Source organism: Haemaphysalis longicornis, unplaced genomic scaffold, assembly GCF_048455015.1.
Source record: "Haemaphysalis longicornis isolate Haplotype H1 unplaced genomic scaffold, Haemaphysalis longicornis Haplotype H1 scaffold_10, whole genome shotgun sequence".
NCBI classification, from domain to species: Eukaryota; Metazoa; Arthropoda; class Arachnida; order Ixodida; family Ixodidae; genus Haemaphysalis; species Haemaphysalis longicornis.
The window spans coordinates 126,944,796-127,067,998 of NW_027526204.1; the positions used below are offsets into that span (position 1 = coordinate 126,944,796).

General features: G+C 48.0%; 5 protein-coding genes across 7 annotated transcripts in view; 3 read left to right on the forward strand and 2 right to left on the reverse strand.

Annotated features, from left to right (window-relative positions):
• The window catches only part of LOC144159273 (TNF receptor-associated factor 3-like), a 4,049-nt gene extending 716 nt beyond the window's left edge, over positions 1-3,333 (reverse strand). The window contains exons 1-2 of the mRNA XM_077690657.1: positions 2,900-3,333; positions 1-529 (exon numbers count right to left, since the gene is read on the reverse strand). The exon at positions 1-529 is cut by the window's left edge and continues 716 nt beyond it. Coding sequence (XP_077546783.1) covers positions 1-529; positions 2,900-3,184 — 814 coding nt within the window. The 5' untranslated portion in view covers positions 3,185-3,333. The remainder of the gene's footprint in view (positions 530-2,899) is intronic.
• Positions 3,334-15,562: 12,229 nt separating this feature from the next.
• Positions 15,563-20,153, reverse strand: LOC144157957 (uncharacterized). Its single transcript, XM_077688664.1, has 2 exons — positions 19,796-20,153; positions 15,563-16,787 (listed from the first exon to the last, which is right to left on the reverse strand). The coding sequence occupies exons 1-2, from the start codon at positions 20,078-20,080 to the stop codon at positions 16,128-16,130; spliced, it is 945 nt and encodes a 314-aa protein (XP_077544790.1). The 5' UTR covers positions 20,081-20,153; the 3' UTR covers positions 15,563-16,127.
• Positions 20,154-43,293: 23,140 nt separating this feature from the next.
• LOC144159276 (monoglyceride lipase-like) lies at positions 43,294-67,046 on the forward strand. 2 transcript variants are annotated; one of them, XM_077690664.1, is made up of 8 exons: positions 43,320-43,598; positions 50,442-50,705; positions 51,836-51,948; positions 53,515-53,651; positions 54,821-54,931; positions 56,289-56,462; positions 60,157-60,288; positions 66,743-67,046. In XM_077690664.1, exons 1-8 carry the CDS (start codon positions 43,468-43,470, stop codon positions 66,848-66,850), a joined length of 1,170 nt encoding a protein of 389 aa, XP_077546790.1. In that variant the 5' UTR covers positions 43,320-43,467; the 3' UTR covers positions 66,851-67,046. The 2 variants fall into 2 exon arrangements, with proteins under 2 accessions (XP_077546791.1, XP_077546790.1); XM_077690665.1 differs by lacking the exon at positions 50,442-50,705 and having other exon boundaries at positions 43,294-43,598.
• A 9,661-nt stretch (positions 67,047-76,707) lies between these two features.
• LOC144160091 (monoglyceride lipase-like) lies at positions 76,708-92,014 on the forward strand. The gene is made up of 7 exons (XM_077691698.1): positions 76,708-76,832; positions 80,357-80,469; positions 80,827-80,963; positions 83,300-83,410; positions 85,247-85,420; positions 87,124-87,255; positions 91,743-92,014. Exons 1-7 carry the CDS (start codon positions 76,708-76,710, stop codon positions 91,860-91,862), a joined length of 912 nt encoding a protein of 303 aa, XP_077547824.1. The 3' UTR covers positions 91,863-92,014.
• A 2,195-nt stretch (positions 92,015-94,209) lies between these two features.
• LOC144157958 (monoglyceride lipase-like) lies at positions 94,210-116,381 on the forward strand. Of its 2 annotated transcripts, none has more exons than XM_077688665.1 (8): positions 94,210-94,730; positions 95,083-95,272; positions 98,993-99,105; positions 100,354-100,490; positions 108,280-108,390; positions 110,752-110,925; positions 114,143-114,274; positions 116,076-116,381. In XM_077688665.1, exons 2-8 carry the CDS (start codon positions 95,148-95,150, stop codon positions 116,193-116,195), a joined length of 912 nt encoding a protein of 303 aa, XP_077544791.1. In that variant the 5' UTR covers positions 94,210-94,730; positions 95,083-95,147; the 3' UTR covers positions 116,196-116,381. The 2 variants fall into 2 exon arrangements, with proteins under 2 accessions (XP_077544791.1, XP_077544792.1); XM_077688666.1 differs by having other exon boundaries at positions 95,113-95,272.
• The last annotated feature ends 6,822 nt before the right edge of the window (positions 116,382-123,203 follow it).

The following is a 123,203-nucleotide window of genomic DNA, read 5'->3' on the forward strand; positions in this document are numbered from 1 at the left end:
CCTCAAGCGTTTTCAGTGCTTTTACAGTCTCCTGCTTGTCATCCAAGGAAGCAGCTTTCAAAGCATTGGTGAGAGTCTCAATGGTCGAGCAGGCCGCTAATATTTTTCCGGCGTTTTCGCTGCACCTATATTCCACCCTTGACTCGACCTGTCTAAGAATACCGGCTACCTCCTCACGGAAAAACTGTCTAACGGCGCCCATACTACTTTCCAACGAGGTCTGCTTCGCGAGAATGTCCTTTATGGCGTCCAAGCTCAGACGCGTGCTCTCGGTCAGCCTGTTGTCCAGTGACTGCAGTGACTCCAACAAACTGGACGCACCCATCCCTTCAAATGTAGGCGTGGTTCGGGGTGGTTCTCGGACGCAATCCCGGGACTTCACGTGGTCGACGACTTCCTTTTGCGCTATGGTGCGGCGGCAGCGTTCACAGGTGGCGGGGTAGTAGTGGCAGTCGACACCGAAGTGCTCAAGTATTTCGGACGCGGGTCCAACAGCGTCGCAGCCGTTACTTGCGTTCCAGCACTGGACCTGCGTGATAAAACCCGAAGTGGAAGTATATACGCATAGTCGCATAGCAGAACAAACACTTCCCTACAGCAAGTTAAATTCTCATTATACATTGACAAATAGCAGACTTCCTAGCTAATTTGTTCCTTTTGGTGCAGAAAGCAAGGTGATCTCTGAAAAAGTATTGTCATTACACGCCAGCCAGCATCGTTTGGGGGAAAACGGCATAATCGCTCTACAAAATTCTACGAACATTGGGCGTTTCACGCACAGAAGCTAGCCTGGGCCATGAGACGCGCCGTTTTGGAGGGCTTCGGATTAATTTTCACCACCTGTAAACCTTTAACGTACGAGGAAATAGAACTACATTACTCACAGAGAGACCAAAGTTGCAACTATGCTGGGATATATTTTCGCGCACAAAAATGTTTCCTTAAATATTACTCGGAAAGAAATCATAGGTTGAGCACGCCAGTTGCTGAGGTAATCCCGTAGCTAGCTTCTAATTCCCAGTAACGATACAGTAAGGATACTATTTTCAAATTTCATGTCGTGGTGAGAATCTGACATGTACAGCCTGTGTCAAAATTTTCTAGGCCACGGCGAAAGTACTTATGCCGCCGAAACTTCAAAGTACAAGCGTATCACTCCTACGAGTTTAAAATATTTTATACCGGAATAGTTAGGAAAACTTGCTATTGTAATATAATTTGGCTACATATAAACGTTAAGCTTACGATTTGAATTATTTTTGGCCCAGAAACATTTCGCATAGCCTAAAAACTTTTGACAGAAGCTGTACGTTAGCTGACACAGCGTGCATTCTCTAATGAGTTTCGTAAACTTCTGTGCTTGACAGGGGCCGTTTCAAAGCTGCGAAACATCAAGCTATGCTCACAAACATCAGATAAGAGGTTATTGACATAGACAAGTACACCCGCCCAATTTTTTGCCAATATCACGGGAGCGTCGACAGTTCGGTCGATCAGCTCGGTCGACAGGTAAGCAAATTAGCATTGTACAAGTTATAGTGAATTCCTTAAAAGCCGACCGATTGCACTCTTCTGCTTTGAAAATATTTCGCGCATGTAACGTGAAGTTAATGAGACATGTCACTCGTCTTGGAGTGGAAACTAATGTGCAAATATATCCCAGCTGTGCAGGTACGCGAAGTTTTAGTAGAAGTAAATGCGTCTTTGGCACGCACACTCTTGCTCGCAAGATAAATTTGTGGTGGCATTGCCATTTTTTGATTGCCTTGGTAACTGCAGGAACGTCGATTCAGTATACTTATCAAGGTATTTTTGTTGTTTCGTGCCGCAGGTATGAGTCTAGGTTTGGGCCCCAAGTCGAGGATGGTATGCGACTTCATTGGACGTTTCCTCCGGTGACTCTCCTCAATCCATCCAATGTCACCACGACGCACCTGCTCACAAAGAATGCAAGCTTCAACTGTACGCGCTTCTTGCCTTTCACGGCACCACACGCCACCACAGCGATTGGTGGCGTGGAGGTGCTGCGCCCTTAGCATTTTTTTCCCTCCACCGTCTTGCTCCAAAACGTATACTTGCGGCGAAACTACTGCCAAGCGTTGCTTCAGTGCTCCGAAAAATCTGACGTAACACCGCGGTGTTCAATGCAAGTCGATTTTCACATGAAGCAGTGGAAGGCCTAACCGAAATACATGCGTTGCCTGCAGCCGCCATTGCAAGCGTTTCGCTCATTAAAAAATAAATAAATAAAACCAAGTAGCATTGCCTGCTTTGCTGTTCAATCTAGACTGCGCGCCCGCGCCTTGTCATCTTATCGCGAGTGGGTTTGGTGTTCCATAGTTCTGAAGTTAGAATGGTCATGCCGTATCGGACAGGATGAGATAAGAGGCGCTGACCAGACACGAGCTAGATGGTAGCTTGTAACAACCTGGCCGATATCTGCGGCTTACAATACAGGAAAGCTTTTTTTTTCTGGGTGTCTAAAATATGTAAAATAGAAACATCGCAAGAAAAACCATAAACCAAAGGAAACGTAGAAACAAAACTTACGCTGTGCACCATTACTAGATATCGGAGAAGACATTTCTACACGCATACAAGCAGTAAACGCCTGCATTCCCTCCCCCACTGAGCCCAAGTATTATCGCTACTTGGCCAGGTACTGGCCGGTATTTTGGAGTTATGGCAATAATGTGGGTCCAAGGAAGAATTTTGCATTTCCATTGAGTCCCGTGTGCCAAATTATTACATTTCTTCTTTCCACATTAAAGTTTATCGATGGGTGCTTTCCTTTCTGGGACAAATGCAATAACCGAGGGTTTTGATGCCAACGAAACCTTTTCGTATTTACATGGTGTCAGTGGAGTTGAATCATAATGGAACATTTAGTCAAACCTACCTTGCGATCTAGGATGTTATCCTTCGAGAACGTTGACCAGACAACGTCTTCTCCCTGGAAGGCATGTCTGTCTAGAGGACAATGGCTGCGCTCGTCCTCGATGCACTGTTCGTAGCATCGCTGGCACAGTACGTGGCGACAAGGCAGTAAGCCCGCAGTAGACGGAACAAGGCCGCAGGCGCTGCACACCCTTGTCGGCGGGAAGGCGGTCACGAACACGGTAGGCCTCCCGTCGAAGCCGCTGCCGTAACCGAACACGGTGTACTCGGTGCCGCTGGCTGCCATCGCTGATGGGCGTTTGCGAAGAAAGACCGTCCGGCCACTGCCCTCCGCCCGTTGGAGCGAGCGCGTGCACGATAACGATTGCGCTATCGCTATCCTGCATGCCTCCGGCCACTCGGCAAGTTGAGTTCCAGAGTTGTTCAGCCCTTATCTGCCTTTGCAGGAACGGGACTGTCGGGCGCTCCGACGCACTAACTGACGCGGGCCCTCGGAAGAGCAGCGCAGAAATGGAAAGAACGTGTAGCACGGCGCGTTCAAACGCCGCGCATTCCGAGGAAGGCCGCGCCTGCTCGCACCATATGTGGATGGACCCCGACGAAGACGACTCGCTTTCCCCTCCTTCCCCCGGTCCTCAGCGGCAAGTGAAAGGGGAGATGAATACAAAGAGACGCGGTCCGGGTGCCGGAGAGCTCGGCCCGCCGTCTTCGGGCTTCGCCCGGGCACTGTTTCTTAGCCGCCCGCTGGGCTGTAAATAAATGTACAGTTTTAAATGCAGTTTCAAATGTACAGTTTTAAATGCATTTCAGTAACTCACGATGTCACCCGCGTTGACGTCCGTCGTAGTCCGCACCGTCGTTGTCCGCACCCCTCCCCCTACACTATATAAAAAAAATACTATCCGGCGCCTGGTTTCGATCCCTCGACCCTGCGGGCGGAACGCAAAGTACATGGTGCTCTACCCACTGCGCCACAAAGCCGACACAGAATGGGAGGCTACGAACGCGCCTTATATCCTTGACTCATTCAAATTACTGCTGACGAGCGCTCTCTCGTCAGCAGTTGCCACAAGTGCAACAACATTAACGTAACGCAAACTAATTAACGTCGTGCGCCCCCGGAAATGCTCTGCATTTGATCGTGCCCCTTGCGAGGGGGATGTTTGATGTGCGATTTCTCGCCCCCTGGTGGCGAAATGAGTGAACTACCGAAGCCAATAAAGACTCGGAGCGTTCGCAGTGACTACCCAGGTCTGTGAAACCGAAACCGAAACAGGTGCCCCTTAGTAAACGAATCTCTTTCAAAGGGACGGCAGGGGGCTATCAAAGCCCTTCATCACGTCCAGGACCATTGTTGAGGCGGCGGACAAGAGCTGTAGGGAGGGGGGGGGATGAAGGGGGAGGCACCAGGGCCAACGAGACTTTGGTCATGTGCCCTCGGCGGCTTTCCACGTGGCTTTTTCTTCTTTCCCGCTTGATAAAATAATTAACGACTTATCAACCGGATAAACGATGAAAAGTGTGCTAATTTGAGCCAGTCTACGCAGTGCAAGCAAAAACGGGAGCTTGACAAATTCACTTCAGTGTCCCTTTAAATGGACACTGAAGTGAAATGTAAACATTGCGGGATTACTAGCGCAAATTGTAGTCCGGAGTCCCCAGGCCACGGTGGAGGAATAGCTAGGTGTCTGAACGGCTGAGCCATTCTATGCGGCGACCGCGGCGAACGCTTGCTCGTGGTTCGCCACCGCGCCGTGAGATGGCGGCAGCAGTCTGGGGGGTCACGCTGGGCTGCCGTCAGAAAGCGCAGTCCGCTCACCGGCGCCGTGTGTTTGACGTTGTGGTTATCGCGAAGTGATTGTTTGTATCGGAAGCTGAGTTTGTCGGTTGAGGGTACCCGGGGTGAGATCCTCAGCGCTGCTGCGGCTTAGAGGAGAAGCCCCGGGGAAAAGAACATCGCGAAGATAACTGGCGCAGTCGGCACGATCTTCAACAGCGACGACTCAGCCAGCCGGCGGGCGAGACGGGCCCTACGACGGACGGAGCACGCGCGGAAATCGCGGTCTGCTGAACGAGATCGGCGGGAGCAGCGAGCTCGCCAGCCAGGTGGAGAAGTGGCTCGACCGGCGCTCAGCGGACTTGTCAACGGAGAGCGGGGTAATCTATGTGGCCTGCTGAGCGGCAGAAACGCAGATTGACCAGCGGTCAGCGGATGCAGCAGCAGCCTGGTGAACGGGAACGGCTGGAGCAGTGAGCGAGGTGGCCACGCCAGAAGGCGGTGACTTCTGCTGCCACGTGCGGACGCCTCAGCGGAATGAGCCGGATCACCGCTGCAGCCCCGAGAACGAGAACGCGGCCGGCGCCGCGTGGAACTGGATCGCCCCCTCGACACATCCAGGCCATCACAACAAGCACCAAACTCTGCAGGTCAGTGCCTTACCTGATCTTGGGTGTGTGGCTCACCATGACATGTAGGGGGTACTTTATGGGTAGCCCTGAGATAATTGGGGACGGTTAGCTAGGTGAGGTGGAGCTGAGTGTGAGGGCTGTCGAGGCAGTGAGCGTCAGGATTAGGTCAGCCATGTCTTTCGCTGACGAGATGGCCTGCAGGCGAAATTGAAGATCGCTGAGGCGGAGTTAGCAGCGGAACGTCTAAGCAGTGAGCGTTTGAGAAGCGCTAACAGCGAGATCGATGGGAGATTAAATTGCATGAGCATGCTGCAAGCGGTGCTCGTAGATATGCCCTCTCAGGAAGCGCTTGTGCTTGATTGGTTCACTGATGCCGAGGCCAGGCTAGACTCCTACTGTGTTCCGCCAAAATGGCGAGCAGGGGTAATACTTCCCTACTTGAGCGTGAGGGCTAGAGGGTGCCTAGCTGGACTCTCGGGGGAGCAGCGGAAGAGCTACGCAGTTCTTAAAGCAGCAGTACTGAAGGGGCTGAGGCTGGCTTCAGTTGAGCGTGAGCCCGTTGTCGCAGCGTGCGGAGACGGAGAACATTCCGGGAGCGTGGGCGAGCGGCCAGTTGCTTTGCAGGATGCAGCAGGAAAGGAAATGCGCGAGGAATCGGACGCAGTTTGTGTCGCGCACATTGCGTCTTGTGTTTCTGGAGATCCCCAAATGTCATATCATGAAAATGTGATTGCCATGGGGAGCTCCAGCGAATTAAGAGAGGAAAGTGTACATCAGGGTACGGTCGCTCAAGCAATGTAGCCCCAGGCAGGTGCAGGGAGGTATGCAGGAGTGGCTGAAGAGATAGCCTCTCCAGCATTGCATGTCAGCGTTGATGCGGCCGCTCAGCATCCCTCTGCTGCTTACGGTGACCAACGGTGCGTAGTAGAGCACGGCGTCCCGAGCGCAGAAGCGGCCGAACCCGAGGGTTCGCCTAGAAAGAGGCGAAAGCGTTAGTCAGCTTGACCTCAGTGCAGCGTGGCTGCAACGCATGCTGACGAGCCAGCAGCGGTCCCTTCCCGAGCGAGAAAGCGAGGAGGAGAGGGGCCCCTGATAGTGTTGTGTGAGGGGGTGCGCCGCATGGCAAGGGTGTTTTCGGACGACGACAGCCGGTGCGTACCGCCTTCTAAAGGCCGCTCGCTCTGACTGAAGTAGAGTGTTGTGGCTATTTTGTCATGGTGACCTGCAGCCAGGGTCAAGAGGCACTGGCCGTGCTGATTGTGTCGTCAATTGAAGGAACGGCGGAGCACGCGCAAAAAGTGTGTGGTGTGTGTGTGTTTGGTGTGTGAAACATTCCTTAAGTTATGTCTCACAGTGGCGGTGGAGGTGTCGGGTGCTCCGACGCACTAACTGGTGCGGGCCCTCGGAAGAGCAGCGCAGAAATGGAAAGCACGTGTAGCGCGGCGCTTTGAAACGCCGCGCATTCCGAGGAAGGCCGCGCCTGCTCGCACCGGATGTCCTAATGGCCACCATATGCGGATGGACCCCGACGAAGACGGCTCGCTTTCCCCCCCTTCCCCCGGTCCTCAGCGGCAAGAGGAGGGGGAGATGAATACAAACAGGCGAGGTCTGGGCGCCGCAGCTCGCGGGCCGTCGTCTGCGGGCTCCACTCGAGCAGTGTTTCATGGCCGCCCACCGGGCTGTAAATAAACGTACAGTTTTGTATCGGAGGCTGAGTTTGTCGGTCGAGGATACCCGGGGTCAGATCATCAGCGCTGCTGCGGCTTGGAGGAGAAGCCCCGGGGAAAAGAACACCACGAAGATAACTGGGACGATTTGGTGTACCGCAAGGAATATCTTTAGCCGTGTTTCGTTAAGCCAGTTTTAGAATACGCATTCTATCTGCTGTTCCGTAGCACACGTGGCGTGGAAGAAATGATAGCACGTTTGAGCTCATTTCCGAATACAGAGAGGATGCTGACGTATCCATGGTCAGTTATTATTTCATAGCGGGGTTATGAAATATGCCGTAGTCGCGAAATGTGAGTGTGTTGACCGGTGGGCTATTTCGTATGTAAACATTCTTCATGCTCAGCTCACAGCAACAGGACGTGAAGAAGGCACGCAGACGCAGAACTAACACAAGACGCAGGTACGCAAACACAAGCTTCGAGAACACCACAACAATCGCGAGGAGCTTGTGGCGACAGGGCACCTGGCCTGATATTGTAAACAGTGTGGTTGCAAACCGCTTTATGATAGTGCAGCCTGATAGGCGACGGTCGTGACAAGACAATCAGGGAAATTATTGAGGCCTTTGAAATTATTTTGCTTCAAGACAACTGCATTAGCAAGCCTTCTGTAGCGCTATCGGATAAAAATATAGAATGTCCTGCCGTCAATGAGAAAAGGTCTGAAATTTCAGGGGCACTTTAGCGTTTGTTTTGATGGTAGATATTTCCTCCTCCTCCAATAAAATCGTAAGTCCAATCAGCGCTGTGTCTGCGTCGGTCGCTTCTTTACGTCCAGTTGTTGCGTGCTGTGCATAAACAATGTCGCGGAACACGAAAAGCATTCTGCAAGCAATACAGAGGTCAGCCTCTGTTTCTAATATTTGGTTCGACGTTTTCTGACGCACAAAAATATGTTAATGGTGTGTGTTGTATACGGTGCCTCGTTTTTGTGTTACTGAGGTGCAATACTCACCAGTCGGTCATTTTTCTTTTCAATTGTTGGCTGACGACGTGGCTCGTAAAGCTCCATCGAGGTTACCTTGTGGGCACCATCTTATCCCTATCCTTAATCCTTGTCATTGGCATTAAGGAACAGAATAGAGTAATAGAATAACGCGCCGTCGTCATTCTCACTGCTCTCGCGCAGCACCGAACTGCCCTGCTGAGAGACTCTGCCCACAACGGGTTCGAGAGCGAGCCACGACTCTCGCCGCGAGTGTACGTTGTCAGTCACTTCACATGGAAGCGATACATTTCATAGTACAGGGGTTTATTACGCGGAAAACCACGATGCAAACGCTACACTGCACTACGCACCTAGCCCCTGGGGCATACATCCGTCAGCGTGTGCCCAGCCCGTAGTCGGGCAGCAGTTAGCGTCCGCCGGCGTTGGCCGGCCGCAACGCTCGCTGACGTAGGGGAGGGGGCTCTCTGTGGCCGCTACACATTTCCAAGCCACTGGACTCGACCGGGCGGCATCGGCGCTCGTCCGCTGACCTTAGACGGCGCAAGCCGTCACATCGCGGACGCGGGGGCAACCCACCAAGAAGTGGAATATGCCCGCGGAGACTCGCCGGGCATCCTAGATGAACGCACTGACGCAAATCGAGGCATGCGCTAATCGACACGGTGGGTGCCGTGACCCACGGAAGTGGGAAACAACGGCCAATGCAAGAAACGGCCAGAAGTGGCCGAAGGGCATTTACGTACCGTGCGATCTCTGCGCGTCCCAAGGGCGGTCTCTCCCGGGGAGTCTCATGCGCGCATCCCCCGTCGCCTCGTAGGTAGAGGAGGGAAGCGCGCGAGGATCGCCCTCGCCCCACAAAGGAGAAGGACGTCGCTAGCGCCTCCTCGCCCCGATATGAGGGTCTTGGCCCCCACATCCTGAATGATGCCTTATTTAAAGAGCAATGCTGAAGTATGGGCGATAGACTACGCTTTAACCATTATACGGCATACTAGTATCTGTAAAACGGTAAGCTTGGCAGTGTGTGATGATGTTGAGGTTAGGGAGAACTCATGACGCGGATGTAGATGCCAGGAGCAAAAAAATGCGACGCGGTTTCGGTGAACCAGGAAAACGAACGTTTATGCGGGATGGCAAGTTAGGGCAAGGGCAGACACTAACCCGTAGACGCACACTTAACAAAAGCTACAACGTACGGTTCGACGGCAATAAACTAGCGTAAAGAGGGGCATAGTCCCCACACAAAAGTATGATGCAAGGTTCTCGTGACTAGAGGGAGTCTCACACGGCCGATGCACGGAGGCGTCGTTGCGGAGCTTGAAGATGCGAGCGACGCAGACGTCTTCAGAAGTGGCAGCCGGATGAAGGCGCAGCTGCTGAAGATGCCAGGGCCAAGCAGCGAAGATGCTGTGGCATCGTCAGAAGAACAGGCGCACTGGAGGCAGGGCCGCGGCACGGCGTTGCCAGTTGCGACGTGGTGTCTGGACGTTATTTACCAACGGTCGCAGAACACCTGGGTCCCCGCCGTCCTAACGACAGGCTTCCGGAGCCCTCGGACTCGTCTCGAACATCGAGTCCGCCTGGCAATCCATCCTCCGAGCCCGCTACTTCTTCCTCCTCGTCTTCCTCTTGCCTTTTTCTCGGTCCCTTCAGCGCTATCCACAATGACGATGATTTCTGCGCTTGTTCATTAGAATACGGCGACAGCTTGTGCTGGTCCATTCCTTCTGTAGTTTCGTTTTGATTTTTAAGTGCGAATGCACTTCTTAAGCGAGCCTGAAGCGTCCGCCGCCGTCCGCATAGCAACAGCTGCGGGTGCGCGCGCTCCTCGTATTCCTTGGCAACGGGGGGAGATGGGCGCGCGCTGCCTGGCCGCTGACATGGCACATACCCACGTGGGAGATTGGCCAGGAATCTCCTCGTCTTTCTTGGCAACGGGGGGGACCCACGTGGGGGATTGGCCAATCGGGCGTGAGAAGGGCTAATGCACCCGCGTAAAGGAGTACTGACACGAAATTTCAAAGCTGAGATCCGCTCTAGCAATCAAGTACAACGACAACGCAAATAGGTGTCTGTGAATAAATGCATCTTTCTTTCTTTGTAGTTGTGTGTGTGTGTGTGATCTCTCTTTCGCGAACATTACCGAACCGCGCAAATTCAACTCGTGCATTCGCACTTTCACATTCTTCCCCTCGAGGAAATGCGGGGAATTTTTTTGGCACCTCACCACACAGTGTTTTCCATTGTACTAATCTTTTATAGACGTATTCCGCAATGCCCTGTAGAAAAATGGTTGAATAAATCTTTATTCGAACGAGCAAGGAAGTGTTGTTGCGGCCCCCGAAGTGCGGAAGGTACGTATACACTCCTCGCGTTGGTGACCCGTGCGGAGGGACTTGGGGAGCCCTCCACTGCTCAATAGAGGGGCTCTGGACTCGAGTAGACTCATGCAGTGCTGCTAAGATACGATGGGAGTTAATGCAAGATCTGTGGTTGGTGCAAAATGTTCAAGATTCTTTGCCTGTTATAAAAACAGCGTGCCCATTTCAAGTTGCCTTTTGTAAAGCGTACACACCTAATGTTTGAAAGGACTTTACTACTTTTGCTTCTGCACCATTTAGTTTAAATAAACAAACAAAAAGCAAACAAAGACTAAAAAAAAGAAAGAGCGAAAGGAAGAAAGAGAAAGAAAGAAACAAACAAACAAAGAGGAAAATTTAATCCGGCTCATGTAGCCAGTAGACGGCCTTTCTATTGCGCTTTTGTAGTGCAGCGTCCTCTAATAGTAATTCGCTGCCTTGCACAGGGCGAAAATGTACGTTCGTACGAAGGAATCCTTGCCACAAGTGGACGCCACCAAACTCAAATCAATACAGGAGCTCACGTAATTCGTCATCAACAACGTGTGCCCCATCTTTCGCAACAACAGCATTTCAACCCCCCCCCTCCCCCCCCCCCCCAACGGTGTCAGCGTATCTAGTGTCGTCAATTAGCCTCCGCCCTTACTCATCGTAGAGATAAGCTTTGTGACTGCTCCATAACCTGATATTAGTCGTTTAGGTTACACACAGCTATATACAGGAGACGCTAGTTATAAAGAAATCGCCTTATCCAAGATTTCGCTTTGCTCGAAGTCTTTCGTGTTACGCGCTGCGGTGCTTAGCTCGGAAATCATCTCTGCTTTCAATGAAGTATCACTTATAAGGAAGCAAGGTTTGTGTCGCGAGGACGGTTTTATAACGAGGTTGAGACCAATGGACTCGTAGGAGTTTTCGCTGGATACAACAGATGGCCCCACGATCAAAGCGGCCTCTCAGAGGTCCTATTTCTGCTCCAAGGAGATGAACACTCAGCGCCACTTCGTAGTCCAGCGCCACTTCGCCTACTCTAGCCACCTGGGCCTTATTCTTTCTTTTGTTTGCGCGTACATGAGATATGGGATTTATTCCCTTCTACTTTTCTTCCTTTTAAATATTTCGAGGCGAAATCAGGAAGTGCGTGGTTGTGACCAATTTTTCTGTAGGAGTGTCCTTCAGCTCCCTTTGGCTCACTCCTCTCGAACTAATATTTTCAGAAATAGCTGACTTTAGACGCACCCAACCCGTTCATGAATTTCTGCGCCTCCGGGCTCGGATACGTTTGGTTCGCACAGATTTGAAAGATAAAATTCTTTCCTTTGGGAGAATTCAAATGCAGTCGTCATGTTTTCGAAGTCGATAATTATAACAACTGTGCAGAAACTGCTTTCGTTTCTTTTTAAAGGTACACTGAAGTGTAATGTAAACATTGCGGGATTACTAGCGCAAATTGTAGTCCGAAGTCTCCAGGCCATGTTTCGACCACTCTGGGCGCGTTTACGCGATTTTATTTAGTAGAAAAATTAATTCGAAAATGCTGACCTCCTCTCTTCACGCTCGCCCATTTTCTGTGGCGTTTTCGTGTGACGTCGGGAGGAGCCGAGCTCGCAATTGGCTGCGCTACTGCACGGCTCCCCGGCCTTCAGACAGAGTCAGTCGGCCCAGCGTTTCGTCCGCCGGCCGCCGACGGGTCGTCGCAATTCGTTCGCTCAGTTCAAACGAAGCCAGGACACGTTTGTGAATGAAAGAATGTGCCTTTCTTTACTTTGTTAGTTTGTACACTGTATCTAGCTCCAAGTGGAGTCAAGGTCGCCTCACACAAGCGCTGCACAAGGGCACATGCGACGCTTCGCTGACTTTACGCTAGTAGGAAAATCTAAGGCCACTTGAAGGCGGGAGAAGAGTCAACGAAGTCAATATTGGTACGCTGGGTGAACAAGCACAGCGGTCACCAGCACGACCGCACATCTGCGAACGCTTTTCCGTCCAAGAAATGCAATTGCTAGACGTGAGATATTCTGGAAGTTTGGGGGACGCTTACTGCACGGGCGCTATACGACAAATAGTCGCCTAAAGTACTTCAAATGATAAGGCTAAATAAAAGTGTAAACTGGTTATACATTGTATACCTTATATATCCAGCCTCGGAAGAGCTGGCCTGTGGCCGAGTGGAGTTGTCGCCAAGCAGGCAATAAAGAAAAAAAAAGCCTGTGGCCGAGTGTTCTCAGGCGTCAGGTTATCGTTTTGCAAGTCGCAAGTTCGAATCCCCAAGGGTGCATCGTTTTTTTTTTTTTTGCCGGTTCATTTTTTCGTTTTCGGCCGATGTTTTCTAAACTGAGTTCACCATTTTTGGGCCGTAACGTTCACTGTTCCAGAGCGAGTTTGCAGAACGCGCGCAGACTGCCACTGACGCTCTAGCGAGTTCTCGTTAGCGTGCTGCTGCTTGCGGGCAGTGCGCACAGGCCTGAATCAGCACACCCTTGGCCTGGTGCGAACACGCTTTTTACGATACAGGCATGAGTGAGGCAAGCTCCGAATATGAGGGAAAAGGGCATGGCATTTGAGCGTCAGCGGTGACGCAGAGGGCGTCATCCCCTGCGTAGGCCTCGGCTAGTGATTTCCACGATTCCAAGCCGTCCTGGGAGGCTTATCTCGGGCATTTTACAGCCGACAATATGGTAGAAGGGCGGTACGGCGATTACTGAGATATCGAGAAGGCCCATCCAATGATTCCGCCGGATGTCAAACATGTTGTTTTAGAGAACCGAAACCGAAACTTGTTTGAATGCTAACCTCGGACATCGTCCAATCACGGTGCCATCTCCTCGCGACGTCACAGCTTTAGTTGGTGCGGCCGCCACAGACCGCGCATGGTAGTTTTTCTTCTTTCCCGCTTTATAAAATAATTAACGACTTATCAACCGGATAAACGATGAAAAGTGTGCTAATTTGAGCCAGTCTACGCAGTGCAAGCAAAAACGGGAGCTTGACAAATTCACTTCAGTGTCCCTGTAATGCGAAAGCCCAAAACGGCCCCTTTAGCAAAACAGCCGGCGTGGACGTCGGTGTCGCCAGCCGAGAAACAGCTTCCAGGCGACTGAAAAGCGTTCTATAGCACGAGCTTCGCTTTGGTAAAAGCACAATTAAAGGACAGCGCCGCTAAACAACGACTGGGCCCGCGCAGAGCCGCGCGGAAAGCGTAGAGTGCAACTTTTCTAGATAAATCTTCCGACGCCTCCGTAGAAAGAGTTGTCTCACAACCGATGGTTACCGGTAGCATGTAACCCGTTGCCGACGGGTGTAGCCTCACTCACTTCGGCCACAGCAGCTGGAAGGTCTCCAGCCCCATCCAGGGCCTCTGCAGTGTCCATGATGTGTTCTCGCAGGGCGTCATCCAGAGCACATGATCCACTGCGAATGTTGTTTGGGTACACCACAACGCACGAAGAGGCCGTGCGACCAAACTTAGGGCAATCGTTGCAACGACGTGAAGCCGAGTATGCCCCGCACAATCATCAGAGCAAGACTCTAGATTCCGCATGCAGACCTCACTGACGCACATCGCTGACGTCAATACCCCCAGTGGGCTTGAAAACAGCGCCTCCATTAAGCGTGCGCATATCTACCATTCCCGAGAGGACATGACCTTGCCATGCAGCTGAAGCGCCTCGTGTATGTGCATGTCCTCACGACGTTCTGGAAGCCAGAGGAGCCTTGCCTTATGCTCCGTGTCAATGACCGTGCAGTGGCGGTCTCTAGCGACTAGTTCTCCTGTGCCCTAAAGCTTGACCTTGGTCGTAGTGGACCGGCAAGACACTATTTACACAGCGACATTTAAAATTGCGCTACAGAACTGATCTCGTTACGAGGAACCCCGCCATTTAGGCCATCTCTGAAGTCTTGAACACCGTATAGTCGTCCAGCCGAGCGCTGGTGCAAGCGTGCCTCGAGTGCACGTTCGTGAAGCCAAGCATACCCACCTAACGAGATCGGCCAACACTGAACACAAAACGAAACTTCAGCGTTCGCCTTATCGTGGCAACACTTGCTCGGAACGAGAAAGACAAGTCGTAGCGTACGCCCCTCGTTCGTTCGTCCTCGTGCCGTCGTGCGCATGCGCTCTCTACCGTTGAGGAGCCGCGACTTGAAGGTCGAAGCTGCTGTAGGAGATCATTGACTCCACATGGCCCGGCCGCAGGTTCTTCGCACGGCCGAAGAAGAGGCCGCGCTTCGACAGGCTCGGCGTGCAAAGCACCCGCTAGAAACGATGAATCGCGCTTGAGGAGTGGCGTACGAAAACGTCGACAAAGAGATGAGCTCACTCTGGCCTTGCCCAACATAACGTCATTTAAATGTCATGCCGCCGACCTCAAGCACGACATCACAACGATAATAAAGCTCAACTTTGTGTCCGTCGATAATAACCTAAGACAGCTTCGCCATTCAAGCCTTGATCGTGAATGCAAACTTCCCTCAATTTTTTTATTCCTACCAAGCCAAGCTCGCTACCAAGATGACTTCTGCGTATCACCACCACAAGTACCCCTTCCTCCTTTACCACAACCACAACCGAGTAATCCATTTTATAGGAGAGCATGAAACAAAGAGACCAATATGCCAGAGGACAAGAATTGGCCTGATGCGTGCGGCGTGACAAATGAACGTTACGTAACGTCAGTAAAACGCGTGCATGCGTAGGAGAGATCTAAAGGTGGAGGAAGTTGTGGCGTAATTGTCGGCCAGTCTCCCCATCGAAGTAATTCACGTCAGAAGACGATGAAGCGAAAGCAAAGATACAGACGCAAACATGACGTATCACTAACCAAGCCGTTGGTAGGTATCGCCAGGATTTCTGCTTCAAGGCACGGAAGCATACTTAAGCTCCCGAGGAACTAGTTTATTTCAAAGTTGAAGGAATAATTTGAAGCAATGTCCCTATGTTCTGCCTCAAATATGCCTAAGATTTGCTCTCGGTGAAACAATTTTGATGTGTAAGCATGCCAACAGTGCTAACAGTACAAGAAATCTTGCCCATGCACGCTTCATGTTCACGCTGTTCTAGGTGAAAACGTTTTTTTTTGCAAAAGTCTCCCGGGCACTGAACGTGGCTACAAAGAACGAAAGCCAAAAAAGTGGAGGCCATGAAACCATGTGTGGTTCCACAGACATGTTCCGCCTATAGAAAACAGCACAAAAAATCTACGACCGCGAAACAGGGCTGAAAAAGAAAGTTTATTCGTATAAAAAGCATTTCGTACCATGAACTTAGCAAGAATGCGGCCACTATTTTTAGGCGTGTATGCGTTGTTAACCTCACCTAGCGTTGAGGCGTTCGTGTCTACTGGTCGAGCTACAAAAAAACTTCAAATAGAATGATGATTTTTTTTTTTCACTTAACTATTGTCCTCCAAAGTTTTAATTGGTATGCCAGTCAAGGCAAATAATAGTTCGCTTCGAGGCGTGGTCGGCATTTGAACACTTTTCATGCTTTTGTTCCGGCACTTTAAAACTCGGCACCGTATCTTGCCTTTGTCAAAGGGATGAACAACCGTGAAAAGACACTCTTTTTCTAGTGGCCAAGTTAACAGTTCGTCGTATAACCCTCTGCATATGCGGAACACCGAACAAAGTGAAGGAGTGCCGCCAATTTCCGCAATTTGTGGGCCGGGTAAAATGTAATACCCATAAAAGTGTCCGGGTTGCTTAGCATAATGCACTGCTGCGTCTGCCCGTTTCTCCGCATCCTTCAATTTCAAAGAATCGTCAATAGTGCACTCAAGGGGCTCAGAGTTGTTCAACTTGTATCCCAAAATTGCTTTCGTATATAGCAGTCAGTACAGTGGTAAGTTTATCGTCAAATTCTTTTCTCATTCCCAGCAACTGTTCTTCGATTCCTGATCTCCTAGTTATACTCTTTTCAAGCGCTTTCAATGCTTCTCCCGCATCCTTCTTACTATCTAAGGAAGCAGTTTTTAAAGCATTAATTGCAGTCCTAATGTTAGCGCAGGACGCCAGCACACGTTCCGTGTTTTCTCTACACAGGCTTCTCACAGTCGACTCAAGCTGTCCACGAATTCCGTCGACTTCCTCTCGAAAAAACTGTCTAACAGCGCTCACATTTCTTGCCAGTGATACCTGCATTTCGCGGACATCTTTGATGGAATCCATGCTAAGACGCGTGCTTTCGGTCAGCCTGTTGTCCAGCGACTGCAGTGACTCTAACAAACTGACGGCACTGACACCTTCAGGTGTAGGCGGCGTTTGAGGTTGTTCTTGGACGCAGTCCCCAGACACAACGTGGTCGAAGACATCCTTCTGCGTTACTGCGCGACTACAGCGTCGGCAGATGACGCCGTAGTACAGACAGTCGTCATTGAAGTGTTCAAGCATTTCTGAGGCGGGGCCCACAGCGGCGCATCCGTTCTTTGCGTTCCAGCACTGGATCTGCGTGGTAAAATGGAAAATGAAAGAATATATACGTAGTTACATGGCAAACTTAAATACGCTAATACAGAGAGGCCAAATTGATACATTACGCTTCGACGAAAAATGCACGCCAATCCACCCTGTGAAGGTGGTTGGGAAGCTAAACTGTAAACGACACCCACAACGATTACCCTTGCGGCCTTAATTTGAAATCGCACACGTGGCTCTACAAATAGGGAAAGCAGAGACAAGGGAACTGCACCTAACCACACCCTTTATTGCTTCAAATAGATATTCTTTGCTAAGCTTAAATCAATGCATGATTCATGAAAGGTGGTTGGTTCAATTGTATTGGTGAAGCGTATGAGTGGAAACTCTTTTTTGATAAGATTAATGAAAGCTGAACTCGGTGTTAGACGATCTCACTTCTCCGTATCTGCCGCCGCCAACGGAGGCGACGAGATCGGCAGCAGAGACGGAGAAGTGCGACGCCATGTGTTGGTGTGAGCTTCCTTTAATCTCTATAACTCCTAGCTCGTGCGCAAGACGCGCACACGGCCGCTAAACGTGCCGTGGGCGCAGCGAACAGCGGCGTGAGAGGTCGCGTGATGCTCTCACGTGGCATTCAGCGAGAACACTGGGTATAAACCCGCAGATGTGCTTGGTGAGTGCACCGTCTGTTTCCCCCATCTCCGCGTGGGCTCCTAGCTCACTCGGTAAGACAACGCGCACTCGCTCTGTTTCTCTATTCATTCCAGGTAGGATTCATGACGGTTACAGTAACTCTTTCATTTGTTTGCGAGAGTTTTCTGATGACACCAATGGTCAGCCAGAACCCTTGGGGGGTAGAGGTAAAAAGCTTCGCTTTAAAACATTCACACCACCAGCGCAGGAGACGAATACAATGGGAAAGAGAAAGGCAGGACGCGCTGTTCAACTAGCAATTAATTTTATTGGATACTATGTCCAAACTACTTGGTCAATACTATGACCAAACCAGCGTGTCATCACACCATGACGTAATCGGGCTACTTCCAACACACAGAAACTTCAAAGTGCGCAGAAGCCGCGGAGGCAGTGAAACTCAGTATCAGCCTGTGTAGTGCTTCCAAAACGAATACAGATAATATAATACACCGCTATCGAGGGCACGCTTACACGCAATATGCCGTTATTATGAGAAAAATCTTAAAAACCACTTCCGTATACTTGTTTACATGAAGAGAAAGGATGGTGGTATCTAGAAATACCGGAGCGCACCGGTGTTCCCCAAAATAGGGTTCAGCATGTGAATACGCATCGTTTTTAGGGAGATCTTGTGTTCCTATGATCAAATGTTTATACACCGACCGGTTTGGCCAATGTGAACCTCACCACAACAAACAGAGGTTGAGTAACATTTTGGTGACAGATAAAAATGGCGCAGGTTGCTCTCGGCGTTAAGAAGAAAAGTTGCAGTCTTACATGGACAAAGGCCCACTATTACGGACCTTCATTTTTTTCGATAGCTTGGCTGGCGAGCGGCTTGAATGAGAGTTGCCTCCCCTTCGACGACGAAGAGCCAAAGGCCAAATTTAACTAATTTAATGCATGTCGAGTAAAGACAGCAATGATAAAGGTAGTATCACACTGGCACGTTTACAACATGAGAACTCGAACGGGTGGAGGACCGCTCTCAGCGGAGGCTGAGGACGCGGTGTGCTGGCTCGCGTAAAGGCGTGCATGAATGCCCAAAATTCCCAACCTTGAACGGGCGTTCGACGGGTTACGCACGACACCAAAATGTATAAACACGCAAAGCAACTTCCGCGGGTCTTGGGATGGTTTCCTCAGAGCCAGTCCGCGCTGTGCGAGAGGGGGAGAGGAAAAGGGGAAGTACACCGGACATCATCGCTTGCAGAAGGCTTGCTCGAACACGCCTTTGCTGGAGACAGTTCGTGCCGGCTCTCACAACCGCAGCAGCTGTGGCCCACAGGCCTCCGGCCGCCCCGCGGCATCCAGGCTCCGACTTGCCATAACTTGAACGCTACCTATGAGCTGGTTTCCCCACCGCACACTGAACTTCCCGCAATGCAGAAAACTGACCCTTCGTATCTGTCCCGCTCAGGGCAACCCAGAAGCACCTCGTGCTGACTCGTAAGAACAGTTAAGCGCTGGCCCCCACTTGTTCCCTGTAAAATGGGGGTCGCTTATCAACTTCCATTTTCTTGTGGTCAGGTTTACATTGGCCGAACCGGTTAGTGTGTAGCATTGAATTTTATGAACACAAGAGCTCGATAAAAATATGTTCCTCCTTTATGCCCTGCCGAGATGCCCTGCCTGCGGAGCGGAAAAGAGGCAGAGATGGTGTTTATCTGAAGACTTATTATGGGGTCTTCAAAAAAAAAAAACTCGTCGTTGCTGGCGCTGTACCCCAGGCCAGTCGCTTCCAATGCGTTCTTTAGCGGTGAGCAGCATTAGCAGTTGCTCAAAAGAATATAACGGAGTGTTTAAAGATAAACCGGTGGATGGCGCTGGGTCCGTACAAAAAGTGTCATGCTTGTACCTGTCTGGTTTTGATTGTTTGTGGGGCTTATTGCACCGACGCTACACGGGCGGTGAGGTGCGCCGTAGTGGAGGGCTCCGGATTAATGTTGACCACCTGGGGATTTTTAACGCGCGCCGAAATTTCGAACACACGGACGTTTTCGCTTTTCGCATCTATCAAAAAAGCGGCCGCCGCGGCCGGGAATCGAAACCGCGTCCTTGGGGTCAGCAGCACAACGTCATAGCAACTGAGCCACCGCGACGGGTTTGTACCTATCCGGAAACGAAATGGCACGTGGCGAGAGGACTCATTCTTTTTAATGAGCGAAATAAAGGGACAGCAGGGATTCTCTGGGAGGTAAAAGGGGTTCAGCCCTGCACAATATCAGGCATGGTACTTAACAGTTAGTTGTGTAATACGTAGCGAGGAATAAATGCGAACAAAAAAAAGGACGGAAACGCACACACACGCACAGAGATGAACTTCGTGTGAAACGTACCTTGCGATCTAGGATGTTGTCTTTCGAGAACGTCGACCAGACGACGTCTTCTCTCTGAAAGACGTGTCTGTCTAGAGGACACTGGCTTATTTCCTCCTTGATGCAGCAATCGTAGCAACGGTTGCATAGAACGTGGCGACACGGAAGGAAGCCCGCAGCAGACGGAACAAGGCCACATGCGCTGCAGACCCTGGTCGGCGGGAAGGCGGTCACGAACGCGGTAGGCCTCCCGTCGAAGCCGCTGCCGTAACCGAACACAGTGTATTCGGTGCCGCCTGCCGCCATCGCAGATGGGCGTATGCGAACAAAGAACGTCCGGCCGCTGCACTCCGCGCTCCGCCCGTTGAAGCGAGCTCGTGCAGGCTGCCGATAGCGGAAATATGGCGTTTGAGTCTGCATTTGTTCGCCTCTTATCGGTCTTAGTTGAACAGGACGGGTTGGCGAAGTGCCTGGAATTTCTTTAGCCGTGTATTGCGATGTCGTTTTTATGAAAGCACCGTTTGAGACCTGTCCTATGCCACTAGTATAAAAGAAGAAATGATATTTTGTCGCAGAGGTAAGTAAAGCACGAGTGCGTTCTTTATGTTACGATAAATGAATAATTCATGGAGAGTGAGCGAGTGAATGAACATTACGTAATAGCAAGCCCACTCTCGAGGCGCTTTCTCGTTGGGACGTGTCCTCATTCCAGGATACCTCGGTGCTTCCTGGCGAGATCGGCCTTCTGTATTTGTGGCCGAAGTAGAACTTCGTCATCCCAAGTGAAAGAAGCCTTCTTTCCAGTGTCTCTGTAGCTTTGGCTTACTCCCAAGCCTTTGCTCGCTCATTGACTGCTGATTGTTCACTGACATAGGGCCAAGTTGTAGCATTTTATGCCATGGATAACTCTATTGAGGATATGATCAACTGTCATTTTTAGTTAACGTCTGATCTCGGTTACGCGGAACTAACCACACCAGTTATTAGTTCCAAACAAAGGCCGTTTCAGCAATAAGAACACCCTGCTCTCATCCTAACAAGAAAGAAAGGCCTTTCCATTAACACAGGAGTGGCATCCTCCAATTATACCGATTAGCAAGTTTGGGCTAGTTTGCACTACATTGAAAAAAAAAAAATGATTACAGCGCGAAAAAAAAGAACGAAAGTGGTGACACGGAGGAGCGCTTGTCCGGGTTACCATTTTGGTCATTCGAACTTTTTTTTTTGAGCTGTAAACTTTTGTTCAATTGAATTATACGATGAACATGTGCCTCCTGGCGTTCATACCTCCCACCCCAAAAACCTTATAGTTCGTCATTGTAGCTGTTCCCTCGCCTGAGCATTAAAACAGACTCATGAAGGGCGTTTCGATCATCAACACCATCATATAGTGTATGAAGGTTAGCGAGGACCTTAACTCCCCAAAAGCCGCATGTGCTCCGACGTAAGCCACAGCTGTTTTCGTGCAAGACGCGAGCTTAGCGTGTAAACGAGCTGGCGTGCCGTGCGGCTTTCGCTGCATTTCAAAGCATTAGCGGACGCATACGGAGATCATTACCGCACGCATGCGGAGGGCGGTGGTCTACTCGCCTGAAAATCCTCAATAAACTAAAACTAAACATCGGAGACAAGTTCTTTATGCGGCGGACAGCGGTGACTGCGCACTGGCGAACCACGTCGGTGTATTCGCCCTCAGATTTGGCTGCGTACAACTACGCCGCGGTTGAGCTCGGTTAACGGTTGAGTATATACCTAAGAACACGCGTAGCGTTCCGTTGTCCTCAACAACTAGCTGCTCGGTTCTCTAGTACATAAGTGGCGGGAGGGGGTCACCTAGTTTCCTTCGGGTAGTATAACTGGCCCGGCCACATACGTTGGATGAACCGCAGAAGCGTCGCATTCTGTTGTCTGAGGATGTTTTCGATGTTTAGTGCAAATCACAGCCGTTTTTCTTGCTCGGCGCCATCCTGGTAGATACCAAAATTTAAAAAAATGGCAATGCAGCAAGTCAACAATTTAAATGGCCAAGGACCCCAGTGTACAGCGCTAAAAAATTCTAAGGACACATGAGCGCATCTTATGTGTTTTGAGTGCGTCAGCATGAATGGCCACTTGAATCGCCCAGCCACTTCGTTTTCGTCTCACGTTCTGGACGGGGTTTCTAGTATTACCGCTAGTATTACCGGGCTTCTAGCATGACCTCTTTTCTACCAACCTTGACGCTTTAAAATGGCTTTATCTGTCTCCCACGCGTTGCGTCGCTGCTCGTTGACTTTCGCTACTGCCGAGATAAAGCGCATTGTATGGAAATGCCTCGCGTTTAAAATACACTTGGAGCATAGGGAGTTTTGACGTGACGACATGAAAAATGTACGGAAAGCGAGCATGTCCCCGCTCCGCTATAAAACTATTACGAACTTTGCTGACATCATCCGTAGCACCATAGTGTAGGCGCGCCCGCACGAACATCTCGATGCGACGTTAGCCGCAAGTGAGCCGATGCGACGTGACCCGCAAGACTGACCTATGGACCGAACTATCGCTGTTATCCCCGCTACAGTCCTAGCCCCTTTCACATCATATCGTAAAGGGTGAGCCAACGGCGGCACGATAAGAATGCCCGGTCCACACCTAACCCTCCCCCACTCTCCCCCTGTACCCGTCGCAAAGCAGCACAATCACTGGCGTCCTAATTTAGTCGCGGTGCCGATTTTTCTGCTTTTGAATTATGTCGCTCACACCGGCTGAACAGTTTTCAAATCACAACGCTGTGCTAAGCTTCTAGCCTATCTAATCAGCGTCTGCTGAGATTGTCCTCGGTCTTATTTTCCTGTGTTTTTTTATACCCTCCCCCCCCTTTCTTTTCGTTCTTTCTTTTTGACCCGGGAGGGAGGGGAAACCCCGTGATTACCGTAATTACCCGATTCTAACGCGCACCCGATTTTCCAGGCAAAAAACTGAAAAAACGTGCACCTCCGTTTGTAACGCGCAAGGAACTTTGTGAGCAAGAAAAACGAATGCGAGAGAAACGGGCGATTTATTTCCCGAAGTAATCTCACTCATCCCACTCCTCGTCGCTCTCCGAGAGCTCCTTGTCGCCTTCCGCTGACCGCAACATGTCGTCATTGGTGCCGTCAAGCGCGATTGCGATGCCACACTTCTGAACGAACGTTCAACCATGTTCGATGGGATTGTGGCCCACGCCTCGCATGCCCATCCCGCGAGCTTCTCCAGAGGCATTCGCTTCAGCCAACCGCTCGTTGTGAATGCGTGGGAGCCGCTCGTAAGCCGCGGAAGCGGCGCACCTTCGTTGCCGCTGCTGCCATTGCTGTTATCAAGCACGCAAGTGGAATAATTTGACGATTTGTGCGAACGCCGATAGAAAAGCCTAAGCGCCTAGATCCGAAAAATTGTTCGTAAAGCTTTGGCGCCATCTTGAGATGGCGATGTCGATGGGTGGAACGAAATTTCAGCTGTTTCGGCAGTTTCGGTTTCGTATCCGATTCTAACGCGCATGTGATTTTTCGGCCTATTTTTGCGGAAAAAAGGTGCGCGTTAGAATCGGGTAAGTACGGTATAGCCTAGAGTAAGCCGAGCTTGTGCATCCTGCTGTGGACAGGCATATCCAAACACTTCCGTAGCTGCGTCCGAGGTAGGACACAGCGTTTGCGCTCGGATCCCAACTGTGTTCTAACGTTCGAAGGAGGCGTTCATCGGGCGGCGGCCAACAAAACCAGCGAAGTTAAACATTTTAGTTCTCTGCGTTTTCCCAGGGCAACATTCGCGGACACTGTAACAACTAATGGGCCGGCATAATAGCTACTTTGTGAACCTACCAGTGACGCCTTTTTACAAACTGTATGTGTGTAGTTGCGTGTAATGAAAAATAAATGAGTTTTAGCTAGCTGGCAGACACAGTCATGGCCAGTGGAGTGGCTCCGTGGACATTCGTTAGTACAGTCACAACGGAAAAAGAGTGGCACAAGTGACTTATGACTGGAGCAGAAAAATCGCTACACGCGTCGCTATTCCCGATCGCGTCTATAGCAAGAGTGGGAAGCACAATCTAGTATTTTACAATGAAGGGCTTGTGGCCGGCAGAAAGCAGCGCATCCTGCAGTTGACCCTGCGATAAAGAAAATACCGCCACTCGCAACAACAGCCACAAAAAGAAAACTCACGTCCACAATAACGTTGACGCATGGTTTTACCGATAAGCAACGAGCAAGCTGTCATTTCTAATGTAAGGCTATCTTCAGACTACCGACGTAACAGCCATATCGTGCGCTATGGACGTAAAAAACGGCGTTTTACGCAGTTCGGTTGGCTGAAACATCAAACGACGTCATTATGTAAAGATATTACGACAGTTGCGACAACAGTCTGAATCCGGACTAAGCTGTTGGAGTGTTTTCCGTCGGCCACCCCTACTTACTAAAATTGAATGTGCTTGGCCCTATCGCTATGGCGCGCAGAGGAGAGATTTCGCCCGTCGCGTTTTTTTTTCCTGCTCCGGTCGTGAGTCGATCATCACCGCTTGGTCCCTTCCTTCGTCCGAGTGTTGGAATAAACGGCCACGCCAACTGTCGTCTCTCAATATTCAGGCCGATCTCCCGTGGAAACAGTAATTACGTATTTATCAGATAATTCCTCTATAACCTCTTCATGTGACCCTTGTCTTAGATGAAACAGATTGATGATGCGGTCCGGTGTGGCCACCCTCGTCCTGTTCGGGTCTATCAGCACTTTTAACAGTTCCCAAGTTCTTGACGCACTTAACTGTCCGCGAAATTGGTCCCACAGTGCATTCCAGTTTTGTTTTGTCGCGTTAGTGGGCTCAGCCTCCAGCCATTCACGAGGCGTTGCACAGCGCTAGCCTAAACTCGGCATTAGCGATAGCGGGTCGTCCCCGCCACTATCGCAGATCTAGGGAAAAACAAGGAGCGAAATAAGCAGCTATTGTCGTCGATTGTCCCATTACATAGCAGCATGAACGAGCACCTGCACAATGCTTATTAGACGAATCGAAGTCATTCGAAGTCGGATCCCACAGGAAAGTGTTTCCATTGGCAAGACTGCAAGCTATTCGATCCCCACACGGGGCACCTTGAGTAATCTTGGTGACGGTGAGTGGCGACACCGCGTACCCCGAGCCCCCCATACTTAAGCTGTTATCTACCGTGGCGAGAAGTTGAAAGTTGAAGGGTCAGAAGCCGTGAACGGTGGCCGTCGGAGCCCTGGTCAAGCTCCGGCCGATGGGCTCCCTGTCTGTCCATCAGGCTGGAAGCTCCGGGACCTCTTTGACCATCAGGGTAACGTCAAAGAAGAAAGTACCCCAGTTCCCTGCTTTATACTATGTCGCATGGTATTTTCGAAACCCTCTCTTCCAAATGATCGGGCCCCAAAAAGGGCCTGCACCGATGTAATATTCAAACCTCTGCCCAACATGAAATTTAACACCCCGGACAACTTTCCTCGCTTTAGTGATACAATCTAAAAACAAGGAATCTCCAGTTACCTGCAAGTCGGTCTTCTTAATTTCCAAGTTCATTGCGAGTGTAGTTGGCGCGAACTACAAGGCAAAGAAGCTGACATCGGGCGACGTGCTTGTTGAACTATCTACTAAAAAATAATCTGACAGTCTCTTGAACCAGACCGACTTACTTGGCCTTGAAATAGCTGTAACGCCACCCCGGAGCCTTAACAGCTCGCAGGGTGTCGTTTCCGAGATGGACCTGCTCAATGAAAGTGAGTCTGACCTCCTCGAGGGCATGCGTGACCAGGGCGTTGCTGCGGTAAGAAGAATAATGATCAGACGCGATGGCAAAGATGTAAAAACGAAACATGCGATCCTAACTTTTACCGAAGTGTCCTACCGGAGTCTGTCACTGCAGGCTTCCTTCATTGCAACGTCCGACCTTACATACCAAACCCACGCCGCTGCTTCAAGTGCCAGCGGTATGGGCACAGTATCACCACCTGCCGCGGAAGACTGACATGCGCCAAGTGCGCAGGACATCATGAACCTTCAGAGAACTGTGCTTCTAACGTGTTGAAATGTGCCAACTGTGAACAACCCCATGCTGCATACTCCCGGTCATGTGCTAAATTCAAAGCCGAGAAAGAAATCATAAACATGAAGGTCACCCAGAACATCACCTATCAAGAAGCACGACAGAAACAATGTTTTCGCAAAGGTATGCCGACGCAGCTCGCCGGAGGGCGGAGCGGCGTCTTGTCATGGCGGCCACCCAGTACTGCGAAGCAGGCTTTGTGCCGCCCTAGCCCCCCCAGGTGCTGCCGAAGGCAGCCCAACCACCCGACACGGCACCTGTGGCACCCGCAAGTGTTGTGTTAGCTGCGAATGTCAGGAGTGACAGTTCTGCCGTCAGTCCCCCTCTTCCGGCTGCCAGACTGCAGGCGGCCATGGACGTAGATGTGGTCGGTCCCACGACCTCTTCTGTTTCCGACAAACAACAGTCGGGGACGGCAGGGGCTCCTGCCTCCACTTCAAACATATCCCGAGGTGAAGCCCGCAAGGACTCCATCTCGTCACTGTCACACCCCTCAGACGATGACATGGAGGTAACACCGTCTCGGCCAGTGCCAAAGGCGGCAAGAGAACAGCGCACCATGGCGGGGCGAGACAAAAAGCCACCAGCCACCCGTGTCACAGACCAAAGTCAGAATTGAAAGATAGTATACATCCAGCCCTAGTCCTCATCTACACCAGGTAACATCTTCTCCCTAAACATTTATGGTAGCACAAATAATTACACAGTGGAACTGCGGGGCCCTTATTAAAATCCTAGATGATATATATGAAGTTCTACACAAAACGCAATCAGCCATCCTATGTTTACAGGAGACACACTTGAACCCTAAGCACACCAATTTCCTGAACCAATACTCAGTATTTAGGAGAGACAGAGATAGCTGCACGCACTGCTCTGGTGGCGTAGCTATAGTTACGCAAAAATATATCCCTTGCCAATCTCTTCAATTGCGTACCGCCCTAGAAGGGTTGCAGTCCGGGCAATTATTTTCAACAGGTTAAGAACAATTTGCTCACTATACATTCCCCCTGAATATCGTTTATCTAGCTCTGAATTTGAGTCTCTCATAGATGAGCTGCCGGAACCGTTTCTACTCGTAGGTAACCTGAATGCACACAGCCCACTATGGGGATCTGAACACACAGATTCCCGGGGCCGCTTGATAGAAAAATTCCTCTTCTCATCCGGGGCTTGCCTCTTTAACAAAAAAGAGCCGACATAGTACAACACTACACACAATACATACTCACACATAGATCTGGCAATCGGCTCTTCAGTCCTCTTTCCGGCTGTTGAATGGGAAGTGGACGGCAACCCCTATGGGGGCGACCACTTACCTGCCTTCTTGAAATGCATTGATAAAGCCCGTAACAGTCCCATCTGCCATAAAAAATGTAAGAAATCTGGTGCTGATTGTTAAAATTTAAACAATTATCTCAGCTTTCATACACGTCTTTAAGCCATTTGGGCATTGACGAAGCCTGTGAACTGGTGACTGCACATATTCTTCATGCTGCCGAGGGCTCAATTCCGCAAACATCTGGTGCAACACCTAACACTAGGAGGCCGTGGTGGAATGAAGAGTGTAGGCATGCACGGCAGGCTCAAAATAAGGCGTGGGGTGTCCTTCGCAGATACTCCACTAGGCAAAACATGATTTCCTTCAAACGTGCAAAAGCACAAGGAAGACGCATTCGCCAGCAAGCAGAAAGGGATAGCTGGCGCTCTTTCGTAACTTCTATCAATTCATACACAGATGCAGGCAAAGTATGGAGCAGAATTAAAACGTTTAATGGGCGGAAAACACACACCCTACCTTTGGTAAACAGTACAGACGACACCCTAGAAGACCAGGCAAACACACTTGCGAAATACTTTTCATTAGTATCGAGTTCTGCTCATTACACGAAAGCTTTCTTACGACACAAAACATCTATGAAGAAGAAACCGATTCGTCATAACAAAATACCTGACGAACCATACAACACCGAATTTTCCATAACAGATCTTTTGGTCCCTTGGGAACATGTAAGGCTTCAGGGCCTGGGACGGATAGCATATCATACACAATGACTCAACATCTGCACCCAGAAACTCTCCGAACACTCTTGCACTTATTCAAAAAAATATGGGCGGCGGGATACTTTCCGAGAGCTTGGAGAGAAGCAGTTGTAGTTGCCGCATTAAAACAGGGGAAAGATGTCTCACTACCTTCCAGTTACCGACCAATAGCTCTGACAAGTTGCCTAGGCAAGGTTCTTAAAAAAATGGTAAATAAGAGGCTAATGCATTTTCTTGAATATAACGGCATCCTTCGCATGTACTTCGCAGGTACCTTTCCTAGGCAAAGTGTGTTTCCGATAGGTCGAAGCACAACTGACCATCTAGTTGCCTTTGAATCGTATGTCAAAGGTGCTTTTATCCACAAACAGCACTGTCTTTATGTTTTGTTTGACTTAGAAAAAGCATACCACACAACTTAGCGTAACGGCATACTGCTTGATCTCAAGGCATTCGGTGTGTCTGGACATATGCTAAACACTATTGAAAGGTATTTGTCGGAGTGAACATTTAGGGTAAGTGTAGGGACAGTGGTATCAAGAACATACATACAAGAAAATGGTGTTCCCTAGGGTGGAGTATTAAGTTGTTCTCTGTTTGTAATTAAAATAACTTCACTTGGGAAATCGTTGCCACCCTTAATCTCCCACTCAATGTATGTTGACTACGTCCAGATTAGCTTTAGGTCATGCAGTCAGTCCATATGTGAAAGGCAGTTGCAGTTAGGCGTGAACAGGTTTGCAAAATGGACAGAAGAAAATGGTTTTAAATTTGAATCCTCACAAAAGTACCTGTGTTTTATTCACAAGACAGCGTGGAATTCGTCCAGAACCCGATGTCACACTCAACGGAGAACGGATTCCTGTCAAGAAAGAACATAAGTTTTTAGTTGTACTTGACCGAAAACTATCGTACGTACAACGCTTAAAGAAACCCAAACAAAAATGCATAAACAGCATTAACATTTTAAAAGTGTTGTCACATCAGTCTTATGGTGCTGATAAAGGCTGCCTTCTACGTCGCTGTGAGTTTAGTTAGGTCACGTATAGACTATGGAAGCGTAACATACGGGTCCGTGTCTAAAAGTGCCTTAAAAATGTTAGACCCAGTACTACATTTGGGCCTTCGCCTTGCCTCCGGAGCCTTCAGGGCAAGTCCAATCCAGAGTCTTTATGTAGAATGCGACCACTGGTGCCTAGAGCACCAGCGTGCTTATACAGCGCACCAGCGTGCTTATGCTAATAGGACAATGTCTATGACAAATCACCCATGCAATTCAATTGTGAATGACATCTCATCCGCCCATTTGTATTTAGCGCACCCGTCGATCCCTGCCCCTGTAGCCTTGCGTGTCAAAGGCCTTGCAGAGGAGATAGGGGTGTCTTTAGATGATTGCATAAAAATCTGTATCGCCGACCTAGTCCTACCTTGGGACATGTCAACTATTCATTGTGACACATCCTTTAAACTAATTGACAAGTGTCGTGCAACCCGCGAATTGATTTTACAGCATTTCTTAAGTTTACAACACAGATATCCTTACGCCTCTTTTTACACATATGCTTCCAAGTCCTCTTCTGCTGTGTCCTGTGCTGCACATGGCCCGAACTTTGCCAGCACAAGGACATTGAACAGAAACTGTTGTATCTTTACAGCAGAAGCCTATGGTATCCTAATCACAGTGGAACACATTACACAGAACAAAATACAAGAATCAGTCATCTACACAGACTCCCTAAGCGTAGTTACAGCATTGGATTCCTTTAAACCCACAATAAACGTTATTCTAAACCGCCTTTTTAAAGCTCTTATAACTGCCTATAAGTCAAAGCAAGCATACGTGTTTGCTGGATCCCTGGACACAGTGGCATTCTGGGCAATGAAATTGCTGACCAGAACGCCACTTTGGCCGCCCTTCGTAGTGGTGTTGATGTAGCGCAGGTCCATCCCCTCGATCTGAAACCAGTAATCCAGAGGAGAATCCGTAAATGCTGGCAGCGCATGTGCGACACACACACAGACAACAAGCTCCACTCAGTAAAACCAAACCTAGGAAGACACACAACAGAAAAACAAAACAGATTCATTGAAGTATCCATTTTCAGACTGCGAATAGGCCACACTTACGCTACACACGCATATCTTTTGAATGGCACACTCCCACCTGTTTTTAACAAGTGTGGGGAACGGCTCACCGTCCTCCATATGTTAATTGAGTGCACATTCTGCAATGAAGCCAGAAAACGGCATTTTCCTAAATATATACCCACAACATTTCGCTACATTCTTCATTGTTTTGAGGAGATGAGCCTATGTTCACAAACAAAAGTCTTTTAAGTTATCCTGCAGACATCAAGTTTTTAAAACTCATCTCGTACACTGCGTGACCTCAGAGACTACGAGCAGTGAGTGAGGCCCTGATGCTTCCTTTGTGCGCACGGGAGGCCCACTCTCGTCGCATGCTCTTTGGCTCGAGGTGCATCACGTCCCACCCATAATCCCTTTCAGCCATCATTATGAACATCTTGATGTTTTAGTGGACGGGCCCTCTACACCCATATATACAGTATTTTAGGCTATATCATACTCATTTTCATACATATTTTAAGCACAAACAGGACTATTGAAAGACCACGTAACATAGATTTGGCGCTCTTTAGTCTTAGAAACCCTTGCGCCAATAAACCACAAACATACATACATACAAGCTATTCGCCAACGCGAAGCGAAACAAGGCATCCAGGCTTTGAGCGCCTCATCCTTTCGCATTCGCAAATCTATAGGTAATGCTTAGATTTGCTCGGATCTTTACGCCATTGCAATCAGGCGTGCAATAAATCAGCTGCCATTCCACTCTGTGAAGGTCCAGCGAAGCTGCGTGTGTTGGAGGGGGTTGACGAGGTGCTTCCCGGGTGAGTATGCGTCGGACTTTTGTGTCTGCGGTGTGGTGGTTACCGAACCAGTGCGAAGCACACGTTGCAGCTGGAGCCGACATGACAGTAACGTCCCCTTGGGTCCTGGTGCCCTGAACTCTTCGAGTTTACGCCGTTGCGCAAAAAGCCCTTTGCGGAATTCTCGATTCACGATATGCATCGTCGGTTGCCGCTCGTCCCTTCCATGCCGTCTCGCTGGCACGCACGTCGAACGCTGCATTAGGATCTGCCCGCCGTCGACGATTACTCTCGCATAGCTGTTATCGGGACCCGTTCCCATAACATTTTCCTTTGAGTGGGCTTCTCTGTGCAACACAATATGACACAGCAATCTTGCAAAGATCAAGCTCGCACCGATATCCGTAATGTCGGTTTCAACCCGCATTGTGCTGTTAAGCCCAAGGGCGTGAGTTCATCCCCAGCCACAGTTTGAGCTTTTCAGATGGAGGTGAAAAGCTAAAACGTGTCGGTCGAGTTTTCGACGCAAGCCGGCTTTCCCACATTTGCGTGTTTTCGCACGTATACCAGAAAATCCCGCCTCTAGCTGTGGACAGCTTTCGTGTATGGCGTATCTGAGCTTCCATCTCACTTTTTTTGTCCAGTTTTCCTTGCAGAACATCAACGGCGCGTACCAGAGTCTACTCACGGAACCAGACGGCGTGAACCGAGAGGTGCGTAAGAATATCGTCGACTAGATCTCTGCCCGTTTTCCAAAAAAGTGGTCGCGGTTCTGATGCAGCGTGCTCTATGCGGAAGACCGAAGTGCCACATCGGAACCATCTTTCTAGAGACTGTTAAGAAATGTGCTGACCTTATTTCTGGGATAATGTCATTGTCCTGGCCTTTGTGTACATTGGTCGTGCAGTTGGGTACCATCGACTGCATGTACATTTGGAGTGTTAATAAATTGCCTTTCCATACAAATCGGTGTTAGGCAAAATTCATTGTGAGCGTCACAGATTACGCACGAAAAAGTGTGCGACGAAATTGAGGATTTTCTTGCCGTGAGTTGACCACTGCTACTTCATGTTGTGCACTGCTAAGATGTTGATCGCTTGATACATTTGGACCAGATCCTGGACCTGTTGTATGTCAAACGATATTCGTACAGTGCTCTCTGGAGTCAACGGGGTGCCCATAACCACGATATTCTCGCATATGTGGTCAGTCACTTTTACCATCAAACCAAAGCGGCGGCGGCATCGTATATAGAATCTAGAATTACGGGCGTTCAAACATCTCTGCAAATTCGACCACGAACTTGCGGGTTGGTTGTCTGTCGGATTCCGCAAGTGTGCGAAACTTGTTGTTGTTTGTGGGGTTGGTTGTAAAAACATGAATAACATTCCTTCTTTGAATACTAACGGGAAGAGGAAATGAATGGGTGGTGGCCCCAGTCCAGGTCGCCTTCAGGCCCCGCAGCAGTCCGAAAATTTTTTTAATATAAAATGAAAGGAAGCTCAAACCCGGTGTTAGGCGATCTCACTTCCTCTCCGTCTCTGGCGCCGCCGCCGGGAAGCGAGATCGGCGGCAGAGACGGAGAAGGGAGATGCCATGCATTGGAGTGAGCTTGTTTTACTCTAACTCCTAGCGCGCGCGCGGCCGCTACACGTGCCGTGGATGGAGCGCACAGTGGCGCGGGAGGTCGCGTGGCGCTGTCACGTGGCATCCATCCAGAAGGCAGGGGTAAACCCGCAGATTTTATCGGTGAGTGCACCGCCTGTCTTCTCGTGGACTCGTAGCTCAATCGCTAAGACAACGGGCTTTCGCTCCGTTTCTCTATTCATTCCAGGTTCGATTCCTCGCGGTGCAAGCAACTTGTTTTATTTCTTCGCAAGAGTTTTATGTTGACACTAGCGGTCGCGAAAGTACACTTTGGGGTAGAGGTACAAAGCTTGGCTTGAAAATTTAAATTTTCGGTAATTGCTTGCCGAAACCACACCTGGGCTATTAGTCACGGCGTTGTTGAGGGCTCCGGATTAATATGGACCATCTGGGCGTCTTTAACTTGTGCCGAAATCTCGACGAACGGGCGTTTTTGTTTTCTGCTTCCATCCAAACAATGGCCGCCGCGAGGGGGAATCGAACCAGTGGCCTTGGGCTCAGCAGTGCGACCCCTTACCCACTAATTCCACCATGGCGTGTTTTCCATAGGACGTGCTGCCGGCACCAACCCTAGGTAACGAAACTAAACCTGGCCGCGAAAGATTGACGCCAGTGAACAAAAATCAACACAGGCATACATTATGAGTAGAAAATAACTAAAATAAAAGGCAGCATATAGCGTCTAATTACACAAATTTTCAAACTACTTTTCGATACTTCCACATTTCTGATCACGCCCCATTAGGCTCACTTTTGCAAATGCCGGAAAGCACCACGCGGCCAATTTAAAAATCACACTAAAGATAGGTACGGATGTCCTTCCAGGGAACAGTCACGTTAGAATGTTCGGCATGGCTCTGAAGTCGAGTGACAGAGCTGATCTCAAAATTTCTAAAGTAGAGAAAATCTTTAACCAATCGCACACATTATAAAATGCCTAACCAAGAAAAAATCAGGAATGAGAGAAGAATAAAGGATAAGACTCATGCAGCCAGGGATCACTAGCCGGATATTGCAGAGCCTGCCGTACCACAAACTTACCCGCGCTGAAGGAAACTAGATAAACACCACCATCAGAACATATAAGGCAGACCCCAATATCGCAGTTCTTACCATGAGATGAACTGACAACCGGCGGACCACTAGAGCAACAGAATAGATACGTAGATGCGGGACTAGAGACACTAAATAAGAAACTTCTGAGACAAATAATGGTCTTGGGCATCGCACGACAGCAGCGGATGAAAATCAACGGGGGCGGCCTTCGCCCTGCAGTGGACCTGAGTAGGCTGTTCATGATGATTAAAATGTCCCCACATTGGGTCTTCATGGCGCATTTGATGATATCAGAGAACTCTCGTTGCACCAAGGGAGTGGCTGGGAAAACAAAATTGGCACGCGCCGTCGTGTAAGGACAGCCCCTGCGCCCCTTCCTTATTCAGAAAAAGAAAGCACCGGAAGCCATGACGGTCATATCACGGATCCAGCGATTCTGCATAAAAGCTCCCCGCTACCAAAAACGCAAGATTCGAACCTACGCAAGGACAGAAGATACGGCAGGATCAGGTTCATTCGAGGAAAGTTACAAAATAATGAGCACACACTACACACCCAGTCGGGGTTGTACGAAAGTACCAGGCAGCAACTGCCGTAGTTTAGTACACTGGCGACCTTTGAGACTGCACGACCCTCCTTCATACAGGAACGGGGAAGCGAAAGTTGGAGCCATCATCTTGGCAATTCGGCTAGAGAAATTGTGGAATACAAGCGTAAACATTATTGCAGACGATCAAAACGGGTTAGACTGTTGGCTAAAGGCAGACGGCCTAATGGTTCGGTAAGATGCTCCCATGTTCATGTCACCTGGTCACCTGGACACAAGGGCCTGGAATAGAAAGCGGCAACAACCAAGAGGCGCCCAAACTCACATAGCGTGCTCCTTGAGACCACAAGTAGTTTACCGCACTCCAGTCACCGAAAAATAGGAAGACTGCCTTTTCATCCTACACCTATTTTCACGATCCTTTTCCGCGCCACAAGGGGGTCTCAATGCCCAAGAATCAAAATCTCTGTGGAGGATAAACAACCCCTAGTTAATACAGATTTATGCGGGCGAACAAGTTCGGTGGGAAAATGAGGATAATAACCTAAAGCCGAGCTAAATTCTGGGAAACATCCACCCTCTTCTACGCCACCTAGCCATGTCGAGGGGGAGAACAACTCAACCGTTACATATTTAACTTTCGTCGATACATGAGAGGCCGCTTTGGCCAGCTCGTTACGATGCTCCTTGCATTAGATTCGTTTGGACCGAAAGTTAGCGCCCAAATTGTAGAATCCTAGTATTGAATGTAGCGTACGTCATGTCTTAACTTTAGTAAGTTTAAGTGTGTAGTGAGTTTTCATTTATGGCCAATTAGTTTTTGGTCGTGCAGAATTAAGCACCGTCATCTTCTGTAAAGGCGTAACAGACGCGCCTTGGTTTGCCAACCGAACATCTCTAGTTGTCGAAATGAAAGTTTCGTCTGGAGATTCTATCAATTCCAGCGATCCGGACCAAAATATAGTTCTTAGCCTACGAAGAAAGCGCAATGCATCACCACAATGCAGCGGTCTTGTGTCGCACTGCATGGCTAAATGTAGAAATGTGCTGTCCGTTCCTGATGAGCAAACGCGTTAGTTCCCGGCCATAGGTGCTTTGGTAGAGAGGAAGCCAAAAGGTTCTCTAGGAGTCTCCCGAGAAAAGCCTCAAGCTGTTGTGTTCACTCCAACAGAGATTAAGAACGCAGTAGCTTGCTGTCGCCCGTACAGGAGCTATGCACGTTATAGGGGTATTGGAGTTGTTCGTGCCGTTCTTCCCGCCCAATCTGCTTTCGAGACAAATCATTTGATTAAATGAAAAAATCACCGCAGCTTGCACTTGTGGTGCGAGGCTAGAGAAATAGCAGAGCTGGTGGCCCCTCTCCCTTCGTCGGGGACCCGGCCTTTCCACATGACATTTATTTCCGAACTTGCCGCTGAGAGTTCTCCATGACTGGCAGTCCCGGATCGTTTCATCCGCAGGCTCTCACATCTCTCCCAAGGTGGACCACGTTAGCGCGCGCAACAACCCGCGGCGAAGTCCAAAGCCAACTCCTCGCTACAAACCCAAGGAAATGCCCCTCGCCAGGAATGCATGATAGCTATCCTTGCTCCCGTTCTGTTAGACATATTGACAGCAGCATACGACCATGACGTTTTCCCTCAAAATTTTATTTATGACACACAGTTTTAATTCCGAAAACGCAAGATGATCAAACTGGAGTCAAAAGGTACGGGGTTTTTCCTCATTATTTTGCGAGGTTAAAGTCCTTGCTGATGTAATTGACATTGCGTATTTTTGTGTTCATAAAAAAAGCGTTCAAGAAGCTCTTTATCTGACCAGGCAGTCTTGTGAAGCGTCTGGAGCGGCTGTGATAATGGAAAAAACAAAGCGATTTTGTTTTAACGAGTGGGGTACGAAACCCTTCCTATTTGCTGGCATTGCTTGGGATAAGGACGCACTTCAATACCTAGGTGTACATTCGCACCAAATACGAAACACCGGGCCGCATTGGTCATTGGCACTCAAAAAGTCAAGCGAGCCTCACAGGCATGGATGGGGTGTGAACTTTCTATTTGCGCATGCGCACGTTTGTATTGTCTTCCCTGTCACAAAGTTTGTATATGTGCTGCAAGTACTCCATTGTGCGCGCTCTAAAGTAGAGTTTTCGCGATCTTCGTGCGGGGACCTCAATGGGAACCTATGCGTAGGGACAATTTTTCTTCCATTAGTGTCGGGGGATGCTAGGCTGGTGCATTTGTTTGTACACCAACTTGTGTCTCGTTTTTTTTTCTATAGAGTGACGCATCATCCGCTTCTGCTAAACGTTATTAAACAGCGAATAATTTTTATTTACCTTTTTTGCTTGTCTCCATGGGTGAAGTTAGCAAGAAGCCGCCAGGCTTTTTAATAGAGGTTGTCGCTTTTCACTTTCTACCGCGAGGTATTCCCTGCAATATCCGTTTACCCTTTCCAAGAGGGCTTTATGTTCCCAACAAACACTATGTTCCCAGTGCCGGTTTATCGCCAGTCTTACAATGGCCACCATAAGGGCAGTGTTTTGCAGCGTGTCACACGTATGCGCCTTCTGCCAAATGCAAAACCGTTCTTTCAAGGTGTATACATCAACACTCCGAGTGAAAACATGGTTGCGTGACGAAAAAAATTTATATTCTTTGATCTGGCAGTTGCCGTTTATGTAATCAACTTTAAACTGTTGATCATTGTTTTGTTTTGTGTCGGGATGCGGTGTTTTTCTGGGTTGTTTTGAAACGAACAGTTAAGAATGTCGGACATTACCCCTTATAAAGTTCGGTTCATGCCTTTTCGAGATGCTACTGGAGTGTCCTATGATATATTTGTTGTGATGGGCTTGTACAGCTTGCGGAAGTGCCGCATGACTGACAGGCGAGCGGAACCCCCTCGCCGAACGAAGTCCATTTTTCGGGAGCAGGATGCGCTGTTCCTGTATATCTTTTTGTGTGTGGCAAAGGAATTCAGTTGATTTACAGCGCTAGTCCCGTGTAGTATCTTCTCTGTTGTCCTGTCTCTACCGGGTATTCTAACACGTTTCACACTCTCTCACCCGCTTCCTCCGGATGCGTCAACTGATAGTCTCTTGACTATCCGCCTAGGTACTCTTTAAAACCGCTTGCTTTTCTCGCGAATAGAAGTTTGAACTGGACAATGCTACCAAGAAATGCGGGTAAATCTAAATAGGGCAGGCAGTTTAGCCGACCTTCGGCGCCGTGTAACCCGCCGTGAATTTGTAACAGGAGCAGTTTCGCACAACGGGAGGTTTCAAAACTGTTTGCTAGGGAAAGAAATAATAGTTTTCACTGTTTACAAGTAAGAGATAACAGACCATACAAATGACGTCCCATATCTTGTTTGTATGTTTGGCAATAAAATAGCAAATATTTGTTTGGCGTTGCAGCAACACAAGAGGACAGTACAAACATTACAAAGAACCCAACGCACTGCATTTGTGCACACTCCTCTTGGTAGGCTTCTGGGTCACATGTTCGAATAAAAAAAAAAGCAAAGAAAACTGCCTGTTTCATTCATTACGGCGCTTACTGAGTTCGAGCTTGACGAATGTGTTAATTGGCAGCATCAGTACGTTGTTCCATTTGTAGGCGTAGCTATTTGTTGTCCGTACCGCATCATTCAACCGACGGTCACGGCCGCCTTTTTCTGTGGTGACGCCATAAACTTGTAACGTAGCAGCAGACGATGGCGTGGCGGTGGTGACGGCAGGGAAGGTGACAACGGAACAAACTTGCAACTTACACTTTTAAGCAGAGATCTAAACTATGCTACTAAAAAAGTGATTGATTGCGCTGCTGAGCACGAGGTCGCGGGTTCGACTCCCGGCCGTGGCGGCCGCTTTTCTGATGGAGGCAAAAAGCAGAAACACCTGTGAGTACAACATTTCGGCAAACGTTAAAAATACCCAGGAGGTGAAAATTAATCCGGAGCCCTCCACTACGGCGCGCCTCATCGCCTGCGTTGCGTCGGCGCGTTGAACCCCACAATCAATCAATGAAAAAGTGATTGAAGGGAAGAAATAGAGACGGGAAATTGTTTGTGGTTCTTTAGCCTAACGCAACCCTTTTTCTCGCTTTTGGATCAATTTCATCACCTTGTGATGTGGACGCCAATTGTGACCTTAAGAAATGTGTTTATATTGTCCGCCTCAGCTTGCAGTATTAATTTTTGAGAATACGTAACAAGTGTTTCGACATTTTTTACCCGCAATATTTGATAGTCTGGTCGGGATTTTATAATCTAGCCGTCAAATTACAGTGCATGTCGTCAGAGCCATTGGCAACTGCATGTTAGTGCCCGCCACCTAGCGGCCGTCGCGAGAAGCGCCCTAATCAGGTCCGGTTGCGGACTTGCCCATGGCGCAGCACGCTTGTTTAGCGTCGTAACTGCGTAGTTGTGCTATACCGCGGAAAGAAGGCCCAAAGACGATTTAGCGGACGTGTAAGGACCTTTATTCGCCGCCTTCAGTGTGACGGCACGATTGAAGTACAGAAACACTTAATTAACAGAAACACTTAATATTACATACCAAGCTGTGCTTAAGTGTCCGTTACTTTTCAAAAAATACATATTCTTGAATAGCTCCACTCGACCAAAATAACCAAAATAACTCAAAGTTCTATTATTTGCTGGAAATAGTCCACTTGCACTGAATCGTGCATAAGTTCCTCAGCAAAGGCACCAGTTTTTAAACCCTTTTACAACCTCAGACTACAACCCGATACCAAAAATAGGAAGTTAATTTAACAGCTTACTGCGAAACACACCAATAAAGGTGGTTGCTAAACTTGCTCAGCTAAGTCTCGCAGGATGTTTACGTTTAGCTCTGTTGTACAACGTGCATAGGTCAGAAAGTGGCTTGCCTGCCAGGTAGCGGTAAGATTACTGATAACGTGAGATTAGGCATACCAACGTGAACAAACTTTCGTACAAATATTAAGCTACAACCCCTATGCGTGGCTGAATTATGCAACACGTAGGAGTATAATGAAAGTCAAATATACTTGTATAAAACACGTGAATAAAACTGAATCCTTTTACGTATTAGTGCAACGCAATAATAAATTCACAAAATATTTGCTTCAAATCATTCAAAGTGACCATAATGCGACATCAATTACAATGGTGATTTCGAACAATCCGAAGGCAGGTATCATAACAACGGGGAAAAGTGGGCAGAACTACAAACAGTGACACACCATGTAACAAACTTACTGAAGTCATTGCTAATTCAATATGACATGGAAGGCTGTTTAAATTCTAAGACGATTGTTGTTCATTTCGCTGCTAGGGGTGAAGAACCGAAACTTCTTCCTGTCGATACTACAAAAATTTGCGAGCTGAACGTTTTCGTTTTTCGCCAAAATACGAAACACAGCCTCTGCGAGGGCGACAGAGCCCACTACATAACTGACGCAGTTCGACAGCACACAATACAGCGCACAATCTAAAAGTCTGCCAAAATGTAAGGAAACACGCGGCGCGCATTGAATCTCTTGCTTGCCATCTCACACCACACCATCATTCATGAGGCTCTATCCCAGCCCGATCAATGGTAGTTAAAACTGCACGAGTTACCTGCCGCAGTGGATGAGAGTCGCAGCATGGCGCTTGCACTTCTCGGACAGCCCTGGTGCGCGCGAGCACTGTTCTTCCACGATTTTTGGCTCGATAAAGAGGCAGCTTATCTTGAGCGAAATGAGATGCGGTTCCTCGGTCACACCCGACGTTTGCATGCACAAAGCGACGTTCTCAGGTGTTTTCATCGCTCCGATCTTTGACGGGCCCGATCAAGATAAGGTTGTCGACTAAAATCATGCGCTCTTCCTCGCTAAAACAACGCGAATAAACGCTGCAGTAAGAATCTTAGTTCGACAGCAAGCGAAACTGCGACGGCGGACCTGTTTTGCGACGCCATTTTGTTTGTTTTGACTGATGTTGCCAGACTTCGTCGCAGAACTAGGAGTTGCGAATACGTGCACACGTCACTGACTGCCTACGTTATGCCTACGGAAAAATAGTTGCAGCGGAATTTACCTTTATGTGTAAGATGTAAGGAGCGATAGCGATACTTCTACTCCCATGGAGCGTTTTTGCAGCAGTTGCTGCATGTCCGATCTATGCATCACGAGCACTAAAGATCAGCAAACAGGGTTTCTTATCGCCGTTTCCCGGGAAAGACAACGGCTCTCAGCGCTTCTGTGGCTTCAAATGTGAGCGTGAAAGGTTGCGAATGCAAAGTATTTTTCAATTTGAATGAGGAGGCGTCAGCGTCAGTGTTTCAAAATGTTTATTCGGAGAGGTCTAGGCCGGGCTGAACAAATTTTTTTTTTTTTTGAGAGAGAGAGAGAGAGAGAGAGAGAGAGAGAGAGAGAGAGAGAGAGAGAGAGAGAGAGAGAGAGAGAGAGAGAGAGAGAGAGAGAGAGAGAAGATTTTTGTTGGGGAAAAATAGCTGGGGCTCAGGAAAATGGAGTAAAAGATTCAAGTCTAGGGCACCAGAGGCAGCAGCTCCTTCGCATGCACTCTCGATCAGCTCGCCCTGTTTTTAAGGTAACGTGGGGCTGAAAGTTGCCTCCCATGTCTAGGAGAAGTGGAATATGTAATGTTTGAGTTGTTCTCCCCTGAACACACGCTTGAACATGGAGAGGTTGCGTGCAAGAGGGTGGATATTTCCCCGAATTTAGAAGTGCTTTACGTTAAAATTTTATGTTCCTACCGAACACCTAAAACGGACATAGATTTGCAAATACCTCTGTTTTTTTTTTTTACACAACGTTTGTGATTCCTCGGCATTGAGACCTCTTTGTAGGAAGTTGAAAGAGCGTGTTCCTAGGCACAGGATGAAGATTCGTTCTTAAGGTATTTTGAGGAGGGCAGTGTGGTTGGTAGTCGTGGTCGCAAGCAGCACGGTGTGCGAGTTCGTATACCTCTCGGTCAGTGCGTCGTTCTCTTCCACACAATCCTGTCCGGGTGTCCAGGTGACATTGTCAACTTTTGGCATTGTGGATGAGAATTTCTTACCGAAACGCTTAACTATCCTGCCAGCAGAAAACAGTATAACGTCATTTCAGTATACGTGTAATGATGTTTACACTTATTTTCGATACTTCCGCTAGTCCGATTGCCAAGAGGATGTCTCCAACTTCTACTTCTTTGTTTCTGTATGCAGGAGGACCGTGCAGTGACAAAGATTGCCGGAGTAGTCAACTACGACAACTACGTCATGCATCCCGGAGTCGGTGTATGCTGTGGTCGCATGATTTTGTAACTTTCGTCGAATGAACTTCATCCTGTCATGTCGCCTCTTCTTGTCTAATGTTGTGTCCATATTTGGATAGAGAAGTAGTTGGATGGGTGCCATGTCTATCATGGCATGCAGGAGTTCCTTTCAAAAGGGGGGGGGGGGGGGGTGCAGGTCTTTTATCCGATGCCCCCCCCCCCCCCCCGATTTGGTTCTTCAATCCGTACTCTTGGTGCTAGGAGAGTGTTTTTTCCAATGTCCTGAAACGCGTTAGGATGACACAAGTTGAGGACACATCCATCGTCATTATAACCAACATCCTATGTATGACGACTGCAGGGTGAAGGCTTATTCTACTGACCTTCACCCTTTTCTGTCCTGCCCTTCCCTAGTCCATTGTTTGCTCCCAGTATTGTTAATTCATCCTTCCAGCGAGTTACTGTCCTTCCCTTCTTCTAGACCCGTCTATGCACGTCCATTCTGTTGCCCGGGTGGTCTACCCGTTGTTATTTAGTCTCACGGTTAAACTCTCGAAATTGAGAACCATCTTATATGCTGTCCTGATAATGGTGTTCCTTTTGCTTTCTTCGGTGCTGCTAAATTTGAGGGTACGGTAAGCTCTGCAATACCCGGCTTATGATCAGTGGCTGCATGACTCTTATCGTTTCTTCCTTCCTCTTCCCTGCTCTTCTCTTGGTTGGGCGTTTTGTTTGTGGGCAATTGATTAAGGATGTTCTTTTTTGTGATTGTGAGTTTGGCACCACCGCTTGGCTCTAGAGCCATGGCGAACATTTTTACGTGATTTTTCTGTGGGAGGACATTCGTACTCATTTTTAGGGTGATCTTAACTCAGCCGCGTGGCGCTACCTGGCGTTCGCCAAACCGAGCTTTCAGCAGAGACAGACCTGCCGGAATAGTGAGGAGTATTTTCAAAACACGCGATTAGAGTCCATATAGTGGTCTTTATTTTTGTTCTTTTCAGCTTATAATCTATGCTTTCCTTGAAATCTGGGAGACCAGTGTTAATCCATTGCCACATGCTTTAGTTACGTCACCCAAAGTTCGTGCCGGCATTAGTTCCGGTGGGAAACACGCCGGGTAGCTCAGCGGGTAAGCCGTTGCACTACTGGTTGTGGGTTCGATTCCCGGCCATGGAAGCAGAAAGTAAGAACAGCAGTGTGTCAAGATTTTGGCCCACGCTAAACATCTTAAGGTGGTATAATTATTCCGGATATTTCCACTACGGCAGTCCTCGTAACCCCCGTGTAGCTGCGGCGCATTAATTACCGGAAATTCATATTTGTTGGCCTTCTGGTGGGAACACATTTGGTCGTGATGGCGTAAGTTGCGGGCACGGCTGGCGACCATGTCTGCCGAGCATATTGCCACCGACTGGGCGTAGCTGTGGTACCATTGTCCTCCTTACCATACTTCAGTGCCTCTGCTGATTCCAGATTCAGGCCAGCCCTTCAATCTTGATGCCTCAGTCGTAGCTTCCGGGTGGCAGCGATGGCGCATTACTGCGGACGCCTGATGAGCACGGCTGATACCGGATGGCTAGGAGCCACGGGGAAATCGAAAAAGGAGCCTAATAACGCTATCGCGTTAAAAAAATGATGCATTGATGAAGGCGAGAATAGGGCCGCAGCTTTAAAACTGTTACACGTGTTCTCGACGTCATGGGCGATTATCTATCTGAATGCGACATGAGCCAAAGGTATCGTGCTACGGGAGAGTGGACGGAACTATCGCTGTTATACGGGCTATATCCCACTCCCCTTTCTCGGTATATGGCGAAGGGCGAGCAAAAGTAGCACGATAAGAACCCCGGTCCACAACTAACGCTCATCCCGCCAGCACCGCCCCCCCCCCCCCCCCCCCCCCCTCTGCAAAGAGGCACAATCACTCCCGTCCCATTTTAGTCGCGGTGGCGATTTTTCTGCTTTATAATTCGCTCTCTCACACCAGCTGAATAGCCTTCGAATCACGACGTTGTGCTACGCTTTCAGCCTATTTAATCAGTGTCGGCTGCGATTGTCCTCACTCTTTTTTTTCTTTTTTATTACCCCTTTCACCCATTTCTTCTCTTTTTTTTATTTTCTGCCGTGAGAGCGAGGGGATATCCCATGATTCCAGCCTAGAGTATTCAGAGCTGTTTGTGCATTATGATGTGGACAGGCATATCGAAACACTTCCGTAGCCGCGTCCGAGGTTGGACAGGGATTTTGCGCGCTGATCCCAACGGCCTTCGAACATTGCAAGTAGGCGTTCTTCGGGCGACTGCCAACAAAACTAGGTAAGTTAAACCCTTCAGTTGTGCTCTACGTTGCTATCCGCGTGCATCGTAACAACTAATGTGACGGCGTAATAATTACCTTGTTAGTCTACAAGCGATGAATTTTTAACAAAACTGTAGGTCTGTGGTTCTGCTTAATGGAAAATAAGTGCGTTTTAGATAGCTGGCAGATACAGTCATGACAGGTGGAGTGGCTTCGCGGAGATTCGTTAGTACCACAGGTAATCAGAGTGGTGTTTACTGGACCTACTCGTCTGTGTTTATTTCTCGCAACAACCGCAAAAAGGTGATGCTGCAACCAGAACATTAGTGTCCCAACAGAAAAATCGGTGCAAAGAACGAGTACGCCCAGATCAGTGCCCGTCGGTGTACTGTGTACACTGAGTGCCGTATTTCCTGTTTAGTATGATCCCACTGGCCCCACTTGAGACGTTAAGTTAGCGTTTTAAAGCGCACTGGCGCCCGTAGAGTCTGAACTAATACTTTAAGTTTACGGTTGAACGGTCTCGACTTAGCCGCTGCGGCGTGTGCTATACTGATAAATTGAATTGCGAACAACGGAGCGCGTGGCTTTCAGTACAGTGGTGAGCTCGCTTAGGGTGAACACGGGAACGTGTGGCCGCCGGTTATATTAGAGCAGCCTACAGGAGGATACAAAAAAAATCAGGGAAGCTTGCGCTCACGGGCCAGGCTTGAAAATGGTGGAGCAGTTGTAGGTGATTATTGCTTTACACGTAGTTACGTTTCGTTACCACTGTTTATCTGCATAGTTGCGGTGCTAGTAATCGTCGTCATACGCGTCGAAGAGGTCGTCTTCGGTGAGTGGGGAACGCAAAGTCTTCCTCAGCATTGTAGATTTCCACCAGCTTAACTGGTGAAGCGTGCACTAAGTGGCGCAAGGCTTGAACCATAGCGAAGCTGTAGGATTTATTTATACGTAAGCTCTGAAGGGCACATTACCACGCATTTATGCAAGTTTGAAATTGTTTATTTACATGTTCCGTCGTTGCTTTGCATTGTGCTAGTAGTAGTCATCGTCATGTGCATCGATATCGTCGTGTTCGTCAGGTGAATCATTGCGTGCTTAGTAGCGCTTAAAACGAAGCAACGGATTTTTTGTTTGTTTGTTTTTGTTTCGTTTTACTAAAGCCACTGCGCGAGCCAGGGACTGGGCGGTCGCCGAAAGGCACGCGCACTCAAGCGCTCAATATTTCCGCGTTCCTCGGGGTTTTTCCTAGTCTTTTCTTTTTTTGCTAAAGCCACTGCACTTTCCGGGCACGCTGGCCTGTAGCCCGCGAGGCACGCTCTCGCGAGCGCTCCAAAATTTCTTGGTATTTTTTCCCGCAACACCGAACTTGTGGCTTGTACAACATTTCCGCGGTTACAATTTAAAATAAACTAATGGAGCGCTCCGCATTCTTTAGAGGCTGCGCCACCTGGCTGCCTAAATAGCTCGGCGCGCGCGCGGCTTTCTCGTGGTGTTTCAAAAAGCGGCAAACTGCTCAGTCGAGTGCCCTTTCAACTTACTGACACAGCAAAACCTTTTAGTTGCACATTTACATCGCTCCACCATGAAGCGAACTTCTATCCTCAGCATGCATCATGTCAGTAGTAGGTTCATTTCCATTTGAAGGGGAAAGCACAATGCGCATAACTTCACACTTCTCTTTTGAACAAAGCGTTATAAGCATGACAGAATTTACTGTTATCAGTAATGACGTGCCATCCGGTCAATTACGCCGGAAGAAAAATGGGCCTTGTAATATCGGCGAAAAGTTGGGCCGGTCAATTGCTTCTTGCTCAGCTGCATTGAAGTGTTCAAACACGCATCTTAAGAATTCACAGCTTCACTCCTCTGAGGAGACATGCAGACAAAACGCAAGTGTGGTTCATTCGAAAGATTGCCTCATTAGAATCATACTGACGCCACTTCTAACGTAAACCTCGCTTAAATAAGCTATATAATTAGGGGAAAAAATGGAATGGCCGTGCGAGCCACTAGCTCATTTCCTGCAACAGAACTTATGATGTCGTATGCCCAGCTGTGCAATTGGCTGAGGCCGGCCAACGCAAATTAATCGGGGCTTGTAAGCCTGTAGAACGAGCCATTTTCTCTTAAATTTAGGGAACATTTATTTTATACTACGAAGAATTGTGGGATAAACAATGGAAGGTACGAAGGAACACGTAAACATATATGTACAGGTGCGGTCAAAAGTAATTGGAGCACGGGAGCTGTGGTGGAACCGCATAGGAGCGCCGTGTAGCTGCACCGGAGGCAAAACGAAAGGAGCAGAACACGCATGCGCGCCTGCCGACGGTGATAGCTCATATATACTTCTCAACCCACTTCTTTTAACGCGGCTTCGAGCAAATTATTCGCAGCGTACTTGTCTCACGGTGGCGCTGATAGCATACCCACCTAAAAATCTTAAAAAGAAAAATTGTCACTTCAGATTCCTGCGATTATACGACGCTCCTCCAGCAGCTCGCGTGCGCTGAAAAAGTGTGTGAGCGACGCTGCCAGATACCGCCTCTGCTATCAGCGCCATCGCCGAGATCAGTATGCTGCGAATAATTTGCTCGGAGCCGCGTTAAAATAAATGGGTTGAGAAGTATGGATGGGCTATCACCGTCGTCAGGCGCGCACGCGTGTTCTGCTTCTTTCGTGTACGGACGGTGCTGCCACACAGCGCTCCTATGCGGTTCGGCCACAGCTCCCGTGCTCCAGTTACTTCTGACGGCACCTGTACCAGTGCGTACTGCTGTTGGTACTGCGCGCACTATGCTTGTTATAGCTTAAGAGAGCGGCGCTTTGGGTTTGTCTCAGGGTGCGTTCCAATTTCCCCTTTAGACAGCTTCGTTGCCGTCTTCGCGGACAGTTCGCCACGTTAAGCCCCTTTCCACTTCGAACGTGCAGTCAACGAAGACTTCTTCGAGGAGCTATAGTCCAAACTATCAAGTGACGCCAGCGCCACCTTTTTGGCTATTAACATTGCTACCAACTAAATTTTTTTAAGTGATATATTTAGTATAATTTATAGAGGTAATGATGTTTTTGTTTAATATTAAATCACGTAATGTATGCAATAACAGTAATATTATTTACGAAGCCTGGCGCTAGCGTTCCTCAACATGTCTGCTACGAGGTTGTCGTCTGCGTTGGTGTTGCGTTCGTGACCGCTGCGCCGTTTCAATTCTTATTCCTCTGGGCGTCTAATTAGACTGCTTCGTAAGCTGTCTACCAAGTTGTCCGCGAATTGTAACGTAGCCACACTGGCCGATTTGCGTAATCGACATTGTGTTACGTGACCATATTTGTCGAACATGCCCGATGTTTCACGAAACGATACCGTTAACAAAAACAATCAAGGTGCAACTACGGTCAAAGACAAAGCAAAGGCGAATAGCGGTGCGGAGCAGTATGGTGGCGTCATCTAGTAGTGCTGATGGTGAACAAGGCTCCGCAGTATCAACACAGTGTGACTTCCCTCTAGCCCGGCCGAGCCGCAGTCCGCTGTAGGCTGAACTGCGCACTTGAATTTCGTTTGAAGACCTTTCCTTGCGACGTCATGGTAGGCGTCACGAAACACAGAATTTGGCGGGAGAATCAAAATTTTGTCATAAATTCATTCATTTCTTAGTGAATAAAGCATCACGTGCTGCCGAAAAAGTGCTGGGGGCACCATAAAACACCAAAAATTTCGAATCAAACAAAATTGCGTTTGCCTCCATGGCCCCTGTAATTTTTCCGAACACACCCTCCAAACAGGCTGTAAATAACTGCGGAGATATTGTCCCCTTGCCGGACATCCTTTGCTATGGGAAACTTGCGAGTTCTTTGTCGCCGTATAGTTCCCGCGCATCCGTCGTATATATCTTTGAAGAGCGCGATGTTTGGCTTGTCAACGTCGTGTCACGTAACGGCTTAATGCTGCTGAAGTGGGAACTGCGTGAAATGCTTTATCATAATCTATAAATGCAATGTACGATGGTGTATTATACTCTGAACATTTTTTTGATTGCCTTGTTAACACCGTGATTATAATTTAAAGTTCAGAAACGTTTCCTAAAACTCGCGTGTTCTCGTAGCTGTTGAAAGCCTAAACTTTCCCTTATGCGGTTTAGAATTGCCTTTGCAGATAACTTCTATGTAACTGAGATCAGGCTGATGGGTCTGCAGTTTTTAAGTTCTTTGGCATCACCTTTTAGGTGTAGAACTAAATTTGCGTTTTTCCAGGCCTTCAGCACCGCTAAAGTTCTCAAGAACTTCAAGAAAATGTCTGCATGATTTATTTGTTAGCACGTCTCCACCAAAATACAATATGTAGGCCGTAAGGCCACCATCTCCAGCATAATTGTTTTTTTTTTTTCATTTCTTTGAGCATCGTTGCTACATTATTTCTGATAACAGGTGGAACCTGCCCGACATTAGTTATCGCAAAACGTTTCTGAGTGAGGGTCAGAGGCGCAGAGTTTTGCGTAAACTCCCTCGAGTATTTTTAGTATAACATCCATACTTATTTTGGGACTCTCATACCGTAGTGAACATTCGTTTTTTTATCATTGGTGAGTTTCCTCCTAGTCGCTTTCAAACTTTATCCGCTGGTCAATGTCGCTTAAACTTTCGCAACGTTGAATGCAAGTATATATGCAGTATTTATGTTGATCAATTTGAACAACTCGGCCAATTCTATTGTCCTCGCACTGGAGGCTAATATGCTTCGGAGCTATTCAATAAGTTCCTTACTTTGCTAGGATAACTTCTATTCACATTGGGCTGTTTCTTTCCTATATATAGGGCTGACTGAATAACCTGTAGTGGGGTTCATTTACAAGGCCAAGGAACAGAGATCAAGCAACGGAGGCCGAAGAAGCTCGAGCAGCCGAAGAAGTGGGGGGCAGCCAGAACTGATCATGATCGCACTGGTCATGCTGTGCGCTTGATGCATGGGGATTGTCCGGGTTGAGCTTGGGTTTCTGCCTGAGCTTGAATCCCTTGACCTGGAGCTCTCTTCCTCGTTACAAATCAGTTTCGTGAAATGACTCTTGTCTATATCGTTGTCTTGGTTGGAGAACATGGAGAATCGTTCTCAAGTAGCAGTTCGAATTCTTCTTTTCTTCATACGGAAAGCTTAGGCACCTTCCACTATAGCGTCTTTATTCTCTGCCTTCCTAAATCCAGGCGGATGAAGCTTTTGACCATCCTGTGAGCACTTGGTTTGGCCTAATATTATCCGATTCAATAACAGCCATCAAACATTTTGCTCTCGGAATTGTCTCTACGTTAGCCTACAACATTCTCCTTCAAAATTAACCGACACCCTCTCCCCCCCCCCCCCCCAAGCAAACTACCGATCTCGTTAACGGCACTTATGAAACTAGACGGCGCGGAATGGGCTCCTAAGGCGCCTCAAGCACTCGTCATCCGTGCGCCTGACGAGACCCCTCCCCTTCGAGAATCGTACTTCGCCATTGACTCCCTCACCACTTATAGGGAGGTCACTAACTACTACCGCCTCTCCCGCAACAGCTAGACTACCTCCGGCCACCCCTCCCTAACCTCCGGACGAACAGCCGTGACGCCTCCTCTAAACTGAATCCCATTCTAACCAAGCCCTCCTTCATCACATCCACCCACTCGCCAACTCCTCTTCCCTCTAACCACACTATGGCACTAAATGCACAGTGCAACACCACATGTGGTCCTGCCCCTGTTACCCCTACTCCACCATTGGGTGGAGATGTCCGAGTACTCGGAGGAAGACTACCAGCGCCTATTGGTCGCCCGGGAAAAAGCAGTTGTGGCATACGGTAAGGCCGCCATGGCGGCCCCCTAGGTCGTTGGTATACATAAACATTTATCTATCTCACGGTTTAAGGCGAGGAATACAAAACTGTCAGCCCCCTAGTCCGTCTCAGGCACAGCACTCATGACGTGAGCATACTCAAATATACCACAATTCAGAAACGGTGAGCATAAACTTTAAGAAAAAATTCAACAAATTTGCACTTATTGTTGTCAACAAAACCAAGGTAAAATTCCTTGTGAAGGCATGTAATGACCGACTGCTCTCGGCTGTGGCCAGAGTAATGCGAACTTTACATAAATACTCTCGGATATGGTAGGGTGTTTTCTGTGTGGTACAGTGTGTGAATTTTTGTTCTTTATTAGACAAGTAGTGCATCGTAACTAATATTTTGCGCCCTCAGAAGATACCAATGAGTGAAAGGCCAGGATCCGTATTAATTTGACTGTACATGATTAGCAAATGTCCTGGTCCATTACATTATGGACCGTACTTAAGGCTACCGTTTCCGGCCTTTGCGTGAGTGGATGGCACGGATTAGCTCCTTAAAACACACTCCCTAATATTTTGTGTGAAGGCGCAAACCTTACACGTATCATTGGAACGTGACATTGAATTTCCCTGTCGTCAACACGAACGGTATAAAAAGCCAGAAATTCGAGCGAAGGCCCGCCAACCTCGTATAAGAGATCATTAATGATTACCATTGCAGCGTTACTTATTGATCGATTAATGATGGTGAAAACTCTATTTTGCCCGATACTAAAGTTATCATCATCATCATAACTGTTTGATCACTAATTACTTTTGGTGATCGATTGTAATGTATAAAAAGGCGAGACTAAGGCGGGTCAAGATGGATTAGCGATAGTAAAATAGGGTGTCAGCTTGGTCGACGGGCAGACGTGTAAATTAAAGGTACCCGTCACAATACTATGCCAAGCTTTCGGCTTCAAAGCATGCGTAAAGCATTTTCAGTGCCATGAGAAATTTTCTGTTTAAGTCTTCTGTGTCATTTTTATTATGTCCGCAGTTCTTCTGCTCGTCTAGTCAATTCCCCCAGGACGGTTCGTGCCGCATTCCTGCAGCGGCACTCGGCCATACCATTGTCAACAACGGGTGATCGGTATGATACAAAAGGAGGAGGGGAAGAGTTTCTTGGCGCGGTAGCCAACATTTCTGGCATTTTCGACGGTGAGCATGACCTCCACATTCAGCAGAGTGCAGCGCTCCGAAACGATGATGGCCACAAAATCGTCTGCAAGTCCTGGCGCAGCCAAGCCTACACGGAGCCAAGGTTGGTCACCGAAAACACCGTCAACCCGCTATGCATTTTGCTTACTACCTTTGCGGCGACTTCGTGGTGCTTACGTTCTGTATGGACTCAGAATGTATAACGCCCCTTCTACTACCCAAAGACCTCTACAGCATAAAAAATCAGTCTCTTTCAGCCTTAAGATCTGTTACAATAATATCGCCATTTGTCAGGAGTTTGACGTTCGCATAATTCAGTTTGTCCGCACTTTCGCATGTTCATTTTGGTATAGTTAAGAGTTAACTGTGCTTGCTGTTCAGCAAACCCTAGCGCACGCTTAAAGTTCTCAGTAAAGTTCTCAGTAAAGTTCTCAGTAAAGTTCTCAGTAAAGTTCTCAGTAAAGTTCTCTGTAAAGTTCTCTGTAAAGTTCTCTGTAAAGTTCTCTGTAAAGTAAGGGTCTTAGGACGATCAGTTAGCATTTAAGAATTTTTTTATAATTTTCCAATATTCAGAATTTGCTATTTTACGATTGGACAATACACGCGGGCTAGGCGTCAGGCCGCACTAGAAGTGTACACAGAGTAATTTAAACTCTCTGGGGTGGTTACCGTGTGCCCACCCGTTGTACACGGACTATTCGTTCTTGTTTTCGCGTTTTTCACGAAAGCAGCTACTTTAACGCTCGGCAGCACACAGCCTTATCCCCTCAGGTTGTCTGGGATTGCTGCGTAGGTGCAGGCTTTCAGCTAGACAGATGAACGGTAGTCTCAAACTCGCACAGATACGCCATGGGTAGTGCGGAAATCCTCCTGATCATAAGAATATATCAGAAAAACGAACACCGGATTGCGTGTCCGACAGAGAGCAGCGAGTCGAACACTGATAATCGAGAGTCGTAGTATCAGTAAGATAATGCAAATGTTGGGTATACCTACAGTCCAGAATCTCGAGGGGATGGTTATTTTTTATACTAAGAAAGTGCCCAGCAAGCAATTCCTAAAACGTGTAGTCTGTGTTGACCAGCTTCAGCGTCCAACGGCCGATGGAAACGTGTGCGTTTCTGCGAGCTTTCTTTCACCAAGTCTATGGGGTAAAAATTCGATCCAGGAACCTCTGTTCACGTTAATTTGTTGAATGACTACACAGCAAAAGTTCCCGTCTTTTTACTGTAGAGCGCTGGTGTTCCTGGCGCACGGCTTCGGGGAGCACTGCCATGGCGACACCTACCACACCGTAGCTCGTGACTTGACCAGAGTCGGCTGCTACGTCTTCGCACACGACCACGGCAAGTCGCACTTACGGCATTCACCGCGCAACATGTCTGGGGGATGCACGCAGAGTTCATAATACTCAAAGGTTGCAGAAGGCCCACACATAAGGAGGGCTCGTTGCGGCCTAAGCGCTGAGAGCTCCAGCGCCTCTATAGAGCATATTTAATGAGACAGACAACTGATTTTTGTGAAGTATTTGTTCCCTGTCCCAAATGAAAGGCAACATTTAAGACACCGTGATCCAAACGGTTTTTAAGACGTTTCACAACGGAATGCTACCAAAAAGAACGCTCGCAGGCACAACCCGGAGTCGGGCATCAACATACTTTCAACTCTATACGTACGATGAAAAGAGGTACAGGAAAATTTGTCCCAAGCTAAAGCAATAATAAAGTGCAATTTTTTCTATTCTTGTATGCCATTTTTGAGTATCCCGTTGGTAGCGGCGGTGGTGTTTGCACACATTCGGCATTGTCGCGATAACACACATGGCGCCGCCTTTTTGGCTCAAGAAAGTTTAGGACCAAATTAAAATATTTCAAACAATTTATTCGCTAATTCCCGTGGTTTACCCTCTATATAAAACGCCAGCTTTCATATGTGATAGAGCACATGCACTTCACAAAAGTCGGTTGTCTGTCCCTTTAAAGGGCCATGGAGGCAAAACACAACCTTGCTCACTTTGAAAATAACTAGCCTTTGGTAGCTCCCTGAACTCCGTTCCAGATACAAAAGATTTCTAACGGAACAAAACAAGACACATCGGAAAAAGGGTTAAGGCTTGGGCGAGTTGGTGCATGATTACAAATAGGGGAATAGCGCAACACCGACTAAACACAAGAACAACCACAGCGCTCGTGGTTGTCACCTTCTTCTTGTGTTTTGTCTGTGTTGCGCTGTTCCCCTATTTGTAATTGGAAAAAGCCTTCAAAATTTGCACAGCAGTGACGTGATATAAGCCAGCAATGAAACAGTTTTAAGCGTGTTAACTTCGTGTTCGCATCCAATTGATACGATCTAGCCAAGGCAGATGCCCCCGCTACAATCGCCGAATCATGTTACATGGCGGTGGTTTATGTCTGCGGCCAGTAATCATGTACGATTAATGACGCCATATATAAATACCCGAAAAGTGGCTGCCGCGCCGCCACGCCTTGATCAGTATCTCTTAATATCTCGATTAACAGCTTGAAATATGCGATAAAATTGGAATCATTGTTGTCGGGACAATGCAGTATCTTTAATAAACCGCAATTGTATTTTGTCTTCGGGGTCCCTTCGACTTACGCTGTTTGGTAAAGCATCCAGACAGAACTGAGCTTGTTGTAGGCTGGGAATAAAAATTCCGAAAAACGAACTTTGTTTATCGGTTCTTGACATGGAAATTGAGCACTGCTACAATTCAGCGGTGTACGCCTTCAGCGCACCAAAATGCTTTGCGGCAAAACGTTTGCGACGTGAGATCTTGGAAATCAGGTGATATGTTTAAAATGGCATGGTGTCTTAGGCAAAATTTTAAATTTTAAGAAAAGAGCGTTTCTGTAGAGTGTTCTAAATGTCATTGTCTTGCTTCGTTTCAGTGGGCCATGGCAAGAGCGAGGGACCTCGGGCTACGATCAAGTCTTTCGACACCTATGTGGACGACATACTGACGCACGTTGACATGCGCCGCACTGACTTCCCTGGAAAGCCTATCTACCTTTTCGGTCATTCCATGGTGAGTGAGTCTTCCGGAAAGGATAAAAGCAGTCGTAGGCGGCTTTGCTTGCCGATTACGGAAGTTCGTGTGTAAGCACCATACCTTCATACGTGTAGAGCGTTGTCCAATTCCCCTAGCACTATGTGCTTCTCTCAGAGTACGTAACACTGTAGTGTACTTCAGAATACCCACGTTACATTATACCATACAACGTTCACGCTCACTCAGTCACAAAACTTGAGCCATGAAATTGGTAATGTCACATTTGTAATCGTGATTACTACAGTACTTGCACACCTGAAGCAGTTCTATTCCGTCTTCAATCGGCCAATCCATCATTCAAGCATTACTGACCCACAAAGTGGCATGAGCAATGAATTGAATGTTTTTTAACTGCGGTATTCGCCTCGTCTGTTCCGCCTTGAGATACGCCACGTAGCGATAGAATTAGCAGCGTAATATTGGTTTAAATGGGCATATTTTTTTTTTCAAACTAGGTGGCACATGGTATATTCAAGATATCTACGTGATGGAGCAGAGATGAGCTGTCATTATGGAGATAACACTTCCCCCATCGAATTGATTGGAAAATCCCACGTCTGATTTTTTTCTCGTAATATTATGATGCGCAAGGCTAGCCGTACCACATATCCGCCCTGATAACCCAAAGCACTAGGGCATAGTCGTCCTCCATCGCGGCACGATTTTCTTGGTTGGAAAGCTGACATCAAGCCAAGCACTGTGCGTTATTGCTGAGTCTGAAGCATTTATTCTCTCGACCTGTGTTTTATTAAACCGGCGATGATCCCCTGCTACCACTACAAAGAACATTTCAGGGGGAACAAGGCATGCACCTATAGAGTTCTTGGATGCCATTTATCCCAAGCAAGTCCAATTATCCATCAGAAAATTGTTGGACTTGCGCAGAAATCTTATGGCACTCAAGGGCAAGCCTCACTAGTGATTTAGAAAAAATATAATGCGACTGCCGCGGATGTGGGCAGCCTTTACTCTTTACTTCTGAGCAACCGTAAGTTCACCAAGGCTCCTCCTGCTAGGTCCGGTGATTGAAGTGAAAATTCTTGTATACTTGTTACTGACTCCTGACTTAACAGCATATCAGCTACTTGCATACTTTTGGCGGTAAGTTGAATTAATGTCCTTGGTGCATGGCGCTTGTTTGGCAGGGTGGTCTGCTCTGTGTTTTGACGGTTCAGCGGAAGCCCAAGGATTTCGCAGGCATGGTTCTTCTGGGTCCTCTCCTGGGCATCGACAAACAGGAGGCGACTTGGTTTAAGGTTGGTTCCACACTGTACAATTTCTTACATCCTTAAAGTGTGGATCAGTCTATAACGTCCCTACACCCTAGCAAAATACAATATTACACACTTTTGAATTGTTTCTATCATTATTACAGCCTTTCAATGAGTGTTTTTCTTTGTTTTCTGTTAGGTGTATTGGTGTAGACAAAAACGACGTAAAAATGCAATGACAGTCACGATACTCCTTAATGCGAAATTTGAAGCGCGAACTGCAGCCTTCTCGATCACGGCACATATCTGCTGCGTCGCAGGAAGAGATCGAGTGATCAGCGAACGCTCGGCGGCGCGCGCAACTCTTATCTCGCTGCGCGTCCCCACCGCCGGGGCGCATGTTGTTTCAAATGGTGTTGAAACCTCCCATGCAAATGTGACGTTGTTCGCATGAGCCACGCACGGAGGAGCTGCGAGCATGTTGCGAAAAATGTTTGAACCTCCCGCGCAATGTCGCGTGGTTCTGATAAGCGGCAAGCGGACGAGCGTCTGTTGAAAGTGCGAGAAGGGGTGCACTCCTTGGCAGAGCCGCATGGCTAAAGTGTGAGGGGAGGCATTGAGAGATGACGCCATTGCCGTGCGTGCGAACCTCCCTGTCTCACTTTCGCCAGATGCTTCTCTCGTTCTTTTTCTGCCGTGGATACTTCGTTCGCTCACTCGGCTATGTAGATGTCGGCGGACGGCGCCGTCGCTTTCGCCGCGAAACGAAGGTACCGGGTGCCAAAGGGCTGCACCTTGAAACATTATACAGAGCCGTGCACTCCCCGTGCGAAATCATTCAATTGTTTGTATGCCGCTCTACGCCATCGCAGTCAGTAGGCTGAGAGTGTTCTTGGAAATTCTGTAATTATTCAAGACGGTCAAACATCAGTGCGATAGCGCTGTCTAAAAACCATTGCGTGCTGATTCATGGAGTTGGGTCACTAGTTCTAAAGGGCCATGACCTTCGAGAAATTTGTTCCACTTCAGAAAAAAAGCTTACCTTTAAACAGCGACAGTGAGAAAGCTTACGCTGCCCAGTGAGCACGTTTCACTGATATATTTCTTGACATGTTAAAAATTAAGCCAGAAAATACCGCCGAACTGACAGTGAAAGTGGAATTTCCGAAACTGAGTGCCGCTTCCTCTGCAGACTGCTTCTCTTTGCTCTCTCTGCGTCTTCGGGTGTGTACACACACGCTACGTTTAACAGTCCACAGTAACTGTCATTGTCACTTAATTCGAAACATAGGTCCGAGATCTGCTCATCCTTAACAATTACATTTGACGCTTGTGCTTCTTTCCCAGAGATAAAGCGTCCGTATCTTATCACTAGGGACCTTTCCTTCCATTTTGTTTACAGCGGACCATGGCTGTCCTTCTCGGCTCGGTGGTTCCAAACTTTCCGTTGGGGAAGTTGTCACTCGAGAAAGTCTCCAGTGACCCTGCCGTAGTAAAGCGGTTGGCTGAAGATCCACTGCGCTACCATGGTAGCGTGACTGCTGCCTGGGGAGCTGCCGCTCTGTCCGCGCTAGAGGTGAGGCCACAAGCGGTGCTGGATTGGACACATGGTCGTCGGCAGGGAGATGCAAAAGACACTTGACTTTCTCCCCCAAGCTGCTCCAGTGCCCTGGTCCCAATTCCCCCTCTTCTTAAGGCCCTCTGCTCCAGCCATGCTTCCTTATTTACCCCCTGCAGCATTGGTGCTTACTTTCCAGAATGTGCGACAAAAACATAAAAAAAAAATTTCGGGCCATATGCACTAACACGAAACCTGGGGACGCGCGAAGCATGCAGTGTATGAGTGTATCCTTGGCGCCTTGGCATTTCTGTCCACGGAGATGAAACCTTTAAGGCGTAGACGTATACAGCTTTGCTGTAAAAGTCTCCTGTCTTTGAAACACGAAGTTTTTTAGCGCGAGGTGTTGGAAAACAAGTCTCCGGGTGTGTTCTTTTAAAACGCGTTTTTGCCCACAGAGATCGAGCGTTCTAGCTCGAGGCATTGCAAAACGAGGGTCTGGGTGTTTTACTACCCTTACTACATGAGACGGCGACGACGACATGAGACGCCAAAAGCTCGAGCCCCTAAGCGGCTCCGCCCCTAAAACAAGGGGGGGGGGGGGGGAAGAGCACGTTCTTTTCGTGCTTTCCTGGGAATGCAAGAACACTCTACCAACAAACATCTAAGCCAGCCAGCCACCCTTGGAAGCCTTTACTGAGCCAGTGCTGTTCCTGGAATTTTAAAACCATTAAAAAGTTTGCCCTTCGGACGAATTCCGAACCTACCTTGTCAATCCGCGGACTACCTATGCCTGGGTTTTCTTAATGATCCCATCGCCTAAAGGCAGGTGATGAGCCACTGAAGTACAGTGTGAAATGTGTTAGACTGGCTTCTGAGCGCTTCTCCACTGCGAAACATTCTTGTAGAAAGCCGTTCTTTGGAGTCGGAACGTACAGGTGCTCCAAAAGTTAAACGGAGCACGGCAGTGGTTTCGAGAGCGGACAAAACTGCATGCCAACGGGATCTATGAATAGAATCACCGCAGATAGCGAGAGTGCGTGGGCACATCCGGATGGCCAATCTCAATACTCGGACGTTCACCTTATCGCCGGCTCAAGCGAAGCTGCGGCGCCGCCATCCTTGCTCGCAAGGGACCATTCCGACGTTACGTGTCAAGCTAGGATACCGTTCTTTTCTAAAATAATTTACTGAAGTCTATTTAATAAAGCCGTATTTTTAAGACAACGGAAGCAGTGCAGCCAATACACGCAGGAACGGTTTGCATTTATTCATTTTTCGCGCGTTTCCTTGAGCCAAGCATGGTTAAAGCAGCAGCCTCTGAAGGACTCCCAAGCGTTTAAAGCTCATGGAGCAACATACTTGCCGCCGGGATAGTCTCTAACCACGGCCGGGACGTGGTCAAACTGGTGGCGTTCTTGACGAAACGGAACTCGTACTCTGCTGAAGGTCAATTTTCTTCCCGACGCGGGCAAACAGATTCGTTCAAAATTTGCGCACAAAGCACTGGAATGGCTCCTGGCGAGAAAAGATGGCGGCGCCGCAGCTTCGCCTGAGCCGGCGATAAGGCGAGCGTCCGAGTATCGAGATGGGCCATCCGGATGTGCCCACACACTCTCTCTATCTGCGGCGCATCTATTCATAGGTCGCGCTGGCATGCAGTTTTGTCCGCTCTGGCAACTGCTGCTGTGCTCCGTTTAACTTTTGGAGCACCTGTACATTTACTTCTCCCGAGCAGCTATGCTAAAACTGCAATGGACAAAGGTCTTGCGAATGGGACAATCCATAATGACCTCGCGGGACCAGAACGCACCATCTTCAGCACAAAATGCCAAAAAGACCACCATCTCGAAACCATTTGGTGACTTTCATGGTAGCAAACTCTTTTGGCTTCGCTTGCCACCTCTCACTACCACGTTTCCCCCGTAAATGGACTGCAAAGTTCGCTGCATCACTTAAGTCGTACTTCGTGTCCGTTCCAAAGGTTCAGCGTTCGTACCCCCCCTCCTTCTTTCCCATCTGCTGCTCGCAAGCAGCAACAGGTGAAATCACTAACATTCAGTCGCTGACTGGACGTATAGCGTGGCAAACCCAACTAATTACATTGGAAAACTTCTCACCTAAGCCAGTCAGAGCCCTAATGTGTACCTTGTAGGGTAAACCGAACGAAAGAACGGGTGAAGCTTGCACCAAGTCCGCAAGCCTGGAACCATAGCGACGCTTCAAGATTTCTTTCTAGTGAGACGGGCATATCACCACGCATTTGCGCAAGTTTGAAATTGTTTATTGACATGTTCCATCGTCGCTTTTCACTGTGCTGGTAGCAGTCATCGTCATATGCAACGATAACGTCGTGTTCCTCATGCCAAGCATAACATGCGCTGTAGCACTTTACGACGGCTAGGGCGCAGTGGTGGCTCATACGTGCACGAGGCATGCGCGGCGTTCCTGGTATCGCGTCGAGGTTCTGTGGAGCAGGTGCTGTTCCAGCTGTGACTGTGTTGGTTGCTAAGCGACGCGAGCCGCTTCTCGAGGTGTTCGCCAGTTGTTCCGTTAGGGCACTTACCATCCTCCGGGTGCCACAGTGAGCGCGCCACTGTACATAACATCGCTAAACTGTTAGTCAGGCGTGGTGCCACTGAAAAGCTAAAATGTATATAAGAAGTTTCTTTAAAGGAAAACCCGAAACTGATTCTAATGGTGCGCCTGTCTGCTCAAGAATAAAATTTTCGCAGCTGGACGAAAATTACGAACCTTAAGATAATTTTACTACTACCGTTACACCTGGGAAGCTTCCAACATCGAAGGATCCTCTGCACATCGATTCGTCTTCAAATCATACCTCGCTTTTAAGCTTGATCTGGCCCAATAGTCAGGCTCCAGTCTTTGACTTTCAAAAACCACTCTTTAGCCAGAAGTTTAGTCGAAGCTAATATTCATTTTCAATTTCTTGTTCTTGCTTTTTTACCAGTGTTTACCGACCAGCACCCTTGTTGTGCTCCGTCCATGGCCCACGAAGTTGGCCCGCTAGCCTGCAATACATATTGGATAAATTATTCATGGTTGTTGTCACCCTTTAGTTGGTAAACGATATTTCAATTAGCTTTATCGATAGCTGCCTTAGTTTTAATCTTGCGTAATGAATTGACCAGTCGGGTTCATGCCGGGAGGTAGAGATGGTCAACATATGAAGAGTTCATTAGTAAAATAATGAAGTAGGTACCTTTTAGCTTATGTTTTTCGGCGCACTAGGTTAAACAAATTTTACATGGACACAAGGATAGTGCAGCAGGAAGTGTGCAGCAGGGTAGTGTAGAAGGAAGTGGGCAGCAGCAAACGCGTCTCCTCATGGTAACCTTTAGTGAGCCCGGTATAAAAGCACAAGACGGTTGAGAACGAGCAGAGAGCGCGGCAGCTTGGCTCATAAGTCAGTGCGCAGCGAGTCACTGGACGCCAAATTCACCGCGTTACATTCTGGAACTGTGGAATAATACCCGCAACATTTTCATCCCCTGTTTGGAATCTCTGCGATCAGCCCGGGAAATATTTGGAATTACCTCCGCACTGGTATAAGCACGAGTCTTTCTTGGGCTATTTAAGCTCGAAAATTTTGGTCTGTAAAACAAATGAACATGAAGAACAAAGGACGTCATGGAGAATAATTGAACCATAACACACCATTGTGCTTCATTTCTTTTTCTTTCCCACGCAGGACATGCAAGCCAACGTCGAAGCCGTGAAATTGCCGTTCCTGATCGAGCACGGCTCTGCGGATAAGCTCTGTGATCCTGCAGACTCGCACCAATTCTACGAGAAGGCGGCCAGCGAGGACAAGACTCTCAAGGTTAACCTCAGAATGCCGCGCTGTAGTGTCGCCACTGGGCTATCGTTCGTTGGAGGTGTTGTGTCAGAGGAACACTGTGCGAGCAAGTTTCCGTATGCTCCATACGTCCAACGATTAAACTTCTAACGCCAAAACGAAGCGGCAAGTGCGCGCTACCACCTCACACACAAAAAGCAGAATCTGCTGAGGCTGTCCTGGTAGACCCGAAGGGTTTCTATTTGATTGCCAAGTAGTCAGCCAAGTGTTGTAGCACACCTTGGTATTCATGAATAGCGACCATATAGTAACAACTCCATGCGGAGTTCCACCTCCGTTTACATTCCATTCTAAAGGCGAAGGCCTCAAGTGGCCCATCGAGCGAAGAAAACCGGCGTCCTGTGTCTGTAGCAGAAAAACGCCTCCTTTGGAGGTGTTCCGTTGCACGAGACTTTCTGTATCATGAGTCGTTCCACAGCGCGAGCTTGGTCAAAAAAGCCGGTATCCGGCACCGGTGTCCGCAAAAAACTGATTGAAAATGTCTGATTTGAAAATCAAATAGGGAGGGAAAGACGTGCTGTACTGATTTTACGATTCCACTGGCCTCAAACGCCGCTGTGACTCTCTGCCAGTAATCGCTGGCAGGCAGTCATCGCTGAGAAGGGTTGCTTCCCATTGCTGCCTGGACGACTGTGATTGAATGTACAATTCGCGTCTACTGGCATGCCCATATCATGCGCCACGCGTCCGCCCTTCCTGGCTCTGCAGCCAAAGGGGAGTATAGCATGGGGTACTACCAGTAAGTGTACAGGTAGTGCGTCTGCCTCTAGTCTCCTGAGAGTGTACTGTAGTGAATGCGCTCTCTTATTGAACTTCAATATTTTTGAATCTTCGGCGAAAGTTGTGGTCGCCGTGTCCACGGACGGTTGATAGGTATGAGGCGACTGCGATAAAACCTCGGGCATCGCCAGCCTGGTTCCCCTTTTGTTCCGTGTGGTCCTGGCGTTCAGATAAGAACCTTTCCCCTCGGCGTTTGTAGGCGGAACAGGAAGTGTAAAGTGTTCACTAAGTATAAAGTGTCTACAGGCCTCTTCCGAATTCGTTAAAATTGTTGCCCTGGGGTGGGAAGCGGTGGCTAGGGCGATAGCTGTCCGCTCTTTCTGGGTCCTTGTTTTCCGTCTTTCGTGCAGCCGAGCTTACAGCTATTTTATCTTCTGTTGTGTCATGATTTGATTACAGCAGCTACCTACCTTCCCGCTTGACCTCCGATGGTGACCCCGTATAGTGTGTTATGGTTGTCCAACACCATACTTGGGGATTCGACCCTGACTCTACTCCTCTCGGAATTAAATAGGGGGTCACAATTCTAGCCTTCCGGCTGATTGTAATTTTCTCATTTCTGGCATAAGAGCTCCTAGTGGCTTTGGCTACCCAACGGGGATGGTGAGTCTTAAGCCGGGTACAGGCAGTTGCCGCAACTGTCATAATAACTTTAAAGAATTACTTCATTTCACGTCTCAGCCAACCTAACTGCGTGGCGCGCCGTTTTTGTTACGACCATAGATCACGACATGGCTTTTGCGTCGGTAGTCTGAACATAGCCTTAGCTGCATCAATAACCACGTTTCGTTGGATGTGTTGTTTAACCTAATTTCGGCTATTTTGTCAGTTTCCAAGAAGTCTTGCACTGTGTTGCGATGTCGGAGTTCAAGATGTCGGTTTGAGGATACTGACCTCTCAATACCCAAGGCTGCCTTGTACGTATCTGTATTCTGAGTGTTTAGTTTTACCTCGCCTTTGGTGAGTCCGAGGTACACCGTCCCATATATGATACACGATACTGCGAAAGCTTGGACTAGCTGTGCAGCCTACTTTTTACCCAGTCCGTAGCGTTTGTTCGTGATTATTCTTATCATTCTGAGCCCCTATCTTGTAGCTGCCTCGAGTTTCTTGAGCGTAGCCCCGTTTCCCATGCCTTGAAGACTGCGTTGTCCCACGACCTTGATATTCTGGTCGAGGAACCGGCTCGCCATTGGTGTAAACTTCAATGTTGTCGCTTCTTCCTCTTCTGGTGTTCTTTAGGATCACTGAGCAAACTTCTGCGAGGCGCATTGCAATCCCTGCAGCTAGCATACACGTCAACTATATTTGCGGCCCTCTGCAAGCTCTTCTCCACTCTTGCGTCGCTCACTGTTCTGCATCAAATAGTGATATCATCTGGATGTGTGGCGGGAGGAATCTAATGAATGTTGTCCCGTGAAGCAGGAAGATCTTTCGTCAACAGGCATAAGTAGAGGGGCGAGAGAACAGCTCCTTGCGGAGTACCTATTGTCTGTATTCAATAGCGAGGCACGCATGCAGGCAACCATGTGAGTGCGCCGTCACTGGTTACGTCGGGCTCCGCGGGATGGCGGTACTTGTCCGTGCTAAGCGCATAATATGGGTTGGACATTCCAAGCTCTAGCCCGGCGAACGCAAAGTAATGCCTCGACTCCAATGTGAGCGCGATTAATAACTCTGTTGACACCACCGTTGAGAATCTGGTTGAAACGGAGCAGACGACGCACGCCGGTGTTATATTTTTCTTCGGCGTGCGGCCGCAGTGGCAGAAGCCGCGCCATGTCCGTGGCGATTCGGCCATGTCCGTGGCCATTTCAGTGTTGCCAAACGAAGAAATTGACAGCTTAACTTTTCAATGAATACCGGCTATAGGACCTATAATTATCGGCTCCTGTTTTCTGTGTTCAGGAATATGGTAGCTTTACGGTTGTTAAGAAAGCTTCTGAAATAATGGCAAGTCATCTGCCCGCACCTAATATCCGTTCGCCCCTTGAGTATACTCCTGTGCAGCATATCAAACACTGCCATTTGGCCGATACGTAGGCAGCACCTAGACTGCGCTTTGGTTGGCTTTTCCAGGGCAACTTTGCGTACCTACAGCACTGTCTTGGGTAGACATGTATGGCTGAAACCTGAATTGTTTGCCAATAGCATGCTCCCGTCAATAAATTGTTAGTCTCGTGTTTATTACCCTTAGAATAGCTTCCCGAAATGCGTGGTAAGCCATATTAGTCTAGAGATTTCCAGCTTGTATGCTTTGTTGAGCTTCGGAAATTTGGTGGCTCTATTCTCGGGTCCCAATATTCTCTGTTCAAATGTTCCACTACTTGGGCAATCGTGTCTTCGTCCAGGTTGAATGAATGTCGAGTTGTAATAAAGTCCGGTCCGGGAGCTGCCGTCTTTTAGATGGGAAACATCTCATGCTCGGGGCTGTGTCCCTCCCTCCCTCCTTCCCTCATTGCCTTTGCCCGCCGTCCGCACTCCACTGCGCATGCGCGTCGCTTCAGCCCCTTCAGCGTTTGGGCTGGCGTCAGCGCAGTCCACTATAAAAAGAAATAGTTAGGCGGCGCCCGGTTTCGATCCCACGACTCTCTGGCCGCAACGGGAGGTACGTGGCGCTCTTCCCACTGCGCTACAAACCGAGACGGGAGCATGTGCTACGAACGCGCCTTATGCCCTTCACTTACTCAAACTACGTGAAGAAGCTACTGATACAACGAAGGCACGCGAATCTGAACGTCAACTGAAATGACGAACGGAAAACTAATGGGAACTTCAGTCGACCCCATGGCTGCTTCGCATACTACTCAGGGTTCCCCTACGGGAAGATGGTGTAATTTTTTTCATCAGTGCTAATCCCGGCTCTGTGTTCTCCAGGGCTTATTGGTCTGTCTACTTCCGCATTCGGCTCACCTTCATATTCAGGCTGATGTTCCGTGTAAATGGTAATTAAGTATTTGTCAGCTAATCCCTTTATAACCTCCAGATGTGAACCTTTTGTTAGATGTATGAGATTGTTGATGCGGTCTGGTGGGGCCACCCTCGTGCCGTTCAGGTCTATCAGCGCTTTTAACAGTACCCAAGTTGTTGATACGCTCAACTGTCCGCGAAATTGATCCCACAGTGCATTCCAGTTTTGTTTTGTCGCGCTGGTGAGCTCCGCCTCCTGCCATTCACGAGGCGTTCCATGGCGCCAGCTTACACTCTGCATTAGCGAGAGGTGGTCGTCCCCACCAGTTCCGCAGATCTAGGGAAAAACGAGCAAAAGATCACTATCGTCGTCGACTGTCCAATTATATAGCGACATGAACGAGCATCTGCGCAATGCTTATTAGACGAATCGAAGTCATTCGAAGTCGAATCCTACAGGAAAGTGTTTCCAGTGGCAAGACTGCAAAGCTATTCGACAACGAGAGGCGAAGCAAGGCATTTCAGGCGTTAAGTACCTCATTCTTTCCCATTCCCAAACCCTTAGGGAATGCTTAGATTGCCTCGGTTGTTTACGCCATTGCAATCAGGCGTGCTATAAAGCAGCGGCCATTCCACTGTGTAAAGGTCCAGCGAAGCTGCGCGCGTTGGAGGGGGTTGACGAGGTGATTCCCGGTTGAGTATGCGTCGCACTTTTGTGCCTACTGTTACGAATGGGCCAGCGCCGCAGTACTTCCACGCATCACTCCTCGGCTGTGCGGCGAAGCCACTCGTGCGCCTTCGAGAACAGGCGCAATCATGTCGGCAACAAGTTGCGACAAAGCCTCGTCAGACACTTCGCTCTCTGCGCATTCGGCGGCTGCCTGCGGCGGCTGAACTTCGGCGGCTGCCTGCGTGGCTCGTCTCCACGCTCTTCAAGGACACAGAGGCCCCGGTGATCGCAACGGAGTCCTCCTCTCTCCCCTCTCTCGGACTCAACGCGCGCCGAGGCTATGAACGGCTTACGAACTCTGGAAAGAGCGTTGCGTGTGTCTGTGACGTTTGTGCGTGTTCTAGCTTGTTGGCGTTTGACCGTTATCGCTTTTGGGTATAAATAGAGCTGCCCAAGCGTTGTAAACCATTCCTGTCAGAGCAGCGAATCGATGTTGTCGCTCTGCTCGAGTCCTGTATTGTAACCTCGCCCGTCGGGGCATTGTTCTTTGACTTCGGCTCACCTCTCGCTATGAAGTAAACAGTTACGTTAGCCTACGGCTTCTGGACTTCTTCACGGCTGCAACAGCGGCTGGCCGCTCGCATCATACACGCTACCACTCGTATGTCGGAGGCCACGGAGCTCGGATCGGGTGCCCCCACTCGGTCCCAACACTACGGTGTGGTGTTTACCAAACCACAGTGTGTCGCACACGTTGCAGCTGGAGCCGACATGGCGATAAGTTACTTTTGATCGGGGTGCACTCAACGCTTTCGAGTTTAAATCTTGGCGCACAAGGCCCTTTGCGGAATTCTCGATTCACGATATGCATCGTTGGTTGTCGCTCGTGCATTACGTGCCGTCTCGCGGGCATGCTCGTCGAACGCCGCATTACTATCTGCCCGGCGTCGACGATTGCACTCACGTTGCTGTTATAAGGATCCACCCGCATAACATTTTCCTTTCAGTGGGATTCACTGTGCAACACACAATGTGAGACAGCGAGCTTTCAAATACCAAGCTCGCACCGATATCCACAAGTTCGTTTTCAACCCGCCGCAGTGTCTCAGAACCTAAGGCGTTGTGCTGTTAAGCCCAAGTACGTGAGTTCATTCCCTGCCACAGTTTGAGTTTTTCAAAGATGGAGGCGAGAACTAAAACGTGTCGGTCGAGTTTTCGACGCATCGTAAAGATCCCCAGGTTGTCGAAATTAATCCCGATCCCTCCACTAGCCTCGGCCAGCCACTCAGTCCCAAAAACATACACGGACATCTTATATCATTATCGCCGGGAGCGCCTCCTTTACCCTCCTCCTCACCCATCACTCAATACACAAGGCGCTCGAATCTGGCACCGAATCCAAACACAGACTTACTACAACATGGCAATTTTACATCATATTTCACCAACTGTTTTTCCCTACAACTGCACAACATGCAATCCACCAAACACCTATCACCTCGTATGGGAGTGCGTCAAACATCCCAACCCAATTCCATCACCTACATTGGAGCAGTGGGAGCACAGGCCGACCAGCTTCCAGCTCGAGGATCAGGAGTACCTGATCTCCCCGTGCGAGGGCTGCTGGGGGGGCCTGAAGGCGGCCTGGACTGAGGCCACCACCCTCTCTCCTTTCCCCCTCGCCTTTCCCTTAGAAAAATAAATGTTGTTCCTCCTCCTCCTCCTTCTCCCTCGACTACGGCGCCCCTCATAGCCCAGCGGTAGCTTCGACACATTAAGCCACCCCTTCCCTGTGACAAGTGTTTCAATTAACAGGAATGCTTTGATTGGAATACGTTTTTCTAGGGACAATAATAGGCCAACTCACATTAAAATAATGAAGGTTCTAGAACTTTCTGCGTGTGAGCTAAGTCTTCGTAAGGACGCTTTCGCACATTTTCGTTTTTTGGTGTGTACGCCTCAATATCCCGCACCCTAGCTATAGACAGTTTTCGCGTATGGGGTATCTGAGCTTTCATCTCCTGTTTTTTAATCGTACACTTTGTGTTTTCCTTGCAGATCATCGCCGGCGCGTACCACTGTCTGCTCACGGAACCAGGAGGCGTGAACCGGCAGGTGCGCAAGGATATCGTCAATTGGATCTCTGGCCGCCTTCCAAAAAAGTGATCGCAGTTCTGATTCAGCGTGCCCTATGCGCAAGACCGAAGTGCCACGTCGGAACCATCTTTCTCGAGACTCTTAAGAAATGTGCCGACCTTATTTCTGGGATAATGTCATTGTCCTGGCCTTTGTGTACATTGGTCGTGCAGTTGGGTATGATCGACTGCATATACATCTGAAGTGTTAATAAATTGTCTTTCCATACAAATCGGTGTTGGACGAAAATCATTACGCTGGAAAAATGGCTCGACGAAATGGTTTTCTTGCCGTCAGGGCTCCGTTTGGCGCTGTTACTTCAGGTAGTGCACTGCTGAGATGTCGGTCGCTTGGTAAATGTGGATCAGATCCTGCGCCCGTTTCATGTCAAGCGCTATTTGGACTGTTTTCTTTAAAGTAAACGGGGTGCCCTTAACCAGGAGACGCTCGCGTATCCGATAAGACACTTTTAACATCGAACTAACGCAGCGGCGTTCTTGTATATAGGATCTAAAATTTCTGAGGTCCAAACGTCTCTGCAAGTTCGACCTCAAACTTTCGCGTCGATTGTCCGGAGGATTGCGCAAGCGAGAGAAACTTGTTTGTTGCGGTTGGTGAGGTTGGTTGAAAGAGAAGAAATGATTTTTTTCGACCAACAAAGGGGAGCGGTAACAAGAGTGGGTGGTGGCCACAGTCCAAGTCTCCTTCAGATCCCGCAGCAGCCCGCACCCGGGAGATCAGGTACTCCTGATTTTAGGGGCGAAGCTCCTCTTGCTCGGGCCCTCTCCCGTCCCTCGTTGCTGCTGTATACGGCATGGCACAGTATTGATGATTGTGGTAGGATCCCCCTAGGGATTGGCCAACCAATAATTGGCCGAAGAGGACAACGTTCAACGCGTTCGTTGCTACCCAACAAGAAGAGGAAGAAGAGGTTGTCGTTCGTCGCCTGCGAGCTCAAGACGGGTACCGGGGGTACACGACACAAGACGCTCTGCAGAATGCGACGGCCAAGGTGGCTAAAATGTCACACACCGAATTCGCCAACTTACCCATGGAGATTCTCATCGTCCAAAACAACACTTACATAACCACCACAAACATCGACGTCGTCGACGGGCTTGTCAACGGAGCTTGACGTGTCGAGTCTTTTTACCGATAAGCATTTTTGCTTCGCCCCTCTCATCATCATTCACTTCGTGGAGATGGCGGAATTTTTTGAGCTGGGAACTAATCAGCCTATGCTTCACCAGAGTTCCATGGTTTGGGGATTGAAGTGGGTTGAGATGTTTGACGCCCTTCTACAGTAGGTGATACGTGGTATTTGGTGAATTGAACGTTGCGCAGTCGTATGAATGAATCGTCGTTGAGGCGTGATGCAAGTCTGATTCAGTTCGGAAAAACAATATTGAGCTTTCACGGGTAACGGTTTTCCAGCTGAATTCTCGTCACTCAACAACAGATCTGCTGAGGGTCAGGGTGTTGCGGGGTTATTGGGTCCGGCTGTGAGACATTATGTTCCGAGATTCTGTACTGTTTTTGCAGGTGATTTAGTAACCTGGAACAATGGTGAGGAGCACGTGACGGGAATGTTGAACTGGGAGCGGCAACCCCTCGTTCAAAAGTCCAGCTTTCGACATGCTGAACAAACCGGTTCTCGTCCGAAACGTGTTGCACGCTGACCTGTAGGTAGTCGAAAACTCGAAGTGGCGGCAAATGAGGGCGGTGAGCAAAGAACAAGAAACTTAATTTTAGGCCCAACGTCCTTAACCAGTTCCTGAAGCGTCGCATAGATTGCTCGGCAGGTCGTTAGGCATAATGTTACAGCTAACCAACGTTAAGCGTAGATATAGGCCTAGCAAGGCCGATGGGGCTATGCCCTTACTCCTAATGCGAAAGTGGAAAATATGCGTAAAAAGTATGTGAGGGCACGTCATTTCAAGTACGAAGCGTGCAGGTCTTCGCACATTAGCCGATGGCTCACTCATAGGCGCAGCAGTCACCAGGAAGTCAGGCGGTGCACACATTACCGTTATACCCGCGTATCTGTTCGGCAATTGTAAACATGCTTTCAAATTCAGTATCATAAGAAGCGACTAGGTGTCCTCGGAGTTAACATTCTATGTGCTACCTGGATGCGCAAACGTAGTTCGGGTCACAGTATATTCTAAGTTTCGTCTTTTCCCCTACGGTATGCGCGATAAAAGTTGTCCTTCCAAATAAATGGCGTCAACGACAGTCGTCATACGACGCGGAGAGAGAGCACTAGACACGAAGGAACACATCTAATAGCAGTTTCATAAGCGCTTGCTTTCTCAAATTATCGGACTGCCATCTCCTAGCGTCTTCAATTGCACACAGGCACCGCGGGAAGATTTGTAGTCCCTATTGTGGTGTTCATTAAGAACCTAAGTGAAGCATTGTACTACCGTATTTTTGCGATTTGGATCACCATCCCCTACTTTCCAAAAAAATGGAAAGAAAGGTTGCATGCGAATCTAAGCACCCCCTTTTCTCGAGCGGGCTCGAGTTTACGTTGTAGCCAAGTAATCTTCAATTACGAACAACTTCAAGAATAGAAGAGGACCTACTGGTGATACTGACAGCAGCGGCCGAAGCGGCACAACGGACTCGAATGATAGTGAGGTTGAGCGAATACCATGCGTAAGCAGCGAGTTGAGTGGTTGTACCTATTATTCTTTCTCTGTTCACCAAATAAAACATTATTCCTTGCTCCTGTCTCATCAAGGTACAGCTGCGAAAAAAATGGTGAGGAGAGGGGGGAATTTGTTTTCGCATCTGAGAGACCCCCCTCACTTTGGGCATCGAGAGCGTGGATAAAAGGGGATTCTTTGAGTCGAGTAAATACGGTACTTCAAACCTCAAAGCAGTCCGAGGTGCAATGCGTACTGACCAAGCATGGCTCTGCCGTAGAGTATCATACTAGCATATACTGGAAAATAATCTGGCGCACGTGTCTAGGCGAGCCGCGCTTCAGCGAGCCTGCCGTCATGTGTAACGAAGAAATGTACATACCATCGCTACTTGGCATAGCTCACCGACAAGCTTAACAGTTGCGTGTGGCTGTAAAAACAACAATGTAATATTGTGAGACTGTTTTGAACCCTTTGCAGCCGAAAACGTTTTTTGTTTTGCTTAAGATTGTGAAAACATTTTTCTGATCTAAAAGGACATGCGACGTCACAGATAAGAAGTCAGAAAAAAATTGTTTCATTAAGACGGACAATAACCCACTGGGGCACTGGGAAACACTGGGAACTTGCTGCCCATAGATCAGTTGAACAATAACGCTACCTTGATCAGCATGATTTATGGTTCAAGTGTAGACAATAACGTTAAGTCTGTATTGCTATCATTTGTGATAACAGCGAAATTACACAATTTCGCTTTCCTGTCACTAGCACATTGAGCCCCCCGGCTTCAATACAAATTGACACGCATAAACAAGACTTTTTTTTAGCACACGGAACTACGCGCTGCGCTCTCTTTTCTTTATTTTTTGAAGGTCCGGGAACCTTTGTCTAACAAATGTGAAAACAAAAGTGCGAGAAAAGAAATATTTTGATTTCTTGCTCCACAGCAACATTGGGCACCAAAGGGTTAAAATTATTGTATTAATAAAAAATGGAGGTCCAGAAGATTTATTTGCCAGGTATTATTCAGAAGCTTCATGCAAGACGAAAAAGGAAAAGGTTTTTTTGTTGAGTTGGGCTTCATGAGCGAGGAGAAGCCACGTAGCTATCCGAGCCAAGTAAGACAGGAGCGTTGCTAGCTGCTATGGCGGCGCCCACCACGGCACGCAAATGCAGCGACAGAGTTCAAGTAGGGGCTTTAATCCGAAGTACTCCTGCTTTAGTGGTGATATACCTTGCCGATTGCGCCTCGACCTCGGTGAACGGGATCAACTAGGCCCGTTTACACATTTCTAGATAGTTTATTATTGTTGCTAGGCTACCTCTGTTCTTGTTTTATGTTGTTTTTTATCACTGTTGATTCCTGGGTCTTACCGGGTCAATCCCCCAGAGTGGTTTACGCTGTATTACCGCAGCAGCACTAGCGCTAGGGTTGTCAAGTGCTCCTCTACTTTCCCACTTCCTCTTTCTGTTTGAATTCCTTGCGTAGTTTTCACGGCGCTTTCCTTCCCTTTTACTGGAATAGCAGACAAGGAGGCGTGTGAAGTGTGTGACACACCGGAGACCATACGCCATGTTCTATGCGAGTGTCTACGCTTTCCTTCAGAAAGACCCGCCGCGGTGGCTCAGTGGCTAAGGCGTTGCGCTGCTGAGCACGAGGTCGCGTGTTGGATTCCCGGCCGCGGCGGCCGCTTTTCTGATGGAGGCGAAAAGCAAAAACACCCGTGTGTACGAGATTCCGGTGCACGTTAAAGATCCCCAGGTGGTCAAAATTAATCCGGAGCCCTCCACTACGGCGCGCCTCATCGCCTGCGTTGCGTCGGCGCGTTAAACCCTACAATCAATCAATCAATCAATCAATCAATCAATCAATCAATCAATCAATCAATCAATCAATCAATCAATCAATCAATCAATCAATCAATCAATCAATTTTCATCAGAAAGGAGGCAGCTATCCTCCACTCTACGGAAGCTGGAGTCTCGACGGCCGTTCTCCGAAGAGAAAATCCTGCGCCACTGGCCTACCCGTCATCTACGTACAAGGCGACAAAAGCGCTTCTGTGCTTTCTAAAAATGACGAACTTGAACAAAAGACTGTAGCACCTGTTTACGCTCCGTCTTTACCATTCCCCTTCTTTGCAACGTTATAGCGTTCTAAGGCTCATTTTTTTTTCCATTTCCAGTGCCTGCTAGCCGTCTGCTATCAGCCTTGCTCATCAAGCGTTCGCGGAAACACCTCTTGGCTGCCTCCCGGAAACTACGACTGACGCAGCCAGATGATAGGGCTCACGTGAATCTGGAAATTGCGGCAGCGGCAACTGAAGTGTGGAAAGGAGGACAATGATATCATGGCGGATACGAAAGAATGCGCAATTCGAGCAGTTGCCGTGCCTGTGCAGTGAAGTTGAATTCTATTCGTATGGTAGTCGGGGATCTTAAAAAATTAAATGTTCGGTAATTACCTACCGAAACCACACGTCGGCTATTAGGCACGTCGTAGTTGAGGGCTCCGGATTAATATAGACCACCTGGGCATCTTCAACGCCGCTGAAATCTCGACGCAAGGGCGTTTTGATTTTCTGTTTCCATCCAAACAACGGCCGCCGCAGCCGGGAATTGAACCCCCGCCCTTGGGCTCACCAGTGCAACGCCTTACACGCTGAGCCACCGCAGCGTGTTGTCCACAGGAACTGATGCCGGCACCTACACTGGGTCATCTAACTAAAACAGGGCGCAAAAGATTAACGCCAGGCGCTCAAAAATAAACAAAGGCATCTATTATGAGCTAAACAAACTAAAGTAAAAGGGAGTACATAGCGTCTAATTACACAAATTTTCAAACTACTTTTCATTACTCCCGCATTTCTTATCTTAGCTTATCTTATCCCGCATTTCTTAGCTAGCTCTGCTTGGCAAATTGCGGATGGCGCCACGCGGTCAGGTTAAAAATTCCACTAAAAATGGGTACGGATGCACTCCCAGAGAACAGTCACGTAAGAATTGTTCGGCATGGCTCTAGAGCCAAGCGACAAGCCGATCTCGCATTTGGCAAAACAGACGGACAGACAGACGGACGGACAGACAGACAGACAGACAGACAGACAGACAGACAGACAGACAGACAGACAGACAGACAGACAGACAGACAGACAGACAGACAGACAGACCAACTTTATTTGGCCACAGCTGGTGCGATTCGGCCGGCGACGTCTTCTCCGTCGTCCGTCGGGCAGCAGGGCCTTTTTTGCAGAGGTTCCGTGCCGGTGGCTAACCTAAACCAACCACTGATATTATAAAATGCCTAACCGAGAGAAGAGCAGGAATGAGAGATGAAGAAACGATAAGGCTCATATAGCCAGTGATGACAAGCCGAATATTGCAGAGCCTGCCGTACCACAAACTTACCCGCACTGAGGGAAATCAAATAAACACCACCATCAAAACGACATATAAGGCAGCCCTCAATATCGCCATTTTTACCATAAGACGACCTAAACACAGGTGGGCCACAAGAGTAACAGAATAGACACGTAGATACGGGTCTAGAAACACGAAATAAAAACTTCTGAGGCAAGTATTGGTCTCGGGCAGCGCACGAAAGCAGCAGATGAAAATCAACGGGAGCAGCCTTCGTCCTGCAGTGGACCTGAGTATGCTGTTGATGATGATGAAAATGTCCTCAAATTGGGACTTTACGGCGTATTCAAAGAAATGACGGAAACAACTCTCGTTCCTCCAATGGAGCGGCTGGAAAAACAAAATCTGCCGGGGTCATCGTATGCAGGCAGCTCCTCCGCCTCCCTGGAAAAGAAAGCAAAGCACTGGACGCCATGACGGTCATGTGAAGGATCCGGCAACTCCGCATAAAACCTGTCCTCTACCAAAAACATAGATTTGAACATACGCAAGGACAGCAGATAAGGCAGGATCAAGTTCATTCGAGGAAAGTTACAAAGTCATGGGAACACACTACACCCCCCGCCCCCCTCCGGGTTGTACGAAAGTACACAGCAGCAGCAGTTGCCGTAATTTACTACACTGGCAATCGTTGTTGTTGCATGACACAAAGAAGCGGAAGTTGGAGCCATCTTCTTGGCAATCCAACTTGAGGAAATATCGAATAGAAGCGTAAACATCACTGCAGACGATTAAAGCGGGATAGACCGTTGGCTGAAGGCAGACTACATAAACGGTTCGGTTAGATGCTCCCATGTTAGCATCACCTGGACACAAGGGTCTGGAATAGAACGAGGCAGCGCGACCAAGAGGCGCCCAAACTCACATAGCGTGTTCCTTGAAAACTGCGAGTAGTATGCCGCATTCCCCTCCTCACCCTAAACCTATTAACAGAGATTTTTCTCTGCTCCACAAGGGAGTCTCAATGCCGAAGGATCGAAACCTCTGTGGAAGGTAAACTACCACTGGTATCTACAAATTTATGCGGGCGAATATGTTCACTGGGAGCATCCCATATTAACTTAAAGCTGTGCTAAATTGGGAGAAACATCCACTCTTTTCTAAGAGCCTCGCCAGGTCGACGGGGAGAACAACTCAAACGTTACATATTTCACTTCTGTCGAGACATGGGAGGCAGCTTTGGCCAGCTTGTTTACTCAAGATCAGCGTGCGTTTCTTGAGAGGGCTAGAGAAGGAGCAGCTGCATATGGTTCCCTGGACGTCAGGTGGCACTCTTGAGCTGCCTACCTTCTGTTTACCCCCTTTTCCTAAACCCCAACTATTTATTCCTCAACAAAGGTCTTCTCTCTGTCTCTCTTTCAGCAAAAAACCAAGAACGTTAAGTCCGCCCAAAAAATTAGAGATTGAACACTTTGAAACACTGGCACTGTCATTTTCTCGCTCAAATTGCCCCTCACCACACAGCTGGCCGCCACCTCTCACGCTCGCATGTTGAGCTACAGAAGCGCAGATGGCCTCTGTCTCTGCCGGGCCGCGGGGATTAGAAACCCTTGTTGTGACTTTCAGGGCTCGTAAAGCATGGGTCGTAAATGCAGCAGCCCCGTTCCAAAGCGCTCCCTGCGTACACCGAACTCCAAGTTCAATGCACCCTAGTCATCGAAGTCACGCTGTCGACTCGCACATCCTGAGACCCAAACGTAGATGTCATCTGCAACTTATTCGGTTTTCCTCTTTTAAACGCGATAGTCTTTCATGGCTACTTAAACGCAGAAATTTTTGGTCCGTCTGTCTGTATGTCTGCCTGTCTGTCTGTCTGTCTGTGACCGACAGAAGCTGCGCAATATTTTTATACACCTACAGCCAAATCTAAACCTCTAAGTGCGGTGGCAAGGTTCACACTTGTCAACATTGGTGAACAAGAACGAAACTTTACGCAATTACGAGGCAGAAAATCAATACATAGGTGACCTTTCCAGTGTTCCTTTATTAAAAAATTCATAGATGCTTGGTTTTTGTGTTAGCAAATGAAATGCTGCGTCCACTCCAGAAAAAAATCTTAATCGCCTGCTGTTGCCCGCGCCCATATAGCTTCTGGCGGCCCTTTACGAAATCAAACGGCAACAGTAACGAAACAGTAACGGAAACACTAACCGAAACGAAGTAAACGGACTGTGCAGACATGTTTTTCGAACGCTTTGCAGAGGTCTTGCCACCACGCCTTGTCAGCCAATCTCTTGGCTCAGTCTGAGCGCCTAGGCGAAGCGGGGTACCCTCGCCCATTGCTTGTCTCCGTAGCCGAGACAATGCGTAAGAAACAGATATGTAGGGGTACTGACCGCGTCACACAAGGTCAAGCTACAGCGGAAACACGTGAGAGAGTGGCTGTGATTCAGTATATGCACTCCGTGTCCCCTCGCCTTAAGAAAATGGGACAACGTGTTAATGTGAAAGTTGTTTTCAGCGCTCGCGATAACTTGTCCCAGTTGGCCAGCAGCACCTGCCCCGTTAAGCGACGTGGGGTCCAATGCACTGTCAAACACAGCACACAGTTCGTAGAATGTGTTTAAAATGTAGTTTATAGAATTCCTTTGCCGCGCGGCGCGAGCTACGCGGGACAGACTGGCAGATGTCTCAATGAGCGTCTACGCGAGCATGCCAATAAGGTTTGTAATGGCAAGGAAGGTTTTTTGGCACAGCATGTCAGCACGTGTAGGGATTGCACTGCGCAGTTCTCTAGCGCCACAGTTGTTGAGATAATTAAGGACAAGCAAGCGTGATTAATCAGTGAGGCAGCTCAGATGGCGCGGGAAAAAAACGACTGTGTTAGCAAACCGTCGGTTGCGTTATCTGACCGTGAATTACATTTTCTGCAATGTGATGCCATACGCGACAGCTCACTGTGATCGTGAAGGTGTTTGGCGCGTGTTGGGTGTACTTGATCTTTCTTTGCTGGTTTTTTTTTGTTGGTTTGTTTTTGTTTTCTACGTCTTTTTTGTTCCTGCTTAGGCTAAGCATATATATTTGCCGTCTTGTGAATAAAGAATCAGTTGGAAGTGAGCGCTCGTGCGTGTGTATTCTTACCGTCCCGTGTGTTTCTGCTGCGCTACATTTGTTCACTTGTAACGAAACGTTCTACTAGATAGGTTCCACTTTCCGCTTAAAACGCAATTGGAGTAGGGCAACGGGGTTCTATAAACGTTGGAGTAGGGTGCCTCGATTCACGCGCGTCTCCGCCGTATGGCAGCGTCGGCATCGAAGCAACCAGCCTCGAACAGTGGAACACTGTCAATTTAAATTGACTTGACTGAAACTCTAACGTGTTTATCTTGGGAGGAGCGAGATTGGAGAGGGACAACGTGAGAGGTTGAACGGGAAAGATAAGGGAAGCATTTACTTGGCAGGGGTGCCAGGCGACTATCGTGCTTCTTCGACATTTGCAACGAAGGGAAAAAGATACGCGGCCAATTTTTTTCCCCTTGTTCTCCTTTTACACGTCTAGGATAGAAAACTAGGCGAATGTCTGCTTAACATTTCAGCCTTTCTTTTACCGTTATTCCTTCCTTCCTTCCTTCCTTCCTTCCTTCCTTCCTTATTCAGTAACGATTTTATAGTTGTTTTACTACTGCACCATATTTTATTTACGGCAGTTTTTTCTTCATATTCTCATTTTCTACCCTAAATACCACTTGAAATGCAATCTTTATATCCAAATTTATTAAAATCCCAAGCACAGATTATCTCGGTTAGCGTCCATTTTATGGCTAATCCCCTGCGTGAGTATGAACCATTCGTCTGACACCGTCACAGCCACCCAAGAATGGAAGTTATTCTTACAGCAGCTGATTCCGGAGCACCCATTTACCTAGACAACAGCGTGTCGTTCCTCAATGCGGATGGCTACAGGATCGTCTGTAAGTCCTGGAAGGCCGACACAGACCCCAGGTAGGCTAGAGACGAAACGCGAATATCCTTGCGTCTATTCCGATCCCCAAAACGAGATGTGCATTTTGTTGAGTACGGTAGCATGATGGTGCATACCTTGAATTTAGCATCGATATTTAGGCCCCGATATAAGACCGAAATATCCTACAGCGTAAAATACTGATTTATTATGATGTTTAACGCGCCGACGTCACACAGGCGATGATGCTCGCCGCAGTCGGGGGCTCCAGATTAATTTCGAACTCCTGGGATCCTTAACGTGCGCCGAAATATCGAAGACACGGGTGTTTTTGCTTTTCCTCTACGTCATAAAAACGGCCGCCACGGCCGGGAATCGAACCTGCGTCCTTGCCCTAGCAGCATAACGCCTTAGAGCCACCAAGGCGGGTTACCGCATGAAAGAGCCCCGTTTCCCAATAATCGTTAACAGTTCCGTAATATTTATAAACAAATGTACCTGAGCTTGAAATTGGGCAATACATTACTGCTATATTTTCAATACCACGTTTGTTTGTTCTTTTTATCTCAAAAATTTGCAAACGTTTTCACTGTAGTTGGTGCGTGCGAAATCTACACGTGACTTTGGCCGTAATGACTCAAGCTCTAATATCCCTTGAACATTTTATTCGTGTTACGCGCGCGAACTCGACGTGAGGCGAGGAACACTGATGCGCAATACAAGACAGAACCTTGTCTGTCATTAATCACAGCCCACGCACGGCGCAAGTCCTATCCTTCAGCCCACCGCTTCACGGCATACGAACGAGATTCTTGCCTTTCGCTAACAGTACTCAGATTTCTTGTTGCGATTCATTCTGGTGTTCTTGGCATTCCTTCTGCCATAGAGTTTCATACTAATATATACTAGAGGGAAATCTGGCGCTGCAATCGCAAGCCGCCGTGGGTGGCGCCATTGCAGTTAGCGACGTTCCTCGCCTACTTGGCTTAGCTAGCCATATGGCTTCTTTTTTGTCTCGAAGCAAGAAAGGTAACATTTTTTTCTTCTGAATCGTGCATAAAACTTCTAAATAAATGCTGACAAGTAAATCTTTCTGTAAGTTCAACTTTTTAATAACGAGACACATCTCAATAATCTTTCAGAGTAATATTGTCGCTTTTTTGCAGCCAGAGGCAACTTTTCAGCCTGTTCAGAAGCCATGCCAAGGACAAATGGAACACGCCTGGCCGGTCCATGACGGAACGCTCGCTGAAGCGCGGCTCCCTTAGACGGTGGCGCCAGATTTCCCTCTAGTGTATACTCGTATGAAACTCTGTGCCTTCTGCAGCACCGTATTGTCCAAGAGAGCGCACACGAGAAGTCTTCCACTACATGAGACGCGCGTCGGCTTCGCCGTGTGGCAGCGTTGTCCGCCCCTCCCCCATTCTCTTTGCCGCGCCAGCTGCGCTCTCCGCAACTCACCCCCTCTCCTCTCCGATAGCGAACACTCTCTCGCGAGGGCATTGGATTGAATTCGATTGGATTGGCTTGGATTGGATTGGATTGGATTGGCTTAGCTTGGCTTGGATTGGATTTGAATTGGATTGGATTAAAGTGGATTGTGTTGGATTGTGTTGCGTCATAGGCGCGGCAGACGCGCTGGAGCCGGCGCATGTACAGCGGTGACCGTTTTCGCACATGCGCGCCGCCAGTCGTGCCGGGGAGAAAATAAAAACATGAGAGGTGGAGTGTTTCCCCAGGCCCGCTACCTCTAGGAGCGCACTAGTTGAACCGAAACTAGAAAAGTAACATCGGCCTGACGTGGGTTTGAGGGCACTCCGAATTGTCGCCTGCGAAATAACGCAATCCTCTACGAGATCTAACATGCGCCTATGGAGCACGAGGCTTTTTCATTCTCTCTTTTACTATAAAAGCAGACACCACCGCGGCTGCATCAGCGCTCAGTGGAACACAGCCTTAGCAACTGAGCTAACCTGGGTGAGTTCGATTTGCCACGCCGGTGCAGGCATTCTGCTGCAGCGTAACTGATGCCAACCACGTCTGGGAGTAGCACTGCAACCGTTTCTCATCAGTAAAAATTTATAGGAGAGCGGAGAAGCGGTCCCGGTACCGTATCCAGTAGGTGACCGGTGCTACTGCGCGTGCGCGGAAGAAAGAACTGGTTCTGCGCATGCGCATCTGTACCGGGTACCGTACCAGGACCGGTTCTTCAGTCTGCTATAACTCACTATTCAACATTCGCCACGGATAATACGACTGAAATGCACTAACGTGGCTATCTGGGCGTGTTGGTTTAACATGATTAGGAGAAGACAGCGCGGTTTACACACGGACACAGGGAAGAGTACTTGACACACACGAGCGCTGTGTGTGTCAAGTACTCTTCCCTGTGTCCATGTGTAAACCGCGCTGTCTTCTCCTAATCATAGTACGACGGTACACTGCGAGGGTGGTCCTCGCCATAGCGTCCCTCAAGCTGTTTCAACACCTTTTTTCCTGGTCTTCCTGCAGCATGGTTGTGAAATAACCTCAATTCGATTCAATTCAATGCAATATCAACACATGTCAGACACTGAAACTGGATTACGTATGGGATGGGAGAGGGCGCCACGAGTCGAAGACTGATAAATAGCCCTCGTACCAGTATGCAGCTCCATTTATCTCTTCCTAAGTCAGTACGAAGGGGGGGCTGTTTTTTACAGCAAAGTTTCCTATGGCTAAGATCCAGCAGATTTCTCCGGCACCAAAGCGATGTAGACGAGAATCGCACGCGAACGTAGCGCCACGTTGCGGCTTCCACTCAAACCCCCGGATCGTAAAACTGTGTGCCACTGCTTCAACTTAGCGGGGAAAAAATCTACCGTTTTGATGATTTTAAAAGTCCTGCGGCCTTCATATTATATTATGATGGAGTGTAGTTTTCTTGTAAAGATGTCTTCACCGCAATGCATTTTTGTTCAGAAGCAAATCCGACTTTTGGAGTGTCGTACGCTTTGTCTTCGTAAGATGTCTTTCACTGAAGCACATCGATTTTTTTTTTTTGGGGGGGGGGGGGGGGGGAGTATCATTACTGAAAGTGGCTCTAACTCCTAATAGGGGAGAAGCACCTTAGGACCTCGCTTTGTCCGTGGCTTGTCCTCAATCCAGAAACTCAATCCAGTGTACCTCTATAGGCCTTTTGAAGGGCTGTGGCGCCCTCTCTTGACTACTTTTGGTATCAACGCCGGGCTGATACTGAAACTAAAGAAGAGAGGGCGGCACCGCCATTTTGCGAATCACTGCTCCTAACTTAGCAACTTTCACTTTGAATGGAACTGCTTCAATATTGCTTAATTAGGGCATCTAAAACAAGTGTCGACAGAGGATTATCGAAATTTGTTGTGTCAGCCACATTCAGCTTTGAGAAGACCTCTGAAACTTGCGTTTCCTTAATTCCGCGAGGGGAGACAGGGTAAAAGCTCGCTCCAGCTATCGTGCCTCAAGGAACGAATCCCTGTGACTACTTTTTATTCGCGTTAATTTGTAGTATAGCTAAACACCAAACGTTCTCGACTTTCCGCCGCAGGGCGCTGGTGTTCGTGGCGCACGGCTTCGGCGAGCACTGCCACGGCTACAACTACGACACCCTGGCTTGCGCCTTGGTTTTACTCGGCTGCCACGTCTTCGCTCACGACCACGGCAAGTCGCACACACGGCACTTACTCCGCTGCGTAATTGACAGACGCAGGCTGTGTTTCTAATATTCCGGGTTGGCTGACGAAAGCGTAGGCTTTCAACCTTTTCTGTGGGTGGTTGAGTTCAATCAAAACATAATCGTTTTTACAAGGAAGCTCACCATAGAAGCTAAATGATGATGACCGCCATCTTGATCTGTGGTCCCATGCTGTTGATACTGGCCGGCGAAACAAGCGTGAGATGTTCGAGATCAGTTCATAATTTTGAAATAGTGTGATAGTGTCACGCAGATTACTAGAGAGGTTTGAAAGCCGCATTTTGGTAGAGCGTTCCTGAAGCCTGGCGCTTTCGTCTTTTCAGTCGGGCACGGCAAGAGTGAAGGACCCCGGGCCAGGGTCAAGTCGATCGACACCTACGTGGATGACGTACTGACGCACATTGACATGCGCCGGACTGAGTTCCCTAACAAGCCTGTCTACCTTATTGGCTACTCCATGGTAAGTGATTTCCAGAAAGAAAGCGTAAAAAAGAGTGGCGGTCGTATAGGAATTCAAGTTTCTTATTTTATAATTGATAAGTTCATACAGATGATAAAATTCAGGGTAGAATACTGCTTGTAACAACGATAGACGGGCGGAAAGAGTGCTAAGAGAATCGGTGGCGGTCTCATGCTCTTTTTTTGTTTAAGCACGTTCACGTTGTTTAAGCAATCGTTACATGCGCATTAATTGCGAGATCTGACTTGGTCTCTACTCCAGCAACGTTAGCCCACTTCTGTGTGTTACAACTAGGCGTTTTACTCGACACATTCAGGGCTGATTTTTAACAGTGGGCAATTGATTAGAAATATGAGTATACTAGATGAACATTCCCCACCAGTTTGAGGCAGCCGCTTTAGTTGATTGTTCAATGCAAAGCCTAAAGGTGACGCTACTTTTTTCCCGGATGGCCAAAGCACCAATTCTGCGCTTACTCCGTCACAATATTTTCACAATGACTAAAAATCAGGGTCACACTTGTACTTTACGTTGTTAAGATAACTTTGACCGCCTAATACTCTGCTCCAGCTTCATTCATTCATTCATTCATTCGTTCGTTCGTTCGTTCGTTCGTTCGATCGTTCGTTCGTTCGTTCGTTCATTCATTCGTTCGTTCGTTCATTCGTTCGTTCGTTCACTCACTGGCATACTCGCTCTGGTTCTAGTAGCAGAACTAACGCAACTGTTACAAAATGTGGTGCTGGTCTTAGCTCATCGCCTTGAAAAATAGGCGTACAAGAGGGTACGTAAAGTAGGAATAAAACTGGCCGTAAATTTGTTAATCTTGTTGGCTGAGGATGCCTTTCAGGGCCGATGAGAATTGTCGATGGATTTTGTGCGGCTGAAAGGGGATTTCACTTGGCCTAAATTATTATCAGTTTGACACGACGTACGCAAGGGCATATCAGTATGATGTAGCAGAGATAAGCTTGCATGAGGAAAGAAGTACCTCAGCCAACTCAATATAATTCCTAAAAAACGGATTTTTAAAGGCAGCACGGCTGATTTTTTTACTGGAATAACTGCATGGACAAAGCCAGAATTACCGCGTTGACCCAAATGAACTCGTCTTATTTTGTTTGTACCTAATAACACAAGCGTGACGTAGTTACCTTCATGGCAACATGATTTTCTCGGTAGGCAGACTGACATTCTGTTGAACACTACTTGTTAATGTAAAACATCTCGTCTCTCCCGCTTTAAATATTTTATCACCCCCAAAGAGAAAATCTCAACTGCCACAGCAAAAAAAAAAAAAAAAAAGGAAACACTTCTGTCACTTTAAAAGCACACAAGGGAACTATTCGAGGAGTCCATTTACCCAGCAGAAACGGGCTTATCTTTCGCCCATTCCGTCACTTTCAAAAATTCTTTGGCAGGCGATTGAGAGCCTCACTAGTTATTTAAATATATTTAATGCAACCTCCGCTGATCTGGGAGGCAGTACTCGTCCACTTCAAACCATTGAAGCGTAACATAGAGTTTTTCAATACTAGATTACAAGAAGCTTGAACTCCATTTCAAATCCAATCAGATGGGTACCGCCAGGTCCGCCGAATTCTACTTCAAGTTCTTTATTTTGCACATTGTGAGTGGGCAGGACAGAGGCAAAAAGTTGCGAGTGTAGTTTGATGAATCTCCGTACCTTACAGTGAATTGCGGCCGAGTGGGAAAGGGACAATACAGGCATAATGCAGGCATAATTGTTGAAGGGCGCATACAAAAGTGATACGCAGGGTTCACAAGCACAGATATCTAAAGCAGTAATAACTGGGTACAACCCAACAAGAAAAAAAATCAAAAGTCTTTCTGTGGAAAAAAGAGAAAATAACAAGGCGAAAAGACAAATAAAAAAATACGGTAAAAAGTTTTAAGATCATTTCAAATTCCAACACGGTGGCTTGCGAGTCAGCAGAATACATCATGAGCACAATCAGGAAATAATTAAAAAACTGCTCTCGATGAAGGTAGCAATTTATACAGACGGTAAACACCTCACACACCTGGGACATTAGCCGCAAAGCTAAAAAAGGCAAGTATGAATGGCACCTTTTTTGCCCTAGGCTCGTTTAAATTAGACCATTTGATTGATTTGGGGCAACTAGCTGTCACCTTACTACTGCAGTTACATCTATCTCCCTTAAACTTCGTGCGCAAAAAATGCGAGGAAACGGATTTTGAAGTAACGTGAATGTTAGAGCATGACTCTGGACATGAAAAAGTATCCGACTTCAGTTCTAATTGTTACCTCGAAGTTGATTTAATATCCTTGGCGCACGGCGCTCGCTTTGCAGGGCGGGATGATCTGCGTTTTGACGGTTCAGCGGAGGCCCAAAGATTTCGCAGGCATGGTTCTCCTGTCACCCCTCGTGGGTTTCGACAAAGGACAGCTGACTCGGTTTAAGGTTGGTTCCGGTGCACTCCAAGTGCGATTGCCTTCAAGAGCTCGCATGTTACTGCAAGCCAACGCAATTTCAAGGGGCTTCACCACTGGGCAAGATCCCTTACAAGTGCCTCCTCAAGTGACTACTGACCGCTGTAGATTCTGCTTATTTTTCAGTAAAGGTATCTTGTTGTCGCACTTTCAGCTGGGGCGCTCCACCCCAGGGGGAAAGTGCCCCTATAATAGGCACGACAAAGATAATTCAATCATGACTAAATTACACTTCCCTTTAGGCAATGTCGGCCCAAATTGTTTGTAGTCTGTATGTAATTGTCCACCAAGAAGGTCTTAACGGGTTCCCAGAGGGTAACGCAGGTGGTCGATGTGCTTCCAGTAGCGAACGTAACGGGCCGGCGGCAGGTCCGAAATTTCTTTACGGGTCGTTGATCGAACTGAACACGTAGTCGTAGTTATTAAGTTTTTTTTCCTTCAGCTGATTTTGTAGCCAACTGATTGAGGGACCCATACCTATCAGCTGCGAACAGTCGGAAGAAAATGCACGCGTTGTTTTACCTAGGTTTCACTGTCTGTCTGGTGGCAATACTTTATAACACTAAATTGCCCGTTGTTCCATTTCTGCGATACTTCTTTACAGGTCTGCGAGTGTCATCGATGAGGTGGTCCCGCAATAATTCGTTTACCGGCACTGCCATGACGTGCGAACAATTTCAGTGCCGTTTCGGATTAAACATCCCCCTTTCCCGGCCATACTGAGAAAGCTTATGCTGCCCAGGGCACAGAGTTGTCATCATTATCGACAAATTTTTAAACGTTAAACTGATGCGATTTACGCACAGACGACACCAAAAGCCTACTGCCTCAGACTGATGAAAGCATCTTGCTGTCCATACGACTTGTGTTGCCTATCTCCGCCACACATATTTTTCGCCAGTCAGCATTGTCTTAACGGCATCATTCGAAAGGCGGATGGGGGACTTCTTCGTTTTAACAGTACCCCTTGACACTTGCGCTTCTTCCCCAAAAGATGCAGGGCCCGTATGTTGTCACGACTAGCGTCACTAAATAAGCTACCCTTAAGAGTACCGCCACTTCGTGCACCCTGAAGCGTGGGCATTTTGTTTCTGGCTTGCAGCGTTGCCATCTCTCCCAACAAAACCGCCGCCGGTTGTGGCTGGCAGAGTGGTGTGACCGGCCGCTCTAGCGTCCGTGCAGCAGAGAGGCCCCCAGACACAGAATGGCTGCGCCTGTATGTAAACAAATATCACGTGGTGCCGACCGACAAATGAAAATCCTGGCGGCACATAACAATGAGAGAAAAAAATTCCCCCGCATTTCCCCGAGGGGGAGAATGTGAAAGATCGAATGCACGGTTGTCGGCCCGCTTGCGGCGCTTGCGCTCGGCCCCCGCAGCCCACCGCCTCGCCGCCTTCTCTTCCATCTCTTCCATCGGGTTTGTAGTATCACGTGTACACCACGCAGTTGTCAAGCCGCTATAACGCCGCTGAGTCGCCAACGCACGCCGCTGACGACGTAGTTTGAATGCGTTAAAGATATAAGGCGCGTTACTAACACTGATATCAGCGTCGCGTCCGTGGCTTAGTCGGTAGGGCGTCGCGCTGCGGCCGCAATGTCTTCGGATCGAAACCTGGCGCCGGATGCTGTTTTTTTATATATAGAGAGGAGGACTGCGGACGCCGCCACCGCCGCCGCCGCCGCCGGCGGTGGAAGGTTTGGGGTCGCTTATAAAGTGCATTCGCACTTAAAAGTGTGGATACTCTAAAAACCTTTATTTAGTGACGATAGTCACGACGGAGCGTTCCTTTCGTTTTGTCTCCAGCGGACCATGGTACGCCTTCTCAGCTGGGTGATCCCGAGCTTCCCCGTCGCCAAGGTGAAACTCGAGAATGTCTCCAGGAACACCGCTGAAGTGAAGTGCTTGGCTGAAGATCCACTGCAGCACCACGGAAACGTGACAGCCGGCTGGGTAGCTGCCGCGCTCACTGCGCTAGAGGTGGGGTTATGAGTGGCCCTTTCTTGAGACGTTGGTTTCGCTGCGGATAGGGCATATATGGTTGTAGACCTGTGCCTATGTGGGCGTGCCCGAAAGAATGCTACATCATTATGCAACCACTGGCCAACAGTGACATCAGCGAAAGTGATTACGCCATTTCCGGTCCTACCAAACGTGCCTAGAAGTGGTGAAGGGGGGACGCAATGTCTCCCAATGCTCTGATAGACGTCAGTCAGGCCGGTAGAGCGAATGGGGAGAAAGCAGTGTGGGTAGTAGCAGTAGTAGTAGTACCAAGTTTTAATGAGCCATAAAATAACAGTGGTTCCATTGTCTGGGAATCCAGGTGATGACCGGGCGACCGATGCCCTAGATGCCAGAAGTTGCTGGATGTCCGGGTGCTCGCTGGCAATCAGGTGTTCAGCCGATGTGCCAATATTAACGAGAACGAGCTGTATATACCAACTTTCTAGAAAGACAACAAGCATTCATTGCTTAGTTAGACCACAAAAAAAAACTATGTAAAACATAAATGAATAAAACTCACTGAATGAATGAATGAATGAATGTGTCGTGTTATGGTGCTCGAAGAATATCAAACCAACAAATGTTTCGAGAGGAATATGTAAAACCCCGGGCTGGTCACCAGGGTATCGCTTACCACAGGCTGGCCACCGGGGTAAGTCGCCAGGGCATAGGTGGCGTTCAGACTGCGCGATGCCCTGGCGTCTATGAAAGCAATGAAAAAAGAGAAGTTTTCTTCACTGCTGCGCAGTTACCAGATTAAAGCCTCACATGTCAGCTATAAACAGTAGCGCTGTGGACGCCCTCCTACATGGTGCTACCGTTTAACTCCAAGGAACTTTACTGCACCTTGAAGGGGAATGTTTGCGATTGCACCTAGAGTCCGTCGCCACTATACCCCTCCCCAGAATGCCCTGCATGCGGTGCCCTCGCCACCCTTCCTCACATCCTGTGGGGATGTCCTAAAGACCCGTTTCCTCCAATTTCTTGTGAAGAGCAGTGGGAGAAGGTGCTGGGGAGCTCAGACCAAGAGGTGCAAATCGCTGTGGTCAACAGAGCTACCGAAGTCGCCACTCGGCTCAAACTGGGGGCCACTACAGACCCTTAGACCAAACAGAACGCTCAATAAAGTGATTCTCTCTCTCTCTCTCTCTCACCGGAGCTAGGCACGATAGCTTTTTACACGAATAAAATTGCATCGCCAATTGCACCTTAGGCAATACGAAGGGTCCGAACCGCACTTTTTTAGCCATCCAGTCACGACTGAACAGGAGTAAAACTGGGCGCGTTTTTATCTATACAGACGTCAGCTTCAATGGTGGTAATCCACCAGGCGAGCAGATAATTTAGTTTGAAAAATTTGCCGCGGTTAAGTTTTCGAATCCCGAGCACACGAAGAACTAATCATAAACAGCTTCGATTTTGCCTCAATTTTCAACGTCGGTAGTGAACCATAAAGACAAATTTAAAATGGCAGAATATTAAAACGTTACTCATCGAGGCTACTGCTCTGGTAAAATACATCGATGAAATAAGCATTTTCTCTAAGAAATTGTTCGCTTTCACTTGCCTGAAATGAAGGAGACATTATTGGAGCGCCTGATTACGGGTTCCCGTCATGGAGTGCCAATAAGGCATTGTACAGCGTTCGTCATTGCTTTCTCTTTCGTTTGATTATGCAGAAAATGCAGGCAAACATTGGAGCAGTGGAACTGCCATTCATTATTCAGCAAGGCTCTGATGACAAGATCTGCCACCCTCCATGCTCCCAGGAATTCTTCGAGAAGGCGCCCAGCAAGGACAAGGCCATTAAGGTGAACCACAGGATTCCGCACAACGGAGTCGCCATTCTGCTATGGCGACTCTATGAATGGCTTCCGTAAAAGCGACGCTTACGAGCGAGTTGAGTTGTCCGCTCAATTCACCTAACAACAAAAAAAACCTGGAAATAAAGGAAGTATTGGTGACGTCACAGAGAACCCGAAATAAAGGCCGGAAACTTTCTTAACGCAATCTGGCGGACAACTGGAACATGCAAAAAAAATTCTGTCAAAATTTTCTAGGCCAGGCCAAAGCCTTCTGGACCACAAAGAATTCAAAGACTTAGCCTAACCTTTAACGGTGACCTAATTATTTTATGACAGAAAGAAAGGTGTTTTCTCTGGCTTTCCCGCATGAAGCGTTTCAGCTTCGCACCATGCGTAATCTTCTACATTAAATTTCTTGCAGCCTATGCACATTCGGCATGGCGTTAACATTTTTTACAATGACTGTACGTGCTTAAGCTTATACACCTAAACTTTGTTTCTTACCGGATCTAGGATTTCCCATATGCTCTTGATTGACCAACGTTATAGGCGGAGTGCCGAAATACCTTCCCGCCGTAATTCTCCATTCCCGATTACGTCAACAAACAGCTGCATCCACTCCTTCCACCCACACCCCATTCAAACCGAAACCACTGCTCCATCGGCGTCATTCCTGGGCGCTACCGGCATCTACGCATAAAAGAAACGACCTGCTGAAGCTGTCGTGGTAGGCCACAACCTTATTTCTGTAACCGAAAAATCGCTCCCAAAAAAGTACTAGCGCTGGAGGCTCGACCTCGTGGTGGCACCTAGTACAAGACCAAGCAACAAAAGGTCCCAACAGATGGCGTCAGTGTGACACAGCAAAGGGACGGCAGGGGAAGAGAGTGAGGGGCAGACAGAGGAGAGAGGAGAGGCAGCTACAAGGCACGGGGGGTGCCGTAATAATATTGAGAGGGACGCGCGTGGAGTTCGGCCCCTTGCTTGTACGGCGCTTAGTCAGTCGTAGTGTGCCTTCCGTAAATACCGGACTACCGCGTAACATTTGGTGGAGCGTGCGGGTCCATCCTCGTCCCAGCCCCAGCTTCGCTCCTAATCGGCATCCGCGCAATAATCGAGGGGGCATCAACCACGTCGGGCAGCCCCAGCCCCGCCGCTACCAGCACTTGACAACGTCCCCCCACCCCGTGTCCCCATCCCTGAGGTCTGGCGTGGTTGCAAGCCCTCACCGGTTCGTCGTTGCCTTGCGGGTATCGCTGCTACGGGCCGGTGTTCACCAAACCCATCATGTTCACCAGTGGCGGCAAGCGGTTCTTTCCCGTCTTTTCTCGCATTGGTCATGTGCATCACCATCCACACCATGCCGCAGCTGCGACAGGGACGGTCGCCCTCGACCTGGGGGTAATGCCATTGGATATAGCGGTGGGCAATACCCCTCAGCGACATTAGAAAGCACTAGCGACGACGAGGACGCCGAAGAAGGTGCTGGCGTACCCTGCGCTGGCAATCTGATCGCCATGTTGTAAATATTGTAAATAGATTCTTCGCCTTCTTCATTGTTCGTATCATATGCTCTGCCACCACGTAACAATATTACGGCCAAGAATTATACCTCTAACCAGCCAAAGATGTTTTCGTGTACGCGTCAGCAGAAAACTCCAAGGCTACTACTGGCTACACCAAGAAACATCCTAGGCTACTACTGGCTACTCCCAAGCTACACTAACAAACTACTGGCACCGCCATGGATCGAACCTGTTCCCGAAGAGAAGCGGAGCGAGATACCATCGTTTTGCCGACTAAGCTACCCACACGTGGAGGCGGGGAGACATTCGGTGGTTTGGATTCAGCCATTGGGGAGGTGGAGGGCACTTTCTAGAGGCTACACATGATACAAGAGTGAGAGGAGGTAGTGAGAGATCACGCCATAGCCGCACGTGGAGCCCTCCTCCTCACACTTCGAAAGACGCTTCCCTACATTTTCTTTCTGCCGACGCTGCTGCGTTCGGTACGCCACCCGCGCGAATACCAGGTAACGGCTGGCAGAGTCTCTGGTTTCCCTCTTTGTAGAGCCACGTGTGTGAATTCAAGTGACGCCGCATGGGTAATGATTGTGGGTGTCGTTGCCAGCTTCGCAGTCCAACCACCTTCACAGAGTGGATTCGAGCCAATTTTTTATTCACACTTCAAATTTACAAATCATTATCCGGCCCATTTATACTACATGGCTTGTGTGCGTGGCTGGGCAGTCACAGGAGCATGCGAACTGGGACCTTGGTAATAGGAAGCACAAAGATCCAAACACCGCAATGACAATATCTGAGCAACTGCCGTGCTCAGGAAAAAGAAGGAAAGAAAATAAACACTGCAAAACGATGAGGTATTTTTTACATACATACACAGCAAAGGCGTTTAACACTCACCCGTACAAAAAAAATATTAATATGGTTTTAGCCACATCCAAAACAGCACAATTCACTCATTCAATTTCTGCAATAAATGACAGACGGTTTCACCGGCGTCATATTAGTACACAGTTTTTTAACCGGAGTGTTACAAATAAAGCGCAGCGCATACAACGATGCCCACGCTGCTCTAACACGATTGGCAACGTATTCAGTGTGAAGGTGCCAATTAAGTGTACCCGCCGCGGTTGCTCAGTGGCTAAGCCGTTGGGCTGCTGAGCACGAGGTCGCGGGTTCGATTCCCGGCCGCGGCGACCGCTTTTCTGATGGAGGCGAAAAGCAAAACGCCCGTGTGTACGAGATTTCGGCGTACGTTAAAGATCCCCAGGTGGTCAAAATTTATCCAGCGCCCTCCACTACGGCACGCCTTATCGCCTGCGTTGCGTCGGCGCGTTAACCTTACAATCAATCAATTAATCAACTTAAGTGTGTAGTCAAAATATAATCCCGAGTATTTTACATTATGTTGAAGTGTCAGCAGGGAACAAGAACAGTTTTTGCGTTTACTGCCATGTGGGTGTAAAGAGTAAGCTGCTTGAAAAGACCTATAGGGGCTATGGAAGCAAATAGAACTTGCCTTCGATTTTTTAATATCGATATTATTATCGGTCAACCAGTCTAAAATGGTACAAATGTCGCTTTGAAAGACATGCGCACCATTATTATAAACTGTACAAGGGACAACTACGACAGTATCATCGGCATACATACCTATATACATGGGATTGAAAAAGACGGACCATATCATTAACATAAATATTGAATAACAGTGGTACAAGGATTGACCCTTGGGGTACCCCTGTTTTTAATAGTACCGGCTTACTATAACAATCCCCTACCCCGACGTGTTGAATACGTCCAGAAAAGTAATCTTTGGAAAGGCAAGATAAGGACTGCTAAAATCGAAATCATTTAATTTTAATTTATAGGAACATCCAGTGGTCGATTGCTGCGAATGCTTTCTGCAAGTCTGTAAATAAGGTTAGCACGAGGTTGTTTTTATTGATTTCACTACATAAGCGATCATTGAAATCTTCAATCAGATAAATAGTACTTAACCCACTGCAGAACCTGATGAGCGCTGAGATCATATTTTTCACAAAAGGAATTCACGTTGTTGCAAACTATCTTCTCAAGAACGCAAGCTAAAGAGCTCAGAATGGATATCGGCCTGTAATTTGCATACTTTTTTTCTGTAACTCATTATAATAAGGGCCGTATCACCATGGTCTACAAACCTTTCGGTGTTCTACCAGTTCTGAAGGTTTCATTATTGATATAAAGTAGAATTTAATTTATTATGAGTGAAAATGCACGCAAGATCTCGTAATCAAATTCCATCCAAGCCAGGGCACTTGGAATTGCGTATGCTGCGCATGGCTTCCCGTAAGTTCGACTCGGCGGCCACGGGTAATTAGGCAGAAGTACAACATGATGAAGAAACTTTAATAGAAACAGGCTGCAGAGTATTTTGATAGAGTTTGTTAACAACAACTAAAGACTGATCACTAAAGTTACTATAGCTAATACTTGCGGAGTTTGGCCGGGGAAAGCTTCCGTAATAACCTAATCAATATTAGCCTTTGCGGTCGGCCGGTTATTTTATTCACCAGGTGCTAGGTTTGCCTTGTGTTCTTTCTACAGATACAATACTCGGTGATGTGATATTTATTTTCTGCAAGACCTAATTTTCAACCATTAGACTATTGTCTTTCGATGACACCTGCGGCGAAGCGAGTAGATACGCGGTCAATTTGTGATTACAAAATGAACAGCCAAGTGTTGCAGGCCCCCTTATTATTCAGCGAGAGAACGTAACCTGAGAACCCTGTGCGTAATTTGAGCGCATGAGGTTCTCATATTTGATGAGCTAGCCATTGGAGAAAAGTAAATCATTTAAGAAATGCATTAAAGCTTTGAAAGCAACTGCATAAAACCTTCCCTATGTTCAATTAGTGCCCCATTGCCACGAGGTGGCAGAGTGGTGCCTGATTTATTGTTTAAGAATTGTCGTCTCCTTCATTGCAGATCATTAGCGGGGCGTACCACAGACTCCTCACCGAACCGGAAGGCGTGGGCGCGCGGGTGGTCAAGGATATCGCCGAATGGTGCTCCGCCCGGCTCCCGCAAAAGCGGTTGCCGTCCTGATGCAGGATGCTGCATGCGAAGAACCGGAGAAGCATTGTCCCAAAAATTCTTGACAACGATATGTGTAGACCACTTTTCCAGGGGAATGGCATCTTTATCGTGGTCGTGCAATTGGCTAAAATCTGCCGTATACACGTTTAAAAATGTTACTAATTTGCTGCCTTTATAGAAACAGGTAATAAATGAATATTTTTCGAAAGTTGTAAAGAGTGCCTGGAAAATGCTGTGGTGTCTCTTCTCTTACTGCTTCACCTGGTCGCGATACATATAGTGTTGGTTCGTAATAACCCCGGGTACAGCCGAAGAGCCCCATAGGATTTGGAGATGAAAAAAAATACAGGTGTTTCTCTCAATTTCTTGACTGTGTTTGTTCTCCTACGTAACATTTACTTTTTTAAGAGGGAAACTCATTAAAAATTGTAATTTTTTCGTGTCAGCAGTTATAAATACCAAGAAATTACCGAGCGCATGCACGGGAGCGCGGGCGTCGTGGAGACCGCCCGGCAGTTAACAAAACCAAGAAGAGCGCCCGTGAACGCACGCACATGAGCTCGTGCCTCGCGGCGACCGGCAAGCAGTTAAAACCCAGGCGCGCGTTTGTCACGCCAAACCTACCCACTTGGAGAGATTGCCGGAGCTTCCCCCCCCCCGCCCCCCCCCCCCCCCAAAAAAAAAAAACACTCCAGCGTAATCGTGGCAACACTTTCACTATCGCAATCGCACTGCTCACGTCACTGCCTAGTTACGACTCCGGCGCACGTTCGATACGCCAAACATAACTACTTAAAGAAATTGCATGTGATTGGCCAAAAAAAAAAAAAAAAAAACTCCACAGTAAAGCGTGGCAACACTTTCACTGTCGCAATCACACTGCTCGCGTCAATATAGATGACTCCACTCACGAGATAGGGCTTTGCGTTCGTCATTCGCATGCGTCTTAGAAGTGCGCCGGCTCAGGTGCAAGGATGGGTCACCCACGGGTCATCCGCACATCCGATAAGGAAGCCGCTCGTCTCGAGGCTCGTCACGCTAGGGATCGAGAACGGAACGAGTCCAGAGAGCCAACACAGACCACCTGGACAGAGTCAATGATTTTAAGAGACATCGGTTGGCCGAAAATACCGAATCCGTTCAATGCAACCGGGCGAAGGTACGTGAGTGGCACCGGCGACGTCCAGCCGATAACGCTCGTCAGCAGCGGAAACGTCCTTCGGTAACGGGGGCCGACGCTCGGTTACCGTGTGTGGTGAAACGTGCTAATGCCCACACAACGTTAAATGACCAATGACACTAACTTACAAAAATAAATGAAGCGGACACTTATACCTACAAAGATGACACAAAACTCGTTGCAGCAACGAACAAGCAAATCAACTGCAATCGTCGTGATGAAGGCTGCTTACAGCTTCACTATAGCCTTACGCGTCATTGTGAACTTCTTTCAGTTTTTGTTCTTGTTTCCTTTTTTACCCAATATCCGTAGCTTCGTGTCTCCTAGCCCCTCTTATGTAACAACTGTGTGCAAGGCGGCTGCCCCAAGGCGTAGCGGGACTCATTTTTCCAATACAGTGCTTTCTTAGTCGAGATCGCTAAGAACTCAAAATAACAGGCACTTCTTTGATGTACGGGATGCCGAGCGTAGCCTTCAAAGTATCAATATGTCGCCGTAAATATAGGTCTGCGCCAATGACGGTTTCTTCCACCGGAACGACTCGGCTTAAGGGCCACCAAACGGCTGAAAAACGAAAATCTTTTTAATAAAACATTTGCTCTTACCCCATACTTGTTCTAACTTTTCTGATAGGCTTAGAGACTGCCCAGTCCTCAATGAGTACTCTCCTATCCCTTTCCTCAAACAAAATCACAGGATACATGCGCACAACTGGACGCGTGCCGTTGTAGACAACACACCATTACCCTGCCTTCCACGAGACCCTTGTTCTGAAAATTTCATCTGTGCGCTGTATGCGACGATCGACCCTGAACTGCCGACATTCCCAGCAGCTGTTAAATATGGCGGCGCGCACAACACCGCCATATCTGTCACCCCAATAAATGCAAATGTTTTCCCATTCACCCACATCCTCAAGTTTTTCTTCTTCCTTGAAGCTTCTAGACAGCGGTGACCTGAAAGTTGGCGCAGACTGATCATCGTTGTTCGATCATCACACACCCATATGCTGTACGAATGATAGCATTCAAGCTTTCCCAGACGCCACATGTTTTCCGTCGCATGCCACAGCTGTTTTAATGTGAGAGGGAGCATAGCCGCTATACGAGGCTGCGTGTCATTTCTCTTTCCCTGTGTTTCAAAGCCTGATTCCACGTATATGAAGGCCTAATAGACCGGAAACCTGCTCACCTTAAGCAAGCTACAAGTTCACATTGCTTATTTCACCGCCACCAGCGCTTTTTTCTTTTGTAACTTGACCAAACAGACTAGATACACGGTTTAAAAACAACGTCACTATCCTAAGCCTTCTTTTTACCTGTAGGTGCTTGGGAGCGATCCTCTAAACGCTTTTTTTTTTTTTTCAGCTAAGCGAGCTAACACTCGCCTTCCAGGCACCATAGCCTGTCCATCTCTTCGCATCTGTTTTCTGTTTGCCCTGAAAATAGCTCGCAGGTACTACCTTACTTTAGTAACATATGTTTCACAGTCTCGGGAATAAAAAGAGCCAGAGGCGTATCATCCGTCCAATCATAACGATATATTTCTGAGCCTTTCTATCTGACTAGGAGGTGCATCCGCTGCCCCGAGCACAAACTCGGAGCAGCGGACACACTGCAGGCAAGTAGAATGACGCGCCTTTAGTTTGGAACGCGCCTGACTCTAGTTTGGAACCCATCGACCAGGCCACCGGGCAGGTAAGCCGTTCCTTTTGTGTCCTGTCTGCCGAACCGAGTTCTCGGCACGAAACTTGAACTTGTAGATAACATACAACTAACTTGTTTGGTTGAGTCTGCCGCTAAGCTTTGTCTTCGGTGTAACAAAGCCTGCACCTGCCATATTCCCATTTTGTTTTTCTCTTTATCAAACCATATACAAAGTAATTGAGGCGCGCTCTGGAATGGAGCCTCAAGTTCTCCATGAGGAGGGTCGAACAACTCGCGCATTCTTAAAGATCCACCAGTACATCTTTAAATAGCTTCCTCGTTATCTTTTATATTCGAAGTTTCAACCTTTTGTTGACTTTTTGTGCAATCCTTCATACCACAGTTATCCTGCTCGTCCGGCGCGTTCCTCCAGCAGCCTTTGCACAGCGTCCTCAAGAACACCCAAGTATGGAAGCTCTTCCGGAAAGCGCTGGTACCCCAGATCCTATTCACATTGAAGAAAGCGTGTCATTCCTCAACGGCGATGGCCACAAGATCGTCTGCAAGTTCTGGAGAGCCAACACTGAGCCAAGGTTGGTCATCGAATGCACGCGAGCTTTTACGTGCATCGCTGAGCCCCAAAAGGCGTTGTGCATTTTGCTTTAACAGTATTATTTTACCGCGGCTTTTCGCTGCCTGTTGTTGCGACCGGGCGGGGGCACCCGATCCGTTCTCCGTGGCCTCCAACATACGATGGGTAGCGTGTATGATGCGAGCGGCCAGCCGCTGTTGCAGCCGAAGAGAATTCCAGAGCAGTAGGATAACGTAACTGTTTACTTCATAGCGAGAGGTGAGCCGAAGCCAAAAAAACATACAATGCCCCGACGGGCGAGGTTACGATACAGGACACGAGCAGAGCGACCGCATGGATTCGCTGCTCAGACAGGAATGAATTTCAACGTTTGTGCTGCTTCTATTTATACCCAAAAAACGCCCCCAAGAGTAACACGCCACGAACATCAGTCACACACATACACTATTTCCATAGTTCGCGAGTCATGGCTTCGCCCCTCGTGGCGTCCGAGAGAGGGGAGAGAGTGTCCTTGAAAGGTGCCGGGGTCGCGCTATCTAAAGGTTGATCGTGCCGATAGCGAAACGTCTGAGCCGGGTATGTCGGGGCGTGACTCACCGACGCGCAGGTGCTTGAAGGGTGTGGCGAACGTCGTGGCTTCGCACGTGGAAGCTGATGCCGGAAAACACGTGGCCGCTGATGCGGGAAAACCCGTGGCGTTGGCCGATTCGTAACACTGTGCTCAACTCGCAATCAGAATTTAAGCTCCAATTCACCACCTCAACTACGTGTTTCCAACATTTAAAAAAAACCCTCTTTAAACGTTAAACGTTTGGGCTAGGTTGTTTGGTCATTTATAAGTATTTGTGTTAACGCATACTGTGTAAATTTCGTATATATAGTTTTAGATGCGAAGGCATCTCATTCACCCGCCTTGTCCCTGCATCCGGCGTCGTCGTCGTTGGCGTCCGCCCCTCCCCCATTTTCCTCGCCGCGCGAGCTGCGCTCTCCGCCGCTCACCCCCTCTCCTCTCCGATAGCGAATACTCCCTCGCGAGGGGCATTGGATTGGATTCGATTGGCTTGGCTTGGCTTGGCTTTTATTGGATTTGGATTGGATTAAAGTGGATTGTGTTGGATTGTGTTGCGTCATAGCCGCGGCAGGCTCACTGGCGCCGTCGCGTCCCCTCACCGTTATGCGCGCTATAAAACGCGGTGCCTGCGCCGCTCCGCTCCATCGTTCCAGCGCCGTTCCTCCGCTGTCCAACGCTGCAACGTGAACCCCCTATGCGTCGCATCTACACAGGGGTTCCCGCGAGGGGAGGTGGGAGTTTTTTCTTTTATGTTTCATGTTAGGTGAATTCTAGTGGGTTCTATTTTAATTGTGAAAAAAATTCACTGTGAGAAGAGTAGTGGTGAATGCCCAACCTTTCAGTTATTTTTTTTTTCTTTTGATTTTGGAGAAGTTCCCAATTTCGCGCCTTCACCTCGGATAGGAGGCACGCCGCATTGAAAGCCCTCAAAATAATTTCATTGGTTAATTGATGGTAGGGTTTAACACGCCGACGCAACGCAGGCGATGAGGCGCGCCGGAGTGGAGGGCTCCGGATTAATTTTGACCACTTGGGGATCTTTAACGTGGGCCGAAATCTCGCACACACGAGCGTTTTTGCTTTTCGCCTCCATCAGAAAAGCGGCCGCCGCGCCCGGAAATCGAATCGGAATAATTTTAACTCCCTGGCATATTTACCGCGCCGCCGATCTCTTGTACACGGGAGTTTTATTTTTTTGGGCCACCTAAACGCGAAAATTTCTGCCTGCCTGCCTGCTTGCGCACCCGTTTGCTCGCCCGCCTGTCGGCCTGCCCGGCTGCCTGCCTGCCTGCCTGCCCGCCTGCCTGCCTGCAGCTCTGTCCCTCGATCCAGCCGACAGGCCAAAATTTCAAAGAATGCTTAGCCAAGACCTATACAAAGGCAAGATTGGTGAGGTAACAGAAAGCATAAGAAACATTTGCGGCAAAACGTAAGTACATGACCGATAGTACCACCATTCTTTTAATGAAACAAACACGTAGAATCGCTTTCTCCCGATAGCAAATAAAAAACGCATTAATAACGATGTCGATGTCGAAGACAGGTGAAATAAAGGTAAATACAAATAAAGAAACGTGCGTCTCCTTGAGTTGTTCCAGAAACGGAGGGAACAAAAGATTCCAATAGATGGCACAATGCTAAAGCGGGAAAATTGAATGATATTTTGCAAACATGAATTTGTATTCACTATGGCTGGACGGAGAGGGGAACCGTATGAGTGGTGGCAAGAGAGAGAGGAGAGGGTTACTACGTAGAAGGTGCGGCTGACGACCATCGTCTTTCGGTGACATTCGCACAAAACAACCGACTCACGGCTAATTTTCTTTTTTTGCATTTACCGCGATAAGACCCACTGCCGAGGCTGTTTCATCACTCCAAAGCATACAAATAAGCTAACCTCGGTCTTCACCGATCATTATGTAGGTTCAGGCATTCCACTGTGTAGCGAGAGGGAAAATGTACTACGTCAGCAATGCCAACCATGTTTAAGAGCAACACTGGTGGAGCTCTTAAATTATTAGTTTCACGCTCTGTGCGGATAGTCTACAAGCATATAATCCCAAGAGTCCCAAAGGACAATAATAAACGCATAAAAAACGAATGCTGGATGGCCAGTCGAACAGGCCGTGGTAAAGCCCGTTCTACATGATGCGAATTTACCTGAGAATTCGTTGCTGGGGCGCTGCTCGTGTGGCCAAATGATTTATTTGCGATGCCCTGACAAATTGCCAAAATGCGAAGCAGCGTTCACCATAGAGTTTAATACTAATGTATACTAGAAGGCAATCTGACGCTGCAATCGCAGGCCGCTGTGGGCGGCGCCATTGCAGCTAGCGACGTTCCTCGCCTACTTGGCTTGATTAGCCACGTGGCTTCTTTTTTGTCTTGAATCCATAATTAACAAAAACGGGTAACATTGTTTTCTTGTTCATCTTGCATGAAGCTTCTAAATTGTCCCTGACAAATCAATCTGTCTGGAGCTTTAATTTTATAACAGAACAAATTCGATTAATTTTCTTCAGTGATATTGTTGCATTTTTGCAGCCAAAGCCAACTTTTCAGCCTGTTCGTGAGCCATGCCAAGGACAAGTGGAACGTGCCTGTCCGGTACATGACGGCACGATCGCTGAACCGCGCCTCCCCTAGACAGTGGCGCCAGATTTCCCTCTAGTGTATATTAGTATGAAACTCTATGGCGTTCACAGGGTAACTTCAGGAGTTCCGAGCGTTTAAAAGTTTGCCGCTGCGACGAGAATAGGTCGCTTGGCCCCGCGACCGGCGCCGCAACACCGCATTTACGGGTAAACTCGCACCATGTAAAACGGGCCTCAATGAAATAATGATATTTAAACAGCTCTATAATCGTTACCTATCCGTCTTTTTGCTCTCTGCATTATGCAGCCAGGTTGTTCTTTGGACCAAGAAAACAAAGGGCCCAGCATGGTATTCTCGAAATTTGTTTTATGTGTCGGCCACTTCAAATTGGTAGTAGCAGCTTGAAAATGTGCATGCCTTGTTCTGATTGCGACTGGAGCAAAAGTTCGTTGGAACTACCGCACGTCAAGCCATGAACCTGTACGATTACTTTGAATTCGCGTTAACTTGCGTGTTTATATCTGAACGGTAAACATTCTCGGCTTTCCGCTGCAGGGCGCTGATGTTTCTGGCGCATGGTTTCTGCGAGCACTGCCACGGCCACACCTACGACACCCTGGCTCGTGCCCTGGTCGGACTCGGCTGCTACGTCTTCGCTCACGACCACGGCAAGTCGTGCGCACAGTTCTTACTGCGCTAAGTGTGTGTGATAGACGCAAGTGGCGTTTCCCATATTCCGGGACGACTGAAGGCGCCCGAATAGGCCGCGAAGAGCTACAGAGCCGTTAGAACATGCTTAAAGGAGCCATGAAGACAAAACACAAGTTGGGTTTATTAGGAAGACTGCTTAGTCCCGATAACAATGATACCAATATCATCGCAATCTTCGAGCACATAACGGAGATAAGAAAGAAAACGTGGGAAGCAGTCGCGACCCCCTAGCCAATTTCCCGCAACTTTTCTATGACGTCGCGGAACTTTGTTTGTGTGATTGGCGGCCGCCTAACTGACCTGTCGCGACGACACATGACTGGACGTCTGTAATAGGGCCTCCAGTTCCATTTGACCGCATCACTTGAATGCTAACGTGCAGTTAACGCACTGAAAATTATGTTTTCTTGTTGGCCCGTATGACGTCATTCTTGCTCATAAAACGTCACTGTGGCGCAAAATTTGAAAGTTTTTAAATACTTTTAGCTTTTTTTTCGTTAAAAAACATCTTTTGTGGCTGTAATGGAGCTGAGTGAGAAACTGATTCCTAGTTCTTTCAAATGAAACGAAGTTGTATTTTCTCTTCATGGCTCCTTTAACGTAGGCCCTTTGGGCACGCTCTCTGGTCGAAACCATCCTGCTGTGAGGCATGCACAAAAAAGCAATAAATGACCATTGTCTTTTTAAATCGAAGCTCATACAGCTACCCAGAAATGGCTCAACCTTATCCTGCATCGGCCGCCCTCCCCCGTTTTCTGGTGTACTTCTCTTCATTTTAAAATATCCGCTACTGAGGGTAATAGCCAGCGCCATTCTGACAACTAGGGGTGAAGGCTGAACAGAGTTTCAGCTTTCCCAGCTGGTGTTGGCGTTCAATCCAATCATAAGGATCCTTACATAAAACTCATGCGACATCCCACTTTACGAAGGGGAGTGGGTGGCCAGTGAAGCTTTTTAGCACCCGACACAAAGGTTACACAGAATTTGGGTGAAAGTATACAAGAAAATCTTATTACCCTTAAGCGTTGACTACTAAGAAACATTCTTGCATAGATGCACACACTTTATCTCGGACTCTGCTTACTTGTAAATGTAACTGATCGACTCAAAATGCCTGCCCAAGTGATCCTAAAAATTTCTCTAAAAGTTGTAAAAACTGAATTTTTGTAGAGTGTTCTGGACGCCATAGGGTTGCGTCTTTTCAGCCGGGCACGGCAGGAGTGAAGGACCACGGGCGAGGATCAAGTCTGTCGACACCTACGTGGACGACGTACTGACGCACATTGACATGCGGCGGACTGAGTTCCCTAACAAGCCTGTCTACCTTATTGGTTACTCCATGGTAAGTGGCTTCCAAAAGGAAGGGATAAAAGGTTCTAGCTTGTGGGCAAACGTTCCTGGGGGCAAACGTTCACACTGATGGGAACCTGTTGGGTAGAATGCTGCTCGAAATAGCGATGCACGGGTGGAAACAACGCTGGGAGTGTCGCTAGGGATATCATGCTATTCTTGTTTTCGCAGTTGTTATATATATGCCCATTAACAGCGAGATCTGACTTGATCCCTACTCAAGCAACGCTAGGCCACTTCTGTGTGCATTAAAGCGCTAATTCAACGCAGCCAGACCAGTTTTTTAACAGGGGGCCATGAATGCGAAGAAATTTCAGACTCTTTCGGTCAAAACGCACCGCTAGTTTGAGGAAGCCGCCCTGATTTGACAATGCAAAGCCTGTTGCTCACCCTCATTTGCTTCCTAGACACCAAAAAAGGAATACTTAATCACAGTATCCTTTGTGCATACTTGCCTGTTAATGTTACCTCCACAGTCAAAATCAGGCCATTTTTTTATTTTGAGGTTAAAAAATTTCTTTTCGGGGATTCCTTTTGCTGCGAAGCAGAACATATATGCAGAGTTGTACACGTTCCTCATAAACGGGAACGAAAGCCCGTTCCTCGTTCCTTCCCAAATTTGAAAGGAGTTCCCGTTACAAGTTCCTTTATTGCGAAAGGAACGCGTTCCAGTTCCACTTCGAAGATTGTAACGTGTCGTTACATTAACGTTACATTTCATTTTCAAATTAAAATGTGGTGTCGGATTACTGAGGCAAAATAAAGTGAGAAAGTTAAAACTCACATAGAACTACGTATATTATGGAAATATGAACACCACTGAAGCAGTTTATATGGAGGTAAAAATAATCCAAAGAAACGCGCCTAGACGATATTTTTTTTTCAGGGTGCACCGCAAAAACTCACGACATGACTGCGATTTCGGTGCTCGTCTATTATAGGTGCAACACATACGACACTTCCCACTTCGGTCTTACAAATGCGCAGGAAGTTTACTGCGGTTCAGATATGCGAATAGAAAGTTACTAACATGCAGGAACGTAATTACATGTCTTAATTTCGTTAGAAACCGCGTCGAAAGGAACAATACATAGGCCTCTAATGAATGTTGATATAATGTTACAGTTTATTTAAAATACCTTACAGGCCCGCTTGCTTGTAATTTAGTAACGGCGTTACAAAATTGAAGCTTTGCGGATCATACAGCACAAATTTGCGAGTAACAAAACACAGAAGAACAAGTAATGAATACGAGGTTTCCAACCCAAGTTTAGGTCGGAAGACGATGACAAGAAAAATAAATAAAAACCAACAGCGTAGTCACACGCAAAATCTACGCACAAGAATTACAAGGTATGCGGAACACAATCAGAGTAGTAGATAAAGGAAACAACCAAAGGTTGCCAAGTATGTGGGCGCTACGCACGAACAAGCTGCGATGGTTAGAAATACGCATAAGGGAAAAGCCCAGGAAAAAACACGGAGCCTTATCCCGCACGTAAAAAGCACTTACACTATAAAAAATATAGTTGGACACACATTTCGACACAATAAAGTAAAAGAGCAAGTACAAATAAATAAAAAGCAATGAGAAAACAAGAAAACACGTGCAGTGGTACTGAAACAACAGATTCTTTGGTTCTTCAAGCAGAAAAAAGTTAAGTACATAACAAAGTTACAGGATATGGAAGAAGAGAAAAAAATGTAGCATGAATGAAAAAAATATGAAACAATGAGTGGGAAAAAAATGCCCGAATGCATAGTCGCAACTAAGTAGAGTCCCGTGCTTGAACTCAGCAAGATTTTCATCTCGATGTTGGAGTCAGGCAGACAAACCCGTTTTTTCGTGAACACCTCGTTGGCAATGTTGAAGAGCCGTTCGAAGGAAGCGTTTGAGGGTACTGATGTGTTCTACTTAACGAAAAGTTGGTTCAGTCCCTTGAAGTTCTTCATCTGCGATAGCGGGTAGTCAACTGGTACCAGCAGGTACCGCGACAGCTCGTCCTGTGCCTCGGCTGGAAGGGTTTGCTGCCCAAAAGAAAAGAATTCCTGGGGCGTGGACGAGGTGACAAAATCTGCGCTGGAAGGCTCGGTCACCGCAGCCAGCACTGTCTTTATGTCGTTGGTAGCCTTGTATCGCATAGAACAGCCTGGGATCCATGATAGCTTAAACGCTGGGATTAAGCAACTGGCGACAATGAGCTCCCGCTTTCCTTTGAGCGGTCCAAACCTGCAATTCCGAACAATTTCTGGTGACCCCGTGACCCTTCCAATGACCTCACAGCGAGAGCAACTCCCTCGACAACAGCGCACCCGTGGCTAGCGCGCACTAATGCGGTAATTACCCCTGATAATATACGGTGGTTTGACAGGGTACCTGTAGCTCGGCTCGGGCTTAGAAACCTTTCCCCAGCAGGGAACAATTCTATCGGCCAGACGCGCGTCTTGGCCTCCCCACACAAACTTAGAAAGGTGAAAAGCATTCTCTCGGCTGCCCTATTCACCCGTCGAACGCCGCGTAAGCTCAACCGGCATGAAAGCAAGCACAAGCTGCGACCCGCTGCGTGGTTATTCTTCTGCCTTTGACATTCGAGGAAGCACGTTCCGCTGAAGGGCGGGCAAATTGACCAGTACATAGGAAGAGAAACGCAGTAGCGACTTGTGGATTTTTGTACTCGAGCCTTGGCATCAAAAACAGCCCATTCCTAGCGATGTAACGTTTGCAGAAGGAACGCCGTTTCGGCCGTTCCTTCAGAAACCTAACGAGTTACCGTTACAGTTCCACCGACCCGTAGGAACTAGTTCCAGGAACGCCATTCCGTACAACCCTGCATATATGTCTAACCGCCCCCCCCCCCCCCCCTCCTTCATTCCGGTGAAGCCGATTTACTCGGCTTCGCTTTGAGGCTCCTCCTCGCCACCACCGACCGCTCTATCACAACTGCTGTTCCCCTCGCCACCATCGATGCCTCTTTCACAAGTTGCGCTATCGGCTTGCAACGGCGGTGGCGCCGTTATCAGATGATCGCGGAGAAGACGCAGAAGTGCGAATGGGCGTAAAAATGGCAGAAAGCCGCCGCTGCTGTGGCCGCCTCAAATTCCGCCTCGCCGAGTAGGCATGCCCAGGATACAGTCAAACCCGGCTATAACGAACCCGGATAGAGCGAATTATGCTATATATCGAACAAAAATAATTCAGTTACGCAAATACATGGGAAACATATTCCTTATAACGAAGTTCACATCCGATATATCGAACTCTGGGCGCCTAGAATGGGCGCCGAAATGCATGATCTCGGAGCGGCGATTGAGTTGTGGATTGGCCGCGACCACGGAGCAAGAGCCGCGACTGAGACATTGCGCCTCGCGCGGAGCGACGTGACGCCCAATACTTTCCGTGACTGTTTCCGACGCGCGGGACTCGCGATGGAACCCGACCAGTCAGCGAGTCCGGACCAAGACAGCAGCATCGGTGAACTGTGGGAAGAGCTCGCCAGCGTTCCCGATCATGTCGCGAGTGAAATCCGTCCGACGCTTATAATGAAGCGCTTTCGGCAGTCGATGTGCTCCGCCAATGCTTCTTAGATTTTTGAGGACGCGGACTCGAACTGGTGCGAACGATGTTTCGTGTAGAGAATGCTAAGCTAGTTGAAGCCGCAAAAACGAAAGTGAAAACAAAAATCACCGCTTTTTTTTAAAGTGCGAATGCACTTCTTAAGCCAGCCTGAAGCGTCCGCCGCCGTCCGCATAGCAACAGCAGCGGGTGCGCGCGCTCCTCGTCTTCCTTGGCAACGGGGGGAGATGGGCGCGCGCTGCCTGGCCGCTGACATGGCACACACCCACGTGGGGGATTGGCCAGGAATCTCCTCGTCTTCCTTGGCAACGGGGGGAGATGGGCGCGCGCTGCCTGGCCGCTGACATGGCACATACCCACGTGGGGGATTGGCCAGGAATCGGGCGTGAGAAGGGCTAATGCACCCGCTTAAAGGAGTACTGACACGAAATTTCAAAGCTGAGATCCGCTCTAGCAATCAAGTACAACGACAACACAAATAGGTGTCTGTGCATGGCACATACTCACGTGGGGGATTGGCCAGGAATCGGGCGTGAGAAGGGCTAATGCACCCCGCTTAAAGGAGTACTGACACGAAATTTCAAAGCTGAGATCCGCTCTAGCAATCAAGTACAACGACAACACAAATAGGTGTCTGTGAATAAATGCATCTTTCTTTCTTTGTAGTTGTGTGTGTGTGTGTGTGTGATCTCTCTTTCGCGAACATTACCGAACCGCGCAAATTCAACTCCTGCATTCGCACTTTCACATTCTTCCCCTCGGGGAAATGCGGGGAATTTTTTTTTTTCATCGTGGGCAGTTAAGGCGGAAAGTAGCTTTATTACTTGCAATAAATGGATTATTTTGGTATGGTAATGGCTACTGTACTGTGTTCATTTCTGCATACGCGGATGGCGGAGTTGGTGGGGGGGGGGGGGGGGGGGGGGGGGGGTGGAGCTCCCGCGGATTACGAACTCGTAACAATAAGCTCGTTATAGGCGGGTTCGGCTATATCGAACTATTGGATATATCGAACTAATCGCGGTGAATATTGAAGTTCGCTATAAACGGGTTTGACTGTACTATAGGGACACGCGCCGCCGAAACCTGATTGCGCCCTCTCCCGGCGCTTCGCTCGTCCGGGAGGCGTAACCATAGCCTCCTTTATAACGGCTTGTGCCTGCTCAGTGCCAGAAATTCCGCCGTTCTCTCTGGTGGCGCCCTAATCCCAGGGTCTCCGGTGTTGGCGAGGGCATGGTCAACATTTGTCTTCACACCTGGCAACAATGAGTGGCTTAAAAAAAAGTTGTCAAGGCCCTTTGCAAACAAAAAATACATGTTGTATAAAGGCGACTCTGGCTCAACCACTGACGGGCAACTCCTGTTTGACCAAAAAAGGTATAGAAATTCACGAGGCCATCAATAAAACCATCTAGCTACGGTGACGCTAGAACTTAACAGTGCAATTATAAAAGAGATTGTCTTTCTCGGGCTACCTTGTTCGTTCGTAAGTAATTTAACGCAAAAGATTTTTTTCTGCGTTTCCCTCGTTTCCACCAGAAATGTTACGGGTGAGTTTACTAGTGGGTTTGTGACCCACTGGGAATTGATCGGGAACTTTTTTTTTGTGATTGGTGAGTGATTGGTATGTGATTGGTGAGGGAAGAATGAATGTACCGGGGAGAAGTAGCGAGAGAAACAAGCTAAGTGCATACTGAATGTTTATCCTAAGCGTATGTAGGGGCTCTCAAATACTGAGCATCGCCTGGAGCTAAAGCTTGAAGTCGTCATTCTTTGCGCAGCAGCCAGGCATTGCCGATTACCGCGTCACCAATATATCTACTACATGCGCGATGGAAACATTTCGTGGAGCAGCGGCGACAGAAAAATAGGGAAGGAATGGAGGACGGTGGGCGCGTACCCTTTCGGGGGCCGTAAAAAATATTAGCCGCGGAACAAGACTTAATGGACTCGTAAGTAAAAAGAGGGGAGCTCAACTGTCTGGAATTCTTGAAACACAATTTAATTAGTATTACTCAATTACCACTGAACACCGAATCAAGAATCAATATTTTTCACTTACCAACTTATCATTTTTTCAGTTATCAGCGGGAGAAAAGTTTACTGGCTCTTATCGGAGGGACAACCATGAGGTCATGTATATATTTTGTTGGGAAACTTCCGTAGCGAACCCACAAGGGCGAGCGTGCAGGCGGAAACAGTACCCTGAACGCAGTTTAGTAGTTCTGCGACGCCACGCATAAAGCTTCGGTCTTTAATACTGGCTCATGAAGTTCAAGCTTGCCGTTTTGCAGACTTTTGTAGCTGGAAGACGCCTTCGTGTTGCAGACGACCCCGAGGTGCGTTTCAGTTCACCTCCGCCTGAAGCAGCAGTTCGCATCAGCATGGCCATCGAAAAACCTGGGACCTTGGCGCCAGTGAACGGGCTGCTCCGATGGGTTTCGGGGCAATAGAGCAGGCACAGTAGGTTATATAGGAGGCTATGGCGTAACTGAAAGGAGCATAAAACACACGGTCGCCGTTTGATAACGAAGACAGCTAGGAGAAACGACTCCGGGATATCCGTAGCATGGCTCCAGCGGCACACTGGCAAAATTTTAGGCTTGTATGCTCCAGCGGAAAAAGTTTAGACGCCCTGGGAACCTCGTACGTTAGACATACAAGCCTAAAATTTTGCCACAGCGTGCCGCTGGAGCCATGCTACGCATATCCCGGAGTCGTTACTCCAAGCTGTCTTGGTTATCAAACTGCGGCCGCGTGTTTTATGCGCCATTCAGTTACTCCCCCAGGACGAGCGAAGCGCCAGGAGAGGGCGCAATCAGGTTTCGGCGGCGCGTGTCTCTAAATCCTGGGCATGTGTGGGTTGAAGAGCCACGATGCCCGGTTGGAACGCCGGCGTGAGCCCATAATTCTTCAAATTGAAAGGCTTTCAGAGCTACGCCTAAGGGTGCCCCCCTCACCAGTTGCCGGTATATGCGTGCGCAGGTTTCGGGGCCGAGTAGAGGGAGAGAAGTGGGGCGCGCACACACAGCTGGGCTCTATGTCGCTACCGATAATGCCCGTTGTGCTGGTTCGAGATTTAAACGTGGAAGTCTCATGCTTCAACGCGACCTGCGAGCTGACCTCCGTAATCGAGCGGTTTCGGGCTGGGTTGGAGTTTTACACAAACAGTGAGATACCTACGACGGGGAGGGAAACGGACAGTTACATGTTTGTTCGCCAGAATAAAGTTCGAGGCCTTCGAGATTTAACTCGCTAGGGAGGGACGCTTGAAGGAAGAACGGGAATTGAAGGCGCGAAAATAAGCGCGAAAGCAGTATACAGCCGCTGCCGCCGCTGTTGCGCCCTCTCGTTCCAGCTCACCGAGTAGCTGTGAATCCCTCCTGGATGAACGGCAACTTGACCGCTTGGAATGTCGACGGGGGTCAATATTACTTATTCAGCTTAAGGGGCTTCTAGAGCGACATTTTCGACGGTTTCTTTCACTTCCAAGCCCACACACATAACCGGTTGTCGGCGTGCACAACTATAGATTTCATGCCTTTACTCATGACTTGCCCGTTGGCCTAGCATTTGGTTTAAACGTGGACGCCGAACGGCCCAATGCGACTTTTCCTCTGTCTTCTCAGTGGCCGAGCGGTTTGGGTTGGTCTATTACACACACAGTAAGATGCCTACGGCACGGGACTAAAATACACAGCTCCATGACAATGAAGCTCGGGTCCTTTCAAGTTTCATTCAGCTAATTGGCTAGAACGTGTGCTCAATTGCAAATTACAAGCAAACGTGTTTTCTTTCGTGCACACCGTTCATTGCTTCCAACTTCGCAGGTCATCCTCCTTCACAGAGTAGAAGGGCACTCATTTGTTTTTTTTGTGTGTGGCAGATATTACGCCTAGGTCTCTTTTAAAATAAAAAACGCTGCTCCAGTTATGTGCTTATCTTTTGCTTAAAATGTGTCTAATGTTTTTACTTTTCTGAAGCATGTTGAACAGTAAAAAGTATGCTACCAGGTTTAGTGGTTTTGCCTATAAAGGAACTTCAACTTTTAACCGGTAGGCTCAATCGACGGACGGACAGTGACGGAACTTTTCGTGTTTAAGTAGCCCAATAAAGACTACCAGTTTTCAATGTATCTCGGTTAAAATTGTGTTCTTGGGAACGGCGCTAGACTAATTGCCATCGACACATGGCGTTTGCTTTGCAGGGTGGGATGATCTCGGTTTTGGCGGCTCTGCGAAGGCCCGAGGATTTTGCAGGCATAGTTCTTCTTGGGCCTCTCCTGGGCTTCAACCCAGAAGAGGCGACTTGCTTCAAGGTTTGTTCGAGTGCACGCCATGTGTAAACCCTTCAAGAGCTCGCAAGCCACTGAAGGCCACCCACTCATAAGACTATCTATACGTGTTTTACCACTCAGCGAGGTCTCGTATTCCATACGCGCCGCCGAAAGTCTGCGCTGTCCCCGGTGAATCGTTCTCATCTTTCAGTGCGATGCACTTTTTCACGCCGGCCAGCTGCAGCGTACCAAACCAGTGGGAAGAACAGCCTGAACAGAAAGTGCGACTAAAGGAACCCAGCTAGGAAATCTACGCACGATATTACAGTTCCCCGACCCGCGGTGTCGGCACAAATTTGTTTTAGCGAACGTGCATAATTGTCCACTCAGAAAATCTTCACGGGTTCCCAGAAGTTGAAGCAGCGGGTGGCAACAAACGATTCCCATGGGCAGTGAAACAAGCTTCCAAATGCCAACAAACTTCGAATAGACACACCAAAAATAGCGCGACGGCTCCCGTAAAATCCGCAAGGAGGTCAGATAGACTGCCGGCGAAGAGAGGAGGGGGGGGGGGGGGGGAGTCGTCGCTGCCGTGGGGCTACCGCAGCAGTTTACCGTAGTTGTTCAGAGTTTTTTCACCGGCTGATTGTGTAATCACGACCGATACCTATAGCCTCCGAACAGTAGATAGAAAGTGCACCCGCCGTTCTATCTGAATCTGTATATCTTACCGTAGACGAAACGTGCACGTCTTTTCAACTCCGTGAGTGTCCTTTCCAAGTGTGCAGTCCTCACTATGTGGTGGTCCCTCTAGTCCAGGTGAGCGGCCCTGCCATGGTTGCACACGTCTGTGCTATTTCAGAATCGACTTCCCCATTTCCGTGCCATAGGGAGAAAGTCTTAACTTCCTGGAGCGGATAAAGTCGATTATAACTCGAAGTCGTTTAATTGGAACTTTCTGCTAATTTGAAGTGATTCCGAGAGCACTTCAGTCGAAGAAATCGCCCGATAATTCGAAGATAAAACCCAATATATCGGTTAACTGGAATTTATTTCGAATACAAGGGAACAAGACGTCCGTCATATATCGATAACATTCAACGTTTTTAAGCTCCGAGGCACCGCCGTGCTCTGCACTATGTTGGCGCCATCGCAATTGAGGCAGCGAACAATCGTAAAGCGATAGGTAAGCTGAGACTCGTGCCAGCGTACAGCTCTCTCTCTCTCTCTCTCTCTCTCTCTCTCTCTCTCTCTCTCTCTCTCTCTCTCTCTCTCTCTCTCTCTCTCTCTCTCTCTCTCTCTCCAGTTCCTCAACCTTCTTTGTTGCGCACAACTGCATGTGAGCAGCTTGCGTGGTTGACACTTCAGTCTTCGAATTTAGCGATAAGTCTGAACTGTCAGGGCAAACCATGTAGTAGTAAGCTGGAACTTCCGACGAAAGTCGACATTCTGAACAAAATCAAGAAGGAAGATGTGTTGCGGACTAAAGCCAATGCTGTTATTGTGGTTTCTGTCTAATAGGAAATCCGGGTAAATCAAAGTTTTTCGCAGTCCCCGTGGACTTCGTATTAACGGGAGTCGACTGTTCTTGAAATCAATGTACAATTATCTTTCGGCACGTTAAGACGAAGCGAGAATGAGCCTCTCAAACGCTAGCGAAAGCAGGTCTCTTCGAACTAATGCGTGCCGCGTCCTCTGCTTGGGAATTCTAGCAGCTCACTCTGCCAATTTATTTGTTATTTAGTTATTTACAAAATACTGCTAGCCCCAACGTAGGGCCATAGCATTGTGGGTGCACATGGTACAACAACAAAATGAACAGTGCAATACTGAAGTCATAACACAGAAGAATGCACTTCAAACAACATAGAAAAGGTCTCACAGCAAACAAAAGCAAACATCGCTAGTCAGAAATCAATTTTTGAAATTCCGCGATAGTAGTTTCAAAAATTTTACTATCAAGTTCATTCTATTCTGTGGCAGTGCGCGGAAAAAAGGAGTACTTAAAAACATTGTTTTGGGGCTGGAAAGGAACTAAAGTGTGTTTATGACGCTGCGTGGCAGAGTAACCGGAAGAGAAGTTCAAGTATTCGCCTGTGGTGCTGTTTATTCGACCATTAACTATCCTAATGAAGAACAACAAACGGGCAATTATATTCCTTTCTGAAGTTCGTTTCAATCCCGCTTTGGCAACTAACTCGGAGGCTGACGCTGAGCCGTATTTATTGAAAATAAATCTGACAGCGTTGTTTTGCGTGCTTGCGCGTGCTACATTTGTCACCAGCCAACCTCAGGTGTGCTTGCGACTTCACTGCTTGTTCATAAAGCTTCTGTGCCAAAGATACGCCACCGTTGTGTACCCACTATGGCTAGCCCTTTTTCCTCCTTCCGCTTTCCCTACAGCGAACCATGGCTCGCCTTCTGGGCTGGGTGGTTCCGAGCTTTCCCGTAAGCAAGCTGGATCTTGGAAATGTAGCCAGGGACCCTGCTGAAGTGAGGTCCATGGTTGAAGATCCGCTGCACTACCAGGGCTGGGTGTCTGCGGGTTGGGCGGTTGCTGCGATCACTGCGATAGAGGTGAGGCCACGGCTGGTGCTGTATTGGGTGCCGTCTACTGCTACTTTCTTGTATAGGGGCACTCCTAATTGGTTTTATTGCGGGAGTGGTATCCGGAGCTTATAATTGCGCATGTGTATGTTTGCGCAACTACGGTACCGCTAGGGAGCTGTGCAGCCACCTCAGAGTTCTTCAATATATACCAGTTGCGAAACTCCGCTTCAGAGTCCGGGCCGCTCATGCCCCTGCTCCATTGAAGCAAAGGGTGACGATTATGATTGATTATTGCTATTGGTTTCCCCTTTGTAGCGGGGTGATGACGTGTCATCTTACCAAAAAGGACTAACATACCTATGTTTTATGCTCTTGGCTTAATACTAGCGGTGCTTAGGGCAGGCACAAAAAGCTTATTAGGCACAAAATACTTTTTCCCTGTTACAGGTGGCAACTGTCCTAGGCAATATTCCCCTTTCCGCTTTTCGTCCACCAGCATTCTAATCTTCTTTTCGTCCCCTCGACAGCTTTGAAGTTAACTTCCTCTCTGATACCCTTAAATCCTAGGGCTTCTGGAAGCCCAATATTCCCTTCATGTAGATTTGGATGGATACCCTCACATTCTAACACTATGTGCCGCATAGTTTCTGTTTCTTTTCCGCAGACCACGCATACCCCATCATTTTGTGAATACTTCCCCACAAAGCCCTTAGTTTGCAAGCAACCTGCTCTAACCTCAAAAAGCAAAGCACTGCCCTAGGAATTGTCGTAGAAATTTTCCTTTCTGATGTTCTATTTCTCTGCCCTGTACATCTCGTCCGCAATGTCTGAAGGGGCAATTGTACTGACCCGCACCTAGGGGACAAGCACTGAACTTCGATAAAGTATTACTTGATCACAAATTTTTGTAAAATAAAGCTTGCTTTTTAAATTACAAGACATTATTTGGGTAGAATGTACCTAAGTTATAATTTCTTTTTTCTTTTTGTGACTTACAGCAGCAGCCGCAAGCATATGAGTACTACTTCAACTTTCTGCCGACAGACGACAGGCTAGTAAACTTGCCCCGTACTTGCCCCAGCGCAGGGGGGCAACCAAAGACCGGCTTTTGATACATGGAGCCTATGGGGAGTTTCCTAACTGGTATAAATCCACTAACTCTGCAACCACGTGTCATCAATGACATCGCTCAAAGGGGCGGAGGGATTAGGCCATATTCTTTCACATGGCATGCGTGTTAGAGTAGAGGAAGGGGATTTCAGTCACGACGGTACCGCCTCGCCTTTTAAGGTTTGTGGAGCCGTTCAAGCGAAAGGAAACAAACAACAGTGCGAAGTTATGCGATGTTAATGGGGACAAGTTATATATGTTCGAATTTTCCTTTAAGACACTCGAAGGGTATCAAACAAATGCGTTCTTAGAGATACTAGAAATTCATCAAACCTTCGTCTGGTGTCTTTGTGAACACAAATATTACGAAATTAAGACTTCACTTGCATATTATCAAGAATAAAAATCTGATCGCACCTTTGGCGCTTTCAATGCCCTGGCGGCAATCACAATGCTTGGAACTGATATGCGAATCTCCGTATTAAAGCCTAACGTGCCTGCTTTACACTAATACAGTGGAGGACCTCTGTCATTATCGTAGATTATGCAGTAGACTTCCGAGCACCTTGAGGTGAAAAGTATCCGGTTTACGGCATCAATTCGGGCGCCACTGGCATATTTCGGCTCTTTTAAAGGTTAGCGCAGCAGGGCAGGGTTAGTAGGGTTTACTTTCACACGAAGAAGATGTTGAAGAATTGCACGTCAAGCGCTACTCACTGCCCAAACGGGGCTTTTGTGCAGCCAACTCATTGTAAAGGAACAGCAGTGAACGTGAGCCTGTTTTTATAAGCCACAATTATTTTTACGGAAATCATTCCAAAACACGTCACCAGATAAGTGTTTGCTACAAAAAAAAAATTTCCAGCAATTTTCTCGTCGAACCTTAAAAACACGTTCAAGCAGTTGTCAGCAGCTTACCTGTTGCGACAATTTGCAACAATTGTTGCGGCTCCTCACGAAAAACATTTATCGACAAATAAAAAAAGGGCCCAGGTTTAACAATTCTAAACCTTGTTGTCACGAGCGAAAGCAAAGTTTATTCACACGGTGTTTCACGAACGCTTTCCCGCGCTTGCATTTCGCAGGCTGCCATCCAGCTATACTTACTGCAATATTGGTTTCAGCCTGTCGCTGGAGCTGAAGGACCAGGCGCTGAGGGACCAAGCACCGGCGAAGCAGCCGTTGAGCCATCGCTTAGAAACGCGGTTTGTTTGTGCTGAAACGCACGCACAGGCGGTCCTGGCGTCGCTGAGCGATCAAGCGCAGGCGAAGAAGCGGTTTCGCCCTCGCCTAGTCACGCGAGGAGGCTCTGAGCGCGGGAAGTGTTATTAAAGAATGGCGCAGCTTGCATGCGAGTGGCTGAAGTTCACTTGCGACGTGATGAAGGACCTGGAAAATATAGTGCAGTAGAGATGCAGCTCTAATCATCATCATCAACAACAACAGCCTACTAGGTGCAATGCAGGACGAAGGCTCTCTCATCGACTTCTACCCTTTTCTGTCCTGCGTTGCTCGAGTCCATTCTTTGCCTCGAAGATTCCTTATTTCGTCTCTCACTCAAGTTGTTGGCCTGCCCCTCCCCCAAGACCCGTCTCTCAGTACACACTAAGTTACTCTGGTGGTCCAGCGGTTGTCTAACTACGTGACCAACCGAAGTACATTTCTTTTTACTTTGTTTTACTTTCCTTTACTTTCTTTACTTGAACCATCAGCAAATTAACAAATCGAGCTGCTAGTTTGATTAATGCGGCATGGATGCTCTCCAGTCCTTTCACTGCCCGCACCTCGAGGAAAAATTAAACAACAGCGTGCTTACTAAAACGTTTTTTTTTTTGCTCCTAGCAGCCCACTCTACGCCCGCTAAAGGGCGTCACTATACGCCGTTTTTCTGATGGAGGCGAGACACGCGCAAAGAAAAAACAAAGAAAAATACGCCCTAGTAGCGACATTCCGGCGTGTGTAAATAACCGCGGGTGGTGGAAATTATTTCCTATCTCCCTACTTCGGCGCGCCTCATAGCGCAAGTGTATAGAAGAGGCGGTTGAAACGCCCGAATTTAAAATTTCAGACGTGAAGGAGCATGCCTGAGGCATTTGGTAACGTTCTTCATCATGTCTTTCCCTTTCTCCTGCAGAAAATTCAAACCGACGTGGAAGCAGTGGAACTGCCATTCCTGATCCAGCACGGCTCTGAGGATAAGATCTGCGACCCGGCGGCCTCGCAGGAATTCTTCGATAAGGCGTCTAGCAAGGACAAAACTATTACGGTAAACAGCAGAATTCCGCACCAAGGAGTTGCCACTCCCTTATTTAGGTTCCGTTGAAGGGCTGTCCCAAGGAAAGACTGCCCGAGCAAGCTTCGTCCGCTCCATCGCTCCATACAGCCAACGACAAAACTCTTTAAACGAAAGCGAATGGGCACTTGGGGCCCTATTATCGACGCCGTAAGTTCACCGTGAACTGTGAAATCGCCGTAAGCTTCTTCTCATTGGCTTCCATTTTTTGGTAGCGTGCTTCCGGTTGACGAAGCGGTTGCGTGTGCTTTCGTCATTTTGACTTTTGATGACGCTTGCTAGCACCAGTTCTGAAGTTTGCCTTATTTCTCTCTACTAAAGCACATAATTCTCAGCCGGCAATCAAAAACTAGGCAAAATGAAGATGACATGACGACTTTGCACCGTCTTTGATATTCAACAACAGTGGGGCTTGTATGTCTCGCACTCTCGGTGATTGGCTGAAAAGACGTGACGTAATTTAAAGAGTTGGCGGGAACGCTTACATCACACATTGGCAACTTAGGCCTGCGTAAAAGTACGTGATGTTATACGTACCAGCTTGCAAATGACTGCTGTCGCCGACGTGAAATGGGGCAAAAAATACTACCGACCTTCAGCTCCGTGAAACCCTCATGAAATCGCAGCCGGCGGATATTCAAAGGACGCACGGTTTAAAACTGTTTCAATAGATAACAGTTTTGTCTGTTTTCCACTCAGCGGTAACGGAGAATAAAAATAATGTCCCTTGTTTTGTTTTTATGGTGAACAATAAAATAGCAATTATTTGTTTGGCCTAACAGCAACATAAGGGGGCAGTATAAGCCTCTTCATTACAAACAACCCAACGCATGGCGTTTGTCCACACTCCTCCTAGTAAGGTTGAGGGTCAAATTCCAGATTGTGCCTGAATTATCGATGTCCTGAATTCCCGATTACGTCGAAAACAGCGTTTACCCCTCTGAGCCGCTGCTCTACCCTTCATGCTATTCGCGGGCGCTACCAACGCTGGCGCATGATAAAATAAAAAACTCAAAACTTGCAGCAACTGTTCTCTAAGACCCAAATCAGTCCCTATTTGATTTCAAAATAAGCAGCCACGTGTTGTAAGCAACATCAGTTTTTAGCAAAAGAAAGCAAAGAAATGAGAAACCAGGGCGGAATTTGACCACATGGGTTGCCGTAACTGACGAGCTAGCCATTTGGGGAAAATTTATGAAAAGAAATGGTAGACTTGAAACTCCGTGTTTAAAACCTACCCTGTATTCGGGTAGTGTACCATTTGGACGAGCTGTGCAAAATTTTTTCCATCCCTTCCTAAAGCAAGTTCAGAGAAACGCGAAAACTAAAAGTGCGCCCAATCTGTCGTCAAATGTTCAAAAACCCAAATCGCTAACGCAAAACGAACCCATGCGACGGTTTATCGCGCATTAAGTAAACGCGTCGACGAACGATCTAAATGTATGCCGATACGTCACTCATGAGATAAAGATATACTATTGCACTTCTTCTTCATGATCGATGCGTGTATTGTCTTATGTAGAACCGTTTCCTTTTTTTTTTTTCACGATTTCGAAATAACCATTTTTGACACAATGGAAGCCCGCGCGATTTCACGCACGTGCCATGTGTACAGAGATTATGTCAGAGCTTTTTGGTCGACCAACCGAACAATTTGAAAATGCCTTGTTTTGGAAAGGGTGCCATCTGTCCCACAAATAAGATTTCCGCTTTCAAAGATTTTGCGCTTTTACGTCCTACTTTATAATCGGCCTACCGTCTGTTTGCATTTCAGATTGTCAGCGGCGCGTACCACAGCCTCCTCACCGAACCGGACGGTGTGGCCGCGCAAGTACTCAGGGATATCGTCGAATGGTGCTCCGCCCGCCTCCCAAAAAAGATAATGCCGTCGTGATGCGGCGGGCATCGCGTGCAGAAGACCGGATGGCTCCGTCGGAGCCGTTTTCCAGAAGATGCTTGATAACGAAATGTGTTGACCGCTTTTCGCGACAATAGCGTAGTTTTGACGATCGCGCAATTGGAAACCATTGATTGTATACATAGCCGAACAATATCCATAAGAGGCTGCCTTTCTCTACAAAAGGGTCATGGTTTGGGCCTGTTGGTGATGCATAATGGAAACTGAAAGCGCAAAATAGACACGGACAAAGAAAGGGGACAACAGGACGAGCGCTAACTACCAACCTACAAACAAGTATTAACCTACAAACAAGTATTAAGTATTAACCTACAAACAAGTATCTCTACAAACAAGTATTAAACGCAGAAACTTTGTGAACGGTGCAAAGTGCTCGCGGCAAAGGCTCTGGCAGCTATCGGGACTCCATATAGTCGCTATACATAAAATGCTGGTCTCTAGTAACCCCAAGTAAAACTGGTGATATCCCAATAAACCTGACGTTGATGCAAAATAAAGTTATTTCTTTCAATTGTTAGTCTTTATGACAGGCTTATTTCGCGTGTTTGCTCCGTTTTGTAACACTCGATATCTGTTCCATTTTATACACAATTCCCGTAGCATCATGTCTTCTATTAACTCAAAGTGATTTACACCCCTAAGTGTGTATATCTCTGCGTATAACTAACTCCCTTACACCCTGGTCAAAACACAAAACAAAGCATTTTTTGAGGGTGTTTTCTCATTTATAACACCCTTACGCCCTAGCAAGAACAAAAGCACACCCTATCAAAGGGCGTTTTCTTGCTTTTTATAAAGCGTGTGTTACAGACAAAAAGTGTGTAAATCATCCTACAGTGTTGGGACTTATTTAACAAATGTGCGCACTGCGGCAGCATCCCGGAGCCGAGGACGCATTATTTGCATGCAGTGTTCTTTCTTAATTGGCATCTCCAGCAGCTCATTGTCACAACGACATTTTTTACAGCAGAATAACATCCACTTTTGCGTTGCGATGTGGCTCAGAGCATCACCTTTCAAATGCAAAGAAGACGTTGTAGGCTGCGCCAATGACATTTCAGTGCGCAGCACTTTAGCGGCCGGTACTGTGGTTTAACATCGGCATCGCTGTCGTAACCGAGCAGGCAGAGACAGAAAGAAAACGGCGGAAGAAAGTGTGGCGAAAGTGTGATGGGTAGGGCAGTATACTGGGCCCGCACGAGATGTTTTTCAGTGGCGACGCATGGCGAAAGTGTGAAGGGGAGGCTGTGAGACATGACTGGCGGTGGCGACACGCTGCGAGATGACGCCACAGCAGCGCGTGTCGTCATGCGGTCGACGATCATGTGCGTCCACTTCCCGAGACGCAGTTTGCGGTCCCTTCCTGAGACGCAGTTCACGCCGCCAACGCAGAGGCTTAACATCGCTGCCTTCAAGAGAACCCATAAATGAGGGCTACCTCAGTGCACTGCATCCCTCATGAGGGAGTGTTGAACAACGTTTGAGGCAACCGTTGGATATGCTTCGCGTTCTCCTCGCTGCGTGGATCATCCAAACCGCGTGAAATTTGCGCGGGAGGTTCAAACACGATTTGTAACAACATGCTCCGTGGCGGCGATGTGCTGCGAGGTAACGGCAGTGTAGCACGTGCCGCTGTGCGTTCGCTGATCACGCGATCACTTCCTCAGACGCAGCTGCTATGCACCGTGACCGAGAAGACCGCAGTTCGCGCTGCGAACAAATTTCGCATTAGGAAGTATAGTAATCATCATGCGATTTTTTTTTCTCCACTCAAACGACACATTTTTAAGCGCCACTAAACACTTAAATAACGAAACACTTTTCATTTAATAGCACGATTCCCCTCACCCCATCCTGTTCGCATTTTCCCGACTACGCCCAGGGCCTTCGCCATCATCAATGAAGACTTTTGTCTACATCATTTTAAATGAATGATCACAGAACCGTAGTGCATCACTGAACACGTGCCACTGTGCATTGTAAATGATTTACACCTTTAAAGCGGTCGATCACTGTCCATAACTGACACCCTTACAACCTAGCAAAACATTACCGAAGGAAAACTCCCTTAGGGATATTTTGTCGTTTATAACACCCTCACACCTTAGAAAATCACACGAATACTCCTTGTTAAAGGCTGTTTTATCGTTAAATAAACCCTTCCAAAGGTTTTTTTCTTTCTTTTTGATAGGGTGTAAAGGGATTGCAGTCAAAAAAATTCGTCCCCGTCCCGGCCTGCAAAAGTGGATGCCCAGCAAAGCTGTTGTAAACCACTACGAATGGTGATGGAGGAGGGTACGAAATGTTTCTTGTCGTCTCGGCGGGCTTGTCGCCTGCGCTAGTATCACGACTCACTAGATAAGGGTAAAGAGTATCGGCGCTCTGTTTTCCAATTGTTCCGTGCCACCGCCATGATCACTGGTCAGTTGGCATTACGTGACATCTGTTTACACTGCGACGGTTCACGGGTGCCGCTATTTTGTTTATGCGTTTTAGTCGGTCAACACTGGTGGCTTAGCTTGTCTTCCGTGCTCTGCGGCTGCGCGCGGCTGACGTCGTTCCAAATGCGAAACAATGATATCGCGTGCAACAGCATTTCAGAAGAAGTGTGTCCAAAGATGTGGAAAATTCTGGGTCCTGCCTAGTTTGGAGCATACGCTCGGCGTCTTGCAAGCATAATCTTTACCGGGAACACACTGTGGGGGGGGGGGGGGGGTGCCTTAGCAGCTGCCTTAGCATCCGTAATGCAGTTTCGATGCTTGTGTTGTGGTTTCCGTATATGAATTCTGAGCTCTATGCTGTGCTTAGCCTGCATGCGCTCGGTGTCTTAGGCCTTGGCACCTTGGCGATTTTTACCCACGGAGATCGTTTTTTAACACGGCGATGAAGCCGTTTGGGGTAAAGGTATTCAGCTTTGATCTTAGAGGTCGTAAATCCTTTTACAGCGAGGCACCCGTAATTACCGCGCAAAGAATGAACGCTCTGCATTGCACGTGATACTCGTTCTACGAACTGCGTTAGTGCGGTGCATCCGATGACGGACTCTGAACCACCGACATTAACGAACACCCGCTGCGAAAGATGGCAGTGCACGAAATACCGGCATATCCTTTTCGTACTATAAGGTAAATGGTTTTGCGCTCAATGCATATCGTGCGCAGGTGTTGTACAAATGTTGTTCTTTATAACTTCCAGACGTCAGTGACCTGGGAGCTGACGCAAGCTCACCAACGGCTTCTCTATTATTGGCACTCGCATATCTACAGCACTAATGATAGCATTTCAACTCTCCAAATGCCACATGCGTTCCATGGCACGCCACCGCTTAAATGATGGGAGACGTGAGAGTTGCTGTGATACCAGCTTGCGTGCCGTTTTTTGGTTCCCTCTATTCCAAGAAGTCAGCCCATTCATATGGAGGACCATAGACCCGAGAGCGCGTACAACACAAGCACGCGACAAGCTCGCAACGCTAATTTGGCGGCCCAAACTGATTTTTATGTAAGTAGGCCAGTCGAATTTACGCCACTGTTTGCGGGCACCTTCTCTTTGTTAAGCCTTGCTGTTACCTCTAGGGGGTTGGGGGAGTTCCTTTACACGGTGTTTCATCAGTTGAGATAGTGAACATCCTAGTGATAGGGCGCAAAGCCTACGCGTATCCACTTCACGTCAATTTTTCCCCGTTTTCCAGCGAAATAATTCACAGGTATCGTCGTATACAGTTGCCAGAATTTTTTTCACATTCGGGCAATAAAAAAATTGGCCGCGTATCTGCTCCTTCCGTTGCAAATGCCGCCAAAAGACGATAGTCTTTATCGGCTTTTGCGAAGTAAATGCCTCCCTTCGCTTTCCCACTCACCTCTCATGTTGTTCCTCTTGCGTCGCGCTCCTCCCAAGGCAAAGACGCCAAAGTTTTGCCTAAATCATTTTAAATATCCCGCGTTCCACTGCTCCAAACCGGGTGCCTCGATGCGAACGCTGCCGTACGGCGAAGACGCGTGTTAAGCGAGGCGCCCTACTTCAACATTTATAGAACCGCGTTTCCCTACTCCACGTGCGTTGCAAGCAGAACTTGTAACCTATCTAGTGGAACCTTGCTAACTGTTCCCGGTTGATTTCTTAAAATGGCGCCAGAAGCTATAGTGGCGCGGGCGACAGCAGGCGACGGTGGAGGGAATTCTTTTTCTGCAGTTGATGAAGTATTTAATTTCGCAAAAGTCAAGTATGTTTTATTTTTTTATAAAGGAACATTGCAAATATCACTTCTGTATTGATTTGTTGTCTCATATTTGCGTAATGTCTTGTTCTTATTCAACAATGTTGACAAGTATGAACATTACACCGGACATACACGGGTAGATTTAGCTGCGACTATATAAGACTATTGCGCAGGCATTGTTTTGCTTTGGCCGGGTGCCTGAATCGAGTCACAGACAGACAGACGGACAGACAGACAGACAGACAGACCAAAATTTCTGGGTTTAAGTAGCCCAAGAAAGACTATCGTCTTTAAAATAACCAACACCATCTCGTTCATCACACGCTAATGGCGTGTTTCTAAGGGCTTCTGTCCCCCAAAAAAAATGCGTGCTCCGAACTTGTGCTGGGAGCTGCAGATGCAGTGTAGGCAAGCAGGTTGGTGCGCTTGTGGTCGTGAACGCACCTGACTGTAGCAATAACTTTTAATGGCTTCCGGGCACAGCGACAAGCACATGGAGCGGGAACCGGGAAGGTAAGTGCTACCTTTCGCCTGCCCTCTGCCTTACAAAAACGTAGATATCATCTCACGAAGCATGAATCTGTAGCTGGGTAGCATACAACTCTCCTGTTTCGTTGGATTTGTCGCTAATCTCTCTCTTCCAAAAACCCTACAACCACCTGGCTACCACTTTCCCCCCCTTTTTAACGTACCTTTGCTGAGAGGATCACGTCAAATTTATAATATACATGGTCCTGTTGAAGACGCTGTATTCATCTTCATCCTCGGAGCGTTACAATACATACAATTTGGTACATCTAATCTTCCGTTCCGAAAATATCGCATTATTACCTGCTCATATGTTGATCCTCAATACTAAATCACCCCTTCTCGCGAAATTCGACGGTGCTACAACACTTCCAAGAATTCCAGAGTTACGGTGCAAAAATGTTGACGTTCGTGTGGTCTGGACCCTAGTTCACACCTTGGAAACCATAGGTAACCGCCTACATCCACTGCGGCCCCGGAGCAAACCTCTTCGGTCTGAGCGCGTGAATAGCCTGATTCTCCACAACCGGATGCAGCTCTTCCTATCTGGCCCCAGCGATATTGAAAATGCAGTATTATGAGTAAGGAGCGGCTTATTGACGCATCGCTACCAAGATTCATTTCGTGAAGGCGATGCCAAACATATAGGAAGAAAGCGTTGCAAATAAAGTTTACTCCCACTCCGGTGTTCCTCGCACGCGCTGTGGCTAACCGCAGGTGTTCTACTGTCGCACTGAGAACTGTATAATTATTTATATCCTTAAAGGAACCATGAAGAGAAAGCACAAGTTTGGTTTATTCAAAAGATTGCCTCGTTTTAGTCATACTGACACCAATTTTAACGTAAACTTCGCACAAATAAGATTTATAATTAGGAACAAAGGGACAGGCCATGCGACTCACCAGCTAATTTCCCGCAACAGAACCTATGATGTCATACCTGCCAGCTCTGCGATTGGCGGAGGGCTGCGAAAGCAAACGCAAATAAGGCAGGGCTTATAGGCTTGTCGAACAAGCTATTTGAGCTTACATTTAGGCCACATTCTTTTTATGAGTAGGAATGGTGGGACAAACAGTCGAAGTTACGAAAGCACACGTAAACATAGAAGTACCGCTGCGTACTGCTGTTGGTACTGCGCGCACTATGCTTTCTTTAGCTGCACTGGACTGCGTTGCTTTGGGTTTGTCTCATACGACACTTGCCGATTGACGCAAGCGACGGACGGTGTCTTACGTGACCATATTTGTCCACCGAGCACTATGTTTGACAAAACGATTATTTTCTCCCTGAACAAAGACAATCCAGGTTTAAATGCGGTCAAAAACAAACCAAAGGCAGAAAACGGCTTGCCATGGTATGGTGGCGCCATCTAGGTTCACTAACGGTAAACAAGGCTTCGCAATCGGCTGCAGAGCGGTCGGTTCTTGTGATGTCATTGCAGACCACGAAAACACACGGTTTAGCGGGAAAATCAAAATTTTACCTTACATTAATTAATTTCTCAGTGAATAAAGCATCCTTTGCATTCGGACGAGCGCTGGGGACACTATAAAACACGAAATCTTTCGAATAACACAAACTTGTATTTTGTCTTCATGACTCCTTTAAGGGTGTAAATCACTGTCTATAACTAATACCCTTACACGCTATCAAAAAGAACATCCTTTATGGTAAACATCCTTAGCTGGAAAGGTTTAGGAGTGGTTAGGTGGAAAGGAGCAGGAGCGGTTAGCGTAGAAAAACGCACGAACCAAATGTGACAAGGGGTTGTTACACGTGGCTTTGCATTTCGAGTAACGGGGACTGCGCGGGAGCAGGCAGCAGTGAATAGGTTCGAGTTGGGCACGCAGCATGCCACCAAAAAAGAAGCCGGGTGTGGAGTGCATTTGGTTCGAGCGTGAACACAAGCTCGAAGATACGAGGTACGATTCGGTCTAGGAAGGGGAAGGGCAATATTTTATTTGCTGAGTGTGTGTGCTGGCGCCGCAGCAGTTACCGCTTGTCTGTCTTATCTTTCCTATCATCATTTTTTCGCTAAATTACCGCAGCTCTTTCGTTGCTAACTCACTAAAGAAGTGTCTCTCTCTCTCTCTCTTGTAAATGTGTGTCTCTTGTAACGGATCTCTCTTGTAAATGAGCCAGGTTTCATGACTTCCACGCGTACTTTTTCGTTTCATTCCACTTAAAAGATGCCGCTTACTTCATTCTAAAGCGCGTTCACCAGTGCCAACAAATC

Bases quoted from the DNA above. Each gene is read 5' to 3' on its own strand.
- LOC144157957 (XM_077688664.1), bottom strand. From the start codon at position 20,080: ATGGCGGCAGGCGGCACCGAATACACTGTGTTCGGTTACGGCAGCGGC. The intron at 16,788-19,795 runs GTACGTTTCACA...TTTACCACGCAG, and splicing joins ACAACATCCTAGATCGCAAG to ATCCAGTGCTGGAACGCAAA.
- LOC144159276 (XM_077690664.1), top strand. From the start codon at position 43,468: ATGATGTGGACAGGCATATCGAAACACTTCCGTAGCCGCGTCCGAGGT. The intron at 43,599-50,441 runs GTAAGTTAAACC...TTATGTCCGCAG, and splicing joins GCGACTGCCAACAAAACTAG to TTCTTCTGCTCGTCTAGTCA. The intron at 54,932-56,288 runs GTTGGTTCCACA...TTTTGTTTACAG, and splicing joins AGGAGGCGACTTGGTTTAAG to CGGACCATGGCTGTCCTTCT.
- LOC144160091 (XM_077691698.1), top strand. From the start codon at position 76,708: ATGGAAGTTATTCTTACAGCAGCTGATTCCGGAGCACCCATTTACCTA. The intron at 80,470-80,826 runs GCAAGTCGCACA...TCGTCTTTTCAG, and splicing joins CGTCTTCGCTCACGACCACG to TCGGGCACGGCAAGAGTGAA. The intron at 87,256-91,742 runs GTGAACCACAGG...CCTTCATTGCAG, and splicing joins GCAAGGACAAGGCCATTAAG to ATCATTAGCGGGGCGTACCA.
- LOC144157958 (XM_077688665.1), top strand. From the start codon at position 95,148: ATGGAAGCTCTTCCGGAAAGCGCTGGTACCCCAGATCCTATTCACATT. The intron at 100,491-108,279 runs GTAAGTGGCTTC...TTTGCTTTGCAG, and splicing joins ACCTTATTGGTTACTCCATG to GGTGGGATGATCTCGGTTTT. The intron at 114,275-116,075 runs GTAAACAGCAGA...TTTGCATTTCAG, and splicing joins GCAAGGACAAAACTATTACG to ATTGTCAGCGGCGCGTACCA.